The following is a 143,361-nucleotide window of genomic DNA, read 5'->3' on the forward strand; positions in this document are numbered from 1 at the left end:
GGAGGTGCAGCCCGTGAGGGTTTCCGAGGACCCAGAGGCCCAGGGTCTGCCGCCGGCTCCCAGCCGGGTGTCCCTGCAGTCGCACTGTCGGGGCCTGGAGCAGGTGCAGCCCTCTGGGCAGAGCGCGCGTCTGGCCGCGGCCTCGCCGCACAGACTCGCCCTTGTGTGGGACGCACCTGCACCCGCCGCCCCGAGGGAGGCCCGAAGTGTGTCTGCCTGGTTCACCTGTGAGAACCTGTCGCTTCAGGGCCGCAGGGAGTCCGCCACCGCCACCGCCACCGCCACCGCCGCCGCCGCCAGCCCGCCCGCCTTGCCTCTTCCTGGACAGCCGCGGGTGGAGAGGAGCCCTGGTGCCGGCCCAGCCCCCGAGCCCGTCCCTGTGGCCGCCCGCTCCAGCTCCTGCCCTAGGAGCAGTGGGGGCCCGGTGGTGCCAGAGGTCCCAGCCGTCTCCGGCCCAGCCGCCTCTGTCCCCAGCGAGGGTGGGCAGGGGCTCCGCAACAGGATCTGCAGATTCCTTGGGCTGGCCTACCGCATCCTGCAGGCCCCAGCCAGCGGCCCCGGCCCCCGGTAGGCCACCTCGGGGCAGGCCAAGAACAAGGGTCACTCAGCTGAGCTGCCTGAGGGGTTTCATTCACTTGAGACTTTCCTGTGCTTCTCATAAATAAAAATCATAACTGTATGGGAAAAAAAGTACTATTCTCATAAAAAGCAAATCTACAGGAGCCGGCGCTGTGGTGCAGCAAGTTAAAGCCCTGGCCTGCAGTGCTGGCATCCCATATGTGCTCTGCTTCTAGTCCTGGCTGCTCCTCTTCTGATCCAGCTCTCTGCTGTGGCCCGGGAAAGCAGTAGAAGATGGTCCAAGTCCTTGGGCCCCTGCACCCACGTGGGAGACCCAAAAGAAGCTCCTGGCTCCTGGCTTTGGATCGGCGCAGCTCTGGACGTTGCAGCCACCTGGGGAGTGGACCAGTGGATGGAAGGCCTCTCTCTCTGTTTCTACCTCTCTCTGTAACTCTTTCCAATACATAAAAAAAAAAAAATCTTATTTAAAAAAATAAATTTGCAATGCATCTGGAATTAATTTTGCATGGTGTGAAAATAGGGGTCAAATTTTATTTTTCTGTGTGGATACCCAGTTCTCGCAAAACCAGTTGTGAAAAGACCACTTTCCCCACTGCAGAGTAACACTTTAATTCTCTTTCAGTTACAATATTGTCTAACCTCTATTGTGTTTTCTTCTGTGGCCTTGATTAATTTAGAGGTATGTTTGAATTATTTCTAGTAATACTGTTGTCATTCAAAAAAAAAAAAAAAAAAGAAAAAAAAGAAAGAAAGAAACAAAGAAACTCACATCTGCTTTTAGCAGGGTTCTGTTCTTCCAAAGAGGCCTTCTTCTTTGGCCTTGATTTATGTAGAGGTATGTTTGAATACTTTCAGTAATACTATTGCCATTAAAAAAAAATAAGGAAAGAAACTCACATCTGCTTTTAGCAGGGTTCTGTTCTTCCAAAGAGGCAATTATTTCCATTGGTTCGATCAAGGGGATAATGACAGGCCCACCAGGAATACAGGTTATCAGGAAGGAAATTCCAATTTAATCTCCTTCCAAATAGTACACCCATTATGTTAAGGACACTAAGAGCATAACTTGAGTTGCACTGTGTAGATGGAGAACAAAGTCAACATCAGCACGTTTCAAACCATGAACCTCGTCCTGGGAAGGCATTATTGGTGCTCCCTAGTACCTGGTTCTCCCTTTCTTCCTGGGTATACAGAAGGTCCCCCTCCCCGGTCCCCCTGCAGTCTTGTGGAGCCAGGGCAGAGGTGCTGGTGACATGTGCATGGAAGTGCGAGGTGGAAGCAGGGAAAGGCACTGTGCAGGGCTGCGGGCCCTCTCTTTCCCATCAGAGTGGAGTCTCCTGTTGACATGCTGAACCGCAAGACCAAAGTCGTATGGGTGACTGAGGTATCTGTTGGAGCTCAGCTCCAAGCCTGTCCCCTACTGGACCTTGTGTATCGAGACACTAAGATTTTGAAATGTTTATTGTCAGCAATGCTGGCTAGGACGTGGAGAAAAAGGTACTCTAATCCACCGTGGGAGGGAATGTAAACTACTACAGCCATTATGGAAGTCAGTATGAAGATACCTTAGCAAGATCTACCATATGACCCAGCTGCGCTAATCCTGGGACCTTACCCAGAGGAAACGAAATGAAATCAGCATATGAAAGAGGTATCTGTACACCATGTTTACTGCAGCTCAATTCACAAGAGCTAAGATAGGGAATCAACCCAGATGTCCATCAACTGATGATCAGACAAAGAAATTGTGATATATATATATATAAAATATCAATATCTATCTATCTATCCATAGCATGGAATACTACTCAGCTGCAGAAAAAGAAGGAAATCCTAATTTTTGCAACAAAATGAATACAACTCAAAACTATTATACTTAGTGAAATAAGCTGATACTAAAAAGACAAATACCATGTTTTTCCTGATCTGTGATAACAGAGTACCGAAAATTGTAATGTTTATAGATGAAATTGACATTTTGAGATTTGATGATTGTTACAGCCCTTGTCTCTATTGTTGAGGAATAGTGGTTTTTTCCTTCTATTTGTTGACATCCTCACTTAGCACAGGGTTAATCTTAGAGATAAAGTAAACCGAAAGTAGATCAATGTAAAAATTAAGAGGAAGAGCTGGTGCTGTGGCACAGTGGGTTAAAGCCCTGGCCTGAAGCACCAGTATCCCATATGGGTGCCAGTTCTAGTCCCGGCTGCTGCTCTTCCAATTTAGCTCTCTGCTCTGGCCTGGGAAAGCAGTGGAAGATGGCCCAAGTCTTTGGGCCCCTGCAGCCATGTGAGAGACCCAGAGGAAGCTCCTGACTCCTGGCTTTGGATCAGCTCAGCTCTGGCCATTGTGGGCATCTGGGGAGTGAACTTTCGGATGGAAGACTCTCCCTCTCCCTCTCCCTCTCCCTCTCCCTCTCTGTCTCTCTGTAACTCTGCCTTTCAAATTAGTAAAAACAAACCTTTTAAAAAAAATTAAGAGAGGGAATTAGAGAGGAAGGGTGAGAGTGTAGGTGGGAGAGAGGGTAGGGTGTCAAGTATCACTATGTTCCTAAATCTGTATATATGAAACACATGAAATTTGTTCATCTTAAAAAAAATGAGAAAGTGCTTATGAGCTACCGTATCTTGATTAATGTATCGTCTTTCTTTGGCCACTGGCCAATTGCCTAATTAGGCTGACTGGGAGGCGTGTTACTCTGACAGTAGAAGTTTTTTCTTATCAGCAGAGAAACTCAGTAAAAAAATATTTACTGAATTCCAGTTGTGCGCTATGCACCAGGGATTCATAGATGATTCCCTACTTACAATAGGATTTTGCAACTTCGGAATGGTGTGAAAGTAATGTGTATTCAGTAGAAATCATTCTTTGAACTTTGACCTTTTCCAGGGCTATCATTATGTGACATGACAGTCGTTATGCTGGCTGCAGGAACCAGTCAGCCACTTGATCATGAGAATAAACACACATTCTACAGTATATTGTGCTCTATGTTGCCTACTCTGTCCTTTTTTACAAAGACTTATTTATTTATTTGAAAATCAGAGTTAAACAGAGAGAGGAGAGGCAGAGAGAGAGAAAGAGAGGTCTTCCACTTGATGGTTCACAATTTGCCATAATGGCTGGAGCTACACCGATCCAAAGCCAGGAGCCTCCTCAGGGTCTCCCATGGAAGTGCAGGGACCCAAGGACTTGGGCCATTCTCCACTGATTTCCCAGGCCATGGTAGAGAGCTGGATTGAAAGTGGAGCAGTGGGGACTTGAACCAGCGCCCATGTGGGATGCTGGCACTGCAGGCGGCAGCTTTACCTGATATACCACAGTGCCAGTTCCTAAATACATTGTTAAACAAACAAAAAATAGTGTACAAAACAAAGACAATTTTGATCTTATGGAGCTTCCATTTTAGTGAGGAAGTCAGACAAAATTCACCCAACAAATAAAATGCTTACAAGTTAGGTAAGTGTCATGAAGGAAACAGTGGCTGAGTTAGAGATTAACCAGGGCAGATAGCTGCTTTAGTCAGCATGAGGGTAAGGAGACCTTTAACCTGAGAAATGAAGAATTGAGGAAGCATTCTTGGTTCTATGAGGCATGATACATCTGGATGAGCTGGAGAAACTAAGACCGATGTGATTGGGAAATAATAAAGGAGGGGGAACAAGTGACAAAATATGAAGGTGAAAAAACAGGTATCAAATAGATCCTGTTAAGGTAGGAGGTTTCAGGTATTTTTTTTTTAAAGATTCATTTACTTACTTAAATAACTAAGGTAAACCAACTGAGAGAGAGAGAGACAGAGAGAGAGAGAGGGACAGAGAGAAAAGAAATATCTTCCATCTGCTGGTTCACTCCTCAAATGTTGCCAACAGCTGGGGTTGGGGTCAGGGTGGAGCCAGGAGCCAGGAACTCCATCCTGGTCTCTCACATGGGTGGCAGGAGCCCACGTAGTTGGGCCTGCTGCTGCCTCCCCAGGCTCATCAGCAGGAAGCAGAGCGTCTGGGAGTCCAAACAACAATTTGACACAGGATGCCAGTGTTGCAAGAGGTGGCTCAGGTCACTGCACCACAATGCTGGCCCCAGGAGTTTGGATTTTATTTTAAATTCCATCAGATAAGATCCCCTTACTCTTCCTTTGAGCAATGCTCCAACATGAACCACATTTAGTTTCATTTCCTTTTTTCCTCCCTCTGCCTGGACAATGACATGTGTCTCGTGTTCCTGGCAGCCAGTTCTTCTGTTTGTTCTCTTCCTGCTGTAGTTCCTCTATCTTTCCTCTTCTCATGCACTTTGCTGGTTTGGTTTTCTGCACCTATTCTGTCTTCATTCTCTTCCCAAGGATCAGTGCTGCCAACCGAACTACAAAATACTATCTTAAAACACCTACTTAGCAAAGCCATCATGCAGAAGTGGAGCAGAAACATTACGTGACAAGCAAAAAGTGAACAACCACTCATCACAGATCAACCCTACGAGAAAGTTAAGGGAATCTTCCGTCCCAAGCCAAAAGATAACCATCATGATGAAAACACACGGGAACACACTTCGCCAGCAGAGCAGAATAACAATTCACATTTTAAGTTTTCCACTTTTTATGTACTTGGTGAAGGGCTTTATCACTTCTAACTGTTAAGGCCAGTGTTACATAATTTCCCCCCTTGTATGCATTAGCTTGGAACATAAGAATCATGTGGTCTTTCCAAAGGAGCTGGAGAGCATTTGATCCTTCTCTGATTTCTGAAAGAACATATCACTGTGTTATTATCTCTTTAAATCTTTAGTAGAATTCACCAGGGAAACTAGGCCTTTAGTTAACACTGGGTATGATTTATAAAAAAAATTGGCAGAGGGAGGGGGAGGCTGGTGCTGTGGGGCAGCAGGTAAAGCTGCCGGCTGCAGTGCCGGCATCCCTTATGGGCACTGGTTCCAGTCCTGGCTGCTTCATTTCTGATCCAGTTCTCTGCTATGGCCTGGGAAAGCAGTACAAGATGGTCCGAGTGCTTGGGCCCCTAGACCGCATGGGAGACCCGGAAGAAGCTCCTGGCTCCTGGCCCAGATCAGCACAGCTCTGGCCGTTGCAGCCTATTGGGGAGTGATCCAGCAGATGCAAGGCTTCTTTCTCTGTCGCAGCCATCTGTAACTCTGCCTTTCAAATAAATAAATCTTTGAAAAATGGATTTGGTGTTACTAAACCTTTTTTTTTTCTCTCCATGTTGGTTTTCTGAATTTGTGTTTTTCACTTAATTTGCCAAATTATTGGCATAAAATTGTTAAACATCCTAATAAGTAGACTGACCCTAGGATCCAGTGATCTCACTATTGTGTGTACATATATGCACAGAAAATGAAATCAGTATGAAGAAATACCTGCACATTCATGTTTATTGGAGCGCTATTCACAATAGCCAAGACATGTAATCAAACTTCGTGTTCTTCAGTAGATGAAGAAAATGTGGTGTCTATGCAGGGCAAATACTATTCAGCCATAAAGTAGGACCAAATCCTGATACTTGCATAACTCAAAGGAAGACAAATACTACGTGATCTCACTTATATGTGGCATCTAAAAAAGTTCATGTCATTGTGGTGACAGAAGGTGAGAAAAGCTAGGGAGCAGAGGTAGGTGGCGGACCAGGTAGAGAAAAGTCAGTCAACAGACACATTAGGTGAAATAAACACTGGTGTTCTATTGCACAGTAGGATGACTACAGTTAGTAGTAATGTACAGCATTTCAAAGATAGCTAGATGGGAGGACTACTGATGGTCTTATACAAAGAAATGGTAAATGTGTGAGGTGATTGATATGCTAATTACTTGGACACCATGGCTCACCAGGCTAATATTCTGCCTGTGGTGTCAGCACCCTGGGTTCTAGTCCCACTTGGGGCGCCAGATTCTATCCCACGTGCTCCTCTTCCAGGCCAGCTCTCTGCTGTGCACCGGGAGTGCAGTGGAGGATGGCCCAAGTGCTTGAGCCCTGCACCCGCATGGGAGACCAGGAGGAAGCACCTGGCTCCTGGCTTCGGATCGGCGTTGTGCATCTGCGCCGGGCATAGCAGCCACTTTGGGGGTGAACCAATGGAAAAAGGAAGACCTTTCTGTCTCTCTCTCACTAACTCTGTAGAAAAAAAAAAATGATATGCTAATTACTCTAATTTGATCATCACACAATATATACACACATCAAAGCATCACATTTTACTGTATAAATACATATTATTACAGGTGTAAGAGTACTCCTAAAAGCTCCTGGGAGAGGGCAAGTGTTTGGTGCAGCAGTTCAAATGCAGCTTGGAATGCTTATAATTCACATCAGAGTGCCTGGGTTCTGTCCCAGCTCTGCTCACCCCGTGGAGGCAGCAGGTGGTGGCTCAAGTTGTTGGGTTCCTGTCAGCTGTGTGGCAGACCTGGATTGAGTGCCTAGCTCCTGGCTTTGGCCTGGCCCAGCTCTGGCTGGCAACTAGGAGATCTCTATCTGTTTCTCTGCCTTTGACATAATGAAATATAAATGTTTTCTCTCATATATGGAAGGGAATATATACAGAGTATAAAAAATGTGTAGAAGTCATAGTATTTGGCAAAGTTATACTGAATTTACATGATACATACTTTTTTCTCCACTTCATGATCACAGTCTTGAATCCCATGTTATAGACTATTAATATCCCTCTTTTCAGGAAAAACAGTATGCGTGTATATATAGTATCTACATATGAAGTGACTATGGCCCAATGTTAAAAACTGCAAAATGTTACAAAAGTACGTCATTGTGGCTGGCACCATGGTGTAGTGGGTTAAGCTTCTGCCTGTGGCACAGGCACCCCATATTGGTGCCAGTTCATGTCCTGGTTACTCCTCTTCCAATCCAGCTTACAGCTTGAGAAAGCAGTAGAAGATGGCCTAAATGCTTAGGCTCCTGCACCTGTATGGGAGACCTGGAGGAACTCCTGGCTTGGGATCAGTCCAGCTGTGGCCATTGAGGCCATCTGGGGAGTGATCAGTGGGTGGAAGACTGTTCTCTTTGTCTCTCCCTCTTTCTGTAACTCTACCTCTCAAATAAATATTAAAAAAATACATAATTACAAAAAGAATTAGATTAAAAGATATGTGCATTTGCCATGAACATTCTGATGACCCCTTGTATGTATCAATCAAACATAAGCTGAAACTTAAAACCACCTAATCTGATACTATGTCTCCTGATAGTTTCTGATGTATTTCAATTGTGTTTCTTTGACAGTCCCAGTGGCTTAAGAATAATTTGTGTGCTGTGACTCCCAAACAAGATGGCCTCATGGCCCTGGTCCCATATATTCAACTGTCCATGTCAATGACTCTATTTGAATACTTTGATGTTAAGCACCACCCACCTACCCAACTGCCCTCATCACTGGGTTGGTGATCTGTCAGTTTTCCCTCTATCAGTAAACGATTCCTTCAACCACTTCAGGTCCCCAAACCAGGAGATGTTCTGAATCATTCTTCAATTGACAATTTCTTCAATTTTTTTAAAAAAGATTTATTGGTTTATTTGAAAGGCAGAGTTACAGAGAGATAGAGACAGAGAGGTCTTCCATCCGCTGGTTCACTCCCCAGATGGCCACAACTATTGGAGCTGCACTGACTGCAGATGCAAAGCGAGGAGCCAGGAGCGTCCTCCAGGTCTCCCACGCAGGTGCAGGGGCCCAGGGACTTGGGCCATCTCCACTTCTTCCCCAGGCCAAAGCAGAGTTGGATTGAAGTTTTGCAGCCAGGACTCGAACTGGCGCCCATATGGGAGGCCGGCACTGCAGGCAGTGGCTTTACCTGCTATGCCACAGCGCTGGCTCCACGATCTAGATCTTTCTATGGCAATAGTTTCATCTTATCTACGTTCATTTTTGTTCAAATTTCTTCCAACGTCCTGAGAACTCACTTTGCAGGCTGTCTGTTCAAACTAGGATCCAATCAAGACTGTTATAGCCCTTACATTTCTTTTACAAGGCAGGTGCCTTTTCACGACGATGAACTGCTGCACTGACGGCCCAGTTGCTTTGCAGAAGGTTCCGTCTGCTGGATCGGTTCCGGTAATAGTTACTTTGTGTCTCTGTCTTCTATTTCTTATACGTCACGCTAGCTGCAAAGGCTTGATAGGTCCGTACGAACGACTTCTGCTGGTAGGGAAGTGTCCTCAGTGCTACCATCAATAAAAACCTGTCTACTAAAATACACACAGCACCAGCCGTCCCGTAGGGCGGTCTTTCTAACACGCGGGTTTACAGGCTGCCGTGTGTCTATCGGACCACGCACACACACCCGGCTTGGGAGGTGCGGGTGCTCAGCGGTCTGCTCGCCCCTCCGTCGCTCCTCTTTCGGGGCGGGGAGGCTCTCCCTAGCCACCCCGCGCTCAGGTCACCTTCTTGGAGAAGTCGTTCATGACCCTGCATCAGTGAGCCCCCCCCCCCCCTGGCCCCGTCCGCACCCTCGGGACCCAAGTCCTCAATCCCAAGCGCCCCGTTTACTTCTCCTCCTGCGTTTCCTCCTTTTGCGGACCTTAGAGTCCGCGCCCTCGCCTGTCCCACGGCCGACAATGGCGCGGCCTCGCCTACCACTCAGCACCCACAGCCGCTCCGCGCACTCGCCCGGCTCACAGCGGCCCTTGGCCTGCCGGGTCCGGGCGGGCGACATAACGGGAGGACCTCACCCGCAAGCTGTTCGGGGGACAGGAGTGGCCACTACGAGAAAGGGGCACCGACAGCGGCAAACGCCAGACACCCCGGAAGCCGGGAAGCTTCCGCGAGCGGCGCCACGTCCACGTGACCACACGGCCGCACGTTCACGTGACCACACGGCCCCCGCCTCCCGCGCCCACTGCGCCTGCGCCGGCGCTCCCGGAAGCAGCCAGAGCCCGAAGCGCAGGCCGAGTGCGCGTCCGTCCGCCCGTCGGCCCACCGGTCCCGCCGTCTGGGAGGCTCGAGCGGCGGCAGAGGCGCCCATCATGGCGACGTTCATCTCGGTGCAGCTGAAGAAGACGTCGGAGGTGGACCTGGCCAAGCCGCTGGTGAAGTTCATCCAGCAGACCTACCCGAGCGGCGGGGAGGAGCAGGCCCAGTACTGCCGCGCGGCCGAGGAGCTCAGCCGACTGCGCCGCGCCGCGCTCGGCCGCCCGCTGGACAAGCACGAGGGCGCGCTCGAGACGCTGCTGAGGTGGGCGCGGGGCCGGGCCGGCGCCGGGCGGGGCCGCACTGCCGCCTGGCGAGCCGGGGCCCTGCCCTGCCCTGCCCGGGCCGGCCGGCCGCGCCGCCTCGGGGTGCTGGGCCCTGGCGGGGAGGGTTCTGCGGTGCGGACTGCGGTGGGAGGGCGTCCGGGGACGGGTCTGGACGGCACCGCGGGCCGTGGGGCAGTGCGGACCCCGGCCCAGTGTCCGTGCGCCGCGGAGGGGCCGCCCCCTCGGCGCGGGGTCAGCCCGCGAGGTCCCGGGGAGCGGGGAGCTGCGGTGGTCTGCGGCGCGGCCTGAATGACAGAGGTCCGGAGTAGGCTGCTCGCAGCCGGGGTCCCAGGCCGGAATGTGCAGACCACAGAGAATCTGTGATTGTAGGAAACGCTCCTGAGCTGGGCTGTGTCTGGTGAGCACGGAAGAAGCCCTGTGGCGCTCTGTAGGGAACATTTCTTTGCCCGCCTCCTTTAATGGCCTCCTTTCTGTGTGTCCTCTAGTCTTGTTCGGGGAAGCAGGGCTATAGCAGGTGTCTACCGGATGTAAACTAGCTTATGCTGATACAAGACTGACCCTGGTAGCCACAACGTCGAGGGATTCTCTTTCCTTAGCTGTTGGCATCTCACCTCCATGGTTCCTTCTAGGGCAGGCTTTGGGCATGTGTGGAGAGGGGTGGCCAGTGGGGGCCCTGTGGTAGTTACTAGGTTACAGGAGAGGCCGCCTTTTGTCCTTAGCACTGGGGAGGAAGCCACGGGCGGCCTCTGAGTGGGCCGATCGGTGCTGATTGGTGATGGTGGGAAATGGGCTGATCTCTTGGGTCACCCAGCTGACGTAACGTTTCTCTTCCCGATGGCTCAGAGCAAGGTTGGTTTGGACTGCGGAAGCTTTGGTTGCCAAGAGGAAGGGATCCTGAAGATGGCTCAGGGAAATTATGACCCGTTGGTGTTAATTTTAGAGCTAAGACTTTTGGCCTGCCAGGATCATTATTCTGTGTTTCGCAAAGGAGTTCTTTTTAAACATTTTTGTTTATCTGGGAGGCAGAGAGAGAAAGAGATACAGACACAACTTCACTCCCCAGGTGACACAACGACTCAGGCTGGGCCAGGCTGAAGCCGGGAGCTAGGAACTCAGTTTGGGTCTCCTGCATGGGTGGCAGTGACCCAAGGACTTGAGCTGCCTCTCGGGTGCATATTAGCAGGAAGCTGGAATTGGGAGTGGAGCGGGGACTAGATCCCAGGCAGTGGGATATGGGAGCGGGAGACCCGCTAGATGAAGCACCTGCCCCTAGCGTTGGCATAGCCGTTCTTTAGAATGAACGTACTTTAGAAGAATCGTCAGAGCGACTTTTGTGCAGAGGTGAGTAGTCCTTAGGCTTTTCCTTTAGTAGTGTGTATAAAAGTACAGTTGTGGTATCATGAGCGCTGTGATAAACATCTTGTTGAATGGGCTTGGTTGTTTAGATTTAAGGAGCCGGAGTCTGCAGTTCCCGCAGGGGTTTCAGACTGCAGGCAAGGACTAGTGTGTAGTGGCCAGATAGAATTCTGCGGGGAACTTGGGGGCTCCGTTTATCCAGTGTCGTTCCTCCTACTAGGCGTCACAGAGCTGTTGCCCTGTGGTGCAGCAGTTGCAGAGGCAGTCGCTTTGAAGCTGTGTTTCTTAAATCTTCACTTTTGGCTTTTTTGGTGGGATTGGGGTAAGCTCATGGGTCTGCCGCAGCCTGCTACATGTTACAGTGGAGGTGCGTACGAAAGTTCTTGGGTAAGTACACTGTGAAAGAAGAGAGTTATGACTCAGATAGTTGTAGCTGTCATTCAAAGCAAGCAGAACGTCTTACTTTCCATAATTATGTTTGGCTAATTGTGTAAACCAAACATTAATTTTCCTTATTTTTTTAAACCTGATGAACTTAAACTAATGGACTTTGAAAAAAGAGTTTAAACCAGTTTCTAAAGAGTGATGCTGGCTTGCGAATTCCCTCCTGTACGGGTCCAGTGCTAGTCTTTTTATTACCAAATTGCTAGTGTTCTATTACAATTTCCTAAAATACACATTTACACTTCCATACTCATTGTCGTGGTATTTCATCCTTTCCACAGTGGCTTTTACTAAAAATTGGTGAATGGAGAACTTGGGGGTGATCATGTGGGAGCTGTGCTGGTGTCTGCTTTGTGGGGGTCAGTTTCTTCGAGAGTTCCTGCTCCCCTTCCTTGAGAACATGTGATTGTGGGCTCTCTGAAGTTTCATCTTAGGGGAGAGGCTTGGTGTTTTTAACGTGGCATCTGTAAATAGGATTAGATTCTGCTCTGTTTAGTAGATCCCAATCCCACTTTATCATTGAGTTAACATTTTATTCTTGCTTAAAAAGTTGGTGGGGGCGGGGGCCACATTGTGGCAAGCAGGTAAAGCTGCCACCTGCAATGCCAGCGTCCCACGTGGATGCGTTGGATTGGGGAGTTGAGCAGGTTGGATTGGGGAAGTTGAGCAGCGGGGACTTAACCAGGCGTACATTGGGGATGCCGGTGCTGCACGCTGTGGCTTAACCAGCTGCACCACCATGCTGGCCCCTAATTCATTGATTTTAGGACTGTATTTTTTCTTATTCTTCTTTGACTGCATGCTACTGGTTTTGATATGTATAGTGTTCTTTTTGATACTTATTTTTAATAGTTTGGAGTTCTGGTTTGCCTTAACTCCAGTCATTTATATATGTTTTGGAAAATTTCTGAATAGTTTGTCTCTCGTCCTTTTGTATGTTAATATTTAGTTTGTTGTATTGTGGCATTGTCTTTTTCATTTGCAAAATGAAGTTGATGGAATTAGTCTTAGAATTTCAGAAATATTTTCCCAGCCCTGTTTCACAGATCCGGAAAGAAATTATTGTAGTTCATTTTACTTCATAGCTGTTGTTTATGTTCTGATTGTTGGTTTCAGGATGAGATACTGGGATAATATTAGCTGAGGACATTGCTACAGTTTGTTGGTCAGATGCTGATGGGGAGTCTTTATGAGCATAGGTGCCAGTTCTGGGGTTGTAACAGTGTGTTACATTTCTGAATCTGTAGTTGCCAGACTTTAATTTGGCTCAGTGACTTTGTTCTGTATAGATGAATAAACATAAAAGTTTAAAGGAAGATTTAAAATCTGATTTATTTTTCTGTGTTTTGATTTGTCTCATGTCTAGTAAGTAAAATGGATGTTTGGTCTATATCGTCCTGTGTAGCCATAAAAAGAATTGAAGAATCTTCCGTGGTGTTGTACACTAGAGGTTTAAGCCTGCCCAGCCAACGTTCTGGCAGAATCTTGCTAAGGTCCTGATCCCTTCACTCCTGATTAGTTACTTTCTTCTGTTTGCAGTGCTTCATTAATAATTTTTCATGTGAGAAATTGGGTACAGAAAGAAGTGTGAAAATCAGGTTCTGTGACTCCTGGCTGATATCCCTGGCCCAACTCTTCAGAGTCCCTTGTTTCTCCTTCTGGTTGGTGGGCTCGAGTTGGACATCCATGAATACAGATCAGAACTGTATGAGGGTCTATAATTTGCATTGTAGTATTCCTTTGGCTAATCCTGGATTGGTTGTTCTTGATCCCTACGTGTTTTCCTTAAAAACACACAAACTTAAAACTAGAATTTCTAGAGGGAATTTATCTTTTATTTATCCTTGAAATTTCAAAATGTGCTCATTTCCCAGTTTTTCCCTCAGTGAGATCTCTTCCCTTTCCTCCCCTCTGTTCTCCCCTTTCCCACCTTCCCTTCCTTCTTCCTTTCTTTGTTTTTCTCCCTTTCCTTTTCTCTTTTCCGTTGCAAGGCAGAGAGATAGTAAGACAGGCAGAGACAGATGAGATCCATTTTTCCATTCATGGGTTCAGTCCCCAAATGCCAGCAGTCGTCCACCCAGGCTGGACCAGCCAGGAGCCGGGTACTCGATCCAGGTCACCCGTGTGGGTGGCAGGGGCCCCTCTGCTGACCCCGAGGGCGTGCATTAGCAGGAGGCTGGAATTGAAAGTGGAGCTGAGACTCATACCCCGGCCCTCTGATAGGGTGTTCCCGTCTCCTGTGACGTCTTAACTGCTGTGCCAATTGCCCATTCCCACGTGAGATTTTAAAAATGAGGTATATTATTTGCTCTAAAGTGATTTTATAAAACACAAGACAACATGTAAAAATACTTATGCATAGTTGCAAAATAATCACCTGTAGTTAAAATTTATCACACACTGTTTTCCAGAAATTATTTTGAGTATTTAATGTATATTGTACCATCTTTGTCTCAGCCTTAAAGAAGATATTATCCTTACTTTAGGAAAGGTTTAGAGATTGAGTAACTTGGACAGGATCTCACAGCTTGATTGGGATTCAGACTCAGGGTAGCCTTGCTTGAAAGTCTGCAGCATTATGCCTTCTAAGTCTATTTAGGGCATTGTAGTTAAGAAAACATGGGGTTGGTGGTGTGATGCAGCAGAGTGCCTGTTTGCGTGCTGACTGTTCCACTTCCCGGCCAGCTCCTATGTGCCATGTCAGCAGAGGAGGATGACTCAAGTCCTTGAGTTCCTGCCACCCTCGTGGGAGACCCGGGTGGAGTTCCTGACTGCTGACTGCAACCTGGCCCAGCCCTGGCTGTTGCAGCCATTTTGGGGAGTGAACAAGCAGATAGAAGATTTGTCTCTCTCTGCTTTTCAAATAATAAAATATTTTAAAAACACTCTCACTTCTTTCTAAAATAAAATCTATACATATACTAATTTTCAGTTAGCAGCAGCTACTTTCTTTTTAAAACATTAATTTTTTTAATGGTAGTTTTTTAACAAAATATTTTATTTATTTGAAAGGCAAAGTTAGAGGAAGAAAGGGAGAGATCTTCCATTCATTGGTTCACTCCCCCAGAAGACTGCACTGAAGGAGTCAGGAGCTTCATCCAGGTTCCCACGTGGGTGCAGGGGCCCAAGGACTGGGGCCATCTTCCACTGCTTTCCCAGGCACATCAGCAGGGAGCTGGATGGGAAGTGGAACAGCCGGGATAAAACATTAATTTGTCTCTCGTTGAGGTTTGCTGCATACTGGTTAGATGATGTTGCTCTCCAGTGACTGCCCTCCTATTATATTTTTATTTCAATTACATAACCTGTCCTAATATGGGCATTTTACTTTGAGGAGTGCATCACTTAGTTCTTAAGTTTCATGAGCTGACCTCCAAAGCTGTGGAGTAAAGAGAATGGGCATGAAAAAATTTAGTTCGTTCTCTTTAGTTGTTCTTTATTTTCTGGTTCATTTGCAGAGCAAGTAAGTGTGTTTCCTACTGCCGGCTCGCTTACTTTCTAGTAAGGCCTGAGTAGCTGCCTGTTTTTGATTGGTCATGGATACCCCTGCAGTTACCACCCGGAATATTCCTCTCTGCGGCATTCTCCCCTGGCTTCCAGCACCTGCCTCCTGGCCAGGACCACACTTCCCTGTCGTCCAGGGACACGCTGAGTATCACAGTGACTTGGCTTGATGGTGGATTCCAGTCTGGGGATCAGCAGTCAGTGCATTAACCTTGCCTCCTGCCATCTGAGTCAGATGCCCAAGTTGAAATGGCTCTGCAGAGGAGAGAAAGGTGTGCTGGGATTTGGGATTCACCGGAGCAGAGAGTGAAAGTGACTGCTGGCCATTCCATCCCCAGTGCTCTCACAGCTGCCCTCCGTCAGCCTGGGCACACCAGGAGCTTGGAGAGCATGTCCAGCTGAGGGCAGTAGGACTACTGTGTACCTAGACTGCTCACCATGCAGGCAGAAGGGCTGTGGGGCTCACAAGAGATTTTTTTGTTATTAAAGTGTTTGCCAGCTGTCCTTGATTGTGTCTTTCCCCAGCAGAGCCTGTAACCCCCCTTTTCAGAAGGTGTTTCTGGTCCCCCCTCTGCAGCCCGATCAGCCTCCTCGCTTCCCACCTTCAGGCACTGTGAGCTCAGGCCCTTGACACTTGCTGTTCCCTCCTTACTGGCTTGTTTTTAGCCAGCTCCTGTTCATTCACAAAACAGAAAACCGGAAGTTTTACTTTTCAGAGATAGGAAAGGAAAATTACCTTTTTGATGGGGCCAGCGCCGTGGCACAGCCGGTTAACGCCCTGGCCTGAAGTGCCGGTTCTAGTCCCAGCTGCGCCACTTCCTATCCAGCTCTCTGCTATGGCCTGGGAAAGCAGTAGAAGATGGCCCAAGTCCTTGGGCCCCTGCACCCACATGGGAGACCTGGAGGAGGCGCCTGGCTTTGGATTGGCGCAGCTCCGGCCGTTGCAGCCAATTGGAGAGTGAACCATTGGATGGAAGACCTCTCTCTTTCTCTCTCTCACTCACTCACTCACTAGTGGCCAGTGCCGGGCCAGACTGAAGCCAGAAGCCAGGAATTTCATCCTGGTCTCCGTTTGACTTCTTTTTGTTTCCTAATCATAAAAAAGATGTTTAAGAGGCACTTAGTTTCCTTCAGTGAATAATGCAAGAAAGACAGTGTTGACATGGCCAACTGCCTAGGACCCTCATTTCTTCAGGGTTGGTTAAATGACTTATATCATGGATATTTCAGTATCTTGAACTTAAGTTGAGAAATAAATTTGTATCTGTTGTCATTCAGCTCCATTTCCCTGAACTTTTTGAAGTTTCTCGTATGTCTCAGTGAACATATAGTGAATATCTTGAGGTGATGGCCACGTAGGGCAGACCTTATCCGTGTCTCCTGCTGTGACGTTAACTGTAATGGGAGCCTGTTAAGAGCGTTCAGTGCTTAATATTTCAGAGGTAATTTCCTAATTACAAAAATACCCTTCATAATCGCAGTACAACTTTCAAAATCAGGAAATTCGTCTTGATTTTTTAAAAAAGATTTATTTATTTAGTCGAAAGAGTTACACACAGAGAGGAGAGGCAGAGAGAGAGAGGTTTTCCATCTGCTGGTTCACTCCCCAGTTGGCTGCAACAGCTGGAGCTGGGCCGATCCGAAGCCAGGAGCTTCTTCCAGGTCTCTCACGCGGGTGCAGGGGCCCAAGGACTTGGGCCACCTTCTACTGCTTTCGTAGGCCACAGCAGAGAGGTGGATCAGAAGTGAAGCAGCCGGACTTGAACCAGTGCCCATATGGGATGTCAGCACTGCAGGTGGTGGCTCTACCCACTCTGCCACAGCGCAGGCCCCAACCTTGATTTAATGTTAGGATTTGTGATGTTTTTTTCAGATTTTTAAAAAAAGATGTACTTTATTTATTTTGAATGACAAAGTTACAGAGAGGCAGAGACAGAGAGAGAGGTCTTTCATCCACTGGTTCACTCCCCAGATGGCCACAATGGCTGGAGCTGCGCCAGTCTGAAGCCAGGAGCCAGGCGCTTCTTTCAGGTCTCCCACAAGGGTGCAGGGGCCCAAGGATTTGGGCCATCTTCTACTGCTTTCCCAGATACAGCAGAGAGCTGGATCGGAAGTGGCAGCCTGGACTAGAACCGGCGCCCGTATGTGATTGCCAGTGCTTCAGGCCAGGGCTTTAACCCACTGTGCCACAGTGCCGGCCCCTATTTATTCAGAGTTTTCTGATTTTCCCGACTATGTTGTTTATTGGTCCAGGAACTTACCTTGTGCATTGCTTTCTGTAAAGTGCACTTGCTCCCTTTCTAATGCAGAGCATTGTTTATCTGGACACTGTGAGATGGGGCACCTTCTAGGCCCTTTCCTCGTATACACTTAGGAAATACGTGGGAGTACATGCACCTTCGTAGGTGCCTCTTTCTGTTCTCTCCACTATGTTGAAAAATGATTTCACACTGATGCCTTCAGTTTCACCAGAACCCCAGTTTATTCTAGCCTTCTCCCTGCTGGTTGCAGATCTTTTCTTCTGACAGTGGGAAACATGCCGTCATGGTCTTCAGTGTGTTTACTTACTGAGTTCTTCCTGTTTATAACCAAACTGATTGCCATGCCAGTCGGAAAACTTGGTTTCAGAAATGTTGGTCCTCTACCAGCTTGCTTCCCTCTGGAAACTTATACTCAGAAATAACCACTGGAGGAGGATGGCCCAAGTGCTTGGGCCCTGCACCCCATGGGAGACCAGGAGAAGCACCTGGCTCCGGATCAGCGCGGTGCGCCGGCCGCAGCGGCCATTGGGGGGTGAACCAATGGCAAAGGAAGACCTTTCTCTCTGTCTCTCTCTCTCTCACTGTCCACTCTGCCTGTCAAAAAAAAAAACAAAAAAAAACAAAAACAAAAAAAACCAAAAACCAAAAAAAACCACTGGAAAGATAGCATCAGTGAGGAGGGGGAGGCATAGGGGGACCCAGGGAGGGGGAAAGGCGCGATTAGAGAGCTTGGCCCCGGGGCTGGTGTACCAGTGAGGAGGGGGAGGCATGGGGGCCCAGGGAAGGGGAAAGGGACCATTAGAAAGCTTGACTCCGGGTTGGGGACTGGTGTACCAGTAAGGAGGGGGAGGCATAGGGGGGCCCAGGGAAGGGGAAAGGGGCCATTAGAAAGCTTGGATCAGGAGGTTTAAAGCTGCCTCCTGCAGTGCCAGTATTCTGTGTGAACACTGGTTTGCATCCTGGCCGCTCCACTTCAGATCCAGCTCCTTGTGAAAGATGGTCCTAGAGCTTGGGTCCCTGCCACCCACATGGGAGACCCAGAAGGAGTTCCAGGCTCCCGGTCCAGCCATTGCTGCCATTTGGGGAGTGAACTAGCGGATGGGAGATTCTCTCTCCCTGTCTCTCTGTAACTCTGCCTTTCAAATAAATAAATAAATCCAAAGACACAGCAACAAAAGCATGGCCCTGTCCCTCTCTGCCTCCCTTTGTCCCTGATGAGGGGAAACATTGCTTTCTGTTCAGTGATCTTTCTGGAGGCTGTGTGGAGAATGGAGTGGAAAGAATGAGAAAGGAGACAGGGAGATTGGCCCGGAAACTTGGATTAGTCTACCTGGAAGAGGTGAATTGTGTGAGTTTTGATGAGCTGTGCGGCCGTGGGGGAGATGAACAGAACTGGGCTCTCCTAAAGCGTATTGGAGGTTGGTGAACCTGTTTATAACCAGCAGCTTACTGGAGATGCTAATTTGTCCACTGGCTATATCTTAACAGGAAATAGCAGTTTAGGCCAAAAATTGGTTTCCTGAGCAGGTCTTAGTTTGCATATTTTTCTGTGGGGCGGGTATGAGTGTTTTGTTCACAGTTGTTATGGAACAGCCCCTGCAATCCTGGGTCTGCTTACCGAAGTGCAGCAAGCTGATGGCTGACGCTGGGTGCACAGAGCAAGCAGTTGGGCAGCTGTTGCTCCATGCTGAACTCAAAAGAGGTTAAGGGTGGTGACTTTTACAGATTAAAGCTGGGTTTGAGCAGACGGTGCTCAGCTTGTGTGCAGGTCTCTGGTTGGTCCACAGTGCTGGTGGGCTGCCTTTGGTCAGTCAGTGACAGGGCCCAGCACGTTCTGTTTGAGACAGCAGAGTAGACTGTGTTAAGCATAGTAGTGTGCTGTGTGGTCAGGGCCTGGAGTTCCTGTTGCTTTGCCTTCAAGTAAATAGAAGTAAATAAGTGAACAGTGAAAGTTTTCAGAGTAGAGTCTGTCATTAGGATGTTAGCTGAGGAGGTGAGAATTGGCCTACCTTACTCTCATGCCACTCCCTTAATTAAGAGAGTTAATCTTTAGCAGGCAGTTGACTACAGAGGGAAGCAGAGGAACTGTAAACCTGAGAGAGAGGTGGGGGCTGATAAAGCAGTCAGAAGCATCAGGGTCAGAGGCTTGATTTCACAAGGTTTTTCTCATTTTAATTTGTGTCAAAAAGACTAGGTTCATTAACCATAAAATAGCTGATTGATTTTAATTTATAGGCCACTCAGTGTAAGTATGAATAATTTTTATATATTCATAAGCCAGTTGTATTGGCATAAACTTGGTGTAATATTTAGCTCTGGTGGTTATTAATTTTGCTCTTTTTTTTTTTTTTTTTTTTAGATATTATGATCAGATTTGTTCCATTGAACCCAAATTCCCATTTTCTGAAAATCAGGTAAGTTTCTAATTTTGTTTTAAAGTTTTATGGTAACAGCAAGCAACCATTTCCCTTCCACTCGTAGTGTCATTTTATTGCAATCGGTGATGCCTTTTTTACTGTCATTAGGTTTTGTGAGGTATTTTCATATAAATTAGAAACTTTGAGGTCTGTTATGACTTTGTAGCCTTTTAAAGGAAGAGTCTCCTGGAATTCTGTGTATGTAATTTCTCATGCTGTGGAGCACTGGCCTGCATTGTCTATTCAGGGGATCTATTGTTGACTGATTAATACAGTTTGTTGTGCCCTTTCCCTTGACTTTTACAGAATTCAGAAAACTATAATTCAGGAAGAATTACTGTCAGTTTTTATGCTTTAAAAATTATTTGCACAAATTACATTTATGTAAAAGTTTCAGATGTTTGTATGATTAGATGTTACGCTACAGGAAGTCAGCTTCATTTTCTCTTACAGGCTAGATGTTGAAAATGCTGAGCTGTCTTACAGTCTTATTTGAGAGACTGATAAAAAGTTTTTAAAGTTTGTGGCACTTCGAACTTTCCATTACAAAGGACTTTAAACATTTGTGTGCAAAAGGTTTTTAGGTGAAATAGTTAAGTGTTGAGATTTGCTTTAAAATACTCCAGGAGAAAAGTATGTGTGGCGTGTAAGTGGGAAGGGGAGTTGGGATAGGTGAACCAAGAAGGATAAAAGGCTGAAGCCACTGATGGGTGCGTAGGAGTTCATGATGGTTCTCTCTCTGCTTTTGTGAATTTTTGAAACTTCCCCTAATCCGGAGCTTAACATTTTTATATTGGATTGTAAAAATAATTTAAATGAGGCTAAGTTATTTTTAAACTTCATATGTGGCATACTCAGAAACAGAGAAGTATGTAACTTTTTATTAAGTAAAATTTTCATTCATGTATAATTCAGAAAAATAAACAAATTGTGTATAGCCTGAATTTTCAGAAAGTGAAAATGCAGGTAAGACCACCACATAGATTGAGAAATAAGATATTATGTAATCCTTTCCCTCAAATTAACCGTTCTCCAACTTTTGTTACCATGGAATAGTTGTTTTTTGTTCTATCTTTGGGAAGCCTTTAGCGCTTTGTGTTTATTTGGCTTATTTGATAGCTCTTTATTTAGTACTTGTTCTGTTGAAGCCATTGTAATATGTATTTATAAATATGAGGAAAGTAGTATTTGTGATTACTGATGGAGAATGACCATTTGAAATATCCTATTGATGGTATTTTGCTTGCTTGTTTTCATTTTTTTGAAAGAATGACAGTGAGAGAGTGAGAGTGCGTGTGAGCACTATTTTCCTTTGCTCATTCATTCTCCCGTGTCCTCAGTGGAAGGGTTGGGCCATGCTGAAGCCAGGGACCGTCATCTGCTGCATCTCGGATGCGCTAGCGGGAGGCTGGAAGCAGAGTAGCCGGGATGTGGGCTTCCCAGTGGTAGCTTCGCTTGCTGCTCTGCAGGGCCTGCATGCTTTTGTGGAAAAGAAAGGTTAGTGAGGAGAAGGGAAGAAGCGCAGCTGGTTGGTTAGAGGACAGTGCTGTAGACAGACTGGGCTTGGTCCTTTTTCTCACAGGGGATTTTTCTTCTAAAGAGAGTGAGCTCCAGAAAGGTAACATAATTTCCTGTTTTCTCTTACTCTCTGCAGATCTGCTTGACATTCACCTGGAAGGATGCTTTTGATAAAGGTTCACTTTTTGGAGGCTCTGTAAAATTAGGTATGTAATTTTTAATAAAAATATAGTAAATTTGGCCAAAACATTTTGTATTATTTTTGGTTTTCAATTTAAAAATGCTGTAAATACTATTTTTTTTTTTTTTTTTTACATCTCATTTTCTTTTTAACTTGAACTTTTAGTGCAATTCTGAAATACTTGTAGAGAGCCTATGCCTTGCCAGGCACTGTCCTAGTTATAAGAATGAGTGAGACAGTTGTGTTCCTTCTGCTTGGGAAGATAGTTGGGTCATTCTCACATGTCTTATGCCTGTGAACCTACCCATGGGAGCATGGATGAGGAAGGTGTTAGTTCTACCTGTTGAATATGAGCAGCGGTTGGGTAGGACTTGAAGACTGAATTTGTTTTTTTTCTGGTAGAAAATAGCATTACAGGCACCACATCATAACCAAAAGTTAGAAGGGCAAAGGCTTTTTGATCTATCAGTTTGGGTGAGATAACTTCTCTGTGCTTAACTTCCTCATCTGTGAAGTGAGGATAATACTATTTATCTCATTGTGATTACTGGGTGAATACATGTCAAGTCCTTAGAACAGCACTCAGTAATATTAGCTGTAGTAGACAATAATACTGTGTAAGGTTATAACAATGTATGTAAGATTATATATATGTATATATATACATACCATATTATACTGTACTGTATGAGATATTTATGCCTTATAAATCGAATTGTAAACTTATATATACCATACTATATGAGGTATATTACATATACTTTATATAGTACATTTATGTATAGTTACTTATTTGTTATTTATTTGAAAGAGTCAGAAAGAGACAGATAGAGATCACCCATCTACTGTTTTATTCCTAAAATGCTTGCTGTAGCCGGGACTGGGCCAGGACAAAACCGAGAGCTGGGAATTCAGAGTGTTCCTTTTGGGTGGCAGAGGCCCAACTGCCTTGAGTCATTATCTGCTGCCTCTCAGGGTGCGCATGAGCAAGAAGCTGGATCAGGAGCAGAGCTGAGATTTGTACCCAGGCAGTCTGGGTACACGCATTCCAGGCAGCATCTTAACTGTTGTATCAAACCCCACACTTACCTACACTTTATATAGTACAGAGTGTAATATCCTATGTGTACCTTATAAAGTGTATAGATAGAATATATATATTTAAAGAATTATTTATTTATTTGAAAGTCAGAGTTACACAGAGAGAGAAGGAAAGGCAGAGAGAGAGGTCTTCCATCTGCTGGTTCACTCCCCATTTGGCTGCAACTGCCGGAGCTGCACTGAACTGAAGCCAGGAGCCAGGAGCTTCTTCTGGGTTTCCCATGTGGATGCAGGGACCCAAGCACTTGGGCCCTCTTCTACTGCTTTCCCAGGCCATAGCAGAGAGCTGGATCAAAAGTGGAGCAGTTGTGACGCTAACTGCTGTCTATATGGGATGCTGGCACTGCAGGTGGCGGCTTTACCCACTACATCACAGCACCAGCTCCAATAGAATATATATATATATATATACATTTCATATTCGACATATATAGCATACATATTATATTTTGTTTAAATGTAAAGTGTATATAATATATGCTGACATATAGGTGAGGAAATGGAAATAACTGTTATATAGTATATATTGTATATCTATGTTATGATAATTGTTGTTACTGCTTGAGACCCATGGCCTTGGAGCCGGGCTGATGATACTGGAAAGGAGATGGTGCAGAGTTGCAGATCTGTGCTTTTGGACTTGTACGTACTCTTCCCCTCTTACCTGTTAATAGCTTATGTTTTTTGAGCAGTTACTCCACTCAGGCACTGTGGAAGGAGCTTTACATTCATTATTAGCTTACTGATTTCCCCAGTAGACCAAAGAGGAAAGGCACTGTTATTACCACTTGTGAAAAGCGTTTTGAAAAGACTTAAGTGACTACGTAGGGCCACGTGGATAGGATTTAATGAAGCTGGGATCTGAATCCAGGAAACCTAACTCCAGGGACTAGAGAGAGGCAGACCAGTTAGGAGACAAGTGGTCCAGAGAGATCATGAAGTTAGACAAGGTAATGCCATAGGTCAGAGGAGAAGGGAGGGGTGAAAGGGATACCGGGGTGAAGGTGACTGGATTTGCTGTCAGTCAGAAGGAAGAGCAGGAGTTGAGAGTTGATTCTGAGGTTTGGTCTGTGAATATTTATGCATTTTAATAGGTTGAGTTGACTTTTCTGTTCCATCTGAGTAGAAACTTCTCTGACATTTGGAAATAATGAGTTTAAAGCTTAGAAGAGTTAAAAATTTAGGTTTGGGAACAGTTTTTAGGTGAAAATCAGTTTGTCCTCTCTGGCTGATAACAGGCAGAGAGAAGTGTGAAAGCCAGATCTAGGGAATATAGTATTTAGGCTGAAAAGGAGGAAGCAGTTTCGTAAATGAGATTGAGAGAAAGCCTTCAGGTCTTAGGGCAACCATGGAAACAAGGAGACCCGGACGCGAACGCCAGAAGAGTCCCTTGTTTACCAAACTGCATGTGAATTACCTGGAGAAAATGTTAAAAATGCAGGTTCTACTTAAAGATGAAGCTTAAAAGATGGATTTGCAAAATATGCAAATGCTGGATGTGATAAGAGGAAATTTTGGGGTAGGGCACTGGATTTAGTGTCCTTAAAAATACCTCTAGGGGTAGGCATTGTGGCACAGCAGGTTAACCACTGTTTGGGATGCCTGCATCTCATATCTGGCTGCTGGTTCCAGCCCAGCTTCCTGCTGATGTGCCTGGGATGCTGCAGATGATGACCCAGTTACTTGGGTTCCTGTCACCCACATGGGAGACCTGGAAAGGGTTCCTTGCTCCTGACTTTGACCTGGGGCGGTTCTGGCTGTTGTATGCATTTAGGATGCATTCGTTCACTAACCAGCAGATCGAAGATTGATCTCTCTCTCCCTCTCCTTTTCAAGTGAATTAATGAGTAAATAAAATAAATTGCTAAAAAAAATAGCTCCAGAAGACTTTTAGGATCACCTGGGGTTGGGACATCGTTGGAAGAATCATTGTGGTGGAGGTCACTTTGCAAGGTTCAAGAGAAGTCACTGGATTTTGTAGAGAAATTTCACTGGGGTGGGCTGCGGAAGCCAAAATGCATCAAGTGTTTGTATGGAATTGCCTTCTCTGAGTAGAATCATGGAGTATTTGTCTTTTTGTGACTGGCTCATTTCGCTCAGGAAAACATCCTCAAAGCTCCTCCGTATTGTAGCGTATGGTTTTATACCGTTCTGTTGTTGTATGTACCTCCTGTGTTTATCCATTCATCAGTTGAAGGTCACTGGGGATGCTTCACCATTCGGCTCTTGTGGGTGAAGCTGCTATAAATGGGTATGCAAATACGTTTTCAAGGTCCTGCTCTCAGTTCTTTAGGGTATATACCTGGAAATACAGTTGCTGGATCAAATGATGGTTCTATTTTTAGTTTTTTGAGGTACTGCTTTTCACACTGTCTGCACCATTTTACTGCATGACTGAAAATGCACAAGGGTTCTACTTTCTCTAACACCCTCATAAACACTTGTTATTTTCTGTTGTTTTGTTTAATAGCAGTTATCTTAATGGATGTGAAGTACGCAGAGTCTTTAGATCAGGATTGCGTTTTAGCCAAACTGATTTTCTAGCCCCCGGGAAACATCCTGAGTGAGTGAGTGAGTGAAGCTCGGAGGGCCAGCTAGAAGGTGCTTGCCCTGGCTCAGTTGGGTTGTAAGGAGGAACTGTTTTAAATGTGGTAGGAAGATGTAATTTTGAGAGGTGATAGAAAAGTGGAAGGCATTTATTCGAATTTAAGAAATTAAGCCAGAAAAGACTTGAGAATGACTATAAAGGAAATGTGGAAGTGAAGAGGAGAGAGGATAATTTATCCACCTTTTAAATTTTAGGTGATGGGACTGTTGTAGAAATGACTGGTAGGGCAGCTCAAAACATGGGAGCATGGTAGGTAAGAAAACAGGTCTGGAAACTTGTTTCTGTGAGGGCCAGTGGGACAGAGGTCATAGTATTTCTCTTTGAAACATTCATTTTTAGAAAAAATAATCTGATACATTTTTCCTTCTCAATTTTTTGCAGCTCTTGCCAGCTTAGGCTATGAAAAGAGCTGTGTGTTGTTCAATTGTGCAGCCTTAGCTAGCCAGATCGCAGCAGAAGAGAACCTGGACAATGATGAAGGATTGAAAAGGGCTGCTAAGCATTACCAGGTATGCAGAGAAGGAGTTCCTGCCTGATGGACAACACTAAGGGGGTTACACTGAAAATCACTGACATGTAGGTGTGTGGATGCTTCTTTACACAGCACACGTTTTCGTGAAAAGTAGTGTACTTTTAAAAATGGATTCCTAACCATTGAAGCCCTTCATAAACTGCCTGTAGACCAGGTCTGTTTTCCCTTGTCATTGTATACCCAGCACCTAGCACAGTGCCTGGCACGTGATAGAGGCTCCGTAAATGTTGGCTGAACAAAAATGATTGGACCTATGAGAAATCTCATATGTTCTGGATAAATCCCTTGTAAATGAATGAGCTCATTTAAAAAGATCTGCATATTATTTTATTATGTTTTCTTAGAGTGCGACACCTAAGTTTTCGCTGGTGTCACAAAAATAGAGCTTAACTTTTAGACATGTGGAGAGGCCAATTAAACTATAATCAGTCACACATGTACTTGTTTGTGAAATGGCTAAATCTATATTTTAGATACTAATTGTTTACTAGTTGACAAGTTTGTAGCAGCTTATTTACTCAGCTTTTTAAATTCAGTTATAAAACAAGTGATTGTTATTATGTGATATTATATATGATTGTGTTTCCATATTTTATATTACTTCATAATTTGCAAAGTATTTATGTACCTTATTTGACTGTCATGTAGTCTTGTGTGTGATTCATGTTATGTAATGTCGTTCGTTGCCACTTTATTAATGAGATGACTAAAAGCCAGAAGTATTAATATAGTCCATTTTGGTTTCAGATGTTGTGATTCCAAATTTCACGGAATTCCAAATGTTCCTTATGCCTCCCTGTGGAAGTTGCTTGTTTTAGAGGTCTAGTCTGGTTATTCCCATTGTCTAAGTTGATGGGACAGGCGAGGAATGTTGTTTTTGCAAAGAGAAAGGGAAGTATACTTCATGAGTGTTCCTAGCAAGTCATTTAGGTGATAAGAGAGCTGATGGGATCAGACCAAGTTCCTTATCCAGGCTGCCTGTCACCTGGTCCCTGTATGCTCTTGGGCAAGTACTTGAAATGCTCTGGACCTCTAGTTACTCATCTCTAAATGAAAGACACCAGCTTATCTCTCCTTAAAGACAGTCTACTTATGTAGTATTTCATGGCTGCATGAAATACAATGTTCATTTTAATGTAGTTAGCTTTTAGTTCTCTTTCTATAACCTGTAGCCTGCCTTTATAACAGTTATTTATTTATTTAAAAGTCATAGAGTTAGAAAGGGGGAAGAGAGAGAGTCCATGTGACTACAATGGCCAGAGCTGAGCCAGGGTGAAGCCAGGAGCGTCATCCTGTTCTTTTGTGTTGGTGGCAGGGGACCAAGCACTTGGGCCATCTTGGGCTGCTTTTCTCAGGCCATCAGCAGGGAGCTGGGTCAGAAATGGAGCAGCTGGGACTTAAACCTGCACGCAGGTGGGATGCTGCCACTGCAGGTTGTGGCTTATCCCACTGTCCCACAATCCTGGCTGCCTCCTCTTACATATTTTTTTTTAAGATTTATTTATTTGAAAGTCAGAGTTACATGAGAAGGAAAGGCAGAGAGAGGGGGGCAGAGAGAGAAAGGGAGGTTAGTCGATTGGTCTGCCATACGCTGGTTCACTAACCAATTTGCCACAATGGGTGGAGCTGCACCTATCCAAAGCCAGAAGCCAGGAGCTTCTTCCAGGTCTCCCACATTGGTGCAAGGGCCCAAGGACTTGGGCCATCTTCCACTGCTTTCCCAGGCTGTAGCAGAGAGCCACATCGGAAGTGGAGTAGCTGAGACTTGAACTGGCACGCGTATGGGATGCCGGCACTGCAGGCGGCAGTTTTACTTGCTATGCCACAGCGCTGGCCCCTCCTCTTACATTTTTAATCCCATACTGACTTCTTCCATTTTCCCAGTGTCACTTGTTTCATAAAAGCAAAGTTATTTTGATATTAGCCTTGACATTATATAATTGGCACCAAAAAGTCTGCTGTGATGCCAACCAAATCATTTACAGTGGAAAGTAGTGTTACTTCTCAGAGGACGAGGTGTCTGTGTTCCTTGGCATTGCTCCTAAGCACAGCGTGCGTAACTGAAAGGTGAATCAGACCAAAGCAAGAGCATTTCAGTACTGAAACCATTTTAATCGTGTTTTATTCTTGCCTTTATTTTCATGTTTTGAGGAAGTATATTTAAAAATAAGGTTAATCAGTTTGTCCTATTTGCTTTTCTCATAATTTGCTTTTAATCTTTGTTCAGTCTCTTGTTACTTAGAGAATTTTGGAAAGGTACTGTTACTCCATATAGGTCAAGTGTTGTGGATTGGTTTTACACAGCATGAAAATTTAAATAACTGTTAACTGAGTTAACACTTGAAATGACTTTTGTAACTGTAGAAAATTTTCCTAGAGTTTAAAGGAACTTTTTTTCCTCCTCTAGTTTGCTAGTGGTGCCTTTTTACACATTAAGGAGACTGTGTTATCTGCCTTAAACCGAGAGCCTACTGTGGACCTATCTCCAGATACTGTCGGGACCCTGAGTCTTATTATGCTGGCACAGGCTCAAGAAGTATTTTTTTTAAAAGCTACAAGAGGTAATTCTGATTTATTCTCCATCTTATTACATGTGAAAAGTTGTTATAGTCTGTAAAACTAAGAAGGTGATTAGAAAATGTTCAGATTAGAGCTTTCTGTTTTGAACTTGATGTGTGGATTATTGAACATTTTCATCTTTCCTGTTTTGAGCTTGTGGCATACATGTACATGTAAGACAGTAGTATGTGTTTGAAGCCTCACAGAATTAATAGTTAGCTGTGGTCTTCAATCACTGGACGCGAGAAGAATGTGTATGTGTGTTTGTAATATGTCAGACGTTTCTTTCATTCAGCAGGTATTTATTGGATGCCTACTGTGTGCTAGTCACTGTTCCAGTCTCTACGTTAACAGAGTTAGCCGAAAAACAAGGCCTGTTTTTAGGAAGTTTACATTTTAGGGTGGGAAGATGACAAGCAAGAAATTAAGTAGTGAAATTAATTCCAGGGAGAGAACTGCTCTGAAGAAAATAAGAAATATATAATATAGCTGCTTGTGATCTGCCTGTGGGATGGGGCTACAGGGGGAATCGTGCTAATTTTAGGTTCGTGAGTCAAGATTTCTTTGAGGAGGTCTCTGTTTGACCTCGACCTGAGTGACAGGGAGAAGCCGTGCAGGCAGAGTCCCTACCCCGTGGGTGAGAGGAGAATGATTTCTTAGAAGGCGTGTAAGCTTGCATGAGAGTGTGGAGTCTGTGCTGAGTGAGTGCAGAGGAATTGAAAGTAAGCAGCAGTCCTTGTGTGGAGGAGGTGTGAACTGGTCTAAGTTTTTCTTTTAAATTAGAAGCTTATATTGAGGTACAGTTCCTATCTGTTCAGATTCATCCTTTTAAAGTATACAGTTCACTGGTTTTTAATAGATTCACAGTTTTACAACCAATACCAATATGGTATTTTAGAACATTCACTTTCAGGAGAGACCTTCTACCCGTTAGCAGTCACACTCTCATTCTTCTCCCCGGCTGCTAGCAGCCACCAGTCTGTTTTCTGTCTCTGGATTTGCCTGCGAATAATCAAGTTTTATGCGGAAAACTTTCTTTGATCAGTAAGTTTTTTTTTTTTTTTAAGTGTTCAAATTTTTGATCTCAAGGTTTAAACTAAGTCATAGATTATGTTAAATTTATTTTATTTTATTTCTCATGGTCTATTTTAATTTTTATTCCAGATAAAATGAAGGATGCCATCATAGCTAAGCTGGCTAATCAGGCTGCAGATTATTTTGGCGATGCCTTCAAACAGTGCCAGTACAAAGACACTCTCCCCAAGGTCAGTACTGTTTTATAAACAGTTGGTTATTCTGCATGTGAAAATACTTGGACACCTTTGTATACAAGAAGCAAATTAAAAATGACAACAATAAGAAATGTGGGATTGCAATAGAGACATTTGAAGAATGTGTTTGTGGAAACACATTTTTAAATTTAAGATGCATGAGCAGTTCTTTTGTGTTTAGGGGATGTCTTTGTCTTTATCCTTTACTAAACATTTTTTCCTAAGCTAAAACTCTGAAAAGCTTTGGCCATCTACCTTAAAATGACTGCATCAAATGAAAGCATTGTGGTCTGGTAGTGCTGGTGGTTTGGTACAAGCGTGAATACATGAGCATGTGGGTTTTTTAATTATTGTCCTGTTTTCTTAAAGATGAGACTTAAAGCGCAAAGACAGACATACAGAACAAAGGAAAAGAAAGCTTAACAAACCCGTCTGTTACTTTGATTAGAATTCAGTTTTGCCGGCAGGGATAGAAAATTGGGCTGCTAATGGACAGCTAAGGAAAAGCAACCATCTTAAACCACATATCACAGGAAGTATGTTTTAATGTAAACTTTTTTTTTTTTTGACAGAGTTAGAGCGAGAGCGAGAGACACAGAGAGAGAGAAAGGTCTTTCTTCCATTGGTTCACCCCCGAAATGGCCGCTACGGTCCATCCGAAGTCAGGAGCCAGGTGCTTCTCCTGGTCTCCCAAGCGGGTGCAGGGCCCAAGCAGTTGGGCCATCCTCCACTGCCTTCCTGGGCCACAGCAGAGAGCTGGACTGGAGGAGGAGCAAGCAGGACAGAATCTGGCACCCTGACCGGGACTAGAACCCGGGGTGCTGGCGCCGCAGGCGGAGGAGGATTAGCCTAGTGAGCCACGGCGCCGGCCTAATGTAAACTTTTCTGAAGTGGCATTGAGTGATGATTATTTGCAGATGACTAGACTGACAAATGTGGATTGGTTAAGAAAGCAAACTTAGACTGAAATGTATCGTTCAGCTACTGTGCAGAAATGTTAAAAGAATGAACCTCATTTCTATAGTAGCATGTGGTTTTACATGATTTTTGTAGTGAAGTTTATGGACTTTTGGTCACATTCAGAAATTTTCATAAATTATAAGATTGCAGACAACTTTAGCGGGAAGTAAAAATATACCCAAGTACATCAGCAGTATACCTTAGTTAGAAACGGAACAGTAAGGAATTAAAGTGAGGATTCTTGGGGGCTTAAAATATACCAAGAACCTAACAGAAATTTGCCCAGGACTCTTGAAAAGAGACTTGGGATCTCCTGTCACCTCTTCTTCATCTGAAAGACCTCACATTCAGCCGCACAGTTTACCATACATCCTGTTGGGCCATTAGTGCAGTCCTGTCATGGAGAGAAGAATGTCATCTACAAAGACTTGGAAGCTACCTCTGCAGCGTTCCTGGTATTCCTTGAAAATCTCCTGTTTAAATGCCAAGTTGCTCCAGCCTTGCCTCGAGAAGCGGCACGAGTGCAATTTGAGGTTTAGATGTCTTTTAGTTTTCCTTTTTACTGGTTAAGCTCGTAAGGCACTTTCATATTCTAGTTAGAGAAAACTGGAATATCTACAAGCAGTGATTAGGAAGCTGGGAAATTATTCGTGGAGAGCCAGGAAGGCATACAGGTAGTGACTTAGTTCTCTCATATCCTTGTCTAGACACTGATTGTCTAGTGTATGAGCGTTTATTGGATTTTTTTTTTATATTATGTCCTTCCTAAAAAGAGTGAGATTTGAGGCTAGGATTTGGCAGTTTGAAGAGCTTCTGTCACTGTAACTGCTTTTCTGGGACATGTCTGGATTTTTGAACGAAATTTGTTTTGATTGGAATTATTTTCTAAAACAAACTAGCAAAAGTTATATTCTCATATCATCAGTTATTACTGTAGTGTATTTATCTGATTGTGATGTGTTTTTGATATGTGATAATGCAGCGTTACTGTTTGTGTGATACAGGATCCTTTTTATATGGCTGTAGTCCCCTTTTATTAAGTCTCTTAGCATACAAATTTAAGTGAGAACTCAATTTACTGTCTTTTGTCTTTTAAACCTGATGACACAGTCAGCTATAGAGCAGTTTCATTAGTATATGTGAGTAATGGTGTTTTAGTTAACTCCAAGGGCTGGGTAAGGGCTCACAAGAAAGCTTCTAAAGTCCTGTGCGTGGTAATCCTCTGTGAATGTCCCTCCTACTTCTCTTTCTAATGCATGCATTCCTTTCTCCTTTGTAAACAAAATGTTGACTTCATGGCTCTACTAAGTGTAAGAACCTAAATTGACTTGAATGAACAGTTTTTTAAAAAAACAAACCTTCATTTTACTTGGAAGAAAAAAATGGAATCCATAGGGTTCAGTCCTTGCCAGATCATGTGGTCTTCTCTGTTTACACCTAATGACTAACCTGTCTCTAAGCCATTAATGGGGTGATTCTAATTCCTGTCTCCTTTCCCTTTTCTTCCTGCATCCCGTGTTGTCTGTGGTGGTTTGTGTGGTTGGACTCTCCCTGGTCAGTATTTTTATTTCCAGGAGGTGTTCCCTGTCTTGGCTGCAAAGCACTGTATCATGCAGGCCAATGCTGAATACCACCAGTCTATCCTGGCAAAACAGCAGAAGAAATTTGGAGAAGAAATAGCAAGGTTACAGGTGAGTCTCCTGCTAATAGATTTTTTAAAAAAAGATTTAATTTAAAAGGCAGAGTTAACAGAGAGGAACACACACACGCACACGCACAGGGAGGGAGGGAGGGAGATAGATCTTCCATTCACTGGTTTACTCCCCAAATGGCCACAATGGCTGAGGCTGAGCCAGGCCAGAGCCAGGAATTGCATCCAGGTCTCTCTTGTAGGTGCAGGGGCTCAAGCACTTGGGTCATCTTCACTGCTTTTCCAGGTGCATTAGCAGGGAGCTGGATTGGAAATGGAGCAGCTGGGACTGTAACCCGTGTGCCAGGCGGCTGTTTAACCTGCTGCGCCACAATGCTGTCCCAGTCCCTGGTAACATACTTAAGTAACTTGGATCTCCAGTTATTTTTCTGGAAGTGTTTTATTTTATTGTAACAAAATTTATGCAAAATTTGCATTTAATTTTCTTACCCATGTTTAATGCAGTGTAAATTCCCATACTCCAGGAAGATGCGCAGTGCTTAACTTGGGAACTAGGCTTTTTTTAAACTGGAACATGCAGTTCCACAGCTTGACAAGGACAGTGGTAGTCTTTCTGTGTCTGTCCTTCGGTATCTTGTTTGTGTCTTGTAAATAGCAGAGTACCTTCCGTGCTGCTGGCATTAGGGTTGTCAGAAACTCGCTGTGATATCTGGACAACATTGCAGCAGGAGTTGTTGGTGTTTTGGGATTGGTAAGCAGAGGATAGGAGAGGACTGCTAGGGACATTCAGACACGGTTTGGAAATACTGTGGTGGTGTTTAGTCAGCTCAAGAGTAGTATTCTCATGAGAAAACACACTTGCAAGATCAGAGAAAGACTTATTTTTTATGACTTGGATTTTTTTTTTTGTAAAAATTTATTTTTAAAATTTATTTGAAAGGCAGAGAGGGGTGGGGGAGGCAGAAGAGGGAGAGGGAGAGAGGGAAGGGGAGAGAGGGATAGAGAGATTGATCTTCTATCTGCTGGTTCACTTCCCAGATGGCTGCAACGGCTGGGGTTTGGCCAGACCAAAGCTAGGAGCCCAGAGCTGCTTCTGAGTCTCCCGTGTGGGTATAGGGGCCAACCATTTCAGCTGTCTTCTGCTGCTTTCCCAGGCACGTTAGCTGGGAGCTGGATTGGAAGTGGAGCAGTGGGGTCTCAAGCTGGTGTCCATGCTGGATGCCAGCACCACAGGTGGTGGGTTAACCCACTACACCACAGTACCGACCCCAAGATTCAGGTTTTTGAATGTTTATGAATTTATATATTCAGATTATGAATAAAGTAATTGTTGCTTATGGTAACTTAGATTTTTGTTAAAAAATGCTGCTGATCAAGGAATTTCTCTGGGAAGGATTTTTTTTTTTAATGAAGCTTAGTTTCTTTTTTTTTTTTTTTTTTTCCTTTGGGAGATTATGGAACTATTAGATTCAAGAGATTTATTTAGTTTCTAGCAAACTGTGAGAGAAGAGTTCTTTTGCAATTTTAATCTAATTATTAAATATTTTGGAGAAAGGAAGCTATTTTAAACCTATGCAGTGAGAGGCAATGATTTTTCCTCATTGCAGATACATAGTTTATAGCTTAGTCTTACAGCTTTACTCATAGGTCGGAAGTTAGCACAGGACATAAACAGTGATCAGTATCTCAGAGGGCAGTTCCTGTTTTCCAGTGAGCATGAAATGTTTTTTAAGTTGATTTGAGTTCACAAAGAGGCAAACAGAACAATAAGGACAAAGGAAAAAAAGAAGGTGACCAACAAACTATTTTCTATAGCTTCTCACTCAGTAGAGAAGGGTACCCCATGAGTCTGAGCGACTTTCTGGTCATTCCTTCCAGCAAAAGGAAGAAACTTGCTGTTCATATGCAAACAGAAACAAAAACAGAATCACAGTCGGGAAAATCAGTAGATAAAATGGCAGCACAGGTAAATGATTGCTTGGGTTGCTTCTGGAGCCAAAAAAAAAATTTGAATCTGGGCTTAAATAGTTTATGAGTAGTACTTTTTGGATAGTACAGTTTATTTGGCTACAGAAAGTGGTTCCTTATCGGTCTTAGAGGAATCACCTAAACTGTCAAAGTACAGTTTTTAAAGGTTATAAAAACATATAGCTATTAAGATACAAAGCCATGACTCATGTAGAATAATTAGCTGACAGAGATAATAGGAATTAAGGGGATTTTCTTTATTTTGAGACAGTACTATGAGATGTTTAGGGATGAGAGATCATGACTTTTGAACTTTGCTTTCATATGGTTCTGCAGAAAAAAGGGACATATTATGGGTACGTATGGGAAGACCTAAAGCAAGTGTAGAAAACGGTGATAATTGTTAACCCTAGGAAGAGGCTATTCGGTTACTCATTGTCCTTTCAGTTTGTTTCATTCTGTTGTCTAATTCTTTACACATGTCTGTGATTGTGGTGATGGTAGTGATCTTCGTTTAATATCTGCTTCTAGGAATGTTTAATATTTTTCTACTACGCATGACTAGCTTTAAGGGTTAAGATTTTTATCATGTATACCTATTTCTATTTTATACTAAGATTATAAAAATCAAAAATATTGAATTTATCAAATACTTCTTCAATGTTTAAGGAGATTTTGAGTTTTTAAAACAAATTTGGAGAATGACTTAGATTTTTCAGTAAATAATTTTTATATTCTTGTAATTTTGGTGTTTTAAGACTTGCTTTATCTCTTCATTAGGTTATTTTATATAGATTCTATAATCCTTAAATGTATTTTAATATATTTTCTAACTGTGATAAAACAATTATGCTTAAACCTTCTATAGTTTTTATTAATCTTGTATATTTTTTGTTCACTTGATCCAGTGATTCCTGAGACAAGAGTGTTAAAATCTTCTATTTTGATATAGAGAACTCATTTCTCATTATAATTGCTTACATAGAGACTAGTAAATGCAAATTTATGAATTATTTTGTAATTTCTGACAAATTGGCAAATGTCAAAACGTGAACTTTTGAATTTATCCCTAACAATCCTTTTGGCTTTAGTGTCTGTTTTATGTATAAGGCCAAACTTTAAAGTAATCTGACTGTGCTGAAGTGACATGTTACGTTGTTGGCTTCCTGCATCGCGGGGTAACGTTTTTCTGATTTATCCTTTGATGAAGGGTATAGCCCCCTGAGGTGCCTGCCTTCGTGTGGTGGGGTCAGGGAGGCTGTCTCAGCTCTGTCTCAGCGCTGCTAGGCCCTTGTCCTGGTCTCCACGAGGGCATTTCTATGTTGTGATTGTTACTTATTTGGTTACAGCAGTAACCCAGTAGCCACCTTCCTCAATTTCGGTTTTCACTGATTGGCTGATGGATTTCTTTACTACCTTGGGAACTCACCGCTGGGTTTAAAGAGAGATTACTGTGTATTTTCTTCCAGTTTTTGTGTATATTGTGATGGAAGAATTTCCAGATTATCCCATCAGCCATAATCCTGTAAAGTCCTCAAATTAAAGATTTTTCTTTTTCAAACCCTTGTGTGATGAAGCAAGAAAGACCATGTTTTTTCCCCCCATTTTTAGCATGCAGCAGAGTTGATTAAGACAGTGGCATCTCGCTATGATGAATACGTCAGTGTAAAGGATTTTTCTGACAAAATCAGCCGTGCCCTCACTGCAGCAAAGAAGGACAATGACTTCATTTATCACGATCGAGTTCCAGACCTTAAAGATCTAGATCCCATTGGCAAAGCTACGCTTGTGAAATCTACCCCTGTCAATGTACCTATCAGCCAGAAATTTACTGGTACGTCAATTGTTGAAGTACAATTTAATCTCACTCGTCTTTTCTCCAGTTTCAATGGTATTTTCTAGCTAAAAACAACAGTTGCTGTCCTATGCTTTGAGTATAATTTTCATTCTTGTTACTCAAAATGAATGAGAATAAAAAATTGTGTTGTCTGTGTTCCTAAATCAGTTTATATGAAATATGTTAAACTTGTATAGCTAAATAAAATTTTTAAAAAATTAAATTAAAAAATTAAGTGTTGTATTTTCAGAAGAATTTAAAAATAAAAGGTAAACAAATGTATGAAAAGCATACAAGAGAGAGAACTTGAAATTATGAACAAGACTTTTTTTAAAAGATTTATTTATTTGAAAGGATTAGAGAGAGAGATTGATTCTCCATCTTCTGGTTCACTCCTCGGATGGCTACCTTGGCTGGGGCTGGGAAGTGTCAAGGGCCCAAGCACTTGGGCCATCTTCTGCTACTTTCCCTTGGCCATTAGCAGGGAGCAAGATTGGAAAGTGGAACAGCTGTGTCTCAAACTGGTGCCCATATGGGATGCTGGCGTCACAAGATGATAGCTTTACCTGCTATGTTATAACATTAGCCCCTGATCAAGACTTTAAACAAGTACTTGCCGTTTTAACATTTATTAGGTTATTTACAGATTTACTGATTTTTTAAGGTAGAGCACGAGTGAGACACACACACACACACATATCTTCCATCTGCTGGCTCATTCTCTGAGTGGCCTCAGAGCCAGGGATAGGTCAGGCTGAAGCCAGGACCCAGGAACTCCATCCTGGTCTCCCAAGTACTTGAGCCATTGTCTGCTGCCTTTCCAGATACATTAGCAGGAAGCTGGATTGGAAGCAGAGCAGCCGGAATGGGATGTCAGCATTAAGTGGCAGCTTAATCTGTGCCACAGTGTTGGTCCCTGTTACGTTATTTAAGATGTTGTCATTAGAAACAAATGTGCATAAATATTTCTTAAAACACATAAGTATCTGGAGTCATATTTGTATCATAAAGTAATTGTTAAAATATTCTTGGATATCATAGATCTGTGCAGGTTATGGTAGCTTGTAGCTGAGATCCCAAGGATAATATTCCAGCTTACTGGAACAGCATGACTCTTTAAAGCACTTTTCAAATAGTGCTTTTCAAACAAAGAAGTAAGTATCTGGTTTGCTTCGCAGAGTAGGTCTATGAGGTGGGTATTATTATCACTCCCATTTGAAGAGATTTAAGGAATTTTCCAAGGTCACAAATTAGGAAATGTTGGAGCCAGAAATTGAAAATTTGCACTGTGGCCTACTCCTTTTAATCAGCAAGTGGATAATGTCACTGAAGGTCCCTTACACTCAAGGAGAAACATTTTATACAAGGAAAAGGCTTTCAGTGTGGCCGCCAGGCATCTAGTGGTCTGAGAAGTCCCTCTGTCTTTGTGCTTTCCAATAGCAGTGCCCGTGTGGACCTTTAAATATCTGTAGATGTATTGGGAAGAAATATGAAGTTAGTCTTACAGTTTGAATTTCTGTCCTAAACCTTTACTGAAGTGTCCATTCCCAACTTCAGATCTCTTTGAGAAGATGGTTCCCGTGTCAGTTCAACAGTCGCTGGCTGCCTACAACCAGAGGAAGGCTGATTTGGTTAACAGATCAATCGCTCAGATGAGAGAAGCCACGACTTTGGCAAATGGGTATGTAGAGCCTAACCTTCATGAATTTGTCTCTGAAGTTCTAAATCTTTGTTTGGTTGTTCATCAGGTACTTCATGAACATTTCAGTTTTCTCAGGTTGGAGTGTCATGTCAAGGAGATAGAAACAGTAAATGTAGATATGCACACACTTCTTGGGGAAATTGTGTTTAAAAGCCCTAGCAAATACATTACAGAAATTCAATTACAGAAATAAGGTGAGGATGTTTGATTACTAGTTTATTTACTTACATAAAAATTTTAAATTTATTTTCATTTATTTTTATTAGAGAGAAAGAGAAAGGTTGCATCTACTGGTTCTTTCCCCACATGCCTGCAGCTGCTGGGGCTGGGCCAGACTGAGGCCAGGAGCCAGGAACTCCATCCAAGTCTCCAGTGTGGGTGGCAGGGACCCAACTAATTGAGTCATTAGCTGCCTGCCTCCAGGGTGTGCCTTAATAGGAGGTTGGAATGAGAAGTGGGAGGTGGGACTCAAGCCAGGCATTCTGATGAGAGACGCTGGTGTTCCACGAGGCATCTTCCCCATTGCCACATGCCCGCTGTGCTGGTTTGTTTTATTAAAGAGGTATTTGAAGGAAATGAGGAGTAGAAATAAGACGTTTTTCTTTAGAGGTTCATCCATGTTGTGTGCATTATTTTGATCCTTTTCATTGCTGAGCAGTATTCTGTTTCATGACATCACTGCAGTTTGTTCACTCTTTCACCATTGAATACATTTCTGTTGCTATGTACATTTACGTACAGATGTTGTGTAGACATGTTATCATTCTCTTTGTTTCCCAAAGTGATTGTTCAATTTTATGTTTTTGCCTGTACTGTTTGAGAAATGTAGTTGCTATGCATCCTCACCAGCACTTAATACTGTCAGTATTTTTAATTTTAGCATTTGTGTGTGTGTGTGTGTGTACAGCGGAATCTTATCATGGTTTAATTTGCATTCTCCTAATTACTAATGTGGAACAACCTTTCATGTGTTGATTAGCTATTCCTACATCTTTTGTGGAGGGTGTATGAGTTTTTCCTCCTAATTATTTTGACATTTCACTCCAATCTGAGAAATTTAATGTTCACATCAATATCAAAAGCATGATAGAAGACTTTTTAAAGGTAGAATTTTTGACTTGTAATTACTTAGACTGTAAGAAGTTTAGCTATAAACTGAAGATACTTGGTATATTTTAGTGCTGTCATAGTTTTTCTTTTTGGCTCTTAATTCTGATCTGTGAGCTTAAATAACTTAAATTCCTTATCAAATTTATTTTAATTCTATCAGTCACTTAATTTATCATTATTTTTCAGTTGATGGGTGTTATTAACTCCTTTGCTATTGATTTGATTTCAGGTTGCTTTAGACTTCTTGACGACATATAGCATCTCATCTTTTTCAGGGTATTAGCTTCACTTAATCTTCCAGCAGCAATTGAAGATGTATCTGGAGATACAGTACCTCAGTCTATATTGACTAAGTCCACATCTGTGATTGAACAGGGAGGCATCCAGACTGTTGATAAGTTGATCAAAGAACTACCTGAACTACTACAAAGAAATAGAGAAATCCTAGATGAGGTATGTTCTATGAAATTTACTTTTCAGTTAGAAACTGTGGTCCCTTGGTGTCCAGCAGGAATTAGGACTGGAAGCCTCCTCCGGCTGGGTTTCACAGGCTAGTATTTATCACCTTGGCAAACTTACTGTGGCCTGGAGCTTGTTCTTCAACCTCAAGAAGAATTCTAGTTGAGTGACAGTGGGTTCATTCTTATCTTTAGGGTGATAAATAAGTGAGTACTAGTGAAACTCATTTGACCATTGTGTAATACTAACGTGCTGTGAGAAATTACTGTTACACGGACTGTTTAGTCTTCATAATCAGTGATTTCTTTTGTAGGTAGGCAAATGAGGTTTCTTGGTGAACATGGGAACAGACAAGGAAGTTAGGCCATCACATGTTTTCTAAGTCTTCCAGTGAAGATAGCATTTTATCAACAGAAATGAAACATTTTAAAAAGCTTTTTGGCTAAAGTCAATCGTTTGCTAATGTCATCCTTCACCTCTTTCCTCTGATTGATACATATTTTTCTTTACTTACACGTTCAGACAGGTTATAAGTCATTGCTAAGTACTTGGGAGCAAGGGCAGAGTACATAAATACTTGTGACACTGTGGGTCTTATTTACCTCCCAGAGTTATTTAAAGGATGAATTGAGCTACAATAGCAAGGCGCCTGGCACTAGGAACATAGAATATGCTGCATACGTTATAGTAACTGTTACTATTGTGTTGGTTTGGGAAGGTGGTAATTATACAGTCAACATTTACCATCCTGATCTGTGTAGACATAGAAAAGCTAAAGCAAACAGATTTAAATTGGTGTTACTAACGCTTTGCTGTGCTGAGTTTGTTGGAGATGCAGCCTCGAACTCCACCCTAGACCCACTGAATCAGAATTTGCATTTTGACAATACTCCCAGGTGATTTGCATGATTATTTCTTTTGAGGAACACTACTCAAAAATCATAGGGTTGAGTTATGAGAATGCCTTATAGTCCTTTAAAATGTTGACTTGTGTGTTAAGCAAGCTTGTGATGTGGAGTTGCGGTGGAAAGGACGTTAGAAATCGTAGACAGACATAAAAAGACGAAAGTGGAATGCTGTCAGGACCACACACCAGTGATGGCAGCACGAGGAATGATAGTGAGGGAGAAGACGTGCTGGTGTAGCAAGTCAGGTGGAAAACAGTCTGTGAATATTTAGTAAATAGAAGTTATAATAATAAATCAGCTAATGCTTCATAGTTTACACTTAATTCAGTGACTAAGGTCTTAGAATGTGGAGTTACTTATGTTTGGATTTAATTCCCAGGTGTATACCTAGCTGTGACCCTGAGGAGAAAGTATTTTGCTTCTTCATTTCTCAAAAAAAGTGAGGATAGTAGTATTTTTTAAAAAAGTATTCATTTATTTGAAAGAGTTACAGAGAGGGAGAGGCACACAGACAGAGATTGTCCATCCTGTGGCACAATTCTCAGGTGGCTACAGAGCACAGGGCTGGGCCGGGCCAAAGCCAGGAGCTTCATCTGGGTCTTCCACATGGGAATCAGGGACCCGAACACCTTGGCTTTCCTAGGCCATTAGCAGGGAGCTGGAGCAGAAGTGGAGCTGTCAGGACTTGAACTGGTACCCATATGGGATGCTGGCGTCACCTGTGGTGGCCTTAACTGCTGTGCCACAGCACTGGCCCCTGAGGGTAGTAATATTTAGCCCATAAGATAATTTTATTAAGTACCACCATATTTCCTTGCTATTAAAATAGATGCCATTCTTTGGAAGATGTATGTTTTGTTTTATAACAAGTTTTTTTTGGTAAAGATTTATTTTTTACAATTTATTTGAAAGGCAGAGTTACAGAAAGAGAGGGAGAGACAGAGAATCTTCCAACTGTCAGGTTACTCTCCAAATGGCCGCAACAGCCAGGGCTGGGCCAGATCGAAACCAGGAGCCCAGAGCTTCTTCGGGATCTCCCCCATGTGGGTGCAGGAACCGAAACACTTGAGCCATCTTCTGCTGCTTCCCAGGCACATTAGCAGGGACCTGGATAGACAGTGCAGCAGCCACGTCTTGAACTGGCACCCATATGGGATGCTGGCACTGCAGGGGGAAGCATTAGCTGCTGTGCCATAGTGCCAGCCCGTAACAAATTTTTCATAAGAACATTGATAATGGGCCGGTGCCATGGCTCAATAGGCTAATCTTCAGCCTGCGGCGCTGGCACTCCAGGTTATAGTCACGGTCGGGGTGCCGGATTCTGTCCTGGTTGCTCCTCTTCCAGTCCAGCTCTCTGCTGTGGCCCGGGAGTGCAGTGGAGGATGGCCCAAGTCCTTGGGCCCTGCACCCCATGGAAGACCAGGAGGAAGCACCTGGCTCCTGGCTTCGGACTGGTGCAGCGCGCCGGCCGTAGCGGCCATTTGGGGGGTGAACCAGTGGAAGGAAGACCTTTCTCTGTGTCTCTCTCTCACTGTCTAACTCTGCCTGTCAAAAAAAAAATTGATAATGAAATACATAAATTTTGAGAAACATTGTGTTTAGAAATTTTAATGAGAAAAATGCTCATCTTATAATTGAGGAAAAACTGATGTTAGTGTATATCGTGTGTTGTCTAAATATGAGGTTCTTCTATTTCTCTTTTTTGATGTTTCTAATTGTCCCATGAGTTAGGATTACTGTTACTCCATCAGTTGGACTTGGAATCTCATTTTAAGTAGATTGTGAAGTAAGTTGTAAAGTGGTACTTATTTTGAGTGTTCCATCTTTCTGGTAGCTTTTAGAAATTTGATTTGCTGAAATTTGAAGTTTTACTAGTATTGTGGGAGTAGAAAGTAGGAAGGTTTGGACCAGGTTCTTTAGAGTCTGAAACAATGAATTCGAGAAGGCTCAAACAACAAATGCAACAGCAGAAGTTTATTATTCCGTGAGAGGGTGGGAGTGGTCTAGCAGATCAGAGACTTAGGCCTCAAAGATAATGGGGCTGTGATTTTATAGGAGTTGGTCTTCAGCGAGGACCCTTAGTGTGGTTGGTTTGTTTGTTTTTTTTTTTTTGGACAGGCAGAGTGGATAGTGAGAGAGAGAGAAAGGTCTTCCTTTTTGCCGTTGGTTCACCCTCCAATGGCTGCTGCGGCTGGCGCATTGTGCTGATCCAAAGCCAGGAGCCAGGTGCGGCCGGCGCATTGTGCTGATCCAAAGCCAGGAGCCAGGTGCGGCCGGCGCATTGTGCTGATCCAAAGCCAGGAGCCAGGTGCTTCTCCTGGTCTTCCATGCGGGTACAGGGCCCAAGGACTTGGGCCATCCTCCACTACCTTCTGGGGCCATAGCAGAGAGCTGGCCTGGAAGAGGGGCAACCGGGATAGAATTCGGTGCCCTGACCGGGACTAGAACCCGGTGTGCCGGTGCCGCAAGGCGGAGGATTAGCCTGTTAAGCCACGGCGCCGGCCCTTAGTGTGGTTTTGAAATGATCTGGTGTGTAGGTCATCTGGCTTTTATCATATCTATATACTTCTGCTTTTTTATTTTTTAAAGATTTATTTATTTATTTGAATGGCAGAGTTAGAGGCAGAGAGAGAGAGAGATTGATCGATCAATCGATCGATCTATCTGCTGATTCACTCCCCAAATGACCACAACAGCCAGAGCTGGGCCCATCAGAAGCCAGGAGCCAGGAGCTTCTTCCTGGTCTCCCAAGCACTTGGGCTGTCTAGAGAGGTAGATTGGAAGTGGTGTGCACCCACATGGGATGCCGGCACCACATAGCCTTACCCGCTATGCCACAGTGCTGGCCCCTGTAGCCTGCTTAGAAGATTTTTTAAGCTTGCAGCTTCCTTTGTTAGCCCTTTTTGTCTCCTGCCTCAAGAACTCAGAGAAACTGACAAAGGAAGAGTTTGGAATTTACTTTTCTCAGTTAATCCTTTGCTTTAAGAAGAGCTGAGCGAGTGTTTAGTTCAGGAGTTCTTGGGATTCATGAGCATGATGGTGCCAGCGTGTGTTCTGCTCCGCCGAGTATGTGCCTCGTGGTAGATGAAATGCGTCACATGGTGAGATAGGGAGCCAGAGACTAACTCACCTTTTTTTAAAAAATTTTATTTATTTATTTGGCCGGCGCCGCGGCTCAACAGGCTAATCCTCTGCCTTGCGGCGCCGGCACACCGGGTTCTAGTCCCGGTCGGGGCACTGATTTTGTCCCGGTTGCCCCTCTTCCAGGCCAGCTCTCTGCTGTGGCCAGGGAGTGCAGTGGAGGATGGTCCAAGTGCTTGGGCCTTGCACCCCATGGGAGACCAGGATAAGCACCTGGCTCCTGCCAGTGGATCAGTGTGGTGCGCCGGCTGCAGCGCGCCAGCCGTGGCGGCCATTGGAGGGTGAACCAATGGCACAAAGGAAGACCTTCCTCTCTGTCTCTCTCTCTCACTGTCCACTCTGCCTGTCAAAAAAAAAAAATAAAAAAAAATAAATAAAATAAAAATTAAAAAAAATTTATTTATTTATTTGAGAGGTAGAGTTACAGACAGAGGGAGAGACAGAAGGTCTTCCATCAGCTGGTTCACTCCCCAAATGGCTGCAACAGCTGGAGCTGGGCAGATTGAAGCCAGGAGCCAGGAGCTTCTTCCAGGTCTCCCATGTGGGTGCAGGGGCCCAAGGACTTGGGCCATCTTCTACTGTTTTCCCAGGCCATAGCAGAGAGCTGGATGGGAAGAGGAGCAGCCAGGACTAGAACTGGCACCCATATGGGATGCTGGCACTTCAGGCCAGGGTTTTAACCCACTGCGCCACAGTGCCGGCCACCAACTAACTCACCTTTGAGAACTAACTCAGTTTGAGATCGATGTGAATCTGATCCCAGGGCGATTTCCCCCCACCCTCTGCCTAATTCCCTTCCACTGAGCCCTACTTCTTAAGGGTTCTACCACTGCTTAATGCTGCTTGGGGACCAAGCCTCCAGCAGACAGACTGTGGGGGAGCAGTCCACAGCCAGACTATAGCAGAAGTGTATGCCAGTGTTTTCTTCTTTTGATAATAACTTCATCATACTTTGGTACCTGTTGGGCCTTTTAAATCTCAGATTTCTGTTCATGAGTTCTCTTTCTTTAGTTATTCCTTTTTCATTCTTTATCTCCATATGAGTTCACATTGTCTGTGTAGATGTAGAAAAACTAAAGCAAACACATTTAAATTGCTGATCTGTAGTTTAGTGCTCAAGCTTTGGTGGTGCTTCTGGGTCAGTTCCTCACATCACTTAACGTGCTTTCGGGGAGATCATCTCGGGCCAGACTCGTAAAGATTTTTTAATTTATGTGTTCTTTTTTTTTAAAGATTTATTTTTATTTTATTTATTTGAAGGAGTTTCAGAGAGGGGCAAAGACAGAGAGAGAGGTCTTCCATCCGCTGGTTCACTCCCCAGATGGCTGCAATGACTGGAGCTGAGCCGATCCAAAGCCAGGAGCCAGGAGCTTCTTCTGGGTCTCCCTTGCGGGTGCAGGGGCCCAAGGACTTGGGCCATCCCCTACTGCTTTCCCAGGCCATAGTAGAGAGCTGGATTGGAAGAGGAGTAGCCAGGACTAGAACTGGCACCCATATGGGGTACTAGTGCTTCAGGCCAGGTCGTTAACCCACTGTGCCATAGCGCCAGCCCCCATTTATGTGTTCTTCATATCTTTAACTCTTTTTTAAAGATTTATTTATTTATTTGAAAGGCAGAGTTACAGAGAAGTAGAGAATCAGAGACAGATCTTCCATTTGCTGATCCATTCCCCAGATGGCCGCCACAGCTGGAGCTGGGCCAGGCCAAAGCCAGGAGAATAACTTCTGGGCCTCCATGTGGGCGCAGGGGTCCAAGCACTTGGGCCTTCTTCCACTGCCTTTCCAGGCTCATAAGCAGGAAGCTGGATCAGAAGTGGAGCAGCCAGGACTCCAGCCAGCACCAATATGGGATGCTGGCGCTGCAGGCCGTGGCTTTAACCTGCGCACAGCACCAACCCAAGCTTTAACTCTCATGCTGATAGATGTTTGATCTCTTTTTAATTAAATCTTGTGTATGTTTGAGGTTAGGGGTCCACCTAACTTGAGATCTCTTGAAATGCTATATGAATTTTAGGATCAGCTTGTCCATTTGCCAAAAAAAAAAAAAAAAAAAGCAGTGAAGCATTTGGTAAATATTTCATTTAGTCTTTAAATCTTTTTTTTTTTTTTTGATAGGCAGAGTGGATAGTGAGAGAGAGACAGAGAGAAAGGTCTTCGTTTGTGCCATTGGTTCACCCTCCAGTGGCCACTGCGGCCAGCGCATCTCGCTGAGCCAAAGCCAGGAGCCAGGTGCTTCTCCTGGTCTCCCATGGGGTGCAGGGCCCAAGGACTTGGGACATCCTCCACTGCCTTCCCGGGCCATAGCAGAGAGCTGGCCTGGAAGAGGGGCAACCGGGACAGAATCAGTGCCCCGACCGGGACTAGAACCTGGTGTGCCAGCGCCGCAAGGCAGAGGATTAGCCTGTTAAGCCACGGCGCCGGCCTGCATTTAGTCTTTAGGTCAATTTGTGAGTATTGCTCATCTTACTGTGTTGAGTCTTTAATCCATGATCATGGGATGTTTTTCCAGTTTTTGGTCTTTAATTTCTTTTGACAGTGATTTTAGTTTTAAGTGTACAAGTCTTACACCTACCTCTTTGTTTAAATTTATTCATAAGTATTTTATTCTTTCTGATGCGACAATAAGTGGAATTATCTTAATTTCCTTTTTGAGCTTGCTCATTGCCAGAGTATAGAAATACAGTTTATTTTTTGTGTGTGAATTTTGTCTTCTGCAGCTTTATTCAGTTCACTCACTACTTCCAATGGTTATTTTTTGGAATCTAGGATTTTCTGTGAGTAAGGTCATGTCTTCTGCAAGTAGAGATAGTTTTACTTCTTTTCATATTTCATTTCATTTTCTTGCCTAATTGCCCTGGCCAATACAGTTGTTGAGAATAGATTTCCTTAGCCTGTTTCAGGGGGAAATCCTCAGTGTTTCGCTATTAAGTATATTGTTAATTGTAGGCTTTCCATAGATGGCCTCTGTTAGAAAATTTCCTTATGTTCCTGGTTTGTTGAACTTTTTTTTTTTTGAGAGTGTTAGATTTTGTCCATTATTTTCCCATGTCTCTTAAGATGATCAGATCGTATCTACCCTCCCCCTGCCTTTATTCTGATTTCATTACTTTAGCTAAAATAACCTGAGAGAAATTACTTAGGAAGAAGCTTATTTGGGTTTATACTGTTGGAGGTTCCCAGTCTGAATCAGGCAGCTCCGTTGGTTCAGGTGGGATTGGAGGAGGGCAGTGGGATGGCCAGATGGGGAGGCAGGAAGAAGAAAGACAGGAAGTCTGCTCATCTGTATCTGTGTGGTCTCTCCTTAAAAAGCCATCCTGGTTTAACAGTGGAGGTCCTAACCTAATATAATCACTTCCCCAAAGGTGCCGCCTTTAGATTCCGTAATTGGATCAATCCGCCACCCTTAATCCATCAACTTGTTACTTTGGGACTTAGTTGAAACTAAATTATGGTATATAGTCCTTTTAATGTAGTGTTGGGTTTGGCTTTTTAGTGTTTTATTGAGATTTTACATTTAATATTCATAAGGCATATTAGTCTAGTTATCTTTGTGGTATCCTTGTTTAATTTTCAGTTCATGGACTTATACTGATTGAGTATTCCTTATTGGGTAAATGCTTGGGCACAGAGTAATTTTGGATTTTTGATTTTTTGAGATTTGGGAATATTTGCACATACATAATGAGACATTGAAAATGGCACCAAGTCTAAGCATTGAAATTCATTATTGTTACACACACACGCACACACACACACCCCAATACCTATAGCTACAAGTAATTTTCTGTAAGCTTGTTAGTGAGTCTGTTCTGTGACCTGTCACAAAAGGTTAGATATGGAATTTTCCACTTGTGGTGTCATGTCAGTGCTCAGAATATTTTGGATTTTGAAGCATTTTGGATTTCATATTAGGGATACTCATCCTGTAGCTGAGTTGTAATTAGCATATAGCAAGATTTTTCTTTTTAATATAGTTTTATGATCTTTGTCTCGTGGTTAAATCCATTTATGTTAACTGTGATTATATATTTGGAATTATGTTCCATTATATTTTGTGTTTTCTATCTCTCACTTTCTTGGTTTCTGTAGTTTTTTTAAATCTATTTTTTTATTTCCTTTCCCTCTAAAACACTTTTTCCTGGTTTTATTGAGTTGTTTTCTGACCGCCCCTCCCCAACCCTCATCCCTCCTCTTTTTTTTTAGATTTATTTATTTATTTGAAAGAGTTACAGAGAGGCAGAGGCAGAGAGAGAGAGAGAGAGAGAGAGAGAGGTCTTCCATCTGCTAGTTCACTCCCCAAGTGGCCACAACGGCCAAAGCTGCGCCTATCCGAAGCCAGGAGCCAAGAGCTTCTTCTGGCTCTTCCACGCGGTGCGGGGTCCGAGCACTTGGGCCATCCTCCACTGCTTTCCCAGGCCACAGCAGAAAGCTGGATTGGAAGTGGAGCAGCTGGAACTTGAACTGGCACCCACATGGGATGCCTATACCACAGGCAGTGGCTTTACCCACTACGCCACAGTGCAGGCACCAACCCTCACCCTTTGAATGCTGCATATCGATTGGACACTCTTACTCCTCTTTCTCTCTCACTCACTCTGTCTTTTTCTCTCTCTCTATCTCAAGATTTATTTATTTGAAAGAGCCACAGACTGAGAGGGAGACAGAGAGAGACAGAGTAAGAGATAAATAGATATCTTCCATCCAATCCCCAATTGGCCACAACAACCAGGGTGGGGCCAGGCAGAAACCAGGAGTCAGAATTTCTTCTGGGTCTCATATTTTGGTGCAGGGACCCAAGGACTTGGGCCATCTTCTGCTACTCTCCCAGGGACATTAGCATGAAGCTGGATCAGAAATGGAGCAGCTGGGACTTGGACCAGCACCCGTGTGGGGTGTTGGCGTTGGAGGTTGTGGCTTAACTCGCTATGACACCATGCTGGCCCCTATGTCTCTGAGTATGGGTTTCATTTAAGTTGCATGATACTTCATTGGGCACACTGAATTTGGGGATTATATCTTCTGTCTGTCTTGGAAAATTGTTTTTACTTCCTTGAATATTGCTTTTCCTTTATCCTCATGATCTCTTTCTGGATCTCTGATTATATATATGTTGAATCTTTCTACTTGATTTTCCATGTCTCCTAACCTCTCATTTCTAATGTTCTGTGCTTCATTGCGAGTAATTTCTCCTGGCCTGTGTTCTAGTTCACTCATCTCCTCAGTTATATATTGGAGCTTTTAATAGTCCATTCACTCAGTATCCCCTAAAGTTAAAATTTTAGTAGTCATGGTGCATTTTTTTTATTACTCAAATTCTACATTTTAATCTGTGTCCTAGCCTATGTCCTTCTATTCCAACATCTACAACAGAATACCAGATTGTATTTAGAGTTCAGTGATTTTTGATTGTGAATTCACATTTCCTGGAACTTTATTTGTGGGAATTAATTGAGGTTTGTGTTTATAGTGACTTCTTCCAGGAAGAGTTTGTTTGCTTTTGGTAGGGACAGGTGTTGTGGCACAGTGGCTTAAGCTGCTACTTGGGAGGGCTGCATCCCCTGTCAGAGTGCCTGGTTTGAATCCTGGCTAATCTGTTTCTGATCCAGTTGCCTGCTAATGTGCCTGATTCACTGAGGAGGCAGTGAATGATGGCTCCAGTAGTTGAGTCTCTGTGACTCTTGTGTTAGACCTGCCTGGAATTCCAAGCTCCAGGCTTCAGCCTGGCTTGGACCTGGGCATTGTGAGCATTTGGAGTGTGATCCAGTAGATGGAAGATCTGTCTTTGTCACTGTCTCTAAGAAAAAAAAAAAGAAAGAAATCTGAAAAACCGCAGAAAGATGTTGCATGCCTGCCGTCTCCCTCTCACTCCCTCCCACTTCCTCCTTCCGTCTCCTCCCATCCTCCAATCTCTCCCACTCCTCTTCTTTCTTCTTTCTGTTGTTGTTGATGGTTAATTTTAACGGAAGTCCATTTTAGAACGGTGTGACACAGAGTGTGATTATAGTCCCAAGTTCAGACTTTAGATTAGGAATCTCAGGTGATAACTGCTTTTTGTTTATAGCCAAAGCCAGGCAAGTGAGTTTCTTTCTGTGGCGCAGTTTTTCTTTTTCAAAATTAATCTACTGATTTGGGATGTCCTGGTTGAAGGGGGAAATTGCCTGTGGTCTATTCTCCCACGGTGATGGGCCCCATGTTGGTTTCTTGTCCGTCCCGTGTCCCTCCCCCCCCCCCCCCCACCTCAGGCATCAGATTCATATTCTAAGCCAGTGACTTACTGTATAGCAGGCAAACTATGGCGGGTCAGTTCCATCTTGTGGCCTGTTATTGTGTGGTTCAGTGGTTGGGGATGATTTGACCAGTTTTAGAGGGTTGCTAAACGTGACAGAGACTGCGTGTGACGCATTAAAATACTTTCTGGTGTTTGACAGCTTTAGTGTTCTCCGCACTGTAGCTTCTTCAGCTGTGCACTAGAATGCATTTTTAGTGTGTTGAACCTAATTTTAAGTTTGTTGTACTGCAGTGAAGTCTAAATTTTTAGTGTTCTGTGGTTAATTAGTTTCGTTGATGGCTTCTGTGGCTGAAATTTTTTTTATGCCTTGCATTTATTTAATCTTAAAACTTTTTTTAATTAAAAATTTTCTGATTATTTATTTGAAAGGCGAGTTACAGGTACAGAGATAAATCTTCCATCCACTGGGTCATTTCCCGAATGGCCACTACGGCTGGAGCTGGACTGGTCCTAAAGCCAGGAGCCAGGAGCTTCTTCTGGGTCTCTCACTTGGGTGCAGGGGCCCAAGCACTTGTACCATCCTCTGCTGTTTTCCCAGGCACATTATCTGGGAGCTGGATTGGAAGTGGAGTAGCCAGGACTTGAACCCGTGCCCATATGGGATGCTGGTGTTACAGGCAGAGACTTTATTCCCTGTGCCACAACACTGGCCCCTTAATATTAAAATTTAAAATAATCAGTATTTAGATGTAAGCAATCTCTTATTTTTATTTTCTTGAGAAGGGCAATGGCTAATTCAACATTAAATTTTTGAAAAGTTTTTGTTTTGTATTATAACTCAGATTTCGATAGCAAATAATGAACCAGTTGATATTTTCTGAATAGTGCAGGGTTATTTCCATTTCACTACATTTTGACCTATATTTGGTATGATCATTTTTTAAATGTTTTAAATTTTTATGTCAGAAATGATAACTGTTGTCTTACCTCCCTTTTAAGTCATTAAGACTATTGGATGAAGAAGAAGCAACAGACAATGATTTAAGAGCAAAATTCAAGGAACGCTGGCAAAGGACGCCATCCAATGACCTCTATAAGCCTTTGAGAGCAGGTAAGTGTGTTGTCAATGACTTCATTCCAGCAGATTTCCAATCCAAATCGTTACTTTTACTTGATTAAATTAACCCACCTATAAATTTGTTTTTACTGAAACTGTTCTATAACGAAATCTTAGATTTTTCCTCAGTTTAGTGTAAGCGTAAAAGTAACAAAAGTAACCCTTGCTTATTTTAAGAAATGTTCTTAAGGTGTAAAGTGCAAATTAAATTGATCTTTTTATTTATTAAAATTTATTTATTTATTTTGAAAGAGGCAGAGAGAGAGAGAAAAAATCTTCCATCTTCTGGCTCACTCCCCAGTGGCAGCAATGGCCAGGGTTGGGCCAGTCCGAAGCCAGGAGCCAGGAGCTTTGAGCTTTATCCAGGTCTCCCACATGGGTGAGAGGGACCCAGACACTTGGGCCATCATCCACTGCTTTTCCCAGGCCATTAGTAGGGAGCTAGATTGGGAGTGTAACAGCCTGGACCTGAACCGATGCCCATATAGGATGCTGGCATTGCAGGCAGCGGCTTTACTCTCTATGCCACAATGCTGGCCCCCTACAATGATCTTTTAGCTGTGAGTTACTATTCCAAACCTGTGAATGTCTTAAAAACAAATGGGATCATATTATCTGTGTGATTCTATAATTTCTTTTTACTCAGTGAATTCTGAAAATTAGCTTAAACAGTTACTTTGAAGCCACATTCATGCTTTATAAAGATTTTGTGCTGGTTAAGGTAGTGTCTTCGTGGTGGCTAGAGACTTGGTTTATTTATCTCTGTGAAAGGAATACATGCTATTGAGATAGCTGCTGTTCTTTTAAGTCACGTTGAACCTTTCAGAGTGGAATACTTTTTTTTTGGAGTGAATGTTTGCTTTCTGCATTCATGAGTTAGAGGGAAAAATTAGAGTAACATCAGTTTGCTTGTATTTGGCAGTGTAACTGCCAAATGTATTTTAAGGTATGGCTGTGTTTTAGGTTTTATAAATGATTTTGTCATTTTTCCAGAAACAAAATTACAAAGACTGACAGGAGCTGAAGTTTTATTATCTAGTGAATTGAGGCCTATAAAAAGGCAAGAAAAGTAAAGTTAGGGACCAGAACTAGAGGTACAACCAGTTTATAATCATTAGAACTTTAATTAATATAATATGTAATATAATATAATAATCAGTAGAATCACTGCTGTGCTCTGGGGATATCTTTCTCCTCCAGAGGGAAGCAACTTCAGAACAGTTTTAGATAAAGCTGTGCAAGCTGATGGACAAGTGAAAGAACGCTACCAGTCTCATCGTGACACCATTGCGCTTCTGTGTAAGCCGGAGCCCGAGCTGAACGCTGCCATCCCTTCTGCTAACCCAGCGAAGACCATGCAGGGCAGCGAGGTGAGAGGTGCATCTTGACGTGGGTGGTCATCGGCATTCTATATGGTGAACTGCCAGTTTTATTTACTAATGTTTAATTTATGTATCTGAAAGGCAGAGGGACAGAAACAGGGAGAGGTCTTCCATTCACTGGTTCACTCCCTAAATGCCTACAACAGCCACGGGCCGGGGCAGGACCAAGTTAGGAGCCTGGAACTCAGTCCATGTCTCTGTGGGTTGCAGGGACTCAAGGACGGAGTATGTGTTAGCCCGAAGCTGCATTTGAAGGTGGAGCAAAGATTTGAACCCAGGCATTCTGGTACAGGATGTGGGCATCCTAAGTGTTGTCTTATCCACTGTGCCAGATGGCCTCCCCTGAACTGCCATTTTCTTATTGTCATCTTTAAGAACATCTTTAAAAATATGAAAAAAAAAAAAGCAAAAAAAAACATGCAGAAGTAAATTGGGGTTGTTATACTTACAATGGTGTATATATATATATATGTATGTGTGTGTATATATATGTATATGTATATTTATATACCTTGTATAATACTTAATTATGCCAATATTAATACCTTGTCATAATATCCATTTATTGAATGCTTTTTATAAACCAGGCACTGCATTCTAGATCCTTCATATGTTCACAGTGTTGGATATAAAAGAGGAGGCTTGGAAGTGTAGAAACTGACGTGATCTGAAGACTGGGTTTGGCCAGATTCTTTTCTGGCCACAGATTGTTTATCTCTTGCATCGTTTTTTGTTACTTTTCATCATACTTCACTGGGACTACCTCTAAAGGAAAGATTGCTAAGTTATGCGTGTTAATGAATGGATGACATCATCATGGGATTTCTAATGACGCCATGAAGGAGGAAATCAATAGCATCTGATTAGGAAAGCTCAAAAAGAGGAGAAAGTACAAGTGTGGTAGTGCCTGATCACTGGGAAGTAGGTAGTGTGGCAGGGTGATAAGATAGGTGTCCAGAGTTCACAGGGAAAAAAGGGCAAGGGTGCCTTCTGTCCATAAAAACAAAGGCACCTTAGAGACTAGTGGATCTGCAAATGCAGCTTTTACGCTTGATTTTTCGTAACAGCTGAGAAGTATTCATTCATTTGTTCAGCAGACGTTTGCTGAAGGCTCGCTGTGGCAGGGCACAGGGAAATACATCAGGTTCCTGATTTCCTGGTGCTGTGCACATGCTCTCATTTTGCATTTTCAACTTTTTCTGAAAAGTAAAGCTGAGAATTTCATTGAGTGAGGCGGGTTTGTGGCATAGCTGGTTAAGCCTGGGATTGAGTCTTGCCTTCTGTTCTGATCTCTCAGGGGTGGGCGATCCCAAGGTACCTCTTGGATCCTGCCTTTGGCCTGGTTCAGCCCTGGCTTTTGTGGGTATTTTGGGAATGAACCATCAGATGGAAGATCTCACTGTCTCTGTCTCTCCATCTCTCTGCCGCTCTGCCTTTCAAAATCAATAAAAATAAATCTCAAAAAATTTTCCATGAGAACAGTTCTTATGTCCTCAGTTCTGTTTGGTGCTATTAAATGCTTTGTAGAGCTTTGTAATCTCACACCAAGTCAGCAGTTTGTGGCCTGTGGGCAAATCCAGCCGGCCTCTTGTTTTGTGTGGTCTGTGAGCTATGAATAGTTCTTAGATTTTTAAGTGGTTGGAAAAAAGTTGAAAGAATTGAGTTTCATGATAGATGGATGCTGTTTGAACTTCAGATTTCAGGTGTCTTGGAACATAGCCACACACACATTCATTTACGTGTCGGCTATGGCAGTTTGTACACCACGAAGGCAGACTTGAGTAGTTGCAGCAGGGACTGTGGCCTACTAAGCTGAAAGTATTCTGTGTGGTCATTTACTGTGAAAAAGCTCACTAGCCCTTGATGTGAGAGACAAAGTGTGGACAGTGTAGGCTGTTTCATTCCTGCATTTCTGTTTGACTTTGTCTCCCTTCATTGTGCCTTTTGTTTGTTGTGCTTAAGCCAGAGTGGCCATTTCGTCCCCCCTTCTCTTTGCACTTGGCAAGCTTGTTCTTACCTCAGGACTTGCACATTGGATTTTCCTTCTTTTGGGAGCAGAGTGGGGTGGGTAGGGATGAGAGGGTGCTTTCTTCCTTTTCTGTGACTGCTGCCTCTTTTTCATGGGTCTCAGGTGCCACCCCTTCCTCATCTTTGCCGTTATCATGTTGCTCTGTTTTTTTTGTGTATTTGATCTTCTCCTTCCCTCTTGCTCCCAAATTAAGGAAGGGATTCTGGTTTTGTTAGCAGTTGAGTTCATAGCATCTGGAACAATGCTTGACCCACAAGTATTTGTTTACTGAATGAGAACTGCTTTAGTTGAAGGCTAATTGGAGCTGTTTAGAAAGCAGAAATATATGTACCACTGGATTCTAACTATTTATATACTTTTGTTTGATTACATGTTAACTTTCAGAGTTGAGTTTAAGAAAAACTTAGGCAGTGGTTTTTGTATTCTGTCATTCTGGAAACAGTTTAATTAATTTTCTACTTCACGCTATTAAAATGAGGCTAGTAGCTTAAAATCTGAAATACAGTTAAATTAGTGTATATGACTGTTTTAAAAAAAGAATTTTGTGTTAACAAGAGATCTGTGTCTTTCATTCATGAATTGGTCATAAGAAGTGGCATTTTGGTAGGCTCTGGTTTAAGTTCCAGCTGCTCCACTTCTGGTCCAGCTCCCTTCTGATGGCCTAGAAAGTAGCAGAGAGTGGCTCACCTGTTTGGGCCCCTGCCACCCATGTAGGAGACCTGGAAGAAGCTCTTAGCTTCGGCCTGGGCCAACACTGGCTGTTGTGACCATCTGGGGAGTGAACTAGTGGATAGAAAATCCCTCTCTCTGTGTCCCCCACCCTCCACCCCTGACTTTCAAAATGAATAAATAAATCTGAAAAAAAAAAAAAAAAAAAAAAAAAAGAAATGGCATTTTTGGAAGCAGATGTTTTGCCTGGTGCTTAAGACACTGTCATCCCATATTTTGAGTACATGGGTTTGATTCTCAGCTCTGTCTCCTCACTCTGGCTTCCTGCCAGTGCAAACCCTGGGCAGCTTAGTTAGTGGCCACCTGTGTGGGAAACCTGGATTGCATTCCCAGCTCCCAGCGTTCACCCATGCATAGGTGCTGCTCCAGCCATTTCAGGCATTCGGGGAGTGAACCAGTAGATGGGATCTCTCTCTCTCTCTGTCTCATAAAGAAATAATAATCATGTCCGGCGCCGTGGCTCACTAGGCTAATCCTCCACCTGCAGCGCCGGCACCCTGGGTTCTAGTTCCGGTCGGGGTGCCGGATTCTGTCCCGGTTGCTCCTCTTCCAGTCCAGCTCTCTGCTGTGGCCCAGGAGTGCAGTGGAGGATGGCCCAAGTGCTTGGGCCCTGTACCCGCATGGGAGACCAGGAGGAAGCACCCAGCTCCTGGCTTCGGATTGGAGCGCACCGGCTGCAACGCACCGGCCTTAGTGGCCACTTGGGGTTAAAAACCAATGGAAAAAGGAAGACTTTTCTTTCTCTCTGTCTCTCTCTCTCTCACTGTCTAACTCTGCCTGTCAAAAAAAAAAAAAAAAATCATAAAAGAAATGGCATTTTTCCCCCAGAGACTTAGAATCATCACATTTTAGATCAGCAAAGAACTTTTTGAGCGACTGCGTGGTCATTCCTTTTCACTCTGGTTAGAACACTGTGAACTGTAAAGTCAGGTTAGCATTTTTCATGAATAGAGTTGTGTATTAGTCCACTTTTTATCCCTCCAATGGAGTGCTCAAGAAAACCAACTTTATAAGGAGAAAAGGCTTACTTAATTTACGGTTTTGGAGGTTCAAGTCCAAGATCCGGTGGTTTTGTTGCCTTGAACTTGCTGATGATGGCCCTGGTGGAATGTGGTGTGAGGGCAGAGCAGGAGTGGCATGGTAGCCAGGAGGCCGAGACGAGATCCTGGGCCCTACCCAGACTTTATAATCATCAGCCTTCTCCCAAGAATTACCTCCCAAGACCGCACCCCCTGGGTACCTCCCACTAGAGGTCACGGTCCTACCCATTTAGTGCCATTAATGCAGAGGTTGGGCGTTTAAAATCTTTTATGAGAACAGGAATGAAATCGTGTTTAGATCATAGAACTCATGTGTTGGCTCTCCAGATCCTGCTGGAGTTCTCTTCTTACATTGCCCGTTGTCTGTAAGTTCTTCGCTGATGAAGAGGTTGCATCCGTGTGAACCAATCTTTTTTCTCTGCAGTTTTTAGCTGTCTTGGGGGGTGCTACCACCAAAAATTTTGGCTCATTATTTGATGAGGAGATCTTGTGTCTATACTGTGTAGAGGATAGTAATGTTTCAGTGTTTAGTAAGACTATTTTTCTTAACCCTTACCCATGTTCTAATTTTCCCCTCAACGTTTTACTTAGCTAACAGTTTTTCTTTTTAGTTTTTATTGCATATAACTTAGATAAGAATGACATTTCTTATTTTTCTAATAGCCAGACAGCCTTCACGTAGTGAGAGTCTTAAGATGAAGTCATGGTTGAGCTTCCATTATCAGTCTAAATATGCCAGCAGATAATACTGTCAGCATTTTTTTTTTTTTTTTGACAGGCAGAGTGGACAGTGTGAGAGAGAGACAGAGAGAGAAAGGTCTTCCTTTTGCTGTTGGTTCACCCTCCAATGGCCACCACGGCCGGCGCACCGCACTGACCTGAAGGCAGGAGCCAGGTGCTTCTCCTGGTCTCCCATGGGGTGCAGGGCCCAAGCACTTGGGCCATCCTCCACTGTACTCCCGAGCCACAGCAGAGAGCTGACCTGGAAGAGGGGCAACCGGGACAGAATCCGGCGCCCCAACAGGGGCTAGAACCCGGTGTGCTGGCGCCGCAAGGTGGAGGATTAGCCTATTGAGCCACGGCGCCGACCCTGTCAGAATTTTTTAGATTTATATATCCTATATCCTGTTGCATCTCCCCCAGTATGCAGTGTGTCACATAATTACAGAGATAGTTATAGTCCAGCAAAATAAAAGGGCGCTTTGGTTCCCAATCTGTTTCTCATTGTTCTTTATCCATGTCTGAATGTATAGATACCTAAGCCTCTTTGATTCATGATGTACTCCAAGTATGGAGCTGAACTCTAAGAATCCATTGCAATTGGTGTAATTGAAAACTTAGCCTTGTACTAGAAATTTTGACGAGCCTTTGATACTGGTCATTTTGGTCTTTATGATATCCTTTGAAGTTGCCACTATTCTTATTGCCATTTTACACATGGGTTTTTCAGGTAATAAAACTGCCTTTGGTTGCATGGAAACTTAAGTTCATTATGCCCACTAAAGGAGTATGGTCAGAGTGAAAGTTTTTTTCCCGTGTACTTTTGTTTCACTTTGATAGACAGATTCATTTGTTTCTATATTCAAAATTTGTGCTTTTTTTAATGTGTGAAACAAGGGACATGCAGAGTAATCTCATTGCTGTTCTGTGCATTTCATTGTCATATACTTCCTATCAGTAAACATATTCGTCAGTTTCTGGCTTGTCTTTACTGCTTTTCTTTTTGTGGAAGATCCATATGCATGCATATATACATGGATTATGTGTGCTTATCGTCTCGTTCTGACTTCCCTTCTCTCCTATGCAAATGCCCTGTGCTTCTGCACTTCTTTTTCATTTGACAATGTATCCTGGACATCACTTGGAAGCAAGATTTTTATCCACATCATCTAATATCAAGTTCCACCAGGTTCCTTAAACAGACTTTGTCATTTTCATCCAGGTATGGGTCCTCCTCCTCATGTTTGCTTAGAGAGTCGCAGATTGGATACTTCTTGGACCTCCAGGAATCATGTTTCTTTCCACTGATCACAGCTTGTTTCCTTTTTTCCCCCTTCTGTTCTCCCTTCCCTCCCATTCCTACCCCTTCCCTCCCATCCCTACTCCCTTCCCTCCTACCCTCCCTTCTGCTGCCACCCCGTCTTATGATTCTGAGAGTTAAGGTTCGGACACTTGGGAGATGTGAGTTGTAAACAGAGGCCGGAGAGGAAGTGCAGCTGAATTTAGAGACTTTTCCTCAGGTTGTGGTCTAAAGTGGTGCTTTAGACATTGCCATGAAGGAGCTCCCAGGACGGACGCGGGGTAGAGCAGGACAGAGATTCTTAGAAACAGGCAGCTTGGTGGAGGATGCCTGGAGCTGAAACTGTGGCCGGTGACTAGGGCTTCGTGGGCGTCTCCTTTCTTGGCTTTTTCTTCTGTGAACAGCATGGGGGGACGAGCAGGACAGAAGAGCGGGTTGGTGTTCTCCTTGTGGTCCTTGCAGAGTGAGGGATGTGAGTGGAAGCAGCAGCTTGCATGTAGCGTTAGAGGTACTCGGACCCTGCGGACACAGTGGTAAGGCAGCAGGCTGGGCTGAGGATAAGAGGTGCAGCTCCCAGTGATATGAAGAGATGTGCAGTAGCCCATTTCCGTTCCTCTTGTAGTATGTAAAACACACGTGATAATACATTTCCCTCCATCCCTCTTTATCTGCTGCTTTCCCCGCCTAGCATGCTCCCTCCATATCTAGCTCTACATTTCACTGCATCATCATGTCCATCTCTGTTTTGCAATCTGTCTAAGCAAAATAAGGTATCCACTTAATTGAGAGAATTGTACCTTCCTCTGAGAACCATGACGGGGCAGCAGTACGGGGTAGAGTGGTTAAAAGATGGGTTTTGGAGTTCGACTTAGGTGTCAATTTCACCTCCACCCTCTGGAATCCTGCTGCTTAATTTTTCTGAGACTCTAATCACTCCATCTTTGGAATAGAGGTAATAAGTGTGTAACCTGTAGGGGACTGTAAGGAATACGTTCTAGTTGTGAAGTGTTTAGTGCAGTGGTTGGCACTGAAGTGTTCAGTAAATGTAGCTGTTGCCACTGCTATTAATTCTGCTGCTGTTGTAATCTGAGTCAGCTAAAGGTGCGGTGTCCGTATCCTAATGAAACTGAGCTACAGTTTATACGTGGCTGTCTGAGAAATCATCGCTTCCTGATTCTGAATGGATCTTTTCATACTGTTTTCTCTTGAAATTGGCTTCTGGTTTTTTGTCTTTTTTTTTTTTTTTTTTTGAAATTTACCTAAGATGTCTTTTTTATTGTTTAGGTTGTTAATGTCTTAAAATCCTTATTGACAAATCTTGATGGCGTAAAGAAGGAGAGAGAAGGCCTTGAGAATGACCTGAAAGCCGTGAATTTTGACATGACAAGCAAGTTTTTAACAGCTCTGGCTCAAGATGGTGTGATAAACGAAGAAGCTCTTTCTGTTACTGAACTGGATCGAGTCTATGGCGGTCTTACGTCTAAAGTGCAGGAGTCGCTGAAGAAGCAGGAGGAGCTTCTTAGAAGTATTCAGGTGAAACTTGTCCTTAATAAGAAATCACAGAAAGAATATGCTGGCAGTAAACCTGCGTCCGTGTAGGAAAGTGAGACTGGAGAGTCTGCAGTTGACAGTGGAACGTGATAACTTACGTATTTGCGAAATCTAGTGTGTGCCACATTGTTTTTTTTTTTTTTTTAAAGATTTATTTATTTATTTGAAAGTCAAAGTTCCACAGAGAGAGTAGGAGAGGCAGAGAGAGAGAGAGAAAGAGGAGAGAGAGAGGTCTTCCATCCTATGGTTCACTCCCCAGTTGGCCGCATCGGCTGGAGCTGTGCCGATCCGGAGCCAGGAGCTTCCTCCAGGTTTTTCCATGTGGGTGCAGGGGCCAAAAACTTGGGCCATCTTCTACTGCTTTCCCAGGCCACAGCAGAGAGCTGGATCGGAAGTGTAGCAGCTGGGTCTCAAACTGGCGCTCATATAGGATGCCAGCACTGCAGGCTAGGGCATTAACCTGCTGCGCCACAGCGCCAGCTCTGTCACATTGATTTTTGCTGTGACTAGGGAGTGCAGTGGAGGATGGCCCAAGTGGTTGGGTCCTGCACCCCATGGGAGACCAGGAGAAGCACCTGGCTCCTGCCATCGGAACAGCGCGGTGCGCCGGCCGCAGCGCGCTACCGCGGCGGCCATTGGAGGGTGAACCAACGGCAAAAGGAAGACCTTTCTCTCTGTCTCTCTCTCTCACTGTCCACTCTGCCTGTCAAAAAAAAAAAAAAAAAAAAAACAAACAAACTCACAGGGCTGCTGTAGAGCAGCTGGTTAACAGCCCCGGCCTGCAGCAGTGACATCCCCTATGGGTGCTAGTTTGAGTCCTGGCTGCTCCATTTCCAATCCAGCTCCCTGCTAATGTGCCTGGGAAAGCAGCAGAGGATGGCCCAAGTCCTTGGGTCCCTGCACCCATGTGGGAGACCTGGAAGAAGCTTCCAGCTACTGGCTTTGGATTGGCTCAGCCCTGACTGTTGGGGCCATTTAGGGAATGAACCAGCAGATGGAAGATCTCTCTCTCTCTCTCTCTCTCTATCTCTACCTCTGTAACTCTTTCTTTCAAATAAATAAATCTTTTTTTAAAAAAAGCACACTTATTAAAAAAAGATTTGTTTTTTATTTATTTGAAAGGCAGAGTTAGAGAGAGAGAGATATCTTCCTTCCGCTGGTTCACTCCCCAGATGGCTATGACTACCAGGGCTGGGCCAGACTGAAGCCAGGAGCCAGGGGCCTCTTCCAGGTCCCCCAAATGGGTATAGGGGCCCAAGGACTTGGGCCATCCTCCAATACTGTTCCAGGCACATGAGCGGAGAGTTGGATCGGGACTTGAACAGTGCTCATATGGGATGCTGGAGCTGCAGGCCAGGGCTTTAACCTGTGGCACCACAGCATGGGCACATTGCTTTTTTTTTTTTTTTTTTTTTTTTTTTTTTTTTTTTTTAAAGGTTTATTTATTTATTTGAAAGTCAGAGTTATAAAGAGAGAGGAGAGGTAGTGAGAGGTCTTCCATCCAATGGTTCACTCCCCAATTGGCCGCAATGGCCAGAACTGTGCCGATCTGAAGCCAGAAGCTTCTTATGGGTCTCTCACGTGGGTGCAGGGACCCAAGGACTTTAGCCATCTTCTATTGCTTTCCCAGGCCATAGAAGAGAGCTGGATCGGAAGAGGAGCAGCTGGGACTAGAACCGGCACCCATATGGGATGCTGGCACTTCAAGCCAGGGCATTAACCCGCTGCGCCACAGCGCTGGCCCCATGGGCACGTTGGTTTTAAAAACAAACTCACACTTCTTCTTCTTCTTTTTTTTTTAATATTTATTTATTTGAAAGGCAGAGTTACACACACACATGCACACACGGCGAGAGACACAGAGATCATCCATCTGCTGGTTCATTCCCTATATGGCCATAATGACTAGAGTTGGACAGGTTGGAAGCCAGGAGCCAGAAGCTTCTTCAGGGTCTTCCACGTGGGTGCGGGGGCCTACGCACCTGGGCCATCTTCCACTGCTTCCCCAGACTCATTATAGGGAGCTGGATTGGAAGTGAAGCAGCTGAGTCTTGAACCAGTGCCCAGACGAGATGCCAGGGGTAGCAGGTGGAGGCTTAACCTGCTATGCCACAACACTGGCCTCAAATTTCTGTGGCTAAAATATTGCATGCTACTTAGAAAGGTTTCATGATTCAGATATTCTGAGTTATTCCGTGTTTTTAAAAGCTTATTTTTTTTTCCATATACTTATTGATGGTTGTAATTATATGGCTATGCATACTTGAGTAATTTTAAAAATTTTCAAAACTGAATATGCTTAGATATTTGAAGTTAGTGTTTGTATTTCACATAGGTAGTTTTTACTAACAGGAATTGAAATTTTGTCCTTCTAGTGTTGATGTGTTGAGTTAAACATTGTATATTTCTATTCCTGAATATTATATCCAGGAAGAGAAGTTTACATTTTGTGTTTTTTTTAGTTGTTATATATTAATAGAAACCTTTAATCCTTATTTATATTTTCACATCAGATTTATGATGTTTTTATTTAAGGAAAAATTTAAAGTATGTGCTTTCCCAAGAAATACTATATTAAGTATTTCTAGTATTTGTGTAGTTATATGATTTTTTCTTTGGAAAACGTATTAATAAAATATTTTATGAGCTATGTTAATTTTATCAATAAATGTAAATATATAAATCTTTTTTTTAACAAGGTCTCACACCAGGAATTTTCAAAAATGAAACAGTCTAATAATGAAGCTAACCTAAGAGAAGAAGTTTTGAAGAATTTGGCGGCTGCTTATGACAACTTTGTTGAACTTGTAGCTAATTTGAAGGAGGGCACCAAGGTACGAAGTACATACGGAGGAACCAAGGGCTAAAAGCGTAGATGTGGAAGTATCGTTTGGGAAATTCATTTGTGTTTCTACCTGGACCACATAGTCTTTGCCTCAAATTTGTTAGCTTTTAATGCCTTCTGTGTCTGTGAGGTTTGTTGTCCAAAGGAAGAAGCTTATTGAGAGTGGCGGCATTTCAGGAGAATGTGGAAGAGTGAGTTGTGTGTATGAAGTTGCATACACACAGGAAACAATACAGACATGCCCAGCCAGAGGCACTTTTGTAACCGTCCCTAGGTGAACTGGTTAGAGTGGGCAGTGAGGGAACTGGGGCAGTCAAAGCTGACTTGTGGTGGGGAGGGGAGGCACGGCTTTTGTCTTCTGTGCGGTGGCTTGGCCAGCAGATTCGAGGCCTACCTGAGAATCTGCGTGTACTAAATGCATTTTAAGTGCTTTCTTCCTTCATGCCTTAGAAAGTTTAGGGAAATGCTTGTATTTGTTTTTACCAATTGTTTTGACTTTGAGGGAATAGGTAGGTGGTTTTTAAGTTTTCAGATGTGTGATTCCTTGTGATACTTAACTCCATAATGATTATAGCATTAAGTTAATCTTGACTTAAATGCAATAAGTATAAAGTAAAACTCTCTGAAAAGGGTAAAATTAGTACAAATGCTTTTGAATAAAGAGGATAATAAAATACCATTTTGATTTGGTTGAAAATGCTTCATTCAAATATATTTGTACTCTCTGGAGAAAACTCCAAAGAGCCTTTGGAAATTTTTTGAATATTGCTGAAATTACGCCTACATTTCTGTAGTAAATATGTAGATGTAGTCCTTCTACTTAAATAGATTAGTTACCATCATTAACTGGTTGACCTTTCTTTAGGAATTTGGAGAACGTTGATGATCATAAACTTCTAACTTATTGCTCTTTGGCTTTTAGTGATTTTTTTTTTATGAATCTTAGGTCCTTGGTGTTTAATATTAAGCTGTGGGGCTAGTTCTGGTATGACTGTGTCTTATGTAGAGGGTTTTATTTTACGTAACATTCTTCATCTTTAGCCATTCTTGACAAATGAGCTGTGGATAGTGTTGCTCCATAGATTAAAAAATTGTATTTGTTCTTTGCTTATAGTTTTACAATGAGCTGACGGAAATTCTGCTCAGGTTCCAGAACAAATGCAGTGATATAGTGTTTGCACGGAAGACAGAAAGAGATGAACTCTTAAAGTAAGTCTGTTTTGTATAAATTTTACATAAGTATTTCCTTATAGAGACTTTTGGGATGAAATTGGTAGTGTGACACAGCAGTTTCCCTCCTTGTCTCCTTGGTATTTTGCAAAGCAGCACACAAGCAGATACATAATCTGGGAATGAAAGGGTAAAGAGAAGCAGGACATGCAGGTGTAGGGAGTGAGCTGACAGAATGATACAGACCCCGCCTCTCACACACACTCCGTGACATGATACAGACCCCGCCTCTCACACACCCCGTGACATGCAGGTGTAGGGAATAAGCTGACAGAATGATACAGACCCCGCCTCTCACACACACTCCGTGACATGATACAGAACCCGCCTCTCACACTCTCCGTGACATGCAGGTGTAGGGAGTGAGCTGACAGAATGATACAGAACCCATCTCTCACACACACTCTGTGACATGCAGGTGTAGGGAGTGAGCTGACAGAATGATACAGACCCCGCCTCTCACACACCCCATAACATGATACAGACCCCGCCTCTCACACACCCCGTGACATGCAGGTGTAGGGAGTGAGCTGACAGAATGATACAGAACCCACCTCACACACACTCCGTGACATGATACAGAACCCACCTCTCACACACACCCCGTGACATGCAGGTGTAGGGAGTGAGCTGACAGAATGATACAGAACCCACCTCGCACACACTCCGTGACATGATACAGAACCCGCCTCTCACACTCTCCGTGACATGCAGGTGTAGGGAGTGAGCTGACAGAATGATACAGACCCTGCCTCTCACACATACTCTGTGACAGAGGAAGAGGACAAATACTCTAAGCAATACCTTGGACAGAAATGCAGGAAAGATCTTCAGAAGAAGATGGTAAGAAAACAGAACGTGATAAAACCTGAGGTGTCAGAATTCAGGAAAGCAGTAGAAGAGGAAGAACAGAGTCATTCCAGATATAAAATGAAATGGAAGAAGCACAAGGGGAGAGTAGACACAGAAGAAGACACAAGAATATAGAATGGAAATGGGGAAATCACATGGAACAAAAATTAAAAAGGGTTAGGGAGAAGATGGGCACAGAAGATCCGATGTCTTTAAAACTGAGTTTGCCTCAGAGAGGAAAAGTCAAAACAGCTGAACAATGATACAGTTCAAGAACATTTTTCTAAAAGAAATGAAGGCTTGGGACTGGTGCTATGGTGTAATGGATAAAGCCGCTGCCTGCAGTGCCAGCATCACATGGGGTGCCGGTTCAAGTCCTGGCAGCTTCACTTCTGACCCAGCTCTCTGCTGTGGCTTGGGAAAGCAGTGGAGGATGGGCCAAGTGCTTGGGCCCCTGCACCCACGTGGGAGACCTTGAAGAAGCTCCTGGATCCTGGCTTTGGACTGATGCAGCTCCAGCTGTTGTGGCCATTTGGGGACTGAACCAGTCGGTGGAAGTCCTCCCTCCCTCCCTCCCTCTCTCTCTCTCTCTCTCTTTACCTCTCTGTAACTTTGTCTTTCAAATAAATAAATAAATCTTTAAAAAAAAAAAAAAAAGAGAAATGAAGGCTTGTTGAAAGGGCATAGTACATGAAAGGGAAAAACAATAAGAACGTCCAGTCAACAACAAGGAATATGTTATTAGCCTTAAAAAATGGGGCCAGCGCCATGGCTCACTTGGTTAATCCTCCGCCTGCGGCGTCAGCATCCCATATGGGTGCCGGGTTCTAGTCCTGGTTGTTCTCCAGTCCAGCTCTCTGCTGTGGCCTGGGAAGGCAGTGGAGGATGGCCCAAGTGATTGGGCCCCTGCACGCACATGGGAGACCAGGAGGAAGCACCCGGCTCCTGGCTTCAGATTGGCGCAGCGCCAGCCATAGTGGCCATTTGGGGGGTGAACCAACAGAAGGAAGACCTTTCTCTTTGTCTCTCTCTCATTGTCTAACTCTATCTGTCAAAAAAAAAAAAAAAAAAAAAAAAAAGATGGCAGGACCTTTCAGATAGACATAAAAGATCAAGCACACTGATGAAGTCAGTTTATAAAAAGGTCAGAATAGTTTAGGGTGGCTGCAGTCCATGCTAGAAGAGAGAGGAACGATTGCTTTAAGAACTGAAGGACAAGGGCTGGCCTGGTGGCCTGGCAGGTAAAGCCACCACCTGTGACACCAGCATCCCGTATTTCTGCGTGTTTAAGTCCCCAGCTCCCTGCTAAGGGCTTGGGAAAAGCAGTGGAAGATGTCCTCAGTGTTTGGGTCCCTTACCTACATGGGAGACCCAGACGAAGCTCTTGTCTCCAGGCTTTGGCCTGGCCATGCACTATCATTACAGTGGATGGAAGGTCTCTCTCTGCCTCTCCTTCTCTCTAATCTGACTTTCAAATAAAGAAGGAAAACTTAGGGAAAAAAAGCTCAAGAACAATTGATGTGAGCTGCAGATTTTCTTTTTTTTTTAACTTTTATTAAATAAATATAAATTTCCAAAGTACAGCTTATGGATTACAGTGGCTTTTTCACCCCATGACTTCCCTCCCACCTGCAACCCTCCCATCTTCTGCTCCCTCTCCCATCCCATTCACATCAAGATTCATTTTCAATTATCTTTATATACAGAAGATCAATTTAGTATATACTAAGTAAGGATTTCATCAGTTTGCACACACAGAAACACAGAGTGTAAAGTACTGTTTGAGTACTAGTTAGAGCATTAATTCACATTGTACAACACATTAAGGACAGAGATCCCACATGGGGAGTAAGTGCACAGTGACTCCTGTTGTTGACTTAACAATTGACACTCTTGTTTATGGCATCAGTAATCACCCTAGGCTCTTGTCATGAGTTACCAAGGCTATGGAAGCCTTTTGAGTTTGCCGACTCTGATCTTATTTAAACAAGGTCATAGTCAAAGTGGAAGTTCTCTCCTCCCTTCAGAGAAAGGTACCTCCTTCTTTGATGACCTGTTCTTTCCATTGGAATCTCACTTGCAGAGATTATTTATTTATTTATTTTTTTGCCAGAGTATCTTGACTTTCCATGCCTAAAATACTCTCATGGGCTCTTCAGCCAGTTCCAAATGCCTTAAGGGCTGATTCTGAGGCCAGACTGCTGTTTAGGACATCTGCCATTCTTTGAGTCTGCTATGTATCCCGCTTCCCATGTTGGATCGTTCTCTTCTTTTTAATTCTATCAGTTAGTATTGGCAGACACTAGTCTTGTTTATGTGATCCCTTTGACTCTTAATCCTATCATTATGATCAATTGTGAACTGAAACTGATCACTTTGGCTAGTGAGATGGTATAGGTACCTACCACCTTGATGGGATTGAATTGGAATCCCCTGGCACGTTCCTAACGCCACCGTTTGGGGCAAGTCCGATTGAGCATGTGCCAAACTGTACATCTCCTCCCTCTCTTATTCTCACTCTTACATTTAACAGAGATCACTTTTCAGTTAAATTTAAACACCTAAGAATAATTGTGTGTTAATTAAAGAGTTCAACCAATAGTATTAAGTAGAACAAAAAAAATACTAAAAGGGATAAAGTATTAAGTTGTTCATTAACAGTCTGGACAAGGGCTGATCAAGTCACTGTTTCTCATAGTGTCCATTTCACTTTAACAGTTTTTTTTTGTGCTCAGTTAGTTGTCACCAATCAGGGAGAACATATGATATTTGTCCCTTTGGGACTGGCTTATTTCACTCAGCATGATGTTTTCCAGATTCCTCCATTTTGTTGCAAATGACTGGATTTCATTGTTTTTGACTGCTGTATAGTATTCTATAGAGTACATGTCCCATAATTTCTTTATCCAGTCTACTGTTGATGGGCATTTAGGTTGATTTCAGGTCTTAACTATTGTGAATTGAACTGCAATAAACATTAAGGTGCAGATAGCTTTTTTATTTGCCAATTTAATTTCCTTTGGGTGTATTCCAAGGAGTGGGATGGCTGGGTTGAATGGTAGGGTTATATTCAGGTTTCTGAGGAATCTCCAGACAGACTTCCATAGTGGTTTTACCAGTTTGCATTCCCACCAACAGTGGGTTAGTAGTGTCCCTTTTTCCCCACATCCTCGCCAGAGTCTGTTGTTGGTAGATTTCTGAATGTGAGCCATTCTAACAGGGGTGAGGTGAAACCTCATTGTGGTTTTGATTTGCATTTCCCTGATGGCTAGTGATCCTGAACATTTTTTCATGTGCCTGTTGGCCATTTGGATTTCCTCTTTTGAAAAATGTCTATTTAGGTCCTTGGCCCGTCTCTTAAGTGGGTTGTTTGTTTTGTTGTTGTGGAGTTTCTTGATCTCTTTGTCGATTCTGGTTATTAATCCTTTATCTGTTACATAGTTTGCAAATATTTTTTCCCATTCTGTTGCCTCTTCACTTTCCTGACTGTTTCTTTTGCAGTACAGAAACTTCTCAATTTCATGCAATCCCAAATGTTAATTTTGGCTTTGACTGCCTGTGCTTATGGGGTCTTTTCCAAGAAGTCTTTGCCTGTACCTATATCTTGCAGGGTTTCTCCAATGTTCTCTAATAATTTGATGGTGTCGGGTCGTAGATTTAGATCTTTAATCCATGTCGAGTGGATTTTTGTGTAAGGTGTAAGATAGGAGTCTTGCTTCATGCTTCTGCACATGGAAATCCAGTTTTCCTAGCACCATTTATTGAATAGACTATCCTTGCTCCAGGTATTGGTTTTAGATCCTTGATCAAAAATAAGTTGAGCCTCAGATTTTCTCTCCAGACTGTTACCCAAGTGTTTAGAAGGCTGTGTTTATAGTGATAAAGAACTTAAAGAGTACTACATCTATAACCACCCAGCCGGCCAGGCCTTTCTTCACCTTGTGTTTGTATCTAAATATTTTTCTGTAGAAGTTGGGAAATTGCCAGAGCTCTAACTTTGTCTACCCCAACAAAGGACACGGTAGTTGTTTTAGAGTACTCCCACTAAATCTTTAAACAGCAAATAATTATTTTTTTAATGGATCTGGAGCTTTTAAAGCACACACATCAAAAACAAACACCTTCCTAATTAGTTGTACTGATAAAAAATCTGACAAAGATGTAAGCAAAAAACAGTTCTTAGACCATTTTTAGTTAGAAATAATGGATGTGAAAGGCCTATAAAATACTTGCCGAGGATATTCACCAGTATGTTAAAAAAGAATCGTGACCAGGAAGAAGGGAATGGTTATTCCAGTAGTGCAAGGGTTGGTTCAGTACTTTTCTGTCTAGGGAGAAAAAAATCATACGATTCTGTTTATAGATGAGGCAGAAGCATTTGAGAAAATAACTATAGTGATACTGAATAAAATAGGAGTAGATAGGGGCTTCCTTAACATGAAGGGGGAAAAAATGAAAAAAGTTATTCCTCACATTCAGCATCATGACTAAATGGAGAAACAACATCCCACCTAGCGTCAGAAACATAGCGAATACTCCCCATCGCACTGTTGTTTACTACTGGACTGGCTGTAGCAAGGACAGTCTGACAAGAGAAAGAAATCGGTGACAAAAGCTGGGAAGGAGAGGTAACACTATGTAGACTTTATACTTGTTTAGTTGACCCAAAAAATCAACCTCCAAGTTCTGCAAATAGTAATTATTAATGAGCCTATTGGTCATAAAAATAATTTATAGAAATTAGTAATGTTCATATAAGTAGCCCTGTAGAAGATACAATGGAAGAAAAACCAATAGCAGCAAAAAAGGTAAAATATATGAGTGAAATTGTCACATATGAGATCTGTCTTAGACACACTGTAAGATACCATTTCAAAGACAGAAGAAGACTTTGAGCCAAGTTCAAAGACATATTCTTGGATAGAGTGACTCACCTTCATAAAGATGTTAATGAACTTACACATACAGTGTTCTGATTACAAACTAACAACTTTTCGTTTGGAAGTAGACAAGCTGATCCTAAAGTTGAAGTAGAAAAGTAAACAAGATTAACCAGGGAAACTGAACAAGAGTAGTGAGGAGACAGTGGTCATACCACACTTTGAAGGTACATAGTACTGTTAGAGCAAAGAACGAAAAACAAAAGTAGATCCAAATGCGTATATGAACTTAGTACAGAGAAGTCCTTAAACCAGTCAGAAGTTGGCGACAGCTGCAGAGCCGTTTAGAAAGCAAGTTATTTGGATGCCAGAGTGAATTCCAAATGAATGAGATTGAGATGTGTGAAATGTAAAGCCTGCAAGAAAATGGGGGAATTGCTTATTAAAGCTGGAAGGGGAGGTCTTCCTAACGCTTACTGAAATCCAGAATTCCTTAAGAGGAAAAAAAGGTTAGTTCATTGAAACTTGATAAGCACAGTCAAGCTCTGACAAACTAGGGAAACAGTAATCAAAACTTACTGAGGCTAATTTACCTTACATATATAAATAATTAGAGTTATTGAGGAGAAAGAAAAACTCCCCAGTAGAAAACTGAGGAAAGGATGTGAACAGAAGTCTGTAGGCAAGGAAATACACGTGACTCTTAACCACGTGAAAAAGTACCCTCGTTCATTATAAAGTACTAATTTAAATACTCTGAAATAGCATTTTTCAGATGGGCAAAGATCTGGAGATTTGTTGCTTTGTGCCTTGTTGACACAGGCCAGGGAGTAGATATTCCTTGCACTGAGAGTAGAGATTGGTGTAATCCTTGTATAGACCGAGAAGGATAATATTACAAAATGAAGTGTCCTTTAATCTGCCTGCGCTGTTTTTGGGAATCGATTTTGAAGAAATTAGCATGTGCTAGGTGTGACATATTGATGAGCTTATTCATTTTTGGGTTGCTTATAGCAATAAAAGAATCAAGTTGTGTTCATTGCTGGTGAATAAGTCACCCAAGGAACTGTACAGTGGAGTACTGTGCACCTGGTTTTAAAAAAGAGATGTTTTCAGTTTGCTGATATGGAAAGAAAGATCTCTGAGATAGTTACAGTCAAAAGAAATAAGATATAGAACAAACGCGTTATGTGTGTAGACGGAAAATAAAAATAAGCATTTAAGTGTGCTTATGTACCAGGAATCTCTAGATACTCTTTGGAAGAAATATTTAAATTTTCTCATTTTCAAGTATTTCATGTTTCAAGTCTCAGATTTGAAAATTAGGCTCATTGCTTATCGCATGTGTTTTTCTGTATTCATACTGTAAACAAAATTAGTTCTAAGACAGCCATAAACTTGTCCCATATTTTCATCTCAGTGACTGAAAGGCAGGTAAATGATAGAAAAATAGGCTTTTAAAAATCTGGTGGTTTATTTTGTTAAAATATTGTTAATACTCAGGGCCTGAATTCTTTGAACTTGTTTTATTGACTGTAACGTGCAAAAGAGAAGTCCGCGTGAGTGTGCATCCTGTTGGTTTTTCATGAACTTGAGTACACTCGGTAGGCTGTACTTCGATCAGTACGTGAAAATTCTCAGCACTCCGGAAGCATTGCTCATGCTCACACCCTGTCATTACCCTCTGCCCCAGAGCAACCACTGTTCTAACCTTTAAGAACATAGATTGCTTTGTTCTCCTATTGTACTGTATCGACAGTGAATCATATATTCAATGTTAGATTTCTTCTGTGGCTCGTTTTCATTCAGCGTTATTTGTGAAATTCTTCCTTACAGTTGTTTGTATCTGTAGTCTCATTTCTTACAAATTTCATTATGTGAATAAAAAATTTATTCTGGGGGGCCTGTGCTTTGGTGTAGTGGGTAAAGCCGCCGCCTGTAGTGCTGGCATCCTATATGGGCACCGGTGCAAGTCTTGGTTGCTCCATTTCTGATCCAGCTCTCTGCTGTGGCCTGGGAAAGCAGTAGAAGATGGCCCAAGTGCTTGGGCCCCTGCACCTGCATAGGAGACCCGGAAGCTCCTGGCTTCTGGCTTCGGATTGGCGCAACTCCAGCCATTGCGACCATCTGGGGAGTAAACCAACGGATGGAAGACCTCTGTCTCTGCCTCTGCCTCTGCCTCTGCCTCTGCCTCTCTGTTACTCTGCCTTTCAAGTAAATAAATAAATCTTTAAAAGAAAAAAATTCATTCTGCTGTTGAATCCTTGAGCAGTTTCTAGTTTGGGCCTATTATAAATACTGCTGGCATGAATGTTGTAAAATACAGCATACTACTGGTAACAGTAAAAGAATAGCAATAAATCGAATATTCAGGGCTAATTAAATAAATATATCTGTATGGTGAAATAATATTCAGTGACAGTTTGAAATTATAAAATTTCCAGTAGCCACATTTAAAAAGTTAAATTATTTTCAGCAATAACTTGTTTAGCCAGGCATGTACAAAATATTATTTCAGAATGTAATCAAAGGGAGCTGGTGTTGTGGTGTAGTGGTAAAGCCACTGTCTGCAACACTGGCATCCTGTGTAGCCCTCGTTTGAGTCCCGGCTGCTGCACTTCCGGTCCAGCTCCCTGCTGATGTGCCTGGGAAAGCAGCAGAGGACGGCCCAGGTGCTTGGGCCCCTGCTGTTGAGCACCCACCTGAAATGTCACTAGTCTGAATTGACTGAATTGAGTTGTACTATAAGTATAAAATACACACTGGATTTCTGACGCTTCGTGTGAAAACACAGTAAATATTTCATTTATAAATTTCTCTTTGTATATTTTTAAAATTTATTCATTTATTTGAAAGACAAAGTTATCTATAGAGAGTAAGACAGAGAGATCTTCTGTCCCCTGCCTGGCTCCTCAAATGGCCACAACCCAGGAGCCAGGAGCTTCTTCCAGGTTTCCCACATGGGTGCAAGGGCCCAAGGACTTGGGCCATCTTCTGCTACCTTCCCAGGTACATTAGCAGGGAGCTGGATCAGAAGTGAAGCAGCTGGGACTTTAACTGGTGCCCATGTGGGATGTCGGCTCTGCAAGTAGAGGCTTAACCTACTACACTACAGCGGTGGCCCTACCTTCCCTCCCCCTTCCCCCCCAGATTGATTTATTTATTTGAAAGGCAGAAATAGAATAAAGAGAGAGACAGAGATTGAGAGACCTTCCATCCACTGGTTCACACCCCAAATGGCCACAATGGCTAGGGCTGGGCCAAGCTGAAGCCAGGAGCCAGGAGCTTCTTCCAAATCTTCCATGTGGTGCAAGGGCCCAAGGACTTGAGCCATCTTCTGCTGCTTTCCCAGGCACATTAGCAGGGAGCTGGATTGGAAGTGGAGTGGCCAGGACTTGAACCAGCACTTGTAGATGGAGTCACCAGCCCCTACCAGTTTCCTTATTAACAATGTATAAGAGTTGTGGTTGTACCACATACTTTTGTTAGCTCGTCTGGTAGGTGTGTAGTGTTAACTCATTATGATTCTAATTTTTCCCTTGTGATGAGAGGCCTTTTTTTTTTTTTTTTTTTTTTTTTACAAGTGCGTTTATTGAAAGATCTGAAAATAGTAAGAATGCTTCTAGCAATATTAACAAATTTGGGGATGTTAACAACGGGACGTTAGGAATTTATTTCAAAGCCCAAAAGCTTTCTGGACCCGTGTGGCACCCTGCTGTCTGGGACAAGCAGCTCGACTGCTCCCTCCTGGATCTAGAGCCACACAGGTGGCGTGGGGGTGGACCCAGGACACTGGGGGAGGCTGCCAGGACGGCGTGGGGTCAGAGGCTGCTGCGCCCAAGGGGCAGCGGGGGGACCCCGGCGAGGGTCTCTGCCAGCCGGAGCCTGCAGTGCCCGTCCTGACCTGTTCCAACCAGTCCGATGAGAAAATGCAACTGTGGGGCAGGACTCAGCCGCATTTGGGACGTCCACTGGGCAACTGCCACCAGGGCCCACCCTGTGGATGCCAGCAGAGCCACGCGCCCCACGCAGGTTCCGTGTGGCACCCGCGCACTGCGACACGCAGCATGTGCGTGTGAGAGGTCCTTTTTATATACTGACTAGCTAGAAGCTTTGATTTTTATATTCTGTTACTGTTGAAATCTCTTTAAATAGTACAAAAAGAATGAGTGTTTTTCTCTGAGCTTTACTTTATTTCTTAATGTTTATTTTTCATCTACTTGAAAGGTAGAGGGAGAGAAATAGAGACACCTTTCATCTGGTGGTTCATTCCCAGGGTGTCTGTGACAGCCAGGGCTGGGCCAGGCCCATGCCAGGGACCTGTAACTCCATCCGGGTCTTCAGCAAGGGTGAGAGGAGCCCAAGCTCTTGAGCCATCGTCTGCTACCTCCCAGGGTGCCTTTGGAGGAATATGAATCAGAAGCAGAGGTGCTGTGCTGTGACTGTTGTCACTGCCTTTCAGCAGGGGATCGGGTATCCTAAGTGTTGGCTGAACACGCTCCGCCACAGTGCCTGCCCCTATTGCTTTCACTGATTTAAGTACTGATGTCAGTATCAGTGGTTGGCGGGTTTAGGAAAATTGGTGGCATTTTATTTCATGTATTTTTTCCTTGTTTTATGTTATTGGTCTTAGGATTTAATAGCTTTGATTTTTATCAGTAATTTGTGGCTAGGAAATTCTCATTTGCCCTCTAAGTGCACTACTTACTGCAAGCATCCCTGGAGTTTATCAGAGGCAAAGTAAGGGTATTGTATAATATACCTGTATTTCTTAGATATCTCAAAATCTAGCCTTTTAGACCTTAAATACTGATTAGGAACTTCCTGTTTAAGAAGTTACCATGGGTGGGGAACCTTTTTCTGCCAAAGGCCATTTTGATATATATAACATCTGTCGTGGGCCATACAAAATGATCAACTTGATAATCAGCCTGCTGTAGATTTATTGAATTCATTTATTCAAGTCCCACCTATGGTTGCCTTGGCAGGGCCAGACCAGATGATTTTGTAGCTGTATACGGAAATTCCTGCATTAAGAAGAGTTTTTCTTTGTGTCTGGAGTGACTTATCTTCCAGCTGGGGCTTTCTTTGAGAGTGAAGGTGTAGGGTGGGAGATGAGGGAGAGTGCTGTTAACTGTTGGGTCAGAGCAGTAGGTACTACTGCGGGCATTTTGGGATATGTATTCGCTGCGATGTGTACATCAATCAGCGTGCTGGGAAGTCGATCAGCATCCTGTAGAAGAGAGAGTATATTTTACCTTGGGTGTTGTTTGGTAAGATTTTTGGGATAAATTCCAATTTATTGTTAGAGAAGAATTAAATTTTTTCTAATGTCTTTTCAATGATATATTGTGAATTTTTCTTAGTAACAGATTATGAGTAATCTTTTAATGTAAGACTATCTCAGTGCCATGTTTCTTTGAATGTTTTCAGAAAATTTTCATCTAGAAATTTGCGTAAGTGCCTGGGTGTGGTGCCCAGTCCTGGTTCTTAACTCCAGCTTCCTGGTAGTGCAGACCCTGGGAGGAAGCAGTGACTGCTCAAGTGGTTGGGCTCCTGCCACCCACGTAGGAGACCTGGGTTGAGTTGTTGGCTCTGGGCTCCAGCCCGGCTCTGGCCTCTGTAAACATCTGGGGAACGAGCCAGTGGGTGGGAGCTCAATGTTTCTCAGTCTCTCTTGGTGCTCGCTCTCTCTCTTAAATTAAAATTAAAAACAAAACAAAACAAAACAGTGGGCATTCTTCTTGGATTGCTTTCCCAGTTTGATATGTTCCTTACTCTAGCTTTAACTGTGATCTCTAGAAACGTTTCCTGTTTTGTAGTCTTCAGAAGATAGAACTTCATTTTATTAAAGAGTAGGAAGGAAGATTGCAGTTTTAATTGAGAATAGGAGTGCTGTATATTTTAAAATACCATTATTTTCTGGGGTCTGTTTACGATCTTCTAAGTATGAAGAAAAGAAAAATAAGAAAAAGACTTGGAATTTTATATGTGTTTTTAAAAGTTCCTGTTAATTTCTAACATAACTCTGTCTTTAATCAGGGACTTGCAGCAGAGCATTGCCCGAGAGCCTAGTGCTCCTTCAATCCCTACGCCCGCCTATCAGTCCTCTCCAGCAGGGGGACACGCGCCAGCTGCTCCGACACCAGCCCCGAGGACCATGCCGGTGAGTCAGCAGAGCATGGTCAAGTGGTGGTGTCACACGAGGCTAAAGCAGGCTCTCACGGGGAGGGACGAACCTTCGGACGTTCTGCAGTTTATACACCACAAATCACGAATTCTTGCCAAAAAATGTTTGATCTGAGGCTAGTCAAGCCTTTAGAATTTGTATCTTTGTAATAACACAATGATGGAATAAGGAGTCAAGCTGTGCCGTTAGGAAATAATTGGACAAATACAGAGCGTGGAAGCTTTACGTGGCTCCTCGGTCCAGCTTTTCTGAAAATGAATGTCACTGATAAAGGGGGATGTGTATTTGAGATGAAAAGAACTGAAGGGTCCATTATATTCAATTGCAATATAAATCTTGATTTTGGTTCATAAAAACAAGTATTGGGACTTTCGTGTGATAAAAAGGGACAACTGAATCTTGAGTGGAATAGTTTTCTTAGACTACCAATGGTATTGTGATTACGTTGAGAATATCCCTGTTAGAACCTGAATGCCAAAGTCTTTAGACATGGCATGGCAAAGTCTGCAGCTCACTTTCAAATGGTTCTGCAAGTGTCGAGGTAGATAAATGTGTGGGTATAGCTGTGAATAAAGCCTGTGTGGCGCAATGCTAATAGTGAATTTTTTTGGTAGGTGTTTGATTGTTTGCTCTTTCTATTTTATTAAAACTTTCCTATAGATTGGGGGTCTGGGAGATTACAGTAGTAAGGCAGGCCTCTCTCTGCTTCCTTCCCTTCAAATGTCTAACCAGTGGTGGACAAGGTCAGTGATTAAATACTAGATAGCAGAACAGGAGCAGAGGCAATGGAGCGTGCACAAAGTGAGAATCGTTCTGCTGCCGTGGTGGGTTTCTAGAGTAATAGCAACATTCAGTTGTAGGAATGGGGGATTCTGGAATTTCTTATATGCCTTTGTTGCTATTAATTAATGGCATTTTTGAGCCAAACAGGAAAACATTTTGTAATCAGTGCTTTCTCTTGCAGCCTACAAAGCCTCAGCCCCCTGCCCGGCCTCCACCTCCTGTGCTTCCAGCAAGTAGAACTCCTTCTGCCTCTGCTCCGGCCCCTGTGGGAACTGGAACCCCTGTACCAGCTCCATCTCAAACCCCTGGCTCGGCCCCTCCTCCACAGGCCCAGGGCCCACCATACCCCACCTATCCAGGATACCCTGGGTAAGGCTGCAGTGCTGTCTCTCCCAGTGGGTCGGGTAATGTTTCTGTTCCTGGCTAGCCTCTCTCTCTCTCTCTCTCTCTCTCTCTCTCTCAAGATTTATTTCGTTTATTTGAAAGGCAGAGTGATGGGGAGGGGGGTTGGTCTAGGGGTGGGGTGCAGGAAGGAGTAAGATCTTCCATCTGCTGGTTCACTCTCCAGATGGCTGCCACAGCCAGGACTGGGCTGGGTCCGGGTCTCCCACGCGGGTGCAGGGGCCCAAGCGCTTGGGCCGTGTTCTGCTGCTCTCCCAGGCCACAGCAGGGACCTGGACCAGGAGCAGAGGAGGTGGGACTCCAGCTGGCGCTCTGATAGGGGATGTCAGCATCACAGGTGTGGTCAGCCTGCTGCACCTCAACACTAGCCTCTGCTTAGTCGCCTCTTTAAATGGATGGATCATAGGCTACACTGTCAGCGCATTAGAAATTAAAATAGTGTTCTAGTTACTTACTTGAGTAAACAGCCATTCCCCAGGCTTTTAAAAGTGTGCTTTTATTTTGTGTATCGAGTTCATGTGAAACACATCTCTTCTTTATGGAATTCAGTGTGTTTCCTTGGCCACCTTTATTTAAGTGATAAAAAGTTACCTTTTCTGAGTGTAGCATAGTAAGCCTGATAAGGCCTTATTTACATATCTGTGCTTTGAAACTTTGGCATTTAAATTCTGTTAAACAGAAATTTATCTTAGCTATGGAATGTGCCTTCTATTTTTTTTTTTTTTTGAAAGATTTACTTATTTATTTGAGAGGTAGAGTTGCAGACGGAGAAAGGGAGAGACAGAGAGAGAGGTCTTCCATCTGCGGGTTCACTCCTTAAATGGCCATAATGGCCAGAGCTGAGCTGACCAGAAGCCAGAGCCAGGAGCTATGCCACAGAACCAGCCCTGGAATGTGCGTTCTTAAAGGGTAGCTTTCTTTATGATAATATTTTAAAGATTTATTTATTTATTTACTTGAAAGAGCAGCAGAGAAAGAGAGCTTCCATCTACTGATTCTTGCTCTAACTGGCCACAGCAGCCAGGCTAAGACCAAACCGAAGAGATGGAGCCGGGAACTCTGTCTTGGTCTCCCCCGTGGGTGGCAGGGGCGCTGGGCTGGAAGCATAGTTGCTTGTACTTGAACTGGTGGTCCCGTATGGGACGCTGGTGTTGTAAGCAGCAGCTTAACCCACTGTGCCACAACACTGGCCCCTGTGTTAATTCCTTAGTCTTTAAAGTCCGTACATTTGATTACCTTTATTGTGTGTTGAGCTTCTACAAAATAAATACATCTGTTTTCCAAATATTGGAACTTTATAATTGATATATGCATTATGGAAGATATTGGGGCTTATAGGTAATCTATATGTTTATAGATTGCTGTTTTGCTACTCTGTTTTTATTCCTTTTTTCAGTAGCTGAATATTTAATTTTATTTCCTTAAGCAGTTTTGTTTTCTGGATAATATTAAGCACTTGGTACTGTTTCATTTTAATTAATGCCAAGATAAGAATGCTGTTCTCTCATAAGTACCTTGAAACAGTTTTTTCTCTCCACTGTTCTGTACTAGATTGAAAAATAGAGAAAACCGCTTTCTTGGGAAAAAATCCTGATTTTACAGTAATTATGGAATGTTTCATTTCCTAGTATTTGATTTACCAATCCAGTGTTTTCTGTTTTTTTCTCCCCTCAGGTATTGCCAAATGCCCATGCCAATGGGCTATAACCCTTACGCGTACGGCCAGTACAACATGCCCTACCCTCCCGTGTATCACCAGAGCCCGGGACAGGCGCCGTACCCAGGACCCCAGCAGCCTTCATACCCCTTCCCTCAGCCCCCGCAGCAGTCTTACTATCCACAGCAGTAACCGGTCTGCTCAGAAGCTCAGCTGGTTCAGTTCAGAGGGAAAGCAATGCCAGCCCTGCAATAAGTGTACTAAACTCCACGCTCTGGTTACTATGTGTACTCTGCTGTACTGAGTGCGGTGTATCATTTCTGTCTGGCTAAAAGCTGAGAGCTGCCCCAGTTTCACATTTGATTGCACATGTGAGGTTTGCTGCGGTTGCAGTATAAACACTAAGTATAATAGGATTTGAAATAAATTACAGTTCCTAAAAGTTGAAAATGAGAAATTAAACCTGCAAGCAAAATATTTGAAATTACTATTCTTTCTACAGAAGACATGGGTGGACGTCAGGTACTTATAAAAATGGTTTAAGTACTGATATTCAAGAAACCTAAGTTTTCTTTCTCTGGGTTATTGATTTGGTTTAATTTCCAGTATGCTATTTTGAGTAATCAAAGCATTGTAAATCTTATAATTTAAAAATAAATTACTTAAGAACAGTTGTCATTGTTATGTTTTGTCATTGATTCTCATTGCTGTCTAATTTCTTTCTGCTTTTAGTCTTGCATTTTGTATGTTCGTAAGTTAAACCAGATACTCTGTTTAAGTGCATGAGTAGTACAAGTTACTAGTAAGGTTCAAGGGTATTTTATAGGAAAACCAAGAGAATAGTGCCATGCAGTATTTTTCCTTTGCTGATTAGTAAATTGATTTTGATGTTTATTTTTAAAACTCCTATAATATGGAAGAAACAGTTGCTACCAAAGATTCTTCAAATAAATATACAAATAAATATATATTTACTATTTTATGGTTAATCTCTCCAAGAAATTAATGCATATTCTGACAAATAAATCACTCTTTTACCATAACCTGGTTCAAATAAATCCATGTCATGACGTACTTTCTGCTGACTGGCATTGTTTGGAGAGAGTGGCTGTACCCTTGTGTTCCTTTTTTCTACCTTACTGTCTTAACAGTGACATTTAATGCACAATGTGTGTGAGTAGACCGTAAGCCCCTTTGTTTTAATTTTGCACCTAAAAAGATGGAACGATTTGCTAATTCAGGGAGCACACAAAGCAGTTGTTAGGAACCTAGGCCAATTTTGGAATAGGCTGTGTGTTTAATACTGGTCTCTTGTTGGTGTATCCAGTCACTGTGTAAACCTCAGTAAAAATGCTGAAGACGTGTGTTCTGCAGTGAACAGGGAGAAAAGCTGAGCTGTCCAGCTTCACGGCGGATCCTTCTGCGTGAGCGTGTTAGGAATTGGAGCAGATTTCCCATGAGTCTATGTTTCTTCACTGAGTTTTAATGCTGACCTTTTTTATTTTTTTTTTCTTTATTGTTTGATTTAAATGATGCTGTCACTTGGTCCACTGTTGTTTCCGTTGACAGTTTGGATTTATATTTTAAATGTTAGACTGATGGTGTGATTGTAAAAGGGAGTAAATTGGTTTAAAAACGTGTATTTTTTAAAAATCCTTGTTGTATGTAGAAAACATGAAGACCTGTTAATTCAATGCAGATAACCTTTGATTACATGCAATTTTAAAATTGGTTGACAGTCTGTTAAACCTTGCTTGGCAAGAATAGTTCTTATATATCATTGCTAAGTTTTAATACTTTGGATTCATCAAAGTTTAAGATGGGTTTGACTCTTGTGTAAATGACAATTAAGATCTACATTCTTGTTACTTGAGGTATCATATAAAACAGCCAGTGAAAGTTAGGAGTATTCCAAATTGCTAGTTTTTTAATTCTCACTTGTGGAGAAAAAAGAAAAAAAATAAAAATAAAAAATGGCCTGAATATTCTCTTGGGGAAAGAGGGCGCTAAAGGAAAGGGTGAGTGCATCCCAGGGCCAAAGAGAAGGGTGAGGCCTGCCAGCCCGGCCCAGTGCTGGGCGCTGGGCGCTGGGCCACCGGGGGCTCCTCTGAAACCCTGGGGAGGAGCCCCACAGCCCCTCCCGGCAGCTGCTCCCAGCAAACGGACTCCGTCAGCAAGGCCTTGTCAGGGTAGCAGCCTAGACCCACCCCTCCTGTCCGCCCTCCCATCCTGTAAGTTGTCGCTACGTTCTTGGTCACCCGTGTCCAGTACAGATGACCACCTTCATAGACTGGTGGCTCTGTTAAGGTGACTCAGGGAAGGATCTTCTCTCGTGTCTGTAGACAAGGAAGCCGCCTCTGGTTTTTGGTGTCACTAAACTTTCTAATGTGTTGCTTAGCTTCTCATGGTCCACAAAATACCCCAAGTTTTGTTATGGATAATGCTGTTCATTTGGAAGTAGGAGGGTTCCACTCTGGAGTTCAGGTATGTTGTATACACCTTAATAATTCAGGCTTTTAGAAGTTACTGGCCTAAACTAAAGAAACCATGCCCAGTCCCTTGGTGCTGGGCTTTGGAATCCTGTTTTCAGTGGACCATGCTTCCAATACTGAAGCGTAGAGGAACTATCAGAAGTGGGGAAAGAGCTGTCTGCCTCTGTTTCTGGTTCCTGGGAGGGGACAGGTGGCCTGCCTTCCCGGGCTGGTGCAAAGCCCTGGTTCACGGGGAGCTGCTCCTGTGCCCCCCGGTCTTCATTCTCCGCTCAGAAGAACGGGCTTATGTCACTGCAAGGCAGCGTGTGTGGGAGCTGTCCCGGTGCCTGTGCCACAGCTTCCTGGCAGTTTATACGCCCCACCCTCCCGCCCCCACGTCTAGGAGTTGCAGAGAGAAAGATGGGTCTCATACAGCCTTGTGTTCCTCATAGTCTAGTCAGCAGCCTTTCTAGTGAAAGCCGATTAAAAAAAAAAAAAATGTTGTCCAGTAGAGCTTTGCAGTTTGCGAAAGTGCTTTGTATCCATTTTCTAATTTCATAAGCAGGATAAAAATCACTTATTAAGTAGGTTTCAGTTTGCTAATGTGGATTTTGTTTGTTTTTTATGATGGGTGTCTCTTGAAGAATCTTGCTAGAACCTTAGTGGCATCTCCTTTTAAAAAACAGACTTGCAATTATTAGTTGATTCACAGTATAGAACAGGATAGAAAACAGAAGGAAAAACCCAGCCCTGCCACAGTGTTGTAATTGCTGGTTTAAAAATAGACTTTAGAACTAACTGGTTGATTAAAATATTTACATGGAAGAGCAAAGAAGGAAAATTATATTTTTAAAGAAAGAGAATATTCAGGCTTTATTTCTGGTATGAAGTTTATATTTTTTAAAAAAAGTCCTATATTATCACACCAGAGATTTTAGATTCTTTTCTGGTTACAAACATTGCTGGTAGTTGGATTATATTTTTATTGTATTCATTTCTCTTAGGGGGAAAATTGTAAAGAAACAAAAAGGTTCCAGATGAATGTACCCTAGAAATAAAAGTTGAAAGATTCTTACTTCCTTGGAGTATGAATTCTTATTTAAAGTGTTTATTCAGCTTTACAGTTTCTATAATTTCTTTGGCAAACGGTGGGTTGGGAAATAAATACCCACTTAGACTAAATTCATGAGGCTATAAAAAGGAAGACAGTGCTGTCATGTATTTTTCAGCTGTCAGTCCTATAGCTTACCTGTTGTTGACGGCCGATGTTTTCCATTACTTACGATTCCTCCTGGTTCTTTCAGATGAGTGTCTTCTTCCTCAAAACCCATTTTTGGGGATAACTTTTAGAAATGGTCAGCAGGATTGCCACGATGTGCTGTTGATCAGGGGATGGGGGTGGTGAAAAATGCCATCTTGTAAAACATTTTTTCCTGGTTCTCCCATGTTTCAAGGTCAAGTTTGGAATTGTTACTGTGTAGCTGAGAACATACAAGTCTTAGCAGAAAATATGTCGATGATTCATATCTTTCAGATTTATTGACTTGAACACACTGTCTCCAGGAATGAGCCAATCACCGTGTGGTTCCCCTTTAATAGCTAATCTTTGGGCGTGGTTAAGTCATTGTTGCTTTTACTTACAGCGGCTGGGCTGGGGAGTATGGGAAGTTCCCGTCGGGGAGTGCAGTGGGCGTCCAAGGAGGCCTGCCTGTGGCCTGGGTTGTGCTTACTATCCGCTGTGCACAGTGCACCTGGGTGCTGTCGTGTTCACCTCTGATGCAGGCCAGGGCGGCTCAGGAACTGCTGGTGAGCAAGAGCCTGTGCACCAGACGGCCGCAGGCCACTGGCCACTGCCACCTGTGCTCTTGTCCACGAGTCATCCGTGTGGGGCACAGCCCGGTTGTCTGCCTGTTCTGCGCTTTGGTACTCCAGCAGGCAAAGGGTCCTGGTTTCTGAGATCCTCATATCCTTCCTTTTTTGCTTAAAAGTTAAGTCCCTTTCAGCTAGGAACACCAGGTGATAGGGGTGAGTAGGTTAGGTCCGCTACTGCCTTGAGCGTTCCCTGTGTTTCTGTTTTAAGCTGTAACTTGTGAAGCCTGGGATTCAGATTCGCTCAGTCAAGTCTGAAGTGAACATAAAGTGTCCCTCAGCTTCTCACCTTGCAGTATGTTTTGTCATTAATATCCCCGCCTGGTTTGGCTTTTTATTTTCTTAGCAGATTTTCTAACTTAATAGGTGCACACACCTTTGATTTAGACATTTAGATTTAGTTATCTGGCCTGTTTTTACATGAAAAAAATTTTTTTTGGGTAACAGGAAAGTTTAACAGTTTTATTATAATGTATAAGATTTTGGGGTATTTTTGTCAGGTGTAAATATTTTGTTCTATTTCCTTTTTTTCCCCCATTGCTTGAATTGTGTTTTCTCTTTTCCTATCGTTTGAACAGTAGTCATTACCCACAGTTTTTGAAGGCGTTGTCACTCAATTGTCTTCCTCCCAGTACTCAGCCAGATCATGACTCTTAAAGTGTAAACAGCTTTAGACCCATAGTGTCCTTCCACTGTCACTTTCGCATCTTAGCTTGACTGTTCGGTTTTGCCTCATCCAGCTTCCGCCTGTGTAAGCAGGAGCTCTGTGTGATGGAGGTGGCGCTGGGCCTCCGTGTTTTCCTTCCTGGGGTGGCTTTGGCGCATGTGGAGGTTAGCTCTTGCTGTGTTAGTTCATCCCCCTCAGCTCGTGCAGCCTTGTGCTTGGAGAAGAGGGAACCCACTAGGGCTGGTGCTCTTTCTCCAATGACACCCAAAGAAAGGGAGGAAGATCGTGGCCCCTTCAACCGTCATCAGCCTACCACAGTGGACTGGGCCGCGTGGGTGCACTCTTCAAAACTGGCATGGTTTTAGAACAGGCAACACGCGGTGTGCATTTTAAAAGGTAAAACGTATGTGATAAAGGTCCTTCCTGTTCCTGTCACTTGTCACAGTTTCCTTCCTCGGAGACAGTCTGCGTAGATTCCGATCGGGTGGCGACCTGTGGGAGAGACAGTTGTGTCTAAAACCAGAGTCTGGCCTGCCTTTCTATCCCAGGAACCGAAGACTGCTTTTGAACAGTTTCTTTATTGAAATCGAAAATTTTCTTTAGGAAAAGGTGTATCTTCAGCAAAATTACCTTCAAATAAATTTTTAAAAGGTTTGTTTATTTATTTGAAAGCCAGAGTACACAGAGGAGAGGCAGAGAGAGAGAGAGAGAGAGAGAGAGAGAGAGAGAGAGAGAGAGAGAGAGTGTGTCTTCTATATGATGGTTCACTCCCCAATTGGCTGCAACAGCTGGCTGGAGCTGCGCCAATCTGAAGCCAGGAGCCAGAGGCTTCTTCTGGGTCTCCTACGCAGGTGCAGGGGCCCAAGGACCTGGCCATCTTCTACTGCTTTCCCAGGCCACAGCAGAGAGCTGGATTGGAAGTGGAACAGCAGAGTCCCGAACGGGTGCCCATTTGGAATGCTGACGCTTCAGGCCAGGGTGTTAACTTGCTGCGCCACAGCACCGGCCCCACAATTAATAGCATTTTTAAAGATGATTTATTTATTTGAAAAGCAGAGTTCCAGAGAGAGAGAGAGGAGAGAGCTCTTCCATCCACGATAGCTGGCACTGGGCCAGGCTGAAACCCAGAGCCAGGAACTCCATCTAGGTCACCCACGTGGGTGCAGGGGTCAAAGCACTTGGGCCATCTTCCGCTGCTTTTCTTGGGTGTATTAGCAGGGAGCTGGATCGGAAGTGGAGCAGCTAAATGGTGGCTCAATCACTGTGCCACAACGCCAGCCCCAGTGAACAGACTTTTTGAAAAGAGAAGTTTGAGGTTTATACAAAATGAAGCAGATAGTCAGAGGGTTCCTATGTGCTGTGTCTCACCTCTCACAGTTTCTCCTGTTACTAACATCTAGCATTGGTGTGGTCCAACTGTTACAGCCGATGAAGCAGTGCTACACACCAGCACTCTATTGTGTTAGCCAGAGGCAGGATGTCATGTGTGCACTGTTAGGACATCATACACCAGCATACCACTGCTTCCCAACCCCCTGTGCTTGGCCTTTTAATCCCCTCTCCCCCCCCCCCCCCTTTCTTCCCAACCCCTGGCAACTGCTGATCTTTGTACTGTCTGCAGTTTTGCCTTTTCCAGAATTTCATGTAGTTGAAACCACAGTATGCAGCCATTTCAGAATGGCTTGCGTAACAGGTTCCTGCGTGTCGGTCTGTGGCTTGATAGCTCTTTTTTTTTTTTTTTTAGAGGATTTATTTATTCATTTGAAAGTCAGAGTTACACAGAGAGAGGAGAAGCAGAGAGAGAGACAGAGAGAGGTCTTTCAGTTGGCCGCAACAGCCAGAGCTGCGCTGATCCAAAGCCAGGAGCCAGGAGTTTCCTCCAGGTCTCCCATGGGGGTGCAGGGACACAAGAACTTGGGCCATCCTCCACCGCTTTCCCAGGCCACAGCAGAGAGCTGGATTGGAAGTGGAGCAGCCGGAACTCAAACCAGCGCCCACATGGGATGCTAGTGCTTCAGGCCAGAGCGTTAAGCCGCTGCGCCACAGCGCTGGCCCCCATAGCTCACTTCTATTCATTCCATTATATAGGTAGGCTGGATATACCAAAGCTTGGTTATCCATGTATCTTTTGAAGGATCTTGCTTGCTTCTAGTTTTTGACTATTATGAATGAACGTTTGTGTTCAGGTATGTGTGGCTATGGATATAAGTTTTTCACTTGGCTGAAATCCTAGGAGCCTGGTGCTGGGTCATGTGGTAAGACTAAGGCACGGCCTGCTGCCTGCCGATGTGCCTGCAACATTTGGCATTCCCCCCAGCAGTAAATGAGAGTTTTTATTTCTCCAGATTGTCACCAGCATTTGGCATTGTCAGTGTTTTGGATTTTAGTCGTTCTAATAGGTGTGCGATTGCTAACGATTTATGATGCTGAATATCTTTTAATATGCTTACATATATCTTTGATAAAGTACTTATTCAGAACTTCTATCCATTTGACAATTTTCTGATTGGACTGTTTTCTTATTGTTGCATTCTAAGGATTCTTTGTATATTTTGGACCGTTCCTTTATCAGCAGTGTTTTGCAAATATTTTCCCCTAGTCTGAGGCTTGTCTTTTCATTATCTGAACAGTATTTTGCACAAAGCAGAAGTTTTTATTTTTCCTTTCATGGATCATGTTTTTGGGGTTATATAAAAATTATTGTCAAACTCAAGATCATAAAGAATTTTTTTAAAGATTTTTTGATTTATTTACTTGAGAGGCAGAGAGAAAGGTTTTCCACCCTCTGGTTCACTCCCAAATGGCCACAATGGCCAGAGCTAGGCTGATCCAAAGCCAGGAGCCCGGAGCAGCTTCTGGGTCTCCCATGTGGGTGCAGGAACCCAAGCACTTGGGCCATCTTCCATTGCTTTCCCAGGCCATAGCAGAGAGCTGGGTTGGAAGAGGAGCAGCAGGGACACAAACTGGCGCCCATATGGTTTGCCAGCACCGCGGGCAGAGGCTTAGCCTACTGTGCCACAGTGCAGGCTCCTGGTCATAAGGATTTTCTACGGCATCTTCTAGAAATGTCCTAGTTTTGCATTGTACATCTGGCTCTATGAGTTTCTCCCTCCAGAATTGGTGTTGTTTTTATCGACACTCGTTCTAAACGGAGGCATCAGCTCAGCCTCCGTAGAGACCGAGCAGCTGAGCTGGGCTCCCGCGGCCACTGAGCAGCTCCCACCCGAGGGCTGCTCCCTCCCAGGGCTGCTGATAACAGCCCACATGAATGGAGCGCATCTCAGCTTCCAAGTCCCCTTTAGCCTGTAAGATCCTTTACTCAGGTCTGTTGGGCAGCGTTGTGCCATGGCCACGGTTTCCCTCTGTTTGACAAGAAAGGAGAAACAGGCCGGCGCCGTGGCTCAACAGGCTAATCCTCCGCCTTGCGACGCCGGCACACCGGGTTCTAGTCCCGGTCGGGGCACCGATCCTGTCCCGGTTGCCCCTCTTCCAGGCCAGCTCTCTGCTGTGGCCAGGGAGTGCAGTGGAGTGTTTGGGCCCTGCACCCCATGGCTCCTGCCATCGGAACAGCGCGGTGCGCCGGCCGCAACGCGCCTACCGCGGCGGCCATTGGAGGGTGAACCAACGGCAAAAGGAAGACCTTTCTCTCTGTCTCTCTCTCACTGTCCACTCTGCCTGTCAAAAAAAAAAAAAAAAAAAAAAAAAAAAAAAAAAAAAAGGAGAAACAAGGCCCAGAGAGGCTGAGGCGACGGGGCTGGCGTGAGGTGGAGCTGGGATCTTGCTGGGATTAAGGTGGGCATTTCCATGTTTCGTGGACGACTGCTTCACGGGGGACATCTGTCCTTCCTCACCCTTCCATCTATTCACTGTTTGCTCCCCACTACTCATTCTAAATTGCACGTCGAGAGACTGCTTACTGCCCTAGGTGCTGGGGATACCCACGGCTGTGCCCTGGAATTTGTGTTTCGGGGGAGAATGACATCAACAACCTAGGAAGAGCTGCAGATACTTCCCTGAAGAATGCTGGGTGGGGGTCCTCTGTGCCTCCCTCCTGGTTCTAACTCCATCCGGGAAACTCAGCCCTTTGCCAGTTCCTGCTCCTCAGCTGGGTGTGGGGGCAGGCATCAAAGAGAGTGGTATAGTCTCATGGGGGTCGGCTTTTTGGTCTAGGGGCTCCTAGCTCTCCCACCGGCATCCTCTTCAAATGAGGTGGGGCCTCCACTTGTTTAGAAGGGATGGGGGGCGGGGCAGCAGCCCCTGGGGCACCTGGCACCGCCCTGGGTGTGTACACTGGGCTGCCAGTGATTACCAAATTTCTCACCACTCGCTGGAGCGACCTTGGTCAGAGAGCAGCTCCCCCACTCTAGAGAGATGAGACCATTCCCAGTGCCCGGGTTGCTCGGCTGCAGCTCACGGCCACCTGCTGCATTTGGGCTCCCCAGGCGCAGGTCTCATGAGAGCACTGTGTTCAACCTGAGGGCTGGGGCTGAGTACAGGCCCCGTGCTCTGAGGCAGGCTCGCTCGGTGCATAGCAGGGAACTCACTCACCCCACAGTGCACGGGGAAAGTCTCTTCTCGCTCATGAAGCGCCCCGTGTGTGGGTGTTCTTACAGGGGCCCCAGCACTTGGGCCGTCTTCTGCTGCTTTCCCAGGCCATAGCAGAGAGCTGGATCGCAAGTGGAGCAGCTGGGACTCGGATTGGTGCTCTGATTCGGGATGCCGGCATCACCGGCGGTGGCTTCGGTTGCTGCGTCACGGTGCCTTCCCTCGTCAAGCCGCTAACGCCATCAGGGGATCCCGCCGTCCTGGCCTCGTCTGCTTGTCATGACCGCCCAGAGTGCCACCTCCAAGCACTCTGAGCACGTGGGTTTGGGCTTCTGGGGGACGCCTTTGAAGCCCAGCTGTTTTGTCACAGTGGAAGGGAACGTGCTAGGACTGTGAGTGTGCAGGGAACGAGAAGCTCCCACTGGGCCCCAGGAGAAGAGGGGTTGAGTCCCTGCCAAGCCCGTCCCTGAGTGACCTCTCAAGGGTGAGGCCCTCCGCCCCACCCTGGGTCTTTCTGAGCAGAGGAAGCCTGGGCAGCCAGGAGGCTGAGGCCCTGGTGGGCTGCACCCGAGAGGACATGAGGACAGCAGGTGCACAGGGCCCTTCCTCAGATGGCTCTGATGCCCCCTGCAAGGCCTGGGGATACAGAAAGGTGCTGACCCCCAGTGCCATGCTCTCTCACCCACACCTCTTCTCCCTACTACTCCTGCTGTGCACCTTGGGGAAGGGGCCAACAAATGAGGCCGTCTCAGAACCCAAGGCTCAGGGCTGGTGCTGAAATCGCAGGTAAAGCTGCCTCCTGCAGTGCCATATGGGTGGTGGTTCAAGCCCAGGCTGCTCCACTTCTAGTCCAGCTCCCTGCTAATGCACCTGGGAAGGCAGTGGAGAATGGCGCAAGTCTTTGGGCCCTGCACTCACATGGGAGACCTTTTGGGAGTGAACCAGCAGATGGAAGATCTCTCTCTGTCTCTCCTTCTCTCTCTGCAACTCTGACTTATAAATAAATAAATCTCGATATTTATTTATTTTACAAAAAGAGCCCAAGGCTCTGGAAGGAGCCTTCCAGGCTTCTGTGGGTGAGTGTGGAGCCCGGATGTCAGGGGTGAGGGGCTACCTGCTGTGGCTCTGCAGGGGCAGTGGGGGTGAAGCAGGTGCACCCAGCCCAGAGTGGCCGGTCCGGTCCGTGTGTGGGGGTGGGTGGGGGACACGGGTGTTTTGCAGGGTTTCAGCCCCGAGGGGAACTTGCATCAGTGATAACTGCTGGGGCGGGCTCGGGAGTGGGTGGCCTTGAAGGGCCTGTCCGCCCGGTACCACTGCTCTCTCATGGCTGTGTAGGTGTAGGTGGGGTGTGGGGCAGGTGAGGGTGCGGCTGGGGGGCAGGGGAGTGTTTCAACATGCGATGTATGTGTGTGGGGTGCCGAGGGGAGGGGCGGCAGTGCAGGGGAGCCAGCCCTTGGCAACGAAGCCTGCAGGACTGGAAGCTGGGGGCGCTGTGACCATCTGAGGTGCAGACAGCTCTGCAGGGAGAGACGTACCTCTGGCCTCGATGTGGCATTCGTGGTGGGTCGTCGGGCTGCGGCCCGTGGGCAGGCACTGCAGTCAGGCACTCAGATGCTCTGTGTGCGGGGCTCACCCTGACCGTGGACCCTCAGCAGATCCCGCTGGTCCTGCTCACAGGCCGCCTCCCAGACACTGAGGGCACCTGGTGTACCTCTGTCCTGGCTTCCCCCTCACCTGCCACCCCCAGCCCTCGGCATCAGTGGGGTCTTCTGGGCTGGACCCCTCACGTGGAGGCAAGGGCTGTGCAGGGGTTAAAGACTTGGCTGTTAGAACCCCGTGAAGCTGGGGCCAATTGGGGAGTGAACCATCAGATGGAAGACCTCTCTACCCCTCTCTATAACTCTTTCAAGTAAATAATAAATCTTAAAACAAACACATACTACAGTGCCTGTATAGTTCCCATTTGTTGACTCATTAGATAAGCAAATTGAAATACAATTGGATTTCTTTGTAACTCCAGGTAGTTCCCTTATCCATCTGGGGGAGGGATTCACAGTTTTTATTCGATTGCCACAGATAAATATGATTCTTGACCCAAAAAGTCCATTAACCTCCCGACACTGGCCAGCCTGCAGGCTACGAGCGGCAATGCCCAGGCCAGCCACAAGAGGGAACTATTTCACAAGCTATGGTTTGAAGGCCCCCAGCCGGGCTCCTCCCTCCTCGGGCTTGTTCCAAAAGTGGTTCAAGTCTGCTTTACGGGTAGCAGGGTAGTCGGGTCTCTGTGCGGAGGCTCCGCAGCCGAGGGCGGACCGTCCTCGCCCCGCGCCCAGGAGATGGAGTTAGAGAAGCCGAGCTTGAGCGGCCTGCTGCCCAGCCTGGCAGAGCCGAGCGGGGGGCTGGTCTGTGCTCTGGCAGGAGCAGCCCCCGTCCGCGCGCACACGCCGCTGGAAACGCTTCAGGACTCGTTCTCGTGGGCGGGGAGGGGCGTCCCGGGGCGGGACTGGACACCTGCACTCCTGGGTGGAGAGGCGCCAAGGCCGGGCCTGGGCCTGCAGTGGCCAGTGGCCACCTCCGGGCCCGCCCCACGTGCCAAACACGCGCGCTCGGGTCCCTGCGCCTCTGTAAGGGCGCAGGACGGAGCCACGGAGCGCGCCAGGCCGGAGGCAGCTCCGCCCGTGTGAGTGTGGGCAGGGTCACGGCCCCCATTGTGGCTCTGGGCGCAGCCCCGCCAGGGACTGCAAGGCTAACGGTGCCCCCCTCCACTTCTCTGACCTGCTAGCACCCTGGGCTGCCCCGCCGTGAGCGGCCTGTTTGGCTAACTTGCTGTGCAGAGCGGCCCTTGGGGGCTCCAGTCCAGGCGCCGAGGCCCAGGCAGGGGTCGGGGGGCTGCTCGAGCAGGCAGAGGCGCAGCAGTTAACGCGCCCTTTCCAGTGCCAGCGTCACCCAGAGCCCCGCTTCCAATCCAGCTCCCTGCTAGCGCGCCCGGGAAAGCAGCAGCAGATGGCCCAGGTCCTTGGGTCCCTGCACCCCCGTGAGAGACCAGGGTGGCGCCCCAGGCTCCTGGCTTTGACTTGGCGCAGCCCCAGCTGTTGAAGATGTTCTGTCTCTCTCTGTCTCTCCCTTTTTCTATCGTCCTGCCTTTCAAATAAAGAAGCAAGGCCCCATGGCTCCATAGTGCCTCACAGGGCGTGGGCACGTGTTGGGTACCTGTGACCACTATGAAGAGGATCTGTTCAGACAGGGCTCCCGAGGGAGCCCCGCCCCCCACCGGGAAGTTGCTGAACTTCTCTGAGGCTCTGTTTGCTCTGCTGTAAAATGGGCACACTACTCACTACTGCCTGCGCTGCTGGTGGGAGGGGCCCGGCCTTGTTCCTTGGCCTCTGCACTGCAGGGGACAGGCTGATACCTGCAACCTGCTGGGTGCCATGGCGTCGCCACCCCCGTGCCCTGGTGACCCGGGGGGGTGCTCTTCAGTGAGTGCCGGGGTGGGCTTTGGGAGACGGCGCTGTGACCAGGCTCCGGAGCTGGAGGGCCTGGGCGAACTCAGGCTCTAGGCAGGGGTTTAGCTTCTCGGTGCTGCTCCCGCCTTTGCTGAGGGAGCCACGGTGGCACTTCCTACATGAAGCCGTGCTGCCTCCACGCATGGGGCGCGTTTCGAGTGGCCCCTGGCACACAGGGAGCTCTTGAAACCGTGAGCCATTTTCATCGCTGTTACTCTCTTAGGCACCTTGTGAATTAACTGTTCTTGTTAACTGTTCAAAAAAACAAAACAAAACAACAAAACAAAACAAAACAAAACAAAAACCTATGGTTTTGAGTGGCAGACACACACACACACACACACACCCAGAACTCCCATTTGCTGGTTCATTCCCTAAGTGTCTGCCATGGTCTGGGCTGGGCCAGGTCAAAGCCAGGAACTGGGGACCCAATGCAGGTCTCCCACATGGGTGGAAAGAACTCAACTACTTGTTGGAAACAGATGTTTTCAAAAAGATGGGGCCGGTGCCATGGCTTACTAGATTAATCCTCTGCCTGCAGCGCCGGCATCCCATATGGGCTCTGGGTACTAGTTCCAGTTGCTCCTCTTCCAGTCCAGCTTTCTGCTGTGGCCTGGTAAGGCAGTATAGGATGGCCCAGGTCCTTGGGCGCCTGTACCTGCGTGGGAGACCAGGAAGAAGCTCCTGGCTTCGGATTGGCACAGCGTCGGCTGTAGTGGCCATTTGGGGGATGAACCAATGGAAGGCAGACTTTTCTCTCTGTCTCTTTCTCTCACTGTCTATAACTCTACCTGTCAAATAAAAAAAAAGGTATATTATTGTTTAAAAGTAACTTATTTATTTATTTGAAAGATTTATTTATTTATTTGAAAGGCAGAGTTACAGAGAGGCAGAGGCAGAGAGAGAGGGAGGTCGGTCTTCCTATCTGCTAGTTCACTCCCCAAATGGTTGCAACGGCCAGAGCTGGGCCAATCCTAAGCCAGGAACCAGGAGCTAGGAGCTTCTTCTGGGTCTCACATGTAGGTACAGAGGCCCAAGGGCTTGGGTCATCCTCCACTGCTTTCCCAGGTGCATAAGCAGGGGGCTGGATCAGAAATGGAGCAGCCAAGACTCAAACCAGCGCCCAAATGGGATGCTGACACTGCAGGCAGCAGCTTTACCTGCTCTGCCACAGCGCCGGCCCCTTGTTGGGAAACGTAAAGGGTTGTATGAATCTGCTGGACAGTCGACACCAGCGGGCTCGTATCGCTGGACTCTGGAGGATCGTGTGAAGGCTGGGTGGGGTGGACTAGCTGCGGAGTGTGGCGGTGGTAGGTTACGGTGGGGATGACGGTGGGTGTTGTGGTGTGGTCGTGGGGCTGATGGTGCTGTGGAGTGGTTGTGATTGGCATGGGGTGGTTTCTGGTGTTGGTGGCCTGTGCAATGATGTGGGGTGGTGGCAGTGGGCAGTTCCGGGGTGGTGTGAGTATTGCTGCTGGTGGAATGATGAGGCTGACAGTGGGTGTGGTGGCCTTCATCCTAGTGAGCAGGGGTTGCTGTCGGCGGGTGAGGTGGTGCAGCCTGGCTTTTGTTTGTGGGGGTGGCGGAGTGACTGGTCAGGTGGTCGGGTGATGAGGTCACTGCTGATGGCGAGGGCATGACGGTGGAGACTGGTGGTGACGGTGGACACGGAGCCATGGGGACAGCGGCGTGTGGTGAGCCATGAGGACTGGCCTTTCTCTCTGACGCCTTGAGGCCATGGTGGTGCCCGTGTCAGACACCAGGTGTGTGCCTGATTCAGCTCCCCAGGGCCCCTGCTGGTACTCCTAGAAGGCCCTGGGGCCCGGCCAGGGTCAGTCCCTGTTTGTGCAGGAGTTTGAAGCGCAGGCTCCATTTCTGCTTGTGGTCCTGGGACGCGTGTCCTCCGTCTGCACACTGGCCTACTCTATTCTAGAGGCTCACCACGCGCCCTCTTTCCCCTCCGAGGTGTTTTACAGATACTGTGCACGTATTTCTCAGAGCGTCCCTTTGATGTTGGGGTCAGGTGGAAGAACCCCGCTTTATCGATGCCAAAATTGAGGTGACCCTACAGCTCCCACGTTTCTTAAGCCATCGCGAAGCGGCATCTGCTCCACAGCCCTTCCTGCGGCTGCCAGAAGTAATGTGCGTTGGGCAAAAAGGCCGTTTTGTTCTATGTCAGCCTCCGCTCCACTACGGAAAAAGAGAGGACGGGAGGGGCTGCTCCTTTTCATTTCTCAGCGAGCCCTGCCGGCCGCCGCCTTCCAGGTCTCTCTGTTGTGACCCTGTTTTCTCGTGGGCAGGAGAGAGGCAGGGATGTGGGGCAGGTGCTGCCCAGAGCGCTGGCGGCAGTGGCGAGCGTGGCTTTCTCCGGAAAGCTGGGGCGGGTCAGCAGTATCTTCACTGCCCTTGGCATCCTAGGGGAGAGAGACGAAAACAAAACAAAACGAAAAACCCAAAAACTCTGAAACGTCTCTCGCTGACCACTCCACGAAGTGTTTGCTGTGCGTTCAGGAAAGCGGAGAAGCACCACCTTTTCCTGGAGCTGCACTCTTGGTGCGGGGCCGGCACGGATGGAGCGGGTGTGTTTCAACTAACGGCAAGAAAAAGCTGTGCCTCAGAACGTACTCATCTCCCAAAGTCTGCCTAAAAATGCTAATTGTGCGCGTTCAGCGGAAGCCGTGGGCTCCCCGCAGCCTCACTGAGTCCTATTTGCCGATGTTTTATGGGGGTGATTTAAACCTGAGAGCCTTCCCCCCAGTGCCGGGGCTTGGCGCTCTCTTCTCATTAACTCGTGTTCCCGTTATTGGCCTGTAGTTGCAATCCAGGGCTTTCAATAAAGGGCCCCGGCACTGTCAGGGGATGGGGAAGTCGCAGAGGTGGCCTCAGTGGTGATCACCGGGTTGGCAACTTTGCAAATGTAAGAATAGCACACAAGGCAGAAATGAGACGCCGTGTGGAGCGCTGATGGTGAGGAACCTTCTCGTCTCCCTGTGCCGTGGCGCCACAGTGCTTGGGATTGAGGTGCCGCAGCCCATGCCTGCTGCACGGTGCAGTGGGGTCCTGGGGAGCTGCTCTGTGCCAGGCCCTGGCTAGGTGTGCAGATACTGGGATAAGGAAGACAAGGTCCCTGAGCTTGGTCGTGGGGGAGAGAGGCAGAGAGACAACGCGTGGAGGCGAGCGGTGCAGACTGAGCACTGTGGCAGGGTGTATTCTCCTGGACAGCATTCGAGGACGCTGGCCTAGGCACAGGTCACTGGGGAGGGTCAGGGAGGAGATTGTCAATGGCCATCTGCTGAAGGCCGCCAGGAATACACCTGCTGCCGAGCCTGGGTTCCTGACAGTCTACACGCAGCAGAGTGCACAGCCCAGGGAACCCTGGAGTGCTGGGTAGAGGGTGCTGGGCGGGCTCGTGAGATGATTTGGGCCCCTGACTACTGATTTAGGGGCGAGTGCAACAAAACGGGGCTCTCATCTGGGTCAGTGGTTCAGAAAGTGGGGAAACTTGGTGACTGTGTATCTTTTCAAGAATACTTCAAAAAGTTCATGGGAAAAGGAATTAAAAGATAAGTTTGGGGCCGGTGTTGTGGCATAACTGGCTAGGCTGCAACCTGCCTCGCTGGCATTTCGTATGGTGCTGGTTCAAGTTCCGGCTGCTCCACTTTTGATCCAGCTCCCTGCTGATGTGCCTGGGAAGGCAGCAGAGCATGGCCCAGGTGCTTGGATCCCTGCACCCACGTGGGGGACCTGAATGGAGTTCCTGGCTCCTGGCTTTGTCCTGGCCTAGCCCTGGCCATTGCGGTTGTTTGAGGCATGAACCAGCAGATGGAAGATCAAGCTCTGTCTCTCTCTCTCCCTCTCTCTGCCACTCTGCCTTTAAGTAAATATAATAAATCTTCATAAAGTTTTTATTTTATTTTTTAAAAAGATTTATTTATTTTACTTGAAAGTCAGAGTTACACAGAGAGAGGAGAAGCAGAGAGAGAGAGAGGTCTTCCATCCGATGGGTCACTCCCCAATTGGCCACAACAGCTGGAACTGTGTCGATCCAAAGCCAGGAACCAGGAGTTTCTTTCTGGTCTCCCACGCGGGTGCAGAGGCCCAAGCACTTGGGCCATCTTCTACTGTTTTCCCAGGCCATAGCAGAGAGCTGGAGCAGCTGGGTCTTGAACCTGTGCCCATATGGGGTGCCGGCACTTCAGGCCAGGGCATTTACCCACTGCGCCACAGCACCGTCCCCTCAAAAAGTCTTTTTTTTTTTTCCCCAAAAAAGTCTTTTAAAACACACTGAAATCAATGCATGTAGGAGTCTTCAAAAAGTTCATGGAAAGTACATTTTATGGAAAAACTATGCATGGGTCTTAACATTTTTAGCACCTAAACAAGCTTATCTTTTAATCCCCCCCCCCTTTTTTTAAATCCAAACATGTTCAAGTACCCATGCACTAGTACTAGATTCAACACTGATAATCTGGGCAGTGGGCAGAGTGGAGTGGCTTAGAGCTACCCCTGCGAAAGAAGCGGTAGTGACTCACGCTAGCCTGGGACGGGCGGTTGGTCTTTCCTGAGCTTGCACACTGTCTGTTTTTACCTCTGCCCAGGTATGGTCATGGAGTGGGCTGTTTGCATCTTCTTGGAGTTCTCTGCTGATGTTCCTGTTCGGTGAACTTGTCAATGTTCATCAGGGGAGCATGGAGATCTGGTAGGAATTCCCCAGGTCACAAGGAGAGGCATTGAGAGTCCCAGGAGGCTGAGGACGCTGTGGGTGGCTAGGATGCCAGAAGTGAGCGTGTGTGGGGGCTGGGGTGCAAGGTCGGTGATCAGCCAGGGCCACGTGGGAGAAGGCGTGTGGGTCTGGCTGAGGAGCTAAGACTACAGCCCTTGGCCGTCCTCATCGGAGTGCTCGGTTCAGGGCAGGTGGTCAGCACATGTGTGCTGACAGGGGATATTGATTATTGGCTTGAACCTCATTTTCCTTGTGCTCTTGTCCGGCCATCAAAGCCAAAGGAAAAGCCACGAGGGTGTGATGTCGTTGTCTCCTGGACCTGTAGCCAGGCACAGTGGTGTGCTTGCTTAACACTGCACAGCAGAGGGGAAAGGGTGAGGACTTGACCTCAGCCCTCCTGCTTCCTCGTGTGCTATTTTTGCCGCAGAAAACCTTACACTCACCATTCAGAACTCTCCCAAAGTAATCCACACACAACCCTGGTAAACTGTGAGGCTCTGCAGAGCCCGCCATGCACACAAGCACAGTTCACAGCCTGCAGTAATCCCGAGGGAGGCCCCTCTCCTCTATGACTCTCTGGACCCCGAGGAGTCTGATTTCTGAGCTTCTGCCCCCAGGTCCTCCAGTGCTCTCTGTGCTGGCATCCACGCTGCTCCACTAACCACGATCAGGGGCTGGCTTTTCTCTCCTTCCTTCCTTTCCCTGGTCTACTACTTCTTCTTTCTCTTGTTCTTATTGTTGTTGTTGTTCTTCCTTTTTAAAAATAAATGGAATTGAAACACCCTTTTTAAAAAATATTTATTTATTTGAAAGATGGAATTATAGGGAGAGAGAGGGAAAGATGAGAGAGAGAGAAAGAGAGAAAGAGAGAGAGAAAGAGAGAGAGAGGTCTTCTATCCGTTGGTTCACTCCCTGAATGGCCACAATGGTTGGGGCTGGGCCAGGCTGAAGCCAGGAGCCAGGAGCTTCTTCCAGGTCTCCCATGTGGGTGGCAGGGACCCAAGGACTTGGGCCACCTTTCACTGCTTTCTCAGGTGCATTAACAGGGAGCTGGGTCAGAAGCAGAGCAGCTGGGACTCAACTGGTGCCCATATGGGATGCCAGAGTTGCAGGTGGCAGCTTAACCTGCTACACAGTAACACCAGCCCCTGATCTAGTTCTTTATGAAATACAGTGACCTGGCTTCTGCCCATGCCCTCCCTTTCTCCTTCCTGTCTCTTGGGCTTGTGTTTGGTTACATGTTGCAGAAACCTCAGTACAGTGGCTACACTGTCTGCCCACACAAGGCACCCCCGGGAGAGGGCTACATGGCAGGAGCAAGGACTCCTTCTGCTTTGCCCTTGATGGTGGGTCCCTTCCCTCCTCCTCACAGGCGGTCCCTGCACCATCATGCTACAGTCCAGGCCAGAAGAGGGGAGTTGCCGATGAAGGGTATGTGCCTGCTGCACGGTCTCTCTATATCAGAAAAACAGTCACTTTCCCGGCAGCCCCATCTCGCAGATTTCCGCTTGCACATTCTCTTAGCATATTCTCTGTTGCTATCACAGAATGCTTGAGACAGCATCGTTTATAAAGGAAGAGTTGATTTCGACTCCCAGTTGTGGAGACCGGAATGTTGAGTGGCACCAGCATCTGCTGGGCTCCTGGTGGAGAGCGGAAGGGCAGCGAGTATGTGAGAAAGGACCACACCCAGAGGTGGCTTTGCTTTCTAACCACTTGCTCTCAGCGGAACTCATGCAATCCTGCAAGAACGACACCAATCCCCCCTAATGACCAGAGTGCTTCCTGCAGGCCTCCCTCCCAGCACCACCATGGTGGCAATCAGCATTTGAGTGTGAGTTTTGGGGGGGACCACGCATGTTCAAACCATAACAGTCTCATTGGCTGGAAATGATCACATGGCCATGGCTAGTTGCAAGGGATTCTGGGAGGTCAATGTGAGTGGTCTCCTAGCAGCCCTGGAAAAGAATCAGGGATTTATTTGAGAAGCCCAGATGCTGGGTAGGAAGCCAGCAGCACCTGCCACACCTGCCCACTCACAATCTCTATTTTGCAACATAAAAGCTTTGTGGGTGATGTGGCAAAAAAGTCTTTTCTGTGTTGGTGCTTGGGGGGTGGAGGGCTGAATTAAGCTTTTAAGTTACTCCAAGTGAGTAAATGCATATGACCAATTCTACAACACAATGATTTTAGTGTCACTTTGCAAATTTTTAGGCTTTCAAAGTAGAAACTTAAATAGCTATTTAGGACCTATGGCCTATAGGAAACAAAATATTTTTTCTTAATGCTTTCTACCCAGGATCAGGGCTCTGATCTGAGATGTCTCAATTCCAAGAAGCAAGTTTCCAAATGCATTCTAGTGTGAAAGATGGCAGTCGTTTTTCTCTTAGTAAAAACTGAGATAAAACAATCACACAGAAAGAAAGCACCAAGCTCTTGGTACCGTGGTTTCAATTCTCAGCTTCGTCAGCCTGCATGTGGGTGTTACTGTTGCCACAGCAGGTACACAACCATTGGTAGCGATCCGTTTTTTTCCATTTAACATTAGTTTACAGGCATGACTTTATGGGCTGACAGCTCGTATAGTTCTTTTTTAGTAGCCGCATGATGTTTTGATATGCCATTTTTGGCTTAGTTAGTGCTTCCCTTCTGGCCAGAGGTGGTTTCAAAAATATTTAGTGGCTGATATGTCATTGAGATTGATCACTCAGAACAAACCAGGCTACAGAAGCATAGCATTCCCGGAGGCCCCGTTGGGTGTGGCATTTGCTGTTTCTTCTTTTTAAAGATTTATTTATTTGAAAGGCAGAGAAATAGAGGGAGAGACAGAGATCTTCCATCTGCTGGTTCACTCTTCAGATGCCCACAACAGCTGGGGCTAGGCCAGGCTGAAGCCAGGAGCCAGGAGCTTCTTTTGGGTCTCCCACATGGATACAGGGCCCAAGGAATTGGGCCATCTTCCACTGCTTTCCCAGGCCGTAGCAGAGAGCTGGATCGGAATTGGAGCAGCCAGGACTCAAACTGGCGCCCATATGGGATTTTGGCAGTTCAGATAGTGGCTTTACTCGCTATGCCACAGCACTGGCCCCAAGTAGCTATCAAATATTAAAAGTAGTTTTTTAATATTGAAGTATGAATGCTTTGTTAATCCATAAACAGCACTAACTAGTTCTGATAATCACTGTAATTTCAAAAGTGGTGGTGACTGTTTTGTGGGGTGAAGAATCCTGGGATTTTTTCTGGGGACAGAGTCACAGGTTCTGCTAATACTGATGCTGTTTGTTTCCTGCATTCATAATGGGAGGAACTGCTGAATTTCAATAAGGGGCGAATGAAAATAAAAATGTGGCTTTTTTTTTTTTTTCACTTTGAGGTTCATGAACCCACCTCTCCCAGGGTTCCAGGGACCGTAGATTAAACTGCTTTGTCCAAAAAGGAAGACAGCACTTAAGATGCAAAGCTGCAGAGGATAAAGCTGCACTGGGGCACAAGAGAGGCCAAAGAGAGACAGAAACCTTGGTCTGCAGAAGTCACGGGCAGCGGTCCAGGAAGAGGCGGTCAGCTGTGTCAAATGCTGAACACTTCTGTGACAGGAAGATGAGTAATGGCTTTGCAGTCTTGTGTAATCTCAATTCCTGGTGCCTTTCAAGGCACATGGTGACCCCCGGCACCTGTTGTGGCAGGAGATGAGTGTTTCCCCTGCTCATCAGGACCAGTGGGAGACTGTGCCTGGTGGACTGCAGGATGAAGCCTGCAGATACTTCCTTACAGTTATTTTTTTTAAAAAAATAATTTATGTATTTGAGAGGCAAGAGAGATAGAGATGATAGAGACAGAGATAGATAGAGATGGAGAGACAGGGTGCTTCCATCTGCTGGCTCACTTCCAAATGCTTGCAACAGCCAGGATCAAGCTGGACCAAAGTCAGGAGCCAGAAATTCCATCCAGGTCTCCCATAGAGGTGGCAGGAACCCAGTTACTCAGGCCATCACAGCTGCCTCCCAGATCTGCACGGGCAGGAAGCTGGAGTTGGGTGTCTAACTGAGACAGTCTGATTTGAGACAGGTGTCTTAACCAGCACCTGCACTGTGTTCAACACTGGCTCCTTAAACTGATGTTCTGGCAGGGCTGATGGCTGTGGATGAGGACTAGAGAATGCTGGGCTATGGGATCTCCAGAGTTAAAAGCTCCCACTTGTGCACCATGCCCTTAGGGTGGAAGTTAAAGTGGTCCCTCCCCATCCAGGAAGGCTGGGTTTGAAGCCATGGACAGCCCTGCTCCACTCACTGCAGTCAGGCTGCTGGCTGAGTGTCTCCTCTTGGGGGCTGCCGGAGGACTCACCTGCATCTCCTCATTCTCGCCGTGACTGGCAGTGAGTGGACACACGTGTTTGAGACACCCTGCTGTGTACAGCGAGCTCTGGCCGAGCACTCCCCCAAGTTCCTTCCTGGGTGCTGGGGTTGAGTGGAGGGAGGCAAGGGCCTGCCAACGAGGGCAACAAAGTTGGGGGTTTGGTGATGATTGAAAATTCACTCGCTTCCAGAAGTTTCCATCTGTGCCCTCAGCAATTCCTAAGAATTCCATGGAATTCCCTGGAGGTGGGGTCTGGGCCCCAAAGGGCTTGTTAGAGCATCTCCCTTATATTGGAGCTTCTCCTGTATGGACTGAGCTCCCGCGACATCATTTGAAGAAAGAGCACTGATGCTCCAACATTTTGGAAGTCATTGATTTACTTGGTTCAGGTCCTTTACTTTATGCAAACGGGAACCATGTCCAGAGGTAGAAAGTCGTGCCCAAGGTCGTGCAAGGTCGTACAGAGTTGCAGGTAGTAGGAGGCAGAGCTGGCACCAGAACTTAAGTCGCGCATGCAGTCTTTTTATAGTTTAAGCAAGGACTTAAAGATACGATGCTTATTACCATTTAAGTATGTATGTAAAGTACTGCATTCATACGGGGATCATGGGAAATTTCTATTAATTGTACTCTCCTGTCCCCACTAATGGTGAGGTTTTTGGCTCTCCAAGGTTTTTAGGGAAGGGTGCTTGGGACTGTTAAAACTTGGAAACATTTTTACCTTTTGGTTTAAGAAGTACAAGGTACATTGAGCAGGCCTATGAAGATGTCAAGTCTTTTTCACACACAGAGAACTGAACCCCAAAGAAAATGGTCTAATGGGGTTAATAAAGGTTGGTGTTCCTCAGAGAACTGGGAAATTAATCTGACTGTTCAGACCTCGGAGGGGTTAATGGAAATTGTCAAGCAACAGCTCTGAATATTGAAAAATCTATAAATAGCTCCAAGTCCTGAGTCGGCTCCTGAAGCTGTGCTGCCTTCCATAGTCACGTGTTGTCAGGCAGGGATACGGCCTGAGCTGCCACACCTGGATGGGCCCTGCAGGACATTCCAGCCATGGCTGAGAGGGGTGGGAGAGTGGGGGAGAGATGAGAAGCTAGCTGGGTGTGAAATACAGTCCACAGCTCCTTACAGCGAATGGTAAGGGAACTGTGTGTGTGTGTCTGTGTGTGTGTGAGAGAGAGAGAGTGAGAGAGAGAGAGAGAGGTCTGTGTGTCGTATCTCAATTTGTCTAGGTATATAGACCTTCTGAGTCTTAGAACCATTTTTTTAATCTTCAAATTATTATTTTTTTTGTTTTGGATAATAGGATTTGGGGCACCAGGACGTGGTAGACTCACTTGTGAACTTCCAGTTCCTCATTTTACACATGGGGGCTCTCTGAGGCCCCGAGAGGGAAGGTAGCTGGCCTGTGGCCACACTTCTGACAGTGCTGGTCTCCCTAAGGAGATGGCTGCCCTCCCTCGTGTTTCTAAAGCTCCCCGGCTGCTCACCTGGTTGTGTCTGTCTGTCCTGCCAGCCTGGATCTTGTCTACAGCTGACTTAATTTTGGTGCCCAGTGCCTGGCAGAGGATCTTGGCACCGTGCAGGTGCTCAGCACATTTCGCTGATGCCCTGAATGAATGAGTGACCTTTCTTAGGAGAAATCAACCAGAAGTCCCATTTTCCTACAGAGTGAGACGGGGTCATGGGAAAGAATCTTGAACAGAGGCCGAAGACGGCACCCCTTCTCCAAATTTAAATATTTCATGTTTTCATATTTCTATAAAGTTTTTGGTTACAGAAAACGGTTTAGCTCTTCCTGATATCTTGTGAGGAAGACTCAGGAGGTAGTTGTCTTCTCTCCTCGTAGATGAGGAAGCAGGGGAGGCCCCATGAGACTCAGCACTAGGTCAAGGCCACCCTGCTGCTGGAGGCCAGGACTCACTTTCTCCAGAGCCAGGGGAAGGGGTCCTATGGGGCAGCCTTGGGAAAACTTGGCAGGCGTGTCTGAGGGACAGACGTTGGGGCCAGGCATTTGGGGAGAAGGAAACATGAGGGTATCCACAGTTGAATGCTCCCCGGAGCCTGCGCTGTCATCACATTGGTCCCCACCACAGCTCAGAGGTGCTAATCACCCATGTGGCTCCTCTCACCTAACTGCTAGCTGGTGGCAATGGAGTGGGCCCAGGGCTTGGATCACAGGAACCCCTGCTCCAGCTGCTGTCCCACAGAGCATCAGAGCAGAGAATGAGGAGTGAGCTCTGAGAGCAGGAGGAAAGACCCCAAGGTTAAGGAAACCGGATCCAGCGAGGAAGATGGCGGGTGCCCTTGCACAAAAGTCTGTCCGAAGTCAAGGCTGATGGGGGAGACAGGGCACAGGTTTATGGCTCTGAAGAAGCAGGGAAGTGGAGAGAGGAACAGTGCCACAGATGATGGCAAAGCCAACACGGGGAAAGGAAAGAGACCATTGATTATATCAACAGGCAATGGAGAGGGAAAAACAATGTGAACCAGACAAATGCAGAGAGACAGGAAACGGAGCTTGAAGTCTGACGAACAGAACTGAGAGCTCTCATGTAGACAAACAGAACACGGATTCTACGGCAGAAAAACAGAACATGGAGCTGCATGGCAGAGAAACAACATGTAGCTGTTAAGGCAACAATGAGAACACGCAGCTCTCATGCGGAAAAACCGAACACCGTGCTGTGATGCAGAGAAACAAAACATGGAGGCTGATGTTGGGAAACAGAGTTTAGACAGAATATGCAGTTCCAGTGCAGAGAACATGGAGCTGTGATGCAGAGAAAAAGACAGGGAGGTCTAAGGAAGAGGACCAGGACCTGGAGCTTTGACGCAGAGAATTGGAACAAGGAGCTCTAAGGCACACAGACATTACATGTAGTTCTGTTTTTTTGACAGGCAGAGTGGACAGTGAGAGAGAGAGAGACAGAGACAAAGGTCTTCCTTTTGCTGTTGGTTCACCCTCCAATGGCTGCCGCGGCTGGTGTGCTGCGGCTGGCGCATCGCGCTGATCTGAAGCCAGGAGCCAGGTGCTTCTCCTGGTCTCCCATGCAGGTGCAGGGCCCAAGGACTTGGGCCATCCTCCACTGCACTCCCAGGCCACAGCAGAGAGCTGGCCTGGAAGAGGAGCAACCAGGACAGAATCCGGTGCCCCAACCGGGACTAGAACCCGGTGTGCCGGTGCTGCAGGCGGAGGATTAGCCTATTGAGCTGCAGCGCCGGCCCACATGTAGTTCTAAGACAGACAAACACAGCATGAACCTCTTAGGCAGACAAACAGCTTACAGGTGTCTGCAGAGAAACAAACATGGAGTTGTGAAGAGAATAAACAGATTGTGGAGCTCTAAGCCAGAGAAACAGAACATGGGTCTTTGATGTGCAGAAACAGGACATGAACCTCTAAGATGGCCAAACAGACATGGATCTGTAAGGCAGGGAAACAACACCTGGAACCGTAAGACGCATAAGCAGGACATGGGGCTCTGGCGCCGACACAAAGAACACGGAGATCTAAGACGGCTGGGTAGGGAAAAAGTACACTGATTTTGACCACAGGAACATACCAGAAGAACAGGGAAGGAGCCATGTTCCCAGGGGACAGCTGAAGAGAAGTTTTCAGTAGAAAGTCTACAGAAAGAGGGACGACGCCATGGAAGAGCAGACAGTGCAGACACACAATGGGTGGCAAGACGCCACCAGGGACTGCCATCAGCCTGTGGTTGGTGGGGATTCCGTATTCCCAAGTGAGGTGAGAGGACCCTGTGTCAGGCCACACATGCTGCTGGCAGACCTGTCTGAGCGAGTACTCTGAGGTCCCCAATGGCCTTGAGCCCCATCTGGAGAGTTGGCAGGGGCAGAGTGCCCACGAAGTGCTGTGAAGGGGTGGTGTGCTGCCCCCCTCCTCCTTCAGCAAGTTGAATCCAGCACCAGATCACCTCTGGAGGCAGGCAGCTGGAACCAGGGCTGGTGTGACTTGCAGGTGGGAGAGCTGAGCCCCTGAACACTGTGACTGTGGGGATCCTGTGATGGTGTGATAGGTCAGGAGACTGAGAAGGATGTGGGGTTTGGCTGGGCAATCACTGGGTTGACTCCAGATTCAGAACTCCCTGGGTGCTGGTAGGAGGTGGGTCATTGCAGAGGGCTATGAAGTCACACTGCAGGGTGCACATATCCTTTTGTGGTTTGTGCACCCGTGTGGGTGCACTGGGAGTCACCCTATGCAGTTGGGTTCACCTTGGCACAGAGAGACTGTGAAGACACCAGAATGCATGACATCCCCTCCCCCTCAGTGATGATAGAGGAGTTCTGCCATGCCCAAATTGGATGTCACTCTGCATTCTTTTTTTTTTTACCCCCAAAACCCTTTTATTTAAGGAATACAAACTTCATGCATTTCATAAATACAACTTTAGGAATATAGTGATTCTTCCCACCATATCAGCCCTCCCATCCACACTCCCAACCCTTTTACTCCTCCCTCTCCTATTCCCATTCTTATTTTTTTACTAAGCTCAACTTTCAATTAACTTTATACATGTACTATTAACTCTATACTAAGTAAACAGTAAACAAATTCTATGATAAAAACTATTCCTCAATAGTTGAGACAAGGGCTGTTCAAAGTCATTGCATCTTGAAGTGTTCACTTCTATAGATTACCTTTTGGGTGCTTTATTAGTTATCATAGGTCAGGGAGAACAAATGGTATTTGTCCTTTTGGGACTGGTTTATTCCACTAAGTATAATGTTTTCCAGTTTCATCTATTTTGTTGCAAATGACAGAATTTCATTTATTTTTACTGCTGTGTAGTATTCCATAGAGTACACATCCAATAATTTCTTTATCCAGTCTTCAGTTGACAGGCATTTGGGATGATTCCATATCTTAGTTATTGAGAATTGAGCTGCAATAAACATGGGGGTACAGATAACTCTTTAATATGCTGATTGCATTTCCCTTGAATAAATTTCCAGGAGTGGGATGGCTGGGTCATATTGCAGGTCTATATTAATATTTCTGAGGTATCTCCGTAGTGGCTGTGCAGTTTACATTCCCACCAACAATAGATTAGGGTACCTTTTCCCCCACATCCTCGCCAGCATTTGTTGTTTATTGATTTCTGTAGGAAAGCCTTTCTAACTGGGGTGAGACGAACCCTTGTTGTGGTTTTGATTTGCATTTCCTTGACTGCTAGTGATCCTGAGCATTTTTTCATGTGTCTGTTAGCCATTTAGATTTCCTGGTTTGAAAAATGCCTGTTTAAGTCCTTTGCCCATTTCTTAAGTGGGTTGTTTGTCTTGTTGTTGAGTTTTTTTTTTAAAAATCTCTTTATGTATTCTGATTATTAATTCTTTATCAGTCACATAGTCTACAAATAATTTCTCCCATTCTCTTGGTTGCCTCTTCACTTTTTTTTTTTTTTTTTGGCCAGGCAGAGTTAGACAGAGAGAGAGAGAGAGAGAGAGAGAGAGGAAGAGAAAGGTCTTCCTTCCATTGGGTCACCCCCCAAATGGCCACTATGGCTGGCACACTGCGCTGATCTGAAGCCAGGAGCCAGTGCTTCTTCCTGGTCTCCCATGCAGGTGCAGGGCCCACGAACTTGGGCCATCCTCCACTGCCTTCCTGGGCCACAGCAGAGAACTGGACTGGAAGAGGAGCAATTAGGACTAGAACCTGGGGTGCTGGCGCCACAGGCAGAGGATTCGTCTAGTGAGCCATGGCACCAGCCAACCTCTTCACTTTTTTGACTCTTTCTTTTGCAGTACAGAAGCTTCTCAATTTGATGTGATTCCATTTGTCAATTTGTCTTTGATTGCCTCTGCCTCAGGTGTTTTTTCCAAGAACTCTTGGCCTCTGCCAATGTCTTGCAATCTTTCCCCAGTGTTCTCAAATCATTTGATGGTATAGGGTCATAGATTCAGGTCTTTAATCCCTTTTGAGTGGATTTTTGTGTAAGGTGTAAGGTAGGGGTCTTGCTTCATACTTCTGCACGTGGAGATCCAGTTTTTCCAGCACCTTTTGTTAAAAAGACTATCCTTGCTCCAAGGATTGCTTTTATCTCCTTTGTCAAACATATGTTGGTTGCAGATGTGTGGGTTGATTTCTGGCTTTTGTATTCTGTTCCATTGATCAATTCATCTGTTTTTGTATCAGTAACAGGCTGTTTTGATTATCACTGTCCTGTAATGTGTCTTGAAATCTGGTATTGTGATGCCTCTGGCTTTGTTTCTGTTGTATAAGATTGATTTAGCTATTTGGGGTCTCCTGTATTTCCATATGAATTTCAGCATTATTTTTTTCTATATCTGAGAAGAATGTCTTTGGTATTTTGATTGATATTGCATTGAATCTGTAAATTGCTTTTGGTAGTAGGAACATTTTGATGATATTGATTCTTCCAATTCATGAACATAGAAGATTTTTTTCATTTTTTTGTGTCTTCATCTATTTATTTTTTTAACGTTTTACAGTTCTCATTGTAGAGATCTTTGACATCCTTGTTTAAATTTATTCCAAAGTATTTGAATTTTTTTTTTTTTACAGGCAGTGGACAGTGAGAGAGAGAGAGAGACAGAGAGAAAGGTCTTCCTTTGCCGTTGGTTCACCCTTCAATGGCCACCGCGGCCGGCGCACTGCGGCCGGCGCACCACACTGATCCGAAGGCAGGAACCAGGTGCTTCTCCTGGTCTCCCATGAGGTGCAAGGCCCAAGCACTTGGGCCATCCTCCACTGCACTCCCGGACCACAGCAGAGAGCTGGCCTGGAAGAGGGGCAACCGGGACAGAATCCGGCGCCCCGACCGGGACTAGAACCCAGTGTGCCGGCGCTGCAGGTGGAGGATTAGCCTAGTGAGCCGCAGTGCCGGCCCCAAAGTATTTGACTTTTTTGTAGCTATTGTGAATGGGATTGATCTTAGAAGTTCTTTCTTGGGGGCCAGCGCCATGGCTCACTTGGTTAATCCTCCGCATCCCATATGGGCGCCGGATTCTGTCCCGGTTGCTCCTCTTCCAGGTCAGCTCTCTGCTGTGGCCCGGGAGTGCAGTGGAGGATGGCCCAAGTGGTTGGGCCCTGCACCCGCATGGGATACCAGGAGGAAGCACCTGGCTCCTGGCTTTGGATTGGTGTAGCTCCGGCTGTAGTGGCCATTTAGGGAGTGAACCAACGGGAAGGAAGACCTTTCTCTCAGTCTGTCTCTCTCACTGTCTAACTCTATTTGTCAAATTAAAAAAAAAGTTCTTTCTCAGTCATGGCATTGTTTGTATATACAAAGACTATTGATTTTTGTGTGTGGATTCTATATCCTGCCACTTTACCAAACTCTTCTGAGTTTCATAGTCTCTTAGTGAAGTCTTTTGTATCTGCTATGTATAGAATCATATCATCTGCAAATAGGGATAGTCTGACTTCCTTCTCAATTTGTATCCCTTTGATTTCTTTTTCTTGCCTAATGGCTCTGCCGAAAACTTCCAGGACTATATTGAATAGCAATGGTGAGAGTGGGCATCCCTGTCTGGTTCTGAATCTTAGTGGGAATGCTTCCAATTTTTCCTATTCAGTATGACACTGGCTGTAGGTTTGTCATAAATTTTCTTGATAATGTTGAGGAATGTTCTTTCAATACCAATTTGCTTAAAGTTTTCATCATGAAAGGCTGTTGTATTTCATCAAATACTTTATCTGCCTCTATTGAGAAATTCGTATTGTTTTTGTTCTTCAATTTGTTAATGTGATGTTTCACATTGATTGATTTGAGAATGTTGAACCATCCCTGCATACCAGGGATAAATCCCACTTGGTCTGGGTGAATGATCTTTCTGATGTGTTGTTGGATTTGATTTAGTATTTTGATGAGGATTTTTGCATCTGTGTTCATCAGGGAAATTGTTCTGTAGTTCTCTTTCTTTGTTGCATCTTTTCCAGGTTTAGGAATTAAGGTGGTGCTGGCTTCATAGAAAGAGTTTTGGAGGATTCCCTTCCTTTAAATTGTTTTGAGTAGCTTGAGAAGAATTGGAGTTAGTTCTTTAAATGTCTGGTAGAATTCAGCTATGAAGCCATCTGGTCCTGGGCTTTTCTTGTTGGGAGAGTCTTATTACTGATTTAATTTCCCTCTTGGTTATTGGTCTGTTTAGGTTTTCTATGTCTTCATGGCTCAATTTGGGTAGGCTGTATGTGTCCAGGAATCTAACCATTTCTTCTAGGTTTCCTGGTTTGTTGGCATACAGCTCGTTGTGGTAGTTTCTGATGATTCTATTTATTTCTGTGATGTCTGTTGTTACAATTCCTTTTTCACCTCTAATTTTATTGATTTATTTCTTCTTCGTCCTTTTTTGGTTAGTTGGGCCAATGGCATGTCAGTATTTTTTTCTTTCAAAAAACCGGGTCATTGTTGTGCTGATCTTTTTTATTTCATTTATTTGTTTTTTGGTTTCAATTTTGTTTATTCTCTAATTTTAATTATTTCTTTTCTCCTACTATTTTTGGGTTTGGTTTGCTGTTGTTTTTCTAGGTCTTTTAGATGCATTGTTAGCTCATTTATTTGGTACCATTCCAATTTCTTGATGTAGGCACCAATTGCTATAAACTTCCTTCTTAACATTGCTTTTGCTGTATCCTGTAAGTTGTGATATGTTGTATTGCTGTCTTCATTTGTTTCCAGAAAATTTTTACTTCTCTTTTGATTTCTTCAAAGACTCACTGTTCATTCAGGAGTATGTTGTTCAGTCTCTATGTGTTTGTGTATGTTCTAGAGTTTCCTGAGTTGTTGATTTCCAACTTCATTCCACTGTGGTCAGAGAAGATGCATGGTATGATCCCAATTCTTTTGAATTTGCTGAGGCTTGCTTTATGGCCTAGTATGTGATCAAGCCTAGAGTAGGTTCCGTGTACTGCTGAGAGGAATGTAAATTCTTTAAGTGTAGGATGGAAAGTTCTGTGGATGTCTGTTAGATCCATTTGTTGTATAGTGTCAATTAACTCTGTTGTTTCCTTGCTGATTTTCTGTCTGGTTGATCTGTCCATTGCTGAAAGTGGCATACTGAAGTCCCCCAATACTATTGTATTGGAGTCTATGTCTCCCTTCAGATCTATTAGTATTTATTTTGAATAGCCAGGTGCCTTATGATTAGGTGCCTATACGTTTATAATAGTCACATCTTCCTGGTGAATTGATTCCTTAATCATTATATAGTGCCCTTCTTTGTCTCTTTTAACAGTTTTTGAGTTAAAGTCTATTTTGTCTGATATTAGGATGGTTACACCAGCTTTTTATGGGTTTCTATTAGCATGAAATATCTTTTTCCATACTTTGAATTTTAGTCTGAGTGCATCTTTATGTGTTTCTTGTAGGCAGCAGATAGATGGGTCTTGTTTTTCAGTTCACTCAGCCCGTCTGTATCTTTTCAGTGGAGAGTTGAGGCCATTTACCTTCAAGGTGACTATTGAAAAGTAACAACTTGGCCCTGCTATTTTCCCATAAATATTCCTGTTATTTACTTTGGATTTGCTTTGTACTTTTACTGCGAGAGTTTTCTGCCTTCACCTTCTTACCTAGTGATGACCAAGTTTCTGTGTTTCTGTGTGTAGCACATCCTTAAGCATCTTCTGCAGGGCTGGATGGGTGGTGACAAATTCTTTCAATTTCTGTTTGTTATGGAAGGTCTTTATTTCACCTTCATTCACAAATGAGAGCTTTGCAGGGTACAGTATTCTGGGTTGACATTTTTTTCTCTTAAGACGTGTAATATATCTTGCTATTCCCTTCTAGCCTATAAGGTTTCTGATGAGAAGTCAGCTGTGAGTCTAATTGGAGATCCTCTGAAAGTAATCTGGCATTTCTCTCATGCACATTTTAGAATCTTTTCTTAAGTTTTACTGTGGAAAGTTTGACTACAAAGTATGGTGGTGAAGATCTTTTCTGGTCATGTCTATTAGGCATTCTATGTGCTTCCTGTACTTGGATGTCCCTTTGTTTTTCCAAATTAGGGAAGTTTTCTGTTATTATTTCACTAAAGGGACCTTCTAATCCATTCTCTAATTCCACTCCTTCAGGAGCTCCTAGAACCTGTATGTTGGGTCATTTGTTAGTATCTCCTAGATCTCCAACAGTGTTTTTTAGTTTTCTAATTTCTTCTTCTTGTTTTTGGTTTGACTGTAAAATTTCCAACGATTTATCTTCTAGCTCAAATATTCTTTCATCTGCTTTACTGAGTCTGCTGCTTAGGGTTTACCTGCATTTTTTGTTGTTGTTGTATTGAATTCTTCATTTCCAAGCTTTAATTTTAAATTAATTAATTAATTAATTAATTAGAAAGGCAGTGTTATGAGAGGCAGAGGCACAGAGAGAGAGGTCTTCCATCCACTGGTTCAATCCCCAGATGGCCGCGACAGCTGGAGCTGTGCTGATCCAAAGCCAGGAGCCAGGAGCTTCTTCCAGGTCTCCCACATGAGTACAGGGGCCCAAGGACTTGGGCCATGTTCTTCTTCATTCCCAGGCCATAACAGAGTGCTGGATCAGAAGTGGAGCATCCAGGACTTGAACCAGTGCCTGTATGGGATGCTGGCACAGCAGGCAGTGACTTTACCTGCTATACACAGCTCCACCCCCCCCCCCCCGATTTCCTTTTGATTATCTTTAATATCTCAATTTCATGGGAGAAATTTTCTTTTTTGTCATGTATGGATTTTATTAGTTTGTGAATTTGCTTATAATTACATCTAAGTAATCCTATGATCAATTTTTTTGAATTTCATTCCTGGCATTTCTTCAGTCTCTTTGTCTTCACATTCTAGTGTTTTGTTCTTTTGTGGGGGGTGTCATATCTCTTCCTTTTTCTTGTTTCTTGAATTGCTGTGTTTATTACTGGGCATTTGTGGAGATACTCATTGGTTTCTCTTTTTCACGTGATGGTTTTATCTTTGGACTATGCCTCTGTGGATTAGTGGCATGTCTGCTTTTTTAGTGAATACTTGGAGGCATGTGGTGGTTACTGCCAGGTTGCTCTGTTCAGCATCCCAGGGTGAAAGGAGTGTCCAAGGTGATACCCAGGTTGGGGATGCTATCTATCTATCTATCTATCTATCTATTTTTTTTAATCAGAGGGGAGGTTTGTTTTGCTCCATTGCTGTAGTCTCATGCTCACCTCTCCTCAAAGGAGACCAGTGCCTGGGCGCTAGTCCTAGTGGGTACAATCATCTGAGCTTCCACGAGAACTACACCAAGGATCCGTGCAGTCCTTGGTGTAAGCACAGGTTCCGCAGCATTGACCCTCACCAGGGAATCAGGGAGCCCCAAGTGTGTGGGACCTCCCACAGTGACTGCCCAAAATCCCAGCCATACCCTGTGCCCTCCCATGCAGCCACAGTGTTTTCACAGTCCCAGCACAGAAGCCTCCCATGGTTGTGATCACCCAGGCTCCTGTCAGTTCTCCCAGCCAGCCACAGTGTTTTCACAGTCCCAGCACAGAAGCCTCCCATGGTCATGATCACCCAGGCTCCTGTCAGTTCTCCCAGCCAGACTCAGGCGTCTCCACTTTGCTAGTTGCTGGGTGCATGGACATGAGCTGGTGTAGCTGTTACTTATATCCAAAATGGCGCCCGCCCTCTCTTGGCTTGTTACAGGATGCTGGTGCAGGGTGGTCTGAGAGAGAGAAATGTGTCCCCTTTTTGTTCTCTAGTGTGACAGGTACACTCTCCTCCACAGGGTTCCCAGCCAGATTTCTACCAGGCTTTTCCTGAAGCTTTATCACCAGTGGCTTGGGCTGCTGCAGGTTGGTCTCACCTCATTTTCCAGAGCTGGTGCTGAGGTTCATGGCTGCTAAGGCCCTGAGATGGGGGTGTCCACACCCTCCATGTAGGTCCACACTGTCCCTCTAATTTGTGTGGAGTTTCCTCTACTGTTTTCTCCCTAACTCTTCCCTGAGACTGCACTCTCTCTCCTTTTTAAGAACTATCTTCTCCTAGACTAGAGTAGTAAGTTCCCTCTCTATTCTGCCATCTTGGAGCCAATCTCTCCCATACGTTTTGATATGTTGTGCTGTCATCTTCATTTGTTTCCAGAAATTTTTTGATTTCTTTTTTGATTTTTTTCAGTGACCCACTGGTCATTCAGGAGCATGTTGTTCAGTCTCCATGTGTTTCTAGAGATTCTTGTCTTGTTGATTTCTGGCTTAATTCTATTGTGGTCACAGACAATGCATGGTATGATTCTGATTTTTTTGAATCTGCTGAGACTTGCTTTATGACCTAGCATGTGGTCTATCATAGAGAAAGTTCCATGCACTAGTGAGAAGAATATATATTCTGCAAATGTGGGATGAAGAGTTCAGATATCTGTTTGGTCCATTTGGTCTATAGTGTCAATTAACTCTGTTGTTACCTTGCTAATTTTCTGTCTGGCTGATCTCTCCATTGCTGAAAGCAGAGTATTGAAGACCCCATTACTATTGTATTGGACTCTATGTCTCCCTTTAGATCCATTAACATTTCTTTTAAATAGCCAGGTGCTCTGTAATTGAGTGCATATATGTTTATTATAGTCACATCTTCCTGTCACCACGACTCGTTATCGTCAAGCTTCAAAAGTAAAACACAAAGAAAAGATGCTGAATTATACAATAGAGAAATGCCAGATTACCATTACCGGAACTCCAATTAGCTTGACAAAAGAGTTCTCATCAGAAACTCTACAGGCTAGGAGAGAATAGAGAGATACAGTCCAAATCCTAAAATAATAATGCTATCAATCCAGAATACTGTACCCAGCAAAGCTCTCATTTATAAATGATGGTGAAATAAAGACTTTCCCAAATGAGCAGAAATGGAAAGAATTTGTCACCAACTGGCCAGGCTTACAGATGGTATTTAAAGATATGCCCCACACAGAAACAAAGATAATCAGCATCATGAAAGAATGTGAGGGGAAGAAAAGCGGTAGATTCCAAGATGGTGGAATAGAGGTGTCCTGCTCTAGGCTAGGGGTAAATAGGGAAAAAAGTGGAGAAATACATTCTCAGGGGACAGTTAGAGATAAAACCACAGTGGAGAGCCTATGGAAGGAAGAGGAATGCCGGGGTCAGTGTGGACAGTGTGGGCGTGCAGCACGAGCAGGACGTGACACACGACCCCAGCAGCTGAGAGCCAGAGAAAGGCCAGCTTTGGTAGTGAGGTGAGGTCAGGCTGCAGCAGCCCATGCCACTGGTGATGTAGCCAGAGGGAGAGCTTGGTGTGAGTCCAGCCTAGAGCTGTAAGGGGGCTAGGGTACCCACTGACCGAGTGAAAAAAAGGGGGGACATTTCTCTCTCCCCATAGCCAGCAACAGCGGTGCCTGGCTACTGGCTGAGAGAAGGTGGGTGCCGTTTAGGGCATAAGCAGCAGCTGTGGAAGCTCCCATGCATGTCCGGTGACTGGCCGGGACGAGGTGCCATTTTGTCAGTGGTAGCAGTGGAAGCAGCGTGGCTGCATGCACCCGCAACTGGCAGGGTGAAGCGACATTTGTGAAAGGAGTGGAGGTCGCGACCTGCAGCTCTCGTGCTCCCACGTGATCCAGAGATTCCACCAGAGGGAAAAATCCGTGTTCCCACTGACTTTGAGTCTGGCTAGGAGGATTAATAGGGGTGAGGTGCCTCTAGCCTCTCAACATATCACAGGATCTGGGGCTCAAACTGCCCAGGTGGAGCACCCACTGGCAGCTGGCTCTGGGAACATCTCTGCCTCTCTCTGGATGGCACAGGCTAGCACGGCAGAGTGGATCCTCTGCACCCCATGACTGGGAGTCTTGGGTGCTGAGACTGGGAACTTGTGACTGCACAGGAGGGCACAGGGTGTAGCTGGGTCTCTGGGCATTCAATGTGAGCAGCTCCACACACTCAGTCTCTCTGATTGCCTGCGGTAGGTCATTGCTGTGGGATCCATACTCACACTGAGGACTGCATGCATCCATTGTGTGGTCCACATGGCAGCATGGATAGGTATTGCACCCACTGTGGACTAATACCCAGGTGTTGATGACTTTGGTAGAGAGGAGGTGAGGGTGTGATTATACCAACAGAGGTGATCATACCCCCCTTTCTGATAAAAAGAGATCTACCACACCCAACTTGGGTGTCACCCTGGACACTCATCTCACCCTGGAGCACTGATCAGAGCTCCCTTGGCACACCTACCACACACCTCTGGGTATTCACTGAAAGAGTGGACACTCCACTGAGCCACAGAGGAATAGTTCAGAGATAAAAGCTATCAGAGGAAAAAAAACCAACAAATATTTCCACAGATGCCTAAAAATAAATGCAGAAATTCAAGAACCAACAATAACACAACATAACCCCCTAAAGGAATACAAAACTTCAATATTAGAATGTGAAGGTGAGGGGCCGGCTCTGTGGCTCAGAGGGTTGACGCCCTAGCCTGCAGTGCTGGCATCCCATATGGGCGCTGGTTCTAGTCCTTGCTGCTCCTCTTCCGATCCAGCTCTCTGCTATGGCCTAGGATAGCAGTAGAAGATGGCCCAAGTGCTTGGGCCCCTGCACCTGTGTAGGAGACCCTGAAGGAGCACCTGGCTCCTGGCTCCTGAGTTCAGATTGGTGCAGTTTCGGCCGTTTGCGGTCAATTGGGGAGTGAAACATTGGATAGAAGACCTCTCTCTCTCTCTGCCTCTCCTCTCTCTGTGTAATTCTGACTTTCAAATAAATAAATAAATCTTAAAAAAAAAGAATGTGAAGGTGAAAAGATTGATGAAATGCCTGAAATGGAGTTCAAAAGATTAATCATAGGATTACTCAGAAGTAGTTAGGAGCAAATTCATGAATTAAAGGAATCCATACATGACATGAATGAGAAATTCTCCCATGAAATTGAGATTTTGAAGAGAAATCAAAATGAAATGTTAGAATTGGAGATTTCAATATGTCAAAAAATATGGGGGAAAGACTTAACAGACTTGGTGAGGCAGAAGAAAGAATATCTGAGCTAGAATCTTTGGAATCTTTGGAAACTTTTCAGGCAGACCAAAAAAGAGAAGAAATTAGAAAAGTTAAAAACAGTATATGACTATTTTAATAGATGCAGAGAAAGCACCTGATAAAATACAACATCCTTTTATGATGAAAACCTTAAGCAAACTGGGTAGAGAAGGAACATTTTTCAACACAATCAAGACAATTTATGACAAATCCACAGGCAGCATCTTCTTGAATGGGGAAAAGTTGGGAGCATTCCAGTTAGGATGCGGAACTGGACAAGGGTGTCCACTCTCATGTTATTCAATATAGTCCTGGAAGTTTTAGTCAGAGCCATTAGGCAAGAAAAAAATCAAAGGGATACAAACTGGAAAGGAGGAAGTCAGATTATCTCTATTTGCAGACGACAGGATTCTATGTATTGGGAACCAAAACACTCCACTAAGAGACTACTGGAACTCATAAAAGAGTTTGGTGAAATGGCAGGATATAAAATTAACACATAAAAATCAATAGCTTTAGTATGCACAGACAATGTCATGGCTGAGAAAGAACTTCCAGGATCAATCCCATTCACAATAGCTGAAAAAAATGTGAAGACCTTGGAATAAATTTAACCAAGGAAGTCAAAGACCTCTATGATGAAAGTTATAAAACATGCTTGAAATAGAAGACACACAGAAAAAATTTGGAAAATTCTTCCATGTTTGTGGATTGGAAGAATCAATATGATCAAAGTGTCTGTATTACACAAAGCACTTTCACAGATTCAGTGCAATTCCAATCAAAATTCCAAGAATATTCTTCATAGGTCTGGAAAAAATGACCTTAAAATTCATGTGGGAACACAAGAGACCCCCAAAGAGCTGAAGGAATCTATAACAATGAAAACAAAACTGGAGGCATCACAATATCAGATTTCAAGAACAGGACAGTTGTAATCAAAACAGCCTGGTACTAGCAGAAAAGTAGACATGTGGACCCATGGAGCAGATTGGAATGCCTAGAAATTAATCTACGCATCTATAACCAACTAATCTTTAAAAAAACCAGCTATATTCACTTCCTGGAGAAAGGACAATCTCTTCAGCAAATGGTGTTAGGATAATTGGATCTCTACATGCATAAGTATGAAATAAAACCCCTATTTTACATCCTATGCAAAATTCAATTCATTATGGGTCAATGATCTAAACACTAAGACCTGAAACCATCAAATTACCCAAGGAAAACATTGGGAAACACTGTAGAACATTGGCGTAGGCCCCAGAAGCACAGGCAATAAAAGCAAAAATAGACAAATGCAGTTATATCAAGCTAAGGAGCTTCTGCCCAACAAAGGAAATAGTCAACAAAGAGAAGAGGCAACTAACAGTATGGGAGAAAATATTTGCGAACTATACATCTGATAAAGGATTACTATCCAAAATATATAAGGAGCTCAAGACTCTACTATAACAAAACAAACAATCCAGCTAAGAAACTGGCAAAGGACACGAACAGGCATTTTTCACAGGATGAAATGCAAATGGCCAATAAACACTTGACAAAATGCTCAGGGTCAGTAGCCACAAAGGACATGCAAATAAAACCACAGTGAGTTTTTACCTCATCCAATTAGAATGGCTGTCATCCAAAAATCAAAAAATAACAGCTGCTGGTTAGGATGTGGAGAGTAAAGTGTCCTAAAACACTGTTGGTGGGAATGTAACTAGTACAGCCATTGTGGAACACAGTATGGAGATTCCTTAAAAATCTGAAAATTGGTCTACCATATGACCCAGTCATTCCACTCCTGGGAATTTATCCAAAGAATCAAACCAGCAAATGGAAGAGTTATCTGTATCCTCATGTTTATAGCAACTCAATTCACATGAACTGAGATAGGGAATCAATCCAGATGTCCATCAGCTGATGAGTGGATAGAGAAAATGTGGTACAAATACACAGTAGAATATTACTCAACCATAAAAAAGATCAAGATCCAATTTTTTGCAACAGAATCGATGCACCTGGAGACCAATATGCTTGGTGAAATAGGCAAGAAGCAAAAAGACAAATATCAGGCCGGCACCATGGCTCACTAGGTTAATCCTCCGCCTGTGGTGCTGGCACTCTGGGTTCTAGTTCTGGTTGGGGTGCCAGTTCTGTCCCAGCTGCTCCTCTTCCAGTCCAGCTCTCTGCTGTGGCCCAGGAGTGCAGTAGAGGATGGCCCAAGTGCTCGGGCCCTGCACCCCATGGGAGACCAGGAGGAAGCACCTGGCTCCTGGCTTCAGATCGGCACAGGTGCTGGCCGTTGTGGCCATTTGGGCAGTGAACCAACAGAAGGAAGACCTTTCTCTCTAACTCTGCCTGTCCAAAAATAAATAAATAAAATAAGACAAATATCATATGTTTTCTCTGATTTGTGCTGTCTAACCTATAGAGTACAAAAAAGTGTAATGCAAATGAGTGAAATTAACCATCTTGAGAGTTGATTATTTTTTATCTGCCTTGTCTATACTACTACACAATAGTGGTCTTGCTGCTTACTGAGTTTGTCATTAAGTGGAGGATTAAATCTGTGATTATAAAATAAATGGAAATTATGTTATTGAAAATTAAAAGACAAGGAAAGGAGGGAGGAAGGGATGAAAGGAGGGGAGGAAGCACTATTATGTGCTTAAAATTGTATATGAAATTCATCAAACCTGTTCTCTTCATAGGAAAACCCTCGCTAGGGGTATGAGAAACCTAATAACCAATCTCTCTAAAATAATAGTACAATTATAGTATCTGAGTGCCAAGTAAAGTCTAAGCCAAACGCAAAGAAATTTGAAGTGAAATAAAGGCAATAAAATATTTACTTCATTGGAAAAAAAAAAAAAAAAGAACACGGAACAGCAATGCCGAACAGCAGCACATGGAGCTATGATTTACAGGAAGAGAAAATGGTGCTCTAAGTCAGACTGATCATGGAGCCATGTGGGAGAGAGACAGCACGGATCTGTAAGAGAGACAGACACAGAACACAGAGCTCTAAGTTAGAGAAGCAGCACACACATGGAGCCCCGATGTGGACAGACAGACCCCGGAGCGCTGGGTCAGGCCGAGGTAGAGAGCTAAGGCGGACAGACAGAACACGCTGTCGTAGGGAAACCAAGAACGCTGAGCTCTGCTGTGGAGAAATGGATTTGGAGCTCCAAGGCAGAGACGCGGTGTGATGCAGAGAGATGGACCAGAGAGATAACAGAGAACAACACTGGAGCATCGAGCTGGGATACACAGAAACAGAAGTGGCATTCTCCCAGAGACCTTAAGCTGGACGCGTAAAAGGACATTGCATTTGGGTTGTGACTTGTTAGCCTTCAGCTACCTGCAGTTAAAAACTAGAAGCTGAAAATCCCCAGTTCACTTCGCTTATCCCTCCCCGAGTTAAGGGGGCAGGACACAGGCAGGGCACAATACTTTGCTAATTGCTGTCTTTGACAACCCATGGAGAGGCGCCTCAGCGTGTTTAAAATAAGCTGGCTCCCGCTGCTTACCTTTGGTCCCTGAAATCACGGTGAGGGGAAGGTGGTGGGAGGAGACCAGAAAACACCAGATAGCACACATCCCAGCCAGTCTGATAGAATTACTGCCCTCCTGGGGATGGCACTACCTGGTGGGGCTCCCAGGTCTTTGAGTCTCCTGTGTTGCCTGTCGCTTCCCTCTGGAGACTGTTAGGGTAGCCAGCAAGGCCTAGCCCTGCCATCCAGCCTTCTCTTTGTCTGAGTTTTTGATTGATCTCAGATTTAATTTTGTCTACTAGACGTTCCTGATAAATCTCCAAGCAGGGAACAATAGTATTTTTCTTTCCTCCTCAGTGAAAAGAGGGGCAAGACCTTGCAATAATTTTTCTTTGTGAAAGAAGATGAATTGAAATGTTTGCAGGGTAGGAAGGAATAATAATAATAAAAAAGATCATACATAGAAGGAGCTTGGTAGGGCCTGAAAAACCCAGATTGTAACGAGTAGCTGCTATGATCCAATGAACACCTCAGTCCCACTGTTTTATCTGTGACACAGTGCCCCCTCCCTCACCTAAAAGATATTCTAGATTTTCAGATGATGGATTCAGAAGCCAAAGTGGAACTTACCTTGGTGTCTAGTGCTATTGGATTTGTCCAAGCCTGATTTTGAGGGGTGGGAGCTGTGCTGCATGTGAAGTGGGTCAAGCTGCCGCCTGGGACACAGGCATCTCCTAGCAGAGTGCCTGGTTCAAGTCTCACCTCTGCTTCTGAATCAGCTCACTGCTAGTGCATTCACAGAGGCAGCAGTAGGTGGCTCAAGTCCTTGGGCCCCTGTCACCCATGTGGGAGACCCAGATGGAGTTCCTGACTCTTGGCTTTAGCCTGATCCAGCCCTGGATGTTGTGGATGTTTGGGGCACAAACCAGCAGATAGAAGATCTTACTTTGGCCGGCCCTGCGGCTCAACAGGCTAATCCTCTGCCTGTGGCACTGGCACCCCCGGTTCTAGTCCCGGTTGGGGGGGCCAGTTCTGTCCCAGTTGCTCCTCTTCCAGTCCAGCTCTCTGCTGTGGCCCAGGAAGGCAGTGGCGGTTGGCCCAGGTTCTTGGCCCCTGCACCACGTGGGAGACCAGGAGGAAGCACCTGGCTCCTGGCTTTGGATCAGCGCAGCGCGCTGGCCGTAGCGGTCATTTGGGGGGTGAACCAACGGAAAGAAGACCTTTCTCTCTGTCTCTCTGTCTAACTCTGCCTGTCCAAAAAAAAAAAAAAAATCTTACTTTGTCTCTCTGCCTTTCAAATAAATAAAAATGAATAACTATTTTTTAAAAAGATAACTTTCTTTTTTGAAAATTAAAAAAATTATTTTAAAGTTAATTTTCAAAAAGTTAAGGCAGAGTGTTAAAGCCGTCCCCAAGGCGAGGTGACAGCCCCAAGGCCTTACCCTTTCTGGAGAAGACTTTCTTCACCTCTCGAAGGGCCCCAGACGCCAGCTGTAGTTTTTGTCTTTTGCTGTCTTGGCCCCCTGAGGAGGGGGCAGTGAGAGCAAAGTGGAATCTGCAGTTACAATGTACAAGGAGCCAGCTACCACAGCATACAGCTTTTCTGTTGTGCCAATTTATTTATTTTTAAAGAGAACAGTATTTATTTAAACATTTTTATCTATGTGAAGGGCAGAGAGATGAGAAATGGAGGGAGATGGAGGAAAGAGAGAGAGAGAGAGAGAGAGAGAGGAAGGGAGAGAGAGGGAGGGAGATCGAGCTCCCATCTGTTGGTTCACTCTTCACGTACTCACACAGCTAGGGCTGGGCCATGCTGAAGCCGGGAGACAGGAATCCCATCTGCGTCTCCCATATGGGTGGCAACAGCCCAAGTACTCGAGCCATCACTTGCTGCTTCCCAGGGTGTGCATCGGCAGGAAGTAGAGGCAGGACTCGGCAGGCACTCCGGCACACGATGCGGGTGTCCTAAGCAGTGTCTGGACCGCTGTCAGCAGGGTCTTGACCACCGTGCTGAATGCTTGTCCCTTTCCCCTCGCTGCTCTGTGTTGCCATACACCGTATGAATGGACGCCTACAAGCGATGAATGAAGCTGCTCTCTTTGGAAACTCGGTTGAGTAGGGTTGGGTTTTAGGTGGCAGGTCTTTCTCAGAGAGGTTTAGAATAGCGGTCAAAGGATGATGTCGTGGGCAGGGTGCCAGGGTCCTGGACCACACCTCCTCCCCAGGGTGCCAGGGTCCTGGACCACACCTCCTCCCCAGGGTGCCAGGGTCCTGGGCAGCACCTCCTCCCCAGGGTGCCAGGGTCCTGGGCCTCACCTCCTCCCCAGGGTGCCAGGGTCCTGGACAGCACCTCCTCCCCAGGGTGCCAGGGTCCTGGACAGCACCTCCTCCCCAGGGTGCCAGGGTCCTGGACAGCACCTCCTCCCCAGGGTGCCAGGGTCCTGGGCCTCACCTCCTCCCCAGGGTGCCAGGGTCCTGGACCACACCTCCTCCCCAGGGTGCCAGGGTCCTGGACCACACCTCCTCCCCAGGGTGCCAGGGTCCTGGGCAGCACCTCCTCCCCAGGGTGCCAGGGTCCTGGGCCTCACCTCCTCCCCAGGGTGCCAGGGTCCTGGACAGCACCTCCTCCCCAGGGTGCCAGGGTCCTGGGCCTCACCTCCTCCCCAGGGTGCCAGGGTCCTGGGCCTCACCTCCTCCCCAGGGTGCCAGGGTCCTGGACCGCACCTCCTCCCCAGGGTGCCAGGGTCCTGGACCGCACCTCCTCCCCAGGGTGCCAGGGTCCTGGGCCTCACCTCCTCCCCAGGGTGCCAGCTGAGAGCTGGAGGCCCCAAGCACTGGGACTGACCTCCTGCAGCTCCTGCTCAGCAGGTGAGCTGAGACTGACTTGCAGAAACAAAAGGCATTGCCACAGTAGAGGGGCGGGGCCTGATGATTGCCCCGCCCCCAGGTCAGTGTGGGGTTCCCTGGGGGACGCAGGTGTAGCCCGCAAAGCAGAGACATCAGAGCAGCCCTGCAGAGGCAGCCACAGCCACCGTCTCCTCTGCCCCTCCTCCCAGCTTTAGCTTAGCACACAGGCCAGCCCCCTTAGCCAGGGGAAGCCCCTGTCTATTCTAATTCTCTCACAGAGCAAAGTCATGGTCAAGATGGGGACCTGGTGTTTCCGAACAGGAATGATAATAGTTATAAGCATGGCTGCAGGGCTCACTGTTTTAGGGGCATTATATGGTCCCCATTTTATAAAGGTGAAAACTGAGGGTGAGAGCGGTTCAGTATTTCATGAAGCCACCCTCTGCTTTTACCCAGGCTGAAGCCCGTGAGCATCCTGGGCCCTGCCCGTGCCTGGCAGGCTGTGCCCGGGCTGTCCCGCGGACCGTGCTGGGCACTGCTTCTCCCCCAGCCCTAGGCTCCTCAAGCGCTGTCTCTCCCCCAGGGCTGCTTCTGGGAGTTGGTTAGAAATGCAGATTCCCTGGCCCCAGTGCAGATGGTTGGAGCAGAACCCGCACTTCAGCAAGAAGCGAATGACAACGTGGCAGGCACTGCTGGTGTGTGTGTGTGTGTGTGTCTCCTGCATGGAGAAAGCCAGTCAGGGGCGGGGCTTCTTTCAGGATGAGGTCAGCCAGACAGGACGCTGGGAGGGTCCATGCTGTGGTCCCCAGCGGATTTCCCTGCAAACAGCAAGGCCAAACCCACCCCCTCTGATTTCTTTCCAAAGGAGATGGACAGAGTGGCTCAGAGAGATGTTCTGAGCAGCTCCCTGCGAGTCCCACTGGCCTGACAGTGAGCCGACGCTAGATGGCAATGGATGGACAGGCACGGGCAGAAAGCACAGGAAGCTCTGTCATTGTCAAGGGCCAAGACAAAATGATAAAGGCTTGGGGAGGGGGTGGTGGCGGCGCTGAGCAGTTGGGTCATGAAAGGAGATTGCGGGGTTGATCTGAAAGAAACAGACTGCCCCAGCAAGTCTGGGAGGGCAGTTTTGTGGAAAGAGAGATTCGGGCCATTGTAATTGTTTCTTTTTTGCCTCTAGTTATGTTGTACACACACACACACACAGCCACTGGGGATGGTGAAATTGCAGGGCATTAAGTATGGGTAATGAGTTCCCAGTCCACTTGGTCCTGCACCTTGAGGTCAGGGGAGGCTGCAGTGGGTGGGCAGCCTGCAGGTGGGACAGCACCCTGCCACCTGGCACGGAGTTTGCCGTGCACACACACTGCTCTGGTGCTTGCTGGTGGCACCCTGGTGTCTCTGAAAGACGTGGGGCAGAAGTGTTCAGACCACAGTCTTTTGGGGTCCAGCTGTCTGGCTGCACTCTGGCTGGGAAAAGAATATGCAGTGCTGTGGCTCCTGTCGCCTTCTCTCCTTTAGTGTCCACAGCTCCCTGGGACTCGCTTGTGGGGTGGCGCCTGGGACACTCGTGTCGGACAGGCTGGGGTCCATCTTTGGGCCCGAGGAACGTGGCTTCTACAAAAACAAGGCAAATGAAGCTTTTGTGTAATTCCCCAAATTGTGAGGTCACCTTGTGGAGCCCGGCTCTTTTCTTCCATGGTGGTTTTTGGTCCTACCAGGACCCCATCTTTTGGTCAGTGGAACCAAAAGTCGGGGAACTTTGTTGGAAACCCATTCAAGGAACAGCACTGTTTTCTAGACTATTTGCTGCAAGCTGAAATATCCTGGAGTCGTGACAGGTGGGTGGAGACGGATTATTACAGATTTCAGTGTTTGTGCGGAGGAGTTCAGCTTTTTCTAGTTTTTCTGTGTCTCCAACCAAGACGTAGGCTTGGCTGGACAGCTGGCCTCCCAGGAACCAGAATGGTATGATAGGTAATAGGGTCAGAGAATTCCAGAATGGGCGTTGGCGATTGTCCTGCCCCTTACCTATCTTGCTCAGATGGGAAAACTGAAAGGCCCAGAAAGAGGCATTTGGTTGATTTCAGCAAACCTTAGGTGAGTACCCACCGTGTGTCAGCCCTGCACTGCGGCCTGAGGCCTCACCAGGCATCTAAGACACAGTCTGCATCAGTGACAACCCTCTGTCTGTTGAGGGACCAGCCTGGGGCTCAGGTGGCCTGGCCGGCCTGGTGGGTGGTGACTACAGTCCTGGAGGGGATTACAGACAGATTCTTCCTCTCCTTTTTTTTTGTTTGAGTCCTGATATTTGAAGCCCCGGGGGAACCTGCGTTTACCAGGTAGAGACGAGTAAGCAGCAATTTTAGTGCTTCCAAGGACGCGTTTGATCTCTGTTGTCCTCCTCCAAAGGCCTCAATACGAGACAGAGGCGTAATGCGTTCAGACCCCAGGAAGCACATTTATTTTATTTTTTATTTACAGGAACTTGCCTTGAATTCTGCGAGGGGGAATATGAGCCACACTGGTAAATTTACAGGCTGTTACTTTTGCTTTTTGTGCCCGCGGAAATATACCTTCTGCAACAGATGGGCCCAAGAACGCCCCCAGGAAGAAGCTGTCCAAACAGCAAGCCAGCCCCTGGGTGTGGTTGGTTGTCCTCCTTGTCCAAGTTCTCCCTTTTCTTTGAGGGTACTTGGCAGGTTTTGTGCTCAGTAAGTATTTAAGGTACTCAGCAGGTAAAAAGTATGAATTAAAATAGAGATGTTATCGCTCTTACTGGAAAATTGCCCGGGAATGTCTGTGTCCATGACACAAGGGCGCACAAGTCCAGTGACCCTCAAGTATCGTGCAGACAGGCCCCCCGCCTGCCTCCCCATGGCCAGATCCCGGCAAGGCTATGGTGGGAGCCCTTGCGTCGGTACGACCATCAGGAAGAGGTAAGAGACCTTGAACATCGGTCATTGGCAGCCTGCTTCTAATTGAGCTTGCGGGCCTCTAAAAAACTTTACATTTTATTCACAAACACAGGCATCTGCTACTAATTAAAGTATCAGGGTGTAATCATACCCTTTCTTATTAGTAGATATGGAAGCTGACAGTTGCTTAGATACAAAGTAAGCGAGTGCAGATTGCGTTCTGCGCCCTTCCCAGGCTGGGGAGACAAGACAACAGAATTGCCACACGCTCAGCACATGAGTCTTGGCGAGTCTTGGTGCCCAGAAAACGTGAAGTTCTGAGTTTATCTTCCGTCAGCGTGCCTGGGAACAGATGTTAATCCTGTCACCACGCTGTGATCTGAGCTTTAATATCAGTAATGATTTCCCTTGTTCAGTCCCTGCACTCCTGCACCTCACCCTAACCACAAACAGAAAGCATCTGTCTTTGCAATGTACAGCCTAGCAGGGCTGTAAGGGGAAAGCAGGTGTGGCATCCCCCCGGGGGTTCTGGGGCTGGATGCTGGAACGGGGCTGCACTGGCAGGGCTGGCCTGGGGCTGCTTAACTTCCAGATGGTTGCTGGTCCACACAGGGCTCAGTGATGTGGATTTGGCCCCCTGGGACGTCTCCTGTGTGTTCTCAGATAACCTCTGCCTCCAGCTCAGACCATCCCTGAGCCTCTCTGTCAGCTCCAGCAGCTCAGGGCTCAGTGTTCTGTTGGTTGCTAGGTGTATGTCCAGGAGCCAGTGTGGCGCTTGGCGCTTAGTAGGTACCCAGCAACTACCTAGTGAAAGGCTGCACCCTATTGATGCCCTCACGAACAAGGCACCTGGGAAATGGGAGAGGCATCGCTTGCTTTCAAACTTGTGGTTGTTTCTCCTCTGAACGTGTGAACTGATTAAGTCAGAATTTGGCAAACTGTAGTCCCCGGGGCCACCTTGTGCTTGCCAAACTATTTTAATATAGGCTGTGAGCTAAGAATGATTTTTACATTTTTACCTTTCTTTCTAAAGAAGATTTATTTATTTATTTGAAAGGCAGATGTCAGAGAGAGACAAAGAGATCTATACATTGGTTTGTTCCCTAAATGGCCTCAATGGCTAGGGCTGGGCTGGACTGATGCCAGCAGCCAGGAACTCCATGCTGGACTCCCACATGGGTGGCAGGAGCCCAAATACTTAGGCCATCGTCTGCTGGCCTCCCAGGTACATTAGTAGGATGCTACATCACAGGTGGAGCAGCTGGAACTGGAACTAGTGCTCCAACATGGGATACCAGCCTGCAGGCGGTAGCTTAACTCACTGTGTCACAACACCAGGTTGGCTTTTACATTTTTGAATGGTTGGGAAAAAAATCAAATGAACCACATTTCATGACACATGGAAATCATAAGAAATCCAAGTTTCTGGGTCCATCAGTGAAGTTTTATTGGGTCACAGCCACACCCACTCCTTGATGTATGGCTGGGAGGGAGGTTGCTTTTGCATTGTGGTGACACAGAGACCGTGTGGTCTGTAAAGCTGAAAATATTTATTTACTGTTTGGAAATGTATTTATTTCCTTTATGGAAAACATTTGCTGGCCTCTGGATTCATTAGGTCATTCCCCAGGGTTAGCTTGGATGTCAGGAGGAGTGGGCTGGAGGAGGGGACGGGGACAGGTTGGCTAGGGGGAGACAGCAGCAAGTCTAGAAGAGATCCCCACCCTGGTGCCAGCCCTGGCCCTCCACAGTGGAAGTTTCCAGTTTCTCATTGGAATTCTGAGGAATGCCCTCCGGGAAGGCAGTCATGATCATTCCTGACTGCTGCACGGCTACCCTGCAAAGGACCGTGTCTTTCGGTTGCTGCTTGGTTGTTGTAAATCCTTGCTTCAAAATGCTCTTTCTTTGTCAAAGATATAACATTTTGCTTCTCAGACAGTGTTTGGGTAATAAATCTGTGTGTGTGAGCGAGTGAGAGCTGGAGCTTGTCTTGGCAAAGTGAACGTCTTTCGTCTTCACCACCCGGCAGGCACCGCGCCCCCGCCCCACGTCTCAGCAGCCCGGGCTGTGTGGCCCCCCACCGGCTGCATGTCCTAAGCTTTCTGTTTCTAAGCTGCCAGCCAGGATGGAGCTCTGCCCTTGCAGAGGAGGGCCTTTGTGATTAAGCTGCCAAGGAGGCAATCAGCCTAGTTAAAGCCTTGATAATCCACTTGATCCATCCCAGTTATCCGTCCAAATCCCGGGAGACATCTTGTAGCCCTGAACCTCATTTTTCTGGGGTTTGCAGGAGCTCCTTCTGGAGCAAACTGCATCCGACCATTCTCCTATTAGGCATCGAAATTCCGAATTAGAGTCTAATTTTCTCCTAACCCCACACTTTATTTGGAAAGAGGTGACTTCCTTTTTGGCTGGCCCCATCCTCTGGATTCCTGGAGGCCTAACTCATCCAAAAGTGCAAAAAATGCCCCGTGTCCTCTGATGGTACATTTAATGGATTGGTTTGCTTCCTGAGAGACAGCGATTAACACTGGCATTATTTACCTTCAGTAGATCTGAGTTTTGACAATCATAAGCAATGAGCAGATTTTCATGTCTTTCTCCAGGTTCGACTGGCAGGGCTTCCTGTGGGAATACTAGCTGGTTATCTGATCTGAAAGGGTTTCTTTTTATTTTACTTAATTAATTTTATTTGAGAGGCAAGTGCACGCGCGTGCGCACACACACACACACACATCCCATCTGCTGGTTAACTCCCCAAACACCTGGTGCAGGGGCTGGGGGCTGGGCCAGGTGTCAGGGAGCTGAGAACTACACCCGTTATTTCCCTTATGTGTGTGACAGGAACCAAGTACATGAACCACGGCCACTGCCCCCCAGAGTCTGCATTAGCAGGAATCTGGAGTCAGGCCTTGAACCTCGGTATTCTGATGTAAGATGCAGGAATCCCAAGTGGCAGCTTAAGAACTGGGCCAAACACCCACTCCTGAAGGGGGTTATTTTTAAAGTCACATAGGAAGTGGTTTGTGGAAAGAAAATGCTAGTATCTATGTGCTAAATAATCCTTACCATTTGGTGTACCTATTATACTCTAGACAGACGCTCGTCATTGTAGCTGTTTTCTCTAACCCTTACTGGAATCTTACAGAATTAGTGTCACTGTCTCCATTCCACAGAGGAGGAAGCGGTGCCTTAAATAAAACAAATGGGTTGCTTGAGGTTCCACAGACAGGAAGTGACCCAGCTGGCACTCAAACCCACGTAGAACTCACGTGCATAACAACACATTTCACTGCCCCTCTGCTGTGACACTTGGGCCACTGCAGACTTTAAGGACAAGATCATACTCAGAAAAGAACAAAAATACAAAAGCAGTTAACAAACTAGACTGCTGGTGACACAGACCCAGCCAGCTTGTGGCTCTCTGTGTCAACTCATACTGGGTCACAGAGTCCCGCAGTCGCTTTAGTAAAGCTAAAACTTTCCATCTCTTTTCCTACTAGAACTTAAAAAAAAGGTTTTAACAAGATTCAGTTAAACATTATTTATTCATTCATTGTTTAATGAGTTTAAAATCCAAAAAGGATAAGAAGACATTTAAAAGAGGGGCAGGCATTTGGCCTAGATGTAAAGATGCCTATTAAGACAACTGAGTCTAACATCAGAGACCCTGGGTTTGACACCTGGCTCCAGCAGGACCCCAGCTTCTTGCTAATGAGGGCTCTGGGAAGCAGTTGTGATGGCTCAAGTAGTGGGGTTCCTGCCATCCATGTGGGAGACCTGGATTAAGTTCCTGATTCCTGGCTTTGGCCTTGGCCCAGCTCCAGCCATTGTGGGCTTATGGGAAGTGAACCAGTAGATGTGAACTCCTATCTGTCTGCTTTTCTCTCCCTCTCAATAGAAAGATAGATTGATAGGTAGATAGATAGATAGATAGATGGATAAATGGATAGATAGATGGATAGATGGATAGGTGGATGGATGGATGGATGGATAGATGGATAGATGGATAGATCGATAGATAGATGGATGGATGGATGGATAGATAGATAGATAGATAGATAGATAAGGGCATTTAAAGAAAAAAGGCCAAGTCCCACCCATGGGAGATTTCTGACAAGCCTCCTTATGGACCTATACCAATATGGTAGATTGTAAAAATGGTTCTGGTTCTCTCCCTGCCCTATATCTACACCTCTCTGTTCTGTGACTGTGAAGCTTCTGTCAACAAGAGGTGGAGTCTATTTCCCAATCTCTTGAATGTGGGCTGGGCCTATGACTGATTGCGGTCCGTGGAACGGGTCAGCCATGACAAAGTGCCAGTTCCAGACAGGTCCTGTGTGATTTCGGATGTCCTTGTGCTTTGAGAATGTGAATGTATCTACAGTGCTAGAGACTGAAGAAGGTAGATTTTGTTGTCTGAAAAAACCACACTCAAGTGTAGTGACTCATGGTTCTCTGGGTCAGTCGGCAGTGTAGCGGTTCTCCTGACCTTGGGTGCTTGAGGGCTCTGAGCTGGGCTTCCACATAAGGTGTGGGCAGTTCGTGGGCCGGCTTATGGCTAATCCAGGGTGGGGTCTCATATGTGGGATGGTGAAGCAGGCTTGCGTTCATGAACACGGTGACTGTAGTTGCGTGGGTCCTTGTGCCATAACCGAGTGCCGGCCCCAACATGCAAGTGCTTTTGTAGCCCCCGTTTCCCTTGTGTTGGTTGTTAATGTCTCATTGGCCAAAATTAGTCTCAAGATGAACCCAGATGCAGAGCATGGGGAAAAGGCTCCACCTCTTGATGGGAGAACTTGTGAGGTTACACAGCACCAAATTTCTAACTCTTTCCTACAGTCTGTCACAAAGTAGGGAAGAGTGTATTATTTTTTTTTACTCACTTTCAAGAGACTAATATTTAGAAAGAAAAAACTTGTTTAAAAATTTCTTCCACGCCAGGGTGCTTATGCTAATTCATGTGGCTGGCATAAATCTTCATGATTTTATCTGTGTGTATTATATATAATTGAATTCCCAGGTAGATGTTTTTTTGGAAATAACTTTTCTTGGAAAATACGATGACATAGGATGATCATCTAGAAGTTAGCAAATCGTTTTCTTACAAAGAGTGGGAAACATCCCTAACAGAATGCTCCCATTCATGCTTCTATTTCAGGCTCAGACAATTCCTATGATGCAAGCAGGTCCCTCCTGGAGAGGTGAGGATGTTGTTCAAAGTTAGGAAGGGAACATGGTGTGTGGGAGGAGGGCTCCAGGCACACTCCTATATGAAAATAAAACAGGTGCATGACTTTGGAAAGGTCACTTAACACCCCTGGGTTTCAATTTCTTTGTGCAGGAGAATTTGTTTCCAGTGCTCAAGTCTGTGCTGGCTGTAGGATCACTTCTACTTGCCTCCTCCCAGGAACTGGCTTGTTCTGCATGGATCCTGGATAATTTAGATTTCTAAAAGGGGCTGCATAAATACAGAACACAGTTGGATTGAGCCGCAGGAGATGGAAGTGCTAGAGCTCTACTGGGCATGATGGACTCACTTGGGAGGGCCAGCACTTGAGTGTGGCCTTCTGTCCCCTGGAGCTCCAGTGGATCAAGCATGGGGTTAAGGTCAGCTGCAGCCTGAGCCTCTCATTGCCCACTCACCCAAGGATGTTCTGCCCTAGGCAAGAAGGTCCAGACAGGAGCAGGGTCTGTTGGGGTGCCTCAAACCCGGCAGCAGGCACCACCCTCTGCTTCTCCCCAGGTTGACTTTAGGAACTCTTTGCTTTTCCACTTTGGTTTGTTGGTCTATGAGTGGTTGAGGACTTAGATTGTCCCCATTCCTGGATTTGGTATGAGTTCCTGGGTCAGTCCCCACCAACCTTCTTCTCCAGATACTACTAGGTCAGGAAGGAAAGTGTCAAGTATTGTAGGTCACTGCCCCCCTGGGTTTTCTGTTGTCACTTATGCTCATTATAGAGGTGAAAAATTAAATGTTTCAAGGGTTTCAGAAGGTTGCAGAAATATGTTTCATGCTGTCATGGAGAAATGGAGATGTGGGGGCCGGTGCTGTGGCATAGCGGGTAAAGCTATGCCCCTGCACCCACGTGGGAGACCAGGAAGAACTACCTGGCTCCTGGCTTCAGATTGGTGTAGCTCTGGCCGTGGCAGCCATTTGGAGGGTGAGCCAACAGAGGGAAGATCTTTCTCTCTGTCTCTCGCTCTCACTGTCTGTAACTCTACCTCTCAAATAAATAAATAAATAAATAAATCTAAAAAAAAAAAGAGAATGAAATATTCCTGCATCTCACATCAGAATGGCTGGGTTTAATTACCAACTCTGGTTCTTAACTCCACCTTCCAGCCAATGATGTCATGGGAGACAGCAGGTGATGGCTCAAGTAGTTGGGTTCTTGCCAGCCATGTGGGAGCTCTGGATTGAGTATGTGGCTCCTGGCTTCAGTCTTAGTCCACACCTTGACATTGGGGGAATTTGGGGGGTGAACCAATGGGTGAATCTCTCCCCCCTCATCCTAAGTAAGTAAATAAATAAAATAATTTGGCATGATGTTGCTGGGGCAATAAACTGATAATTGTATCTTCCAACAAGGTGGGCTGACATCATGAGAAACTCATTCTAAGTCTTGAGAAACTCAAAGAAGTAGCCTGGTTGTCCTAACCAAAAGCAGGTTTTTTCATGGCATTTTTCAAAATTGGATGTAAAGGCCTTTAGCTGGGACATACATCTCCACTTCTTTTCTTGAAAAAAACAAAGATTGATTGATTGATTTGAGAGGTGGAGTTACAGATAGAAGGAAGAAGAGACAGAGAGAAAAGTCTTCCATCCACTGGTTCACTCCTCAAATGGCCACAATGGCAGGAACTGGACCAATATGAAGCCAGTAGCCAGGAGCTTCTTCTGGGTCTCCCACATGGATGCAGAGGCCCCAAGGACTAGGGCCATCTTCTGCTGCTTTCCCAGGCCATGGCAGAGAGCTAGGTTGCAAGAGGAGCAGCTGGGACATGAATTGGCACCCATATGGAATGTTGGTGCCACAGGTGGAGGATTAGCCAAATGAGCCATGGCGTCGGCCCCGTAATATTTCATTCTTAAAAAATTTTTTTGAGGGGCCGGCGCTGTGGCACAATGGGTTAAAGCCCTGGCCTGAAGCGCCGGCATCCCATATGGGCGCCAGTTCTAGTCCCGGCTGCTCCTCTTCTGATCCAGCTCTCTGCTATGGCCTAGGAAAGCAGTAGAGGATGGCCCAAGTCCTTGGGCCCCTGGACCTGTGTGGGAGACCTGGAAGAAGCTCCTGGTTCCTGGCTTTGGATCGGTGCAGCTCTGGCCATTGTGGCCATCTGGGGAGTGAACCAGTGGATGGAAGATCTCTCATTCTGTCTCTACCTTTCTCTGTAACTCTGTCTTTCAAATAAATACAATAAATATTTTTTAAAAAATTTTTGAAAGGCAAACTGATAGTGAGAAACACAGAGAAACAGATCTTCCAACTGCTGATTCACTCCCATAATGGCCGCAAGAGCTGGGCTTGGGCCAGGCTGAAGTCAGGAGCCTGGAACTCCATCTGGGTCTCCAAGGTGGGTGGCAGTGGCTCAAGCACTTGGGCTATCTTTCACTGCTTTCTCAGGCACATTAACAGGAAGCTGGGTTGGAAGTGGAGCAGCTTGGACTCTAACCGGCACTCATATGGGATGCCAGTGCCACAGGCAGCGGCTTTACCTGCTGTGCCACAACACCAGCACCAAGGGGTGTGGAAATCTTAGCCATTAGGGTAAATGCTTACCTGTCGCCCCTTTGCCACATTCTTCACTGAGTTCCCCAATTTCCTTCTCATTCATTTTGGGATGGAGCTTTTGATTTTCTGCTTCTCACCTTGTGTGGTTTTCAAGCCAGTCCCTCTCATGGATCCTGGCCCTGACTGTGCCCTTGGGTGATGGGTGAGCTGGTGCGCAGCCCTGTGGGGATGACACAGCTCCTCCCTGGTGTGCAGGGGGTCTTCCCCCCTTCCTTGGTCCCGTTTCCTTTTTCTTGCAGGTGTCAAGAAGCTCAAGGAAATTAACATGGCCGAGGGTGGATTTCAAATATTTAGGGATTATAATGGCCCATCTTAGATGTGTGGATGGTAGAGCAGCATCTGCATTGGTGCCCCTGGTTTGCTTTGAGTAAGGAGATGGCTCATGGTGCCACCTATGAGCTGGAGGCTGCGTGAAAGAAGTGGACAACCACTCTGGCCTTGAGTGTCCATAAATATTAACCATCTTGGTGCAGATTCTCCCTGAAAATGATCACTGAGTTTCCCCTCAAACAGTTCTTGACAGGAGCGTGCAGAGAAGGCTGGCAGCTCCAAGTGTTCCCAGTCAGCTAATGATTTGTTGTCTCTAAAGGACAACCCTGAAATGCCACGGCTGGCTGCCTTTCCCAGCCCTGGGATGCTGCGCCCAGACCATTGAGACATCGTTGATGTGAACAAACGAAGAACACATTAACCTGCTTTGGAATGAATGATTGAATTCTGCTCAGGCTCAGTTGCTTGAGTTTCCTGCAAACTCAGTTTATTTTGGGGTTGACGGTGCTTTGCTCTGCTACTCCGCTGGTCTCTGATGGCCAGTGTCAAGGAGGTGAGGTGCAAGTCTTCACTTCAGGCTCCAGGATAATGAGGATGCATTTGGGGAACTCAGACCTCAGAACCTGAGACCAGCTCAGCCCTAACCAGTCTATCCAGGCAGCCAGCAGCCACAAGGAGACCTGGTTGGAGGTACTGCGGTCAGCCAGGGAGGTCACCCCTTCGTAGGATGTGGCAGGAGGCCAGCATCTTCCCCTCCTGTGGTCCTGTCTGCATATGGCTGCACATATAGAGAGAGATTATAGGACAGAGGTAGTACATTTGGGCACAGACACAGACCCCTTTCCCACATAAATACGTTTCTGTAAAGAAGTGAATTATTTTTAAATGTGTGTTTTTTAAGAGTGCATCCTTTAAAGTACTTTCATATTTGGCCTGGATTGCTTTTGGAAGGAAGATTTTTTTTTTTTTTGGACAGGCAGAGTGGATAGTGAGAGAGAGAGACAGAGAGAAAGGTCTTCCTTTTGCCGTTGGTTCACCCTCCAATAGCCGCCGTGGCCGGCGCACTGCGCTGATCCGATGGCAGGAGCCAGGTGCTTCTCCTGGTCTCCCATGAGGTGCAGGGCCCAAGCACTTGGGCCATCCTCCACTGCCCTCCCTGGCCACAGCAGAGAGCTGGCCTGGAAGAGGAGCAACCGGGACAGAATCCGGCGCCGCAAGGTGGAGGATTAGCCTAGTGAGCCGCAGCGCTGGCCCGGAAGGAAGAATTTTTAAGTGTAAGATGTGGTTTCTGGCTACCTCAAAATTAAAAAAAAATTGTGAAACAACAAAGGGGTGGGGAAAGAGAGAGTGAGAGAATTGGGGGTGGGGGAGAGAGAAAGCAAGCAAGCAAGTGCTCTTCTCTGTTGGTTCACTCCTCAAATGTCTACAAAAGCTGGGACTGGGCTGGGCCGAAGCCAGGAGCCAGGAACTAACTTCATTTGAGTGACAAGAACTCAATGACTTGAGCCATCACTGGTGGCCTCCCAGGGACCATATTAACAGGAGGCTAAGACTTTAACTTGGGCACCCCGATGTGGGACGTGGGCAGCTCAACTGCTAGGCCAAATGCCCATCCCGATTCCTGTCCTCTTAAAGCAGAGTACTCCAGAGTCAATTTAGCCTTAAATATCTTTTTTTTTTTTAAAGCTTTTATTTATTTGAGAGGTAGAGTTACAGAGACACAGAGGGAGAGACAGAGAGAAAGGTCTTCCAACTTCTAGTTCACTCCCCAGATAGCCACAGTGGCAGGAACTGGACCAATCCAAAGCCAGGAGCCAGGAGCTGCTTCTGGATCTCCCACATGGATGCAGGGGCCCAAGAACTTGGGCCATCTTCCACTGCTTTCTCAGGCCATAACAGAGAGTTGGATTGGAAGAGGAGCATCTGGGACTAGAACCAGCGCCCATATGGGATGCCAACACCACAGGTGAAAAGTTAGTCTACTATGCCACAGCATCAGCCAGACCTTAAAATATCTTTATGTTATTATGGAAACTTTCAAGCATATAGACATATAGACAGCCTCATATAATAAGCCCCATGATCCCAATCACCAGCTTCAAGAATTCATGGCCAAACTTGGCCAACTTGGTTTTGCCTGCCACCTGCCACCCCAGATTGTGTAAATTCGTCTTGTCTGTGCTGACCTAAGTCCATCACTGTGAGTTTATCAAAACTTGCACAGTGGCCGGCGCCGTGGCTCAATAGGTTAATCCTCTGCCCGCAGCACCAGCACACCGGGTTCTAGTCCCGGTTGGGGCGCCGGATTCTGTCCCGGTTGCCCCTCTTCCAGGCCAGCTCTCTGCTATGGCCCGGGAGGGCAGTGGAGGATGGCCCAAGTGCTTGGGCCCTGCACCCCATGGGAGACCAGGAGAAGCACCTGGCTCCTGGCTTCCGATCAGCGGGGTGCGCCGGCCACAGCGCGCTGGCCGTGGTGGCCATTGGAGGGTGAACCAATGGCAAAGGAAGACCTTTCTCTCTGTCTCTGTCTCTGTCTCTCTCTCTCTCTCACTGTCCACTCTGCCTGTCAAAAAAAAAAAAAAAAAAAAAAAAAAAAAAAAAAAAACCAAAAACAAAAAACAAAAAAAAACCAAAAAACTTGCACAGCGCCTGATGTACACGTTCACTTCAGTGTCCTTCTCATATCTGTGTCCGTGGCTTGACCAGAGATTTTCCTAGCTCACGTCTTGCAATCTGGTCTGGAAAGCTCTAGGCTAAGGGAGTTAAAATTCTAAGGGGCAAGCATCATTGTGTGTTAGGTTAAGCTGCTGCTTGTGATGCCAGCATCTCATATTGGAGCCCTGGTTCCAGTCCCGGCTGCTCCACTTCTAATCCAGTTCCCTGCTAATGCACCTGGGAAAGCAGCAGGAAGATGGCCAAAAAGCAGCTTTTGGGGAAGTGAACCAGCAGATGGAAGATCTTTCTCTCTCTTTGTCACTCTGCCTTTCAAATAAATAAAGTCTTTAAAAATTCTATGTGAAATAAGAACATAGGTTTTTAAAATGTATCAAGTACTTAATTAGGTTCTTGGTAAGAAATTAGAACACTGATTTGTGAAGATAAGTTCCATTTCAGAGTAAAAACAGATCACAGGCAGCCCTAGGGCTGAGAAATGGCTTTGATTTTTGATGAAACTTGTGAGTTCCCAGCTTTCTGGTCAACCGTGGCTGCTGTGTGATCTCATGCTGCCTGATCTCCATACTGAATACCTCATCTTGCCAGTGTCCCAACTTCCACAGCTGCCGCTTCTTAAAGAGGCCTCAGGGAGGTGTTTTGGGATTTCCACATTGTTGATGTCAGTTTTTGTGGAGGTGGTGATGCCACATTTCTGGTGTGTCCCAGGCAGAGGGACTTGGTTGGGGGCAGAGTTCACCGGTCAGAAGTTGCAAACCGCTGCCTTGCTGCCTCAGGAGAGTCTCCGGTTGCCCAGCAGCGATGGTGAGAATGGTCAGGGGGTGATGCTGGCCCTCCCACGGGCTGCCTGAGGGTTTATGTCATGGCCCAGCAGCTTTAGGGCAAATTCTTAGTGGAATCACATCTAGAGACTTGCAAAGGTTAGCACCCTGGTGCCACCAATCCCCTCCCCACCAACTAGTTTTGTGACAGTGGCAAGAACCTTCATTTTCTTTGCAATCCTGGGCTTAGTGGCTGAGCAACCCCTCCTATGCGTGGCCTTTCTGGAATGCACAGCAGATTGTGAGTGTCTGTTCATTCCTCCACAGGGACAGGGTCGTGGTGGCAGTGGGCTTCCTTTTCTTGGGCTTTTCAGCCTTAAAGTTGCCCTTTGTGGCTGCCCCTGGCATCAGCCTTCTTGGTTCCAGGTTACTTCTCCTAGTATCTAGTTTCTCAGCTTTTACATAATAATACACACATATTCAAAGTTTTGTTTATTTGAGTAATGGAGGGAGGGAGAGAGAGATGGAGGGAAAGAAGGAGGAAGGGAGGGAGGAGAGAGAGAGAGAGAGAGAGAGAGAGAATGAATCCATCCATTGGTTCACTCTTAAAATACCTGTAACAGCCAGAGTTGGTCCAGGAGCCAGAAACTCCAGCCAGGTCTCCCATGTGGGTGTCAGAGACCCAAACACTTGAGCCATCCGTCACCCACAGTATTTGCAGGAAGATGGTTTGGAAGCAGAGTGGCTGGGACTTGATCCCGGACACTCCGGTATGGGACATAGGTGTCTTGTGCCACAAGGCTACCCCTTATCAGGTTTTCCACCTTTCATCTTGCAATGTGGGAGAGAGAACTGAGCACATAGGGTTGAAGGGAGACTTTCCCACCTGGATTGAAACACCAGGTTTATGTCCCTGGAGGATTAGGGTTTAGAACTTTTCCTGTCTTCAAGCTGGAGGTGCTTTCTTGTATTGTGCTGTAGCAGAACTTTTCTTCCCCTTTGAAGATGAAGTCATTGTGAATAGATGTCAAGAAATGGAAAAGCATCCTTTATGACAAAGAGTCTGAGACACACACGAGGAGTCCGAGCGTGCTGAAGATGTCTTTGGCTGCGATGTGGTGGGGTGGATGGAGCTGGTCTTGCTCTGAGCTTCTGCATCATCCCAGTGGCTTCACTCAGAGGCACTGCACTGTTTTGCACCAAATGCCTCCAGGCTCTCGTGTTTCCTTCCCATCCTTTCTTCTTTGCTATCTTGTTTGATTACCCAGCTGTTGGAAGCCCTTCTGCAATTGTAACTGAGGAAGCCACTGTTTGTTGCAGGCTCAACCACATGGCCACACTTGCTGTATCAGCAACCTTCTATGTGTGTGAAATCAAGTCCCCAAGCTTCCCCTTCCAGCAGTGTGCCAGACCGCCTGAGCTCAGATGCTGTGCAGGGGGCAGACAAGCTGTGTGCCACAGCAGGTGTGGTGGAGTCGTTCCTTAGTGGGACTGGGAAGACGGGAAGAGAAGAACTTGGGGAGCCTTCACAAACTCTTGGTGCCTTGAACTTGCAGCGCCTTCCAGCACTCTCTCAGGGTAGGCACCTGCATCCTGGGGAGCAGGCATGCTGGGCCTCTGGGGATACATTCCAACGACCTAAATTTAAGTGGAAGAATAATTAGGATGTGGAAGGAAGACGCTTTGCTCACCCCCATCCCTTCTTTACTCCCTCTTAATCTCTGACTTCAGCCTTTTCCCTCTTTACGTTATCTTCCTTTCACAAACCTTGGTAGAAACACTTCTTTCAGGGTGAAAACTTGAAAGCAAGCCATTACCCTAAACACTGAAGATGTTCAACATGGGTTTCTCTGGGGGGAAAAAAAAAAAAGCCCCACCGTTGTTTTATTCAATTAGCTGCAGCTCACAACAAAGGAGCAAATTGAGAGCAGCCTGGTGAAAGGCGGAATTAGTCTCACAGCACACACCTCCGTGGCATGGTGTGTTTCTGGAGTGGTTTCCGCTAAGAATGCAGGTGGCGGGGTGGCACCTCTGTCTCCCTCCCCTGGCCCTCCTAGGGTCTCCACTTTCTTGTATATGCAAGCCCTTTACCATTCACCATTGCAGTCTGAGCTTCTACGAGCCACACTGGGCTTGGCTGCTGTCCCAAAGCGGGGCCTGAAACATGTCACCCATTGAATTCTTAAGACAGACCTGTGGTGGGGACCCTAAAGGTTGATCCTTTGCAGATGGGTAACTGAGGTCTGGGGCTGTGTTGGCTCTTATGTGGCTCCAGCTGCTGAGCACAGAGCTCAGAGTCTAGCTCCAGAGCCCGTGATCTGAGACAATGCTTCCCCTCCCCCTTTCGTGGGGCCTGCACTGGGCCTTGGGAAGGCTGGACGCGGGGATGAATGCCGAGGTTCGAGACTGCCTGACACCACAGCGGCTGCTTGCTTTCCTTCCCCCTGTTCTGGAGGGGTCAGTTCTCCGATGTCTCAGCTCACGCAGCGATGGGCACCTCTTTTTGGAGCCTTCTCCAAACAGATTGGCTGTCTGTGTTTCAGGCTGACTCAGTTCCTTCCTGTCACCAGCTGGGGCAGACACATTTCTGGTTGCAACAGCCACAAGTTGTAGATCACAAGGCTTGCGAGAACATGATGGATGAGAGAGAGCCGGGTTTCTTTAAAGGAGACCCGCATGAAAGCTTGCTAGGCAGGCCATGCTTGTCAGTAGCTTGTGAAACTCTGGAAAAGCGGCTCGGAGATACCCGTGCTACTGGTGGCCACCCTCCCATGGACAGTCCTACCGTGTGGTCAGGGCAGAGGGGAGGTGAGGTTTCTCCAGGCAGCGGGAAGGCTTTTGGGAAATGGGTTTGCAGATTGGAGTTGGGATGCAAACTTCAGAAGATTTTGCCTATATTCTCTGTGGTATATCTGGACCAGAGTCCCTGCCAGACACGGGAGCCTTCTGGTTCCTGGTGATGGGAAGGTGGCAGGGTGGGCACTTACCTGGCTAAAAATGAGTCAGCTGAGTGATGTGGGGACCTGCAGGCTGTGGACGCCTGGTTGGTTGAGGACAGCGCGCTGTAAGGAGTCGCTGTATAAAGTACGGGGTGGCTCGCCAGGGCCGGGTGTCTGGAGGCTCTGTCATCCATTACAGCCGCGTGCTCTGTTGGCTGCCGAGAACATCACCATGTCTGAAAGCTGAGCAGGTTCAATGTCAAATGTCACAGACTCGTCCCTAGAGAGCAATGAGTGGCAAGTTTGGTTCAGTATTTATCTTTGAAAAAAAAAAATCAATGCTCTATCATACCTCAGTGCTTTTGACATTTAACTATAATTTTAAGAATATTTTCACACCTGCAGTCTTTGTTCTTGCTTGAATGTTTGCATCAACACTGCCCCCAGAAGGCTGACAGGACCACTCCCCTGCTTCAAGTGCCCCAGTGCTGCTGCTTCAACCTTTGTACCTCCCCGGGAGCTGATTGCTTCCTCTCTCTCTCTCTCTCTCTCTCTCTCTCTCTCTCTCTCTGAATTAACAATGCATTTTATAGTCTGGATTTTTTCCTTGTTCCTCTGAGGAAAAATACTGTGCATACATTGACTTAAAAGGATAAAGACTCCAAAATCTGGTACAGAGCAGAAAAATACATCCAGACATGGGCAATTTCCTGTCTAAACAAGGTGCTCCCCATAGTAGAAATCCAAAGATAAATTGCAATTGCACTGCATATGGATCTAATATCTCAATTGCCACGATCCACCCCCACGCCTGCCATCTTCTTAGCTAATAATTGGTGTACTTCCTGCCTGATGTGGCCATTTAGCAAATAAGGAAATATTGAGCTAAAGAATTAGGCATCAGGCCGGTGCCGTGGCTTAACAGGCTAATCCTCCGCCTTGCGGCGCCGGCACACTGGGTTCTAGTCCCGGTCGGGGCGCCGGATTCTGTCCCGGTTGCCCCTCTTCCAGGCCAGCTCTCTGCTATGTCCCAGGAAGGCAGTGGAGGATGGCCCAAGTCCTTGGGCCCTGCACCCGCATGGGAGACCAGGAGAAGTACCTGGCTCCTGGCTTCGGATCAGCACGATATGCCGTCTGCAGCGGCCATTGGAGGGTGAACCAACAGCAAAAAGGAAGACCTTTCTCTCTCTCTCTCTACTCTGCCTGTCCAAAAAAAAAAAAAAAAAAAAAAAAAAAAAAAGAATTAGGCATCGGTGACAGTCTTCAAGACGCATAACACAAAGTCACATTTGGATTAAGTTGGGATTATCCAAGTTAGCACTTTCTTCCATCACAGTGTAAAATCTGGTGTCCTAGTAGCTCAGATGAGTGGTATAGTGTCATGGGCCAAAATCATCGATTCAGCACTTCCAGGATGCATCAAACTAAAGCTGTCTTCTGATCATTCCACTGACCCTGGCTGTTCATCCCGCAGGTGGGTGCTGTTAGTGTCTGGAGAGCAGGTGAAAGTGGATAGTTTATGGGCCAGATTTCACCCCTCTCTGGGAGAGCAATTCAACATTTTGGGATAGGTCCCTCTCTGTAAATTAGAGAATATCTCCCTCCCTGCCTCCCTGTCTCCCTCTCTTCCTTCCTTCCTCCCTTCCTCCTTTCCATCCATCCATCCATCCATCCAGCATCTGAGGGCCCCATAATAAGCTTGGAGTTCAGTCTGGTGGAGAAGCCAGCAGTCTCAGAGTGTTCAAAGTTTATTTTGAGCAGATTGTTGGAGGCTGGGGGTAGTATGTTTGGTTAGAGAGGAGGGTACAATAAGCTAAATGTTATCATGAGTACATTTCAGAAGTTATACAAGCTTAATTTATATACAGTAAAATGAATTTTCAGGGTATTTCCTAGTGAGTTTTTACAAGTGTATATGCCCATGTGACTGCCAGGCAGAGCAAGACACAGAACAAATCCAGGATCTCAGGAAACAGCCTGCTAGTAAGTTCTCCTGACTCCTCCCCATCAGTCAGTCCGTGCTGATCTTGTGCTTCACAGAAATGATGTCACACAGGGTGTACTTTTTGGCTTTGGCCTTTCACTCAGCATCCTGTCTTTGAGAACCACATGGCAGTGGAATGGCCTGTCTTGTTTTATTGTATGAACAGCCACAATTTGCTTATCCTTTCTTCTGTCAATGGGTACTCAAACCGTTTCTTATTTTTGACTGTTTTGGCTTTTTGTGGGTATATACATTCTTTTGAAGGTGAGAAAAAATGTAGGGAAAAAAGGAGAATCAACAGATTTTTACTTATTCATTGTGATGACACCCTTTATAACAGGTGGAGAAATCCAAACGTGATGTGGCCTCCAGACAGGCTAAGTGTGAACCCTCTGATGTGCATCACCGCATTTGAGTGTGTCCTTCACATGAGGTTGGGTAAGGAGATGAATTACCCATACTGCCTTTGGCTTGGTCACAGATTTCCTTCCGGGAAGGGAGGCTCCCCATGGACCACATGTTTGAGTCACTGGGAGACCAGACACTGTGGGAGATGAAGCTAGGAGGTCTCATCTGTGGTGAAGAGGGTCCCACAGGTTTCCTTGTGTGTGTGTGTGGAGGACCCAGGGTCCTGCTCCTGTATCCTGAGCCACAGTTAAGGTGGAGAGTGGGACACCCTGACCCCAGGGATGCAGCTCCAGGTCAGCAGATCTCCAGCGCCCAAGGCCTTCGTCTACCCAGCCATGTGCCTGTAGCGACACAGAAGGCCAGCATCTCATGATAGACAGTTTAATCTCACCTGCCTGCTGTGAGGCACCTCACCATCCCAGAGAATTGCACCGTATAAATTGTGTCTTAACACTGATAAACAGTGAGGAGGAGGAAAAAGCCCTGACAAAATATTACAACTTAATTGTATTTCTCAGCTGGGCTCAGGAAACCTGCTTCCTCCTCAGGCGAATGCTATTTACGAAGTCTCCCAGCCCCACAATAATTATTTCTTTAACCCTTGGTGGGACAGCGCCGTGGCGTGGGATGGGGCTGCACTGCCAGGAAGGCTTAATGAGACCGACTCAGGTGCTCAGGTAGGGGAGTTTGCCTCCATGAGGGGCACGGATCGCTGTGTCTTCTGGCTTCTGGCTGCCTCTGAGAGTAGAAGCTGATGGGGGTGGGGAAGCGGGCGGGGGCGGGAGGGGGCGGGGAGGCACGGCTTTCCGCTGGCCTGGTTTTCTAGTGCACAGGTGTTTGCAATTCTAAATAAATGTGCAGTGTCAGTAGTCAGCAGCCATCAGCCGAGGCTTATAATGAGGAGTGAGCAGAGAAATAAGATTGGCCCTCTCTGCGCACTTGTCGTTATGTTGGATACACCCAAATCCAAACCTAATTACGAACCACGGTAGCCTGGGAGAACTGAGTTGGGGGTGCGAGCGACAGGGGCTGGCTACCCATCAGAAATATTGTGTGTTCTGAAAATCGCCCTCTGTGGAATATGGAGGCTCACTATTGCCAGTGCTGCTGCGTTTTCACTGTGAGAGGTGCCTTTGTGCCTGCCACAAAGTTTTGAAAGACAGTATCTTTTGAATATCCATTCAGAAAGAGGAGTCAGAGGCGAAAGCTGTTCCCCCTCGCAGAGCAGTGTCCACTGGTGACTCACAAAGGCCCATCTGGTGGCCCTGGCAAGCGAGGGCGGCTCGATTCACCTGGCTGATCGTTCACTCCTGCATTTGTCTGTTGGCTTGGTTGTTTATTCGTTGCTATCACACTCTCAGAATAAAACCCTACATCCTCATTGTGCTGGGCTGAATAGCATCCCTCAACCATTCATGTCACTCTCTGAGCTCGGAATGTGAGCTCATTTGGGAATAGGACTGCTGCAGGTGTCATTAGCAACGTTCAGATGAGGTCATACTGGTGCAGGGTGGCCCTTGATCTGCAATGACCAGTGTCATCATTAGAAGAGAAAAGGCACGGAGAGACACACATAGAGGAAAGGTGACATTGTGAAGAGAAGCAGAGATGGCAGTGACACAGCTACATGCCCAAGAGCACCCAGAATTGTCGGCAGTCACCGGGAGCCAGGACAGAGGCTTGTAACATGCTCTCCCACTGAGCCACCGTGAAGAAACCGGCCAGCGGACACCTTAACTTTGCTCTTCTAGCCTCCTGAGCTGGGAAAGCATACATTTCTCTTGTAGTAACTCACCCGAGTTGTGGTTCTGTCATGGCAGCCCTAGGAAACCAGGCCATTTGTCATGGCTGGCAAGGCTTCAGCTGCCTCCTCAGCCTCATTTCTTTTTTAAAATTTTTCCCAAAGAAACATTTTATTTAAGGAGCATAAATTTCATAAGTACAGCTTTAGGAATACAGTGATTCTTCCCACCATA

General features: G+C 45.7%; 1 protein-coding gene across 2 annotated transcripts; it reads left to right on the forward strand.

Moving 5' to 3' along the window:
• Positions 1 to 9,465: 9,465 nt before the first annotated feature.
• On the forward strand, positions 9,466 to 81,758 carry PDCD6IP (programmed cell death 6 interacting protein). Of its 2 annotated transcripts, none has more exons than XM_062215940.1 (18): positions 9,466 to 9,766; positions 19,713 to 19,767; positions 21,425 to 21,494; positions 25,560 to 25,687; positions 28,118 to 28,271; positions 29,434 to 29,534; positions 32,060 to 32,191; positions 35,731 to 35,953; positions 37,514 to 37,637; positions 39,044 to 39,221; positions 50,505 to 50,616; positions 51,823 to 51,992; positions 59,107 to 59,355; positions 62,073 to 62,207; positions 63,333 to 63,427; positions 75,223 to 75,346; positions 76,335 to 76,522; positions 78,230 to 81,758. In XM_062215940.1, the coding sequence occupies exons 1-18, from the start codon at positions 9,558 to 9,560 to the stop codon at positions 78,402 to 78,404; spliced, it is 2,622 nt and encodes an 873-aa protein (XP_062071924.1). In that variant the 5' UTR covers positions 9,466 to 9,557; the 3' UTR covers positions 78,405 to 81,758. The 2 variants fall into 2 exon arrangements, with proteins under 2 accessions (XP_062071924.1, XP_062071933.1); XM_062215949.1 differs by having other exon boundaries at positions 9,467 to 9,766; positions 32,075 to 32,191.
• Positions 81,759 to 143,361: the final 61,603 nt, after the last annotated feature.

The sequence above is a fragment of the Lepus europaeus genome, chromosome 2 (assembly GCF_033115175.1).
Source record: "Lepus europaeus isolate LE1 chromosome 2, mLepTim1.pri, whole genome shotgun sequence".
Taxonomy (NCBI): Eukaryota; Metazoa; Chordata; class Mammalia; order Lagomorpha; family Leporidae; genus Lepus; species Lepus europaeus.

Excerpts from the sequence above, each read along its gene's own strand:
- PDCD6IP (XM_062215940.1), top strand. The coding sequence starts at position 9,558 with ATGGCGACGTTCATCTCGGTGCAGCTGAAGAAGACGTCGGAGGTGGAC. Across the intron at positions 19,768-21,424 it reads TCCCATTTTCTGAAAATCAG|ATCTGCTTGACATTCACCTG; the intron begins GTAAGTTTCTAA and ends TACTCTCTGCAG. Across the intron at positions 28,272-29,433 it reads TTTTTTAAAAGCTACAAGAG|ATAAAATGAAGGATGCCATC; the intron begins GTAATTCTGATT and ends TTTTTATTCCAG.